This window comes from Meriones unguiculatus, chromosome 10, assembly GCF_030254825.1.
Source record: "Meriones unguiculatus strain TT.TT164.6M chromosome 10, Bangor_MerUng_6.1, whole genome shotgun sequence".
Lineage (NCBI taxonomy): Eukaryota > Metazoa > Chordata > Mammalia > Rodentia > Muridae > Meriones > Meriones unguiculatus.
Window position 1 is genome coordinate 114,723,063 of NC_083358.1, and position 141,355 is coordinate 114,864,417.

Sequence of the window (141,355 nt, forward strand, 5' to 3'; positions counted from 1 at the left end):
CACATTTTCTTAATTAACGTGTAACTTGTGGAGAACCAATGTGAGATTCTGTAGTTATATATCTGTTACTCTGTGAATGTCCATTCAGTAAGCATTAGTGTCTTTGACCATTCCTGCCTAAATGATGGGTTGTTGTGATCAACAAAGGGTGCTTGTCTTGTCTGATTCCATAATTTTTCTCCATTTATTAATTGGATTTTTTCAGTAAGTGATACAAAAATATTGGGGTGTCTTTGAGCTTCGAGGAGGCCTTTCCTCTCCTCTGAGGAAGACTTTAACTAAGGAATTAGGGTCTCATCTCCTGAACTTGTAAATGAAATTCTAGAACCACGAGTGTGTCTTAGTCACTCTTCTATTGCTGTGAAGAGACACCAGGACCACAGCAACTCTTGTAAAGGAGACATACATAACCGGGGGCTTGCTTATAGTTTCAGAAGCTTTGTCCGGTATCATCAAAGCAGAGAGCGTGGTGGCAGGCATTGCAGGCATGGTGCTGGGAGTAGTTGAGAGCTGCATCCTGATCTGCAAGCAGAGAGAGAGCCTCAGCCTGGCATGGGATTTTGAAACCTCAAAGCCCACCCCCTATAACGGACACACTTCCTCCAACAAGAAACCTCCTGACCCTCTAAATCCTTTCAAATAGTGCCACCCCCTGGTAACTAAGCAAACCTCCAAGCAGATAAAAGAGAAGTTTATCATAGATTCACAGGTCGGCACTTTGTAGGAGGTAAGAATGCAGCACTCCCGTGTAGCAGGAGGGGTCCCAGGAAATCGGATACCATCAGGCTCTAGCACATGGTCTTTATTAAGGAGCTACGGCAGAAACTGGGTGAGGCGCAGGAAAGAGTGAACTAGTCAGTCTAGCTGGCCCAAGCACAAGTCCAAGTGCCTCCTCTTAGTGTCATTCTTGTACTCAGGTTCAGATTCCAGGCAGGGGTGAGCGTCTAGAAGAAATAAGGGAGCAGGAAGCAGAACTCCCTCTTGGCCTCCAGCAAGGACATTCCTCCTGAAACTGCTTTGAGGTCCCAGCCCTGCCTGACCAGTGTCTATCTACGGTTCTCCTCACCATCCTCCTTTCTCACCATTTATTTACTTCTGTTAGTGGCTCATCACTCCTACTTAATTCAGTGCTTGTACAGTAATCCTCCTTAACCAAGGAGAATTAACAACCCTTAACAACCTTAACAACCCTCTCTGTGCCCTGGGACAACCTGGAACCTGCCACAGAGGGCCTCTGAAAGGCTCTGCCCTAAAGACTATCAAAGCAGATGCTGAGACTTATGGCCAACTGTTGGGCAGAGTGCATGGAATTTTATGTAAGAAGTGGGAAATAGTAAGATCTGGAGAGGACAGGAACTCTACAAGGAAAGCAACAGAACCAGAAAATTTGAACAGAGGAGTCTTCCCAGAGACTCATACTCCAACCAAGGACTATTCATGGAAATAACCTAGAACCCCTGCACAGATCTAACTCCCATGGCAGTTTAGTGTCCAAGTGGGTTACATAGTAATGGGAACAGGGACAGTCTCTGACATGAACTCAGTGGATGGCTCTTTGATCACCTACCCCTGAGGGGGGAGCAGCCTTACCAGGCCACAGAAGAGGACAATGCAGCCACTCCTGATGTGATCTGATAGACTAAGATCAGAAAGAAGGAGAGGAGGACCTCCCCTATCAGTGGACTTGGGGAGGGGCATGTATGAAGAAGGGGGAAGGAAGGTGGGATTAAGAGGGGAGGAGGGAGGGGCTTATGGGGGGATACAAAGTGAATAAAATGTAATTAATAAAAGTTTAAAACAAGGAAAAGAAAATATTAGATGGAAAAATATACCCTGGGACAGCCCTAATTTGAAAATATTAAATGGAAAAAGTGTGTGTGTGTGTGTGTGTGTGTGTGTGTGTGTGTGTGTGTGTTTTAAAATCTCTACCACTGTAGTGTCCTGAACTATGCGTCTTACTCAGCAAGTAAGCCATCTTTTTTGCCCAGCATATTCACATTACACATGCTACCCTCCTGTTAGTCATGTAATAGCCGTGTCAGTTACCAAGCTGACTATAAGTTTGTGAGTTTAAATCACCCTTGTTATGGTGAATACATTCCTACATGAGTAGCAAACATCTGGGCATGATCCCAGCATTGGGTGGCAGAGGCAGGTAGACAGACCTCTGCATTTGAGGCAGAGTTCTGGTCTATACAGTGAGTTTCAGGATAGCCAGGGCTACACAGGGAAACCCTGTGTTGGTAAGAACAAAAACAAGTAGTAGTGCTGGTGGCTAGGGTGTGCCCGGGAAAATGTGAAAGGTGAAAGGTGCTTCCTCTAAGGTATGTGCACAAAGAGATGTTCAGACACAGGAAAGACTACTTCACGTGGGTTTCATTGTAGTAGATCAGTGTGCCTGCTCATGATTACTCACTGTTGTTACACCTCATCTGCCTATACATGGAAAGAACACAGTATATTTAGGACTCAACAGTAGCCATAGTTTCAGTCATCGCCAGAGGGGGAAGGGGCTGTAGTTTGACACTACCTTTATCTGTTTTCATTGCCGACTTGTCATAGATTTGAGCAGCAAGACTGAGAGAAAATTAACTGGAGTAGACAAGGGCCTAAGCTGTTTCCTAGGATTTTTGTTTATTTGCTGTTAGTTGTTCATTGTTTGTAATCTTGGTGATGGACCCAACCTCTCTCCAACATGAAGCTAGAATTCTATCATTGAACTACATCCTCAGTCCACTAAATGCTTTCATTTTAAGATTTATTTTTATTATTTTTAATTACATGTATCTCTGTCCGAGGTGGCAGGAGGCATCAGATCCTCCTGGAACTACCCACTGTGGATGCTGGGAAGTGAACTCGGATCCTCTGGAAGAGCGATGCATGTTCTTAACCACTGAGCCATCTTTCCAGCCCAAACTAAATCTTTCTCAATGTCACAGAACTTGCTCCTACAGGTTAACAGGAAAGCAGCAGGATGGAAGCCCTCTGTCATCATACCATTTACTTGCTGCTTATTTGTTTGTAGATACATTTTACATAGGAGAAGTGCTCTGAGAGGAGAGGAAAGGCAACTCTGTTATCGTCCTTCTGATGCTCCAAGTTATTAAAACACACCTTGTATAGCAGAGTAATCTCAACTACCTCCTGATTTATGGAAATGGCAGGTACTAGGTGGCAGATTGCTCTGAGATGGGATACTGGAAATTAAAGGGTACTTAATGTGTCTCTGGACCAGCGATCTAGACTCAGCCCTGAGATTTGTGTCTTTAGGGAGCAGTGACAGTCCAGCCACCCAGCACTGAAGTCATCCCTAGAGGACAAAACATGGCTATTCATCCTCCTCAGTGAACTCACTGCTATTCACTTTGGGACAAGACCATTTTCCACATGGCTCCTGGACCCAAGCATAGAAAAGAAAGGTGGGGAGGCAGAGGCAGTGACATAGGGAGGCGTATCACTGCAGATATTCTGAGGTCATGAGGTTGCTGGGGAAGGTGCTAGAACAAGAAGACGTGTAATAGAAGCTAAATAGTGAATTGCAATGAGAATTTTGATTCCTTTAAAAACCCAGTTATGAGCTAGGCGTGGTGGTACGCACCTTTAGTCCCAGCACTTGAGAAGCAGAGGCAGGTAGATCTCTATGAGTCTGAGGCCAGCCTGGGCAGCCAGGGCTACACAGAAAAACCCTGTCATAAAACAAAAATGAAAAACCAGTTATGTTAGATGAATATGTTGTTTTGATCCCAGGCGTGGGACATGGTGCTGCCTCAGATTGTCCACAGCGGCTGACTTTGATTTGTCTCACACTCCACTCAGTTTTTCACACCATGTAGATTTATCATTGCTTTCAGTGTGGGGTCTTCCTGCTGTACACCTGTGCGTCGTGTACATGCAGTGTCTGTGACAGCCCAAGGAGGCATTGACTCTTCAGGAACTGGAGTTACAGATGGTTGTGAGCTGCCATGTGGGTGCTGGGAACCTAACCTAACCCAAGAGCATAACCAAATGCTCTTGCCAGGCGTGGTGTCATACTCCTGCAGAGGCAGGAGAATCTCTGAATTCGAGGCCAGCCTGGTCTACAAAGCAAGTCTAGGACAGACAAGACAATACAGAGAAACCCTGTCTCTGAAAACCAGAAAAATAAATAAATAGGTAGATAGATAGATAGATAGATAGATAGATAGATAGAAAGATAGATGCTCTAACCCCACACTAATTAATTCTTAACAGTATGAGTTTCTTGTTTTGTTTTGAATGATTATAAATGGTATCACATTATTATCTCTAGTGTTTTAAATCATTTATTTGTTATAATGTGCTTGTGTGTGTGTGTATGTGTGTGCATGCATGTGCATGTTCATGAGGTCAAGGAGAACACTATGGGGTCAGCTCTTGTCTTCTGCCTTCTCCAGCCAAATTCCAGACAGCCATGCTAAGATGCTCACAGCAGCAGCAAAACTTCTCTCCCCAAAATTCTGAGGAGGAGCATGAGCTTGTTCAAAGAGCCTTGACCTGCTGGACTACACCACTGAGTCCCCTTCTTTGGAGGCAAGCTTCAGCTGGCGCCTCATCACAAGAACCACCCCTGGGTCATATTTCCACCCTTGCCTGCAGCTGGGACTGCTCTTATCCAGTCAGCACACCATCACCCAACATAACATGTCTTTATTATTTTCTATCTCCCCATTCCCGGCCAGAGTAGAATGTAAGCTGCTGGGGCTCAGGTACCCTTGACTTTGTTCTCTCGTCAGTGCCCAGCAGCTATCCCAGTGCCTGACACAGTGCTTTCCATAAGGACTGTTTCAATGAAGAAATAAATAAATAAATAAATAAATAAATAAATAAACGTACATCGAGCCGAGATGGTGAGCAAGCTGATAGTATAATTGTGATCAAGAACAGCCTGGAAAGCTAAAGAAATGGTTCCAAGGTTAAGTGTCTACTGTTCCTCCAGAGGACCTGAGCTCAGGTCCCAGCACATTGTACAGTTCACGACTGCCTATAATCCATCTCCAGGAAATCTGGTATTTTTCTCTGGCTTCATGAGTATGCACGAACAAACACGCACATATACACACACCAACAAGTAAAGAAATAGAAGTCCATGAATTTGAGAGAAATAAATGGGAAAGGTTGAAAGGAGGGAATGTGATGTAATTATATTTTAATTTTAAAAAATCAACCTACTGGACTAAAATGGGCATAGTGGCGCGTGCTTTTAACCCCCGTGCTCAGGGAGCAGAGGCAGGAGGATTTCTGTGAATTTCAGACAAGCCTGATGATCTACATAATGAGTTTTAGGACATCTAAGACTATAAAGCAAGACCTGTCCTCGACCCCATCCCCCCAAATGCCTACCTCCTGTGACTTTGACAAAGCAAAAAAGAAAAACTTCCTCCCTAGTGATATTGTCAGCAGTGCAGATGAAGGCTGGGGCTTTCCCATAACTAGGGCACCAGCTTCTGCATGGCCTGATGGAGAGGTCACACAGAAGGCCATTGTCTACTAACGCTATGCTAGAAAAACAGGGTCATTAGATTAAACCAGGTCTGGACACTGTAAATTCTTATTGGCCGAAGGTCTCCTCAGCAAATTGGAAGAAACTGTGTTTTCTCCTGAGTAGGAATCATATCTACTCTTTCTTTGGGAAAGAGTAACTTTTCTTTATTTTCATTTTATGTATATTTAGGGGGCACTTCTGTGGCGATCAAACTTGCATAAATCTGTTCTTTACAGTATGTGGGCTCCCAGTGGCAAACATACCCAGAGGTTTGGCATGAAATACCTTAACCTACTGAACCAATTCACCAGTCCTGTTACCATTTAAACAAAAATTCGTGTGGGCGAGGCAAATGTAATGATTTGGTGGGAAAGCAAATTTACAGCGTATCTTACAAATATGTGTTGTTCTGTTTCACCCCACAGGGCATGATGCTAAATTACAAATAAATAATACTATAGTCTTCGTGGCTCTGAGTCGGGAAGGAAGAGGACTGTCTTGAAATAAACAGCATAATACTCTGGGGGAGAAAAAAAAACAACACTGCCTTAAGTACCAAAAGACTTGAGGGTAAAAAGAGAACAAGAAAGGATACTATTAGGAGACCAGAAAAGGAGGAAGAATGCTGATAACGACCCAGGAGTTTGCAATAGAGAATAAAAGCTAATTGGCTTTCTAACTTTAAGTCTGCCATGGAATTTTCGGGTCTTGTAGGTATATATAGTAGATAAATGCAACAAAATGTAACTGACAGTGAACTTGTAAAACCCAAAGCGAAGCTCCACAGCTTCAGAACCTAATTGCATAGTTCTCCGAGCTCTAAAGAGTGGGTTGGGGCAGGTGTTTGGCTACATTAATCTCGTTGTCTGGTCTTTTTTATTTGCGGTTTCTTTGCATCAGTTTTAGTGAGGAATAATCAGAAGTCTTGGGAAATGATCGACTTCTATCCCAAATCCGGCACAGAGCGAATTCCCGAACGCTTCGGCGACCGCGCTCAGCAAGCAGGTTTTATTCGATGCGCTCGACACTCTTTCGCTGGCGCGTTAGCCCGCTGCAGTCGGAGTCTGCGCTCTGGGCTCGACTGAGGCTCCCTGGTTGCTCGCGCTTTTCTCTCCTTCTCCAAGATGGCGGCGGTCGGCGGCGCTGAGGCGGGATCCGAGCGAGCAGAGTGAAGGTAGCGGCGAGCGGAGCCCCCACCATACCCGGTCGGACCCCCACCCCGGGGCGGCAACGGCCCCGCCTGGCCTCCGCCCACCGCTCCGGCCCCGCGACACCGTCCCGGAGGCGCCTCAGGCCCGCCGCGGCCTAGCTCGGGGGCCAAGCCGGGACCTGGAGTAGCGGCCGCAGCCGCCCCGGGGAAGGGGCTGGAGCGGGCCGCAGGAGGAAGGCGGCGTGAGCTGTTCAAACGGGGAAGGCGGGAAAGCTGCGGGGCCGGGAGGGGGCGTGCGGCCGCCCCAGGGACCCGCGGCCCGCCCTGCCCCTCCCCCTGCGCCGCCGGCTCTGCGCTCCGGGGCGCTCGAGGCCGACGGGACGCGGGAACCCGGGTCGGGCGGAGCGCGGCCGGGGACCTGGGGCGCGGGCTGCCTGGGGCTGTCAGGAGGAGAGGTCCCGAGGCGGGCAGGCGGAGGACTGGGCGCGCGGCGAGCGGGAGAGGATGCGCGGAGCTCCCTGCGCTGCGCGGAGCTTTGTTGAAGTCGCTGTTGCAGCAAACCTGCCGGGGGGCAGATCACAGCGGGGACCCCGGGAACGGTGGTCTTGGGGACCGTGTGGATAAACCATCTCTTACTGTGTGTGTTCTTTGCGTGCGACTCAGTTTGGAGTCCCCTCCATTCAGGCCCTTTTCCCTCTCCGTAACCACTACTTGTAGATTCACTTTCTATCATGTAGAAGACAAATGTCTACCACCCATCCCACCCCTCTCTCTAAGCTATTGGCCAATTCTATTCCCTCGTAGCAAAGTAAAATTTAAAAACTGCATCCCAAGTAAAGCCTGTTGAACACACATGGCTTGTCAAATTTTGGATCGCTGGCCTCGTGGAATTGGAGTGCCGTCAGCCAGTTTGTGCAGTGGTCGTGGTTCCACTTAATTGCTTTGCAATGAGAAGATTCAGTGCGCCTTTCTGGCTGTGGAGATCGCAGGTTCCGAAGCTGGCAGGGGCTGGGAGTGCTGCATAGATAGGTCCTTGGAAAAGGGTGTGGCAAGAATTCCGAGAGATCCGAGATGGAAGGAAATCCACTGAAACAAGAATTCACCTGTGCTATCCTAGAAGCAGCAACAAAATATCAGAAACTGCCGACAGCTGGATGTTTGTCTTCCTTTGCCTGCACAGACTGGCAATCTGAGTTCCTGAAAACAGCTTTGGAGGAAATTCCCATCGGGAGGAGACGGACCTTCCCTGCCCCGTTTATTGGGTGGATTTTCTTTTGCACTTCTCATGTCTATTCTGGGATGATGGCTGGACTTGAGATTACCTCCAGAAAATCATTTTCTGAAACTTTTTTTTAAAAAGATAGTTAACAGTGTGAATTTCCACAACATACTACCTTTGAAGATTATAACTTTTTTCATAGTTATCACAAAAACCTGTGTCTGGAGGTTGACTTGCAGTTTTACTTACAAGTAGAACAGCAACCTGAAGAAAAGCCTCTGAAGAGCCAGTTAACAATGTTCAAATTTCTTAAGCATTTGCTTTTTATAATGGCATAAACAGTATTAAACAATGAATTTTACTATGTTGTCATTTCTTTGCACACTAAGACAAACACTAACAGTAAAATTATCCTGCCCCATGAAATTGACAACATCAGATTTTGTAAACTCCAAAATTATGGGATTCAAGAGAATAGGTCTTAGCACCTGTTTTATGTTTGCCAACATTTGATGTGGTTGTTTTCTGATGTGAAAATCAAACCTAGATTTTTTTTCATCTTCATTAACCCTCCCAAATTTACTTCCTAACCCTGAACCCTCAATTATCTTGGACAATATCTGAGACTTGGAAGGAATAAGAGGGGTTCTTCTGATCTTGTATAAATGTTGCTTGAATTCTGCCTTCTCTCACACTGCTGCTTGAGACTTTTACCCCCCTGGTACTGTCATTCTACAAGTCAGCCCCTGAGCCACATTCAGGGCCCATCAGCCTCCCCAGCTGTGAATAGTCTATGGTATTTTTCAAGTTCTGATGCCCCACATACTGGGGAACTGGACTTGTGTTCAGGGCTCATTCACTTTTTCTACAAGCATTTTGTGAAATGTTCTTCAGTATTTTTGAGAAAGTTCCAGTAGGAATAGGCCTGATCGTAATACAAAAAGACAAGCACATCCTGTGTGGTCCTGCCTTCAAGAGCATATCTAATTTTATGTTTCTTTCCAAACCTTTTTAAAATCTACAGGTTTTTCACAGCAGTCAGGAAATAACTTTTTAATACCTAGTAAAAAGTTCAGTTTCCCTCCGTAAGACATTGATTAATTTTATTACATATTAGTTTTAATGTTCTCCAGGGGAAAGCCTATTTATGAGTCTCTGGGCCTGCCTTTGCTTACATTTAAAAGTGTATTGGTGTTTGACCAGGGACTGATGGCTATATTATGAGACTAAATAAGGGTGTTGTTGGAATTGGGGGGAGGACATTATTTCTCAGGAATTTTATGCCAAAATTGATCTGGCATGAAAAGTCTTCATGTCTAAAGCTATTTTACTTATATCTACCTGTGAAAGCCAAGGTGCTGTGTATGGCTTTCTAATAAACTCATCATTTGTACTAGTGAGAAGATTGCCATTGTTTTGTTTTCTTTGTTTGAGAGAGTCTCTAACTAGCCCTGGAGTTCATTATGTAGATCAGACTGGCCTTCAACTTGCAAGCGATGGACTTGTCTCTGCTTTGAGATGGACTTGTCTCTGCTTTCCGAGTGCTGGAATAAAGGTGTGTGCCAGCTGGCAAAAACTGTCATTTTTAAATGGTTATCATTTTCAGTGACCCACCTTCACTCCTTCTAAGTCCCACCAGTGGGTGGGAAGTGAAGATCGGTTTCTAGTGAGGAAAGTTGAGTACTTAAATGCTAGAACAGGAAAAACTGGCTACATGGTATATCTTGTCTCCTTACATTCTTAGATGAGGCCTGACCTACATTTTCATTCTTCATTTCACGAAAAGGCCCTTTGAGCAAGCAGTGTGCCACTCTAAACAACCCACTTCACTTTATTCACTTCATTCTGGCTTCCCTTACATCAAGCAAATTCATTCTTCATTTCACATTTTATGTTTCTTAGACTTTCAAAACCTTGGCAATGTTTTTCTTCTTTGTGTTTTCAGCTTTGGTCTACCTATGTATTGAATTTATGTGTCTTTTTAAACAAAAAATCTTTTTATTTTGTTTTGTTTTTGAGACAGGGTGGTCTCACTTTAGAGTCTTAGCTGGTTTGCAACTCATGTAGATCAGACTGCTCTGGAATTTACAGATAACTACCTGACTTAGTACTGACTTAATCCCTGAGTACTGAGATTAAGGATATTCACCATCAGGCCTCACTAAATAAAAATTCTTATCTAGTAAATTATGAAAGTTTTCCATTAGTCCAGTTCATCTTTCCCTAAAGTTATAGGCTTCTGTTTTCTCCATACCTATCTGAAGGGCTTAATAATGTGTTCTAGAACTGTTTTTCAGTAATCCTAAATCCATTTATAGTAATGAAGGTAAAATTAAATTATCAATCAGATTAATGTCTTAGTACTTGACTAACTGAATGGAAATATTTTCAAAATAGTTATTTTAAAAACCCTTCAAAGAAGTGAGTTCCTAGCCAACCAGAGCTATTTCGTGAGACCCTGTCAGAAAAAAAAAAGAAAAAAATTCTGCAAAAATTTTGTCTTTAATTTAAGAATTCTCCTTTACAGTGCAATATATAATTTTGTCACCTTCAAAGTCAATATGGGCATCTGAACTTGAATGCCACAAAAGTTTTAAATCAGTGGTTTTCAACCTTCCTAATGCTGCAACCATTTAATACAGTTCATGTTGCAGTGACCCCCCAACTATAAAATTATTTTTCTTGCTACTTCATAACTGTAATTTTGCTACTGTTAAGAATAAATATCTCTGTTTTCCTGTGGTCTTAGGTGACCCCTGTAAAAGGGTCATTTGACCCCCACCCCATCCCAAGGGATTTTGACTCATGGTTTGAAAGCTATACATAATACTTAGAACCGTGTAAGGTGATGAATGCCTTTAATTCCAGTGCTCAGGAGGCAGAGGCAGGTGGCTATCTCTGTAAATTCTAGACTAGTCTGCTCTACATAATGAGTTTCAGAGACCCTGTCTTAAAAATCAAAACCAGTCAGGCAAGCACCTGTAATCCCGGCAGAAATAGAGGCAAGGGCAGGTGATCTTTGAATTTGAGGCCAGCCTGGTCTACAAAACAAGTCCAGGACAGCTAAGGCTATATAGAGAAACCCTGTCTGAACCAGAAAGAGAGAGAGTGTAAAACCCAATACTTAGAACTTTTTTATTATAGAACTTTATTAATGAAAAATCCTAAAATTATGAATGTCATCATCAGTGGATAAATGGCAATTCTCCATACTTCTTACTAGCCTTTTAAAAAGGCTTATTAATGCTGGAAATCTCCATATAGCCAACATATTTAAGAAAATATGTCCATTTTCATACCTAAGTAAATGTGAACGAGTTCTTAAGCCCAGCAGAATGCTAAGCTTTAAAATTCTTAATGTCTGTATACATGCTGTTTAAATTCTGACACAGCAGATTTTATCAGTTCATCTCATCAGTAGGACCTGGTGGTCTTCCAGGATTTGGTGTGCTTTGTCCTTCTCTGCATCTGGCTTTATCTGTACATCCTGTGACTACTGTTGAACCCATCCTTCTGACTTAATGTCAGTTTCTACCGTGTCTCAGTGTCATTCCTGTTGGCATTCCAGAAATTCTTACTAATTTTGGAAGTTTTTTTAAAGAAGTATTTATATATTTCTTCAAATGTCAACTTTAATACGTGAATGAAATCCAGTTAAGCTTAGCATCCTCCCTGCAAGTTCAACTCCAGTATATGCACAGACAGTGAGGAGCTGACAAGACACTCCTGTGTTCCTTCCAGTCAGCCCTTGGATTACTTGGAATTTCCACCCGGAGGAAGGTTGCTTCTCCACACTGATTTCACATTACAGGAAGGTTTTCCTTCTTTGTTTCTCAGACCTGGTCCTGTACACGGGAAGGAGCCTGGACACAAGTGACACAACACATTCTCAAAGGCCCTGCAGGACCACCATGGCTTATGATGACTCCATGAAGAAAGAAGGTATGACCCCTTACTCAGAAGCATTCCAAAGGGCATAACCTCTTTCGTCCCTGCAGTCCATGGATGTAGAGACCAAGACTGGGCACCACAGCCTAGACCAAGTGATGCTCCAGAATACTGTGTGAGACAGCCTCCACATCATCCCCAGGCTGGGCCCGTGGACATGAGAACCAGGACAGGGCTTCCTACACAAGAGTCTGAAATAAGAGTCTTAACTTCCTGGGGTGATCCCGCAGCACTCTTAGTCCTTGCCAGCTCCAGTGTGCAGGAGTCTGGGGCTAGGAATCTCACACTGGACTCCCACAGAGCAGCACAACACATGAATCCTTACCCTTTTCAGCCTTCCCTCGCCAGTCTGTTTCTACCTGTCAAATGACTACTAAGAAACCATGTCTGAGGATGCACACTGGGCATTTATTTGTATGGTGTGGAAGTATTGCGTTTTCAGGTTTGAGTCTTGTATTTGCAGCCAGGACGTCAGAAGTCTTCTTGGCCCTCTGGGTTTAGCCCTGCACTTCAGTGGACACACTGAGACATAACTTTTACTTGGAAATGGGACTGTTGGCATTTGGTTTTTATGTACTTTTGTCATTTCCGTTCCTAAATGAACCTGTGCTTCCCAGATTGCTTTGATGGTGATCACAGCTTTGAGGACGTAGGACTTGCAGCTGGCCGAAGCCAACGAGAAAAGAAGCGGTCATACAAAGACTTCTTAAGGGAAGAGGAAGAAGTTGCTGCGCAGGTCAGAAGTTCTTCCAAGAAGAAGTCAAAGGTCAGTTCCAGATGTCTTTCAAAGCCGGGATCCCAGAAGAACGGCTCCAAACCATTACCTCGCCGTCTTATTACTCGCCAATTCTTCTCCCTCTTTAACCACAGGACAGTGAATTGTTCTTCTTGGGGACGGACACACACAAGAAGAAAAGAAAGCACTCCCCTGATGATTACTACTATGGAGGTGAGGATGGGAACAGGCTGCAGGTGGGATATGCACATCTCTGGTTCTTGGAGTCGGGGTAGGGGAAGGGATCCCAGATATTGCTGACACAGTGGCCTATTTAACAGGACAGTGGTTCTTGTTCTGAGTGCCGATAAACCAGTGTGAAGGAGGAGAGAGGTGGAGGGCTGGTATTTTGGAGGATTCAGCATAGAAGAACAGTCTTCATTTGTGATACACAAGGTACCAGGTTCCTTCTCCCCCCAATCATCCACTTATCTGTGCCATTGCTACTTAGCATCCCTTTACCAAAATGCAGTCCTTGGGCCCTCTACATATCTGTGGGGCATATCTCAGCATATATCCTCTCACAAAACCCATTTTCTTAGCTATGCTCTATGTGTAGCTGATGCGACTAACCTCACTAGAATGAGTTTGTCCTCCACACAAGAACCAGTGACACTCCATCTGCAATCTACTCTAGATTGTAACTACCCTTAATCCCACAACTCTATTCCAACTATGCTCTCTGTCTCTTGTGAAGACTCAAGGAAGAGAATCAGCTTTAGTGGCAAGAATGGTCTCCAGGGCCAAAGGCTGAATCTACCAAGCCAAGAAGTATCACAGGAGTTCTTTCTGAATGTTAGGAACCAAAGTGTCTCCCCCTAAAATCACTCCTGTTAGCCTTTTCCTCATGCCAGTTGGGTGCTTTTGGTGAGAGGGGGACACTTGATGGAAGTTACTTCCTGTCCTGTTGACAGTACTTCTCTTGATTGTTTCTAGACATTTCGTCTTTGGAGTCATCACAGAAGAAAAAGAAGAAATCTAGTCCACAGTCAGCCGACACAGCAATGGACCTATTGAAAGCTATCACCTCCCCACTGTCAGCAGGTGCCAAGTCCTCCAAGAAGGCAGGGGAGAAATCCTCCAGTTCTTCAAGCCATTCAGAGAGCAGAAAGGAACACCACAAGAAGAAGGGCAACGGAAGCAGTGGAGAGCTCTCCCTAGAGGACAGCAATGCTCACAAATCCAAAAAAATGAAGCCACTCTATGTGAACACAGAGACACTGACTCTTCGTGAGCCTGATGGCTTAAAGATGAAACTTATTCTGTCACCCAAGGAGAAAGGAAGCAGCTCAGTGGAGGAGGAGGCTTTTCAGTACCCTGCCCAACAGGCTTCTCTGAAAAAGTCCTCCAAGAAATTAGCTCGGGATGAGCAAGGTGCTTTACTCCTAGGACACGAACTCCAGAGCCTCCTGAAAACAGCCCGGAAGAAGCACAAGTCGTCCTCAGACTCACATTCATCTCCTGGCCCTGAGGGCTGTGGGTCTGATACCTCCCAGCTTCCAGAATCCCACAGTACTAACCTTGAAATCACAGGGCTTGACCCCATTCTAGTAGAGTCTGAGTCGTCCTCTGGTGGGGAGCTGGAGGCCGGTGAACTGGTGATAGATGACTCTTATAGGGAAATCAAGAAGAAGAAGAAGTCAAAGAAGAGCAAGAAGAAGAAGGACAAGGACAGACACAAGGAGAAGCGTCACTCTCGAACCAAGAGGACCTCAGGGCTGGCAGCAAACTCTTCCCGAGAGCATGGCGCTTCTCGGGAGCATGCAGTGATACCTGGCCCAGCCTCCAATATCCCCACCCTGCCCCTTCCTGCTCTCCACACGGATGGACATGGGGAGAAGAAAAAGAAAAGAGAAGAAAAGGACAGAGAGAGAGAAAGGGGAGAAAAGGTAAGGAGAAGGGGTCTCCATGAAACAGGTTCTTCCTGAGTAGGAAGTAGCCTTCAGCCAAGCCGGGGATAGCTGCCGTTGTGCTGGTAAAACGCCACAAGGCAACCTAATCCTGGCTTGTCTTATAGAGCTGTTCTCCCAGCCTGCTGATCAAAGGCTTAAGAACACCATGATTCTTACAAATCATAGAAGGAACTATACCCTATTTCTTTCCCTTAATATCCACTGTCTGCCAGAGCAGTTGAGAAATGTGAAAAGGTAACCTTTGGGCCATCTTGGAGATTTTCTAAACTAGTAGTGGGTGACTAATCAAGTTAATAAAATGAGCTCACAACTTTCTTAACCGGTGTGGGTTAGTGGAAAAACATTCCTTCATATTCATTTTGGTGTCCAAAGACGTTGCAAAGATCAACAGAATAGTTATTTATGTATATGTTTTATGTGCCTGGATGTGTATATGTGTGCCACATGCATGCAGCAGCCCTCCGAGGTCAAAAGGAGGCATCAGTCCTCTGGAACTGATATTATCCATGGTTTTCAGCTGCCATGTGGGTACTGGGAACGGAACCTGTGTTCTTTTTGAGAGCAGCCTGTGTTTTTAATGGCCGAGCGTCCCTCCAGCCCAAGGACAGGATTCTTGACTTTGGGGAGCTCCCTGTCCATAGGGGAGATGGAGCAAGAAGTCAGTCACCTCACCACCTGGGAAGATTCCCAACAGATGTATTTTAGGATCTGGTAAAGACAGTTTGACCCTGTTATCAAATTAATACCTATTTTTATTAGGAATTTATAAACTCAGCTGGGTATGGTGGCCCAGTGAGGACACTCCAGTACTCAGGAGGCTGAGGCAGGAGGAAGAAAAGTTCACAACCAGTGTGAGTAAGACCCCATCACAAAAAACAAAAAAATAGTAAATTTATAAACTTAGAAATAAAACAAGGAAGTCTTATCTTCCATGAATGAACTACTAGAGTCCTAAAGATAAAAATTTACCAGTTTTTCTTTCAGTAATAGAAAGTACAAATAATTTTGTCACCTAAAAACAGCCATTACATTCTCTTTTTTTTTGTTTATATTTCTACAAAGTGGAATATATTAAATCTGAAAGAAAAGCCAGTAAGAGAAGGATAACTAACTATATTTAGAATTTGGGTACCATGTAGTAGTATGAGCCCAGAACCCTAGAATTTGGGAGGCTGAAGCAGGGGAATTACAATTCATGCCCAGACTGTTTCAAAAAAACAAAATAAAACAAAAAAGAAAAGAAGAGGGCTGGAGAAATAGATCATTGATTAAGAACACTGGTTGTTTCTTCTAGAGATTCTGAGTTCAATTCCCAGCAACCGCATGGGGCTCACAATCACTTATAATGTGATCTGTGCCTTCTGGCATGCAGGTGAACATGCAGATAGAGCACTCATATACATAAATAAATAAATCTTAAAAAAAGAAAGAAAGAAAGAAAGAAAAATAGAAAAGGTAGATATGGTAGCAGGCACTTGGGAAGCAGAGTCAGGAGGATGAAGATGAAGGCCAGCTTGTGTTACACAGCAAGACTCTGTCTCAAACATTTAAATAAAATGCCAGCCACAGTGGTGCATACCTGTAATCCCAGTACTCAGGGAAGCAGAGACAGGTGGATGTCTGTGAGTTCGAGACCAGCTTGGTGTACAAAGCAAGTTCCAGGACAGCCAAGGCTACACAGAGAAATCCTTCTCAAAAAACAAACAACAACAACAACAAAAAAAACTAAAGAAACAAAAAATTTAAAATAAAAATAACTTGGGAATAGAAATATTTTCTATCTATAAAGTCAAAGTTGTAACTTATTTTCTCCATTATAGAGTTTACTTTTGTGTGTGTGCACGCGCATGCACGTACACATGTGCATGCTAGTGCTTGTGTAAGTAAAAGCCATGCCTTGGAAGCGAGTCATTGTGAGCACAGACATATGGATATGACAGATTTTTATTCGTTCATTTCCAAATTGTTTCATGAAACTCAGGTGGATATCTGTGTGAGTCTGGTATCATCAGCTCTGCTGTGATAGGAGTAGATGGTAATGCCGTAAGCAAATCCCAGGCTGAGAGTGGAAGGGCAGGATCATCAGAGGACACTTGGAGAAGAGAACGGAGGTTAGCAGAAGGCACGGATACTGAGGAAACAATTCCGCTGAGATCCTGCTCCTGCCTCCTGCTCTCGGGTCACTATCAAAGTCATCTTCAAGGCCCACACCTCCCTCCTCTGTTTCCCTCTTATGTTCCCAGTCAGCCCAAATTCAGAACTATTTTTTTCTCATTGTTTTATGAGATTTGTTAAACAAGAAATGAAGGAATTTATAGTGAGCAGCATATGCCCTCATTTAAGAGTTCTCAGCTGACATTTTGCGTTTTTTTGTTCTTTGGTTTTGAGACAGGATCTGGCTCTGTATCCATGTCTGGCCGTGCACTTGATCTTGATCTTACCTCAGGAGTGCTGAGATTATAGGTGTGCACCTTCATGGTCACCTTCAACTTGTACATTATTAACTTGATTTGAACATTGATTTTCAAGGCCTTTCCTTTTGCTTTCTTTTGCTATAACAATTTCTTGAGTACACTGCAAGAAGGTAGCAGGTCAGGCCTTAATGAGATTATCACCTGCTGACTTTTCAGATAAAACTTACATAGGGCAAAATGCTCATTTGGTAAGTAAACTATGTGATGCAATTTTGACAAATGCACATTCCAGTGTAACCATCCTTTAAGCTCAACATTACCCTTCTGCAGAGGTCCCTCGCCTGTTGTCAAACTCCTAGCCTCATGGTTGGCTTTTACATCCCCACTTCTCTGAGTTTAGCCTAACAGTCCTCCTTGGTGTGTCAGTGCGTCAGACGAGTGGATGTATAGATGAAATAGTGTTGAGAAGGTAGACGGGGATCAGATGGTAAAGAACCTCTTAAATGAAAAGGAAGGCCGATAACTGTGGTTACTAAGGCACATTTTGGTATGCTCCCGGTGGCAATTTGGAAGAGCTGTACAAGGAGAAGTATATTACTGCAGACCAGCCAGCAAATTAGGGTTGTGGGAGGGCAGAGGACACTGGGAGAGAGGGAAAGAATAGAGTCAGGAGACTGAAGGAAATGCGGATAAGATCTTACAAGCTGCAAGCTGGAAATAGCTGAAATATAAAGGGTGAGATAACCTTATTTGGACTCTAATCACTTATTCAACAGATATTTAGAGTGTATATATAATGTTTTTAACCTGGCCTAAACATTAAGTTCCCTATGAAGTACAAAATGTACGTTTTCCTGCTGTTGTATAAAAAATAGCCATCAGCAGGGGAAATGGCTCAAAGAGTGAGAAGGGCACTGGCCACCAGGCCTAACTGCCTGAGCTTATTTTCTGGGTCCCCTGTGGTAGTAGGAGACAACTGTTGTCCTGTGGCCTTTCCACTGTGACACTCATGCATTAACATATACACACTTACACATATATATACACTCCATAAATAAATGTTGAACAAAAAAAAATCTAATTCAGGGAGGAAGCTGGAGAGATGCTCAACTGTTTAGTGCTTGGATCTCTTGCAGAGAACCTGAGTTTGGTTCCCAGCATCCACATCCATTTGGCTCACAACTGCCTGTAATTGTAGCATCCAATGATCTGACATCTTCTGGTGACTTTGAAACCTGCACATGCACATATGCGCATACACTAAAAAAAATAAGTCAAGGGAAACATTCATCCAGAAATAGGAAAAATGCTTTGGACATGCTCCCTCAGTCTGAAATGTGTAGACACTGGATGGCCATCTGGTAACGCTGTAACTTTAGTGGCCCACTTCACCTTAGAATTTGTGATGGGCTAGAGCAAAATTAAAGATGAGAAGAATGGCTGGTTTGACAGATGGTAATTTTCATTGAGATTTTGAGGCGGGGGGGAAGCACAGGATGTTTAATATAGATAGGTGTTTTGAAGTATGGGCTGAGGAGCCAAGATCACTGAGCCTGAACCCTGGCACTTCCCCTCAGAAAGAAATGGGGCAGAGATGGCTCAGCTGGTATAGGTGCCTATGGAGGAACCTGACAACCTGAGTTTGACCTGAATTGCTGGGGTTCCTAGGTGGTAGAAGGACAGAACTGACATACACAGATTGTCTTCTGACTTTCAGATGCACAGCAGGACATGCACTCTCTCCAAAAATAATGTAATTGTTATTATTTAATAACAGAAGCTCTGTAATGTTAGAGAGGTTTTTATAACTTGCCCATGGTAACATCAGTAATCAGCCTAGGGCTGATGTAAACTCACTTGGGGCCTGCCTCAGCCACTCTGCAAGTTTTAGGCATTTTAAAGGGAAACAGCACCCCTGACAACTGTTAGGTCCTTAGGAGCTACTATCTCAAGGTCATTTCCAGTCTCAGTAGCTCCTGCTTCCTTTCAGCCATGTTAGTGTCTGTAAAACGATGGTTTTTCTGGGATTTCTGTGACAAAAATCAAAACAAGTACCACATGGAAACCTTATGAAGGGCTCGGGACATAGCTCAGTGCTACAGCCCTTTCATTCCCAAAACTTTAGTTTTGGTCCCTAGCACTGTGAAAACCACTTGGACACTGAGAACCAGGAGTCTTCTCTACCTTAGCTAGCTTTATGGCTAGCTTTCAATAAATGCTAGTTGTTAAAATCATCGTCTGGGCAGGGAGCAATGTGTATAGCTGAGATTTTGGGAGAACAGTTATAAACTAGAATAAAAAACAGACTATATGTGTTCAGTGATGGGAAAGAGGAGATGCCATGAGCCTGGTTAGTACTTGTATACAAGAAGGAAGAGAGGGAGTTATGGCTTACTTTGAGTCCTGCTTTCTATGAAATAGAGAAATTGTATAATATCTTGATACCCAACTACAGCTAATCCCATCAGGATAAAAGTTTTCCTTTAAAATGCTTTTATTAAAGTTTATTTTCTTATTTGTGTGTGTGGTGCCAGGATGATCAGGCATTGCTTGTTGATCTGCTGAAGAACTAAATTCTAAGATGCAGTTAGACCTAGGACAGTGCAATGTAAATTCTCCCTCTGGCTAAACCAAGGCTGAATAGCAAGAATAAATGGTAAGAATTAGTATTTGTCGAGTACTGGTGTGTGTCAGGTTTTCTTAGGCATTTTATCTATCAGTTATCAATCATGATCAAGCAGTATCATTACCCCATCTGACAAAAGTAGGAAGCTGTGAAGTGGTGTGGAGCCAGTCTTCATCACAGATCCCTTAGCTCTTTCTGTGCCCGTAATCTTTCCACTATACAAAACACTTTTATACATGGCTTTTGAGCACCTTGTTAATTTTAGTATTGTGTTCTGCTCGGTTTTTCCAGTGCTGGGGAACTAAACCCAAGGCCTTGTGCATAGAAGAGAGCTATCTATATAGCCCTAGCTGCCCTTGAATTTATAATCCTCCTGCCTCAGCCTTCAAAGTGCTAACATTACAGGCAAGCACCACTATGTCTGTCCCATAATTCATATTTGACAAAGCTAAAAGTATTTTCTAAATCCAAGAAAACATAATATCAGAGCTGATCATGTGCCCCATGTCTGTAACCCTGGCCCTCAGTCTAAAGCAAGAAGAGCACAGGTCTGAGGTCTATTAGGCCACATAGACACACCTTCAAAGGGTGCTGGGCAGTAGATCATCCTAGTGCTCTACTCAGATTTGTCCTGTTGAGAAGTGTAGTGATTTTAATTTAAGAATCAAAGCATAGAGAGTTGAAAAAAAAAAGCCTAAAATCTACTTGAAAACAGCTTTTTAAAACTTCTCAGCCACTCATTTCACATAGTAGATTAAGCACAGAAACTTTTAAAGATCATGTGTATAACACACGAACACATGTGTAGGTGTGCACACATGTGCTGTGACGACAAGTGCACCTTACACACATGTGGAAGTCAGAGTACAACTTTCTATCCTTCCATCATGGGCATGGAACTCCAGTTGCAAACCCACTGAACCACCTTGCTCCCAAAACACTGCTTTTGTGTATCTAATCCCTTGCTTCAGAGGGAACCAGGGTCTGCCAGTGGCTTGGTTGTTTGGGGGAGGAGGGAAAAGAATGGAAGGGAAGTAGGGTTGCTGAGAAGCAAGAGTAGATGTTATGAATATTGCCAGAAGTCACATGAGTTCATCAGAGAGAGTCATGGTCAGCAGAAAAAGTGAGAGTGGTCCTAGCACCCTCTCCCATTTCTTTCTTTATTTTTTAATTTAAATTCAATTTTTCATAATTCACTTTATATTCCAGTTGTGGCCCCCTCCCTCATCTCCTACAAGTCCCACCCTCCCTCCCTCTTCCCTCCAATCCCCCCCCCATTTCTCAGAAAGGGGGACCCTCCCCTACTATCTGATTTTAGTCTATCAAGTCTCATTAGGACTGCCAGCATCCTCTTCCTCTGTGGCATGGCAAGGCCCTCCCACCAGGGGGAAGTGATAAAAGACCAGGCAACAGAGCTATTCCTTTTTTGTTGGTTTTGTTTTGTTTTTTGAGACAGGGTTTCTCTGTGTAGCCATGGCTGTCCTGGATCTCACTCTGTAGAACAGGCTGGCCTCAAACTCAACAAAGATCTGCCTGCCTGCCTCTGCCTCCCAAGTGCTATTCCTTTATTTTTAAAGTAGAGACCTGGCACCCAAGTTCTTCACTTACATAAGTGTGGTGAGACTCCCTTAGTCATTGAATGTATACAACCAGATGTATTCAGCACCATATGGTACCAGGCACTTGGCAGATGCCAAGGACACAGAGAAGAATTAGATAGTCTGTGCTCTCCAAGGTCTCAGCTTTAGAAAGAAGTGAAAGTGCTGGATGAACTTGACCAAAGCCTTAGTGTGAAGCCCTAACTAACCTGGTAGTCTTTCTTACCCTTCAGTCAGATTCGCGGTGTCAGTCAAGTCCACATTCTTTACTTTAGGGAAACTGAAAGGATTTGACTCCTGCCTTTCCTTCCTAACATAAGAAAGACTCTGCATGTGTGCATGTTGTTCATGTGCACATGTATGTATGCATGTGTGCACATTTGTGTAAGTGTGTGCTAGAAATTGAACCCATGCATCTTACTTGCAGGACAAGTACTCTACCACCAAGCTACTCTTCAAACCCCCAATTTTAAGATTCATAACGTATGTTGTGTCTTAACCCCAAGATATTGCCTTGTTGAAACTACATCTTTCAACATCTGTTGTGATTTAGCTCATCAGACACCAAAACCACTTCTGCCTATAATATTGTATCCAAGCACAGTTAGTGAGTCTGCTTGTTACAAGGTCTTTGTTTCTGTTAGTGTCCAAGTTTTGACAATGTTACCATTTTATGCACTCAGTCCCTGTATCCAGCTCCGATTTGCTGACCCTCTCTTAAGGCTTATTTTGTTAACAACCCTTGGAAGTATTGACTGCCCTGCTATTTGGCTCTCATGTGGCCATTTTATGTGAGTGACTATGATCCACCTTTTCTGCATTTCTAACTGCCTATGCTGTAGAAAGTGCTCAACCCCTCACTTCGAAATCTGAACTTTAGATCCATAGACTGGATGCACATCTTACACAGTGGCTAGGTTCCCAGGTCAGCACATTCCTGTCAAAACCCTTTGGAAAGGCTTCACCTTTGAAAACAAGCAGATCCTCTGCCAACAGTGTGTCTCCTATTGTAGCCTGGTATTTCTTGCTAGTGCCATGTGCCATATGATGTCATTGGCATAAGCTCAGTAGCCATAGTTTTATTTTATTTTTAATTAGTTTATGTCTATGGGTATTTTCCTGCCGTGTATATCTCTGCACCATTTGCATCTCTAATGCCCACAGAGGCCAGAAGAGAGCATCAGATACCCTGAAACTGGAGTCACATATTGTCGTGAGCCTCCATGTAAGTGCTGGAAACCTAATCTTAGGGTGGAATGAGTAACTGGTGGGGTCACCAGACTCTTCTCCCCAACCCTATATATTATGATATGTGCATAAATGTCCTGATACAGCCTCTGTGTGTGTGTGTGTGTGTGTGATGGCACTGTTTTTTCTTGGTCCCTATAAAGGTATTTAAAAAGAAAGGTCTTAGTTAAGACACATTTAGGAATGAAGCTAGAGAGATGCTTAGCAGTTAAGCATGCACACAGCTCTGCAGAGGAATTGTATTCAGCTCCTAAATTGCCTATAACTCCAACTCCAGGGAAGCAGACACTTCTGTTCTACACTGGTATTCTACATGTCCATACATGCATGCAGTTGCATGTATGCTAGCTCAAAATACACACAGACACACACATGCATGTACATGTAATTTAAAACAAATAAATCTTTTCCTAATTCAGAGCCATAAAGCTGCTGCTGAGCTGGTGGTGCACGCCACCACTCTGAGAAGTGAAGGAAGACGGATCCCTATGAGTTTGAGGCAGCCTGGTCTGCAAAGTGAGTCCAGGACAGCCAGGGCTACACAGAGAAACCCTGTCTTGAAAAACCAAATAATAATAATAAAGCTGCTGCTCAGTAGCCACAGCTTCTAGAGCACCTCTGGAACATCTCTAAATGGGACTGGGTCACTAGAAGAATGCTGGAAATGGGACCTTTACTCCTTTCTTATTACTTAGTGTGTGTGTTGGTGTGTATGCAGGAGTTGCTTCTCTCTTTTTATAGTGTGGTCCCCAGGGACTGAACTAGGTCTATCCTCAGGCTTGACAGCAAGTACCTTAAACTGCTGAGCCATTTTGCTAGCCCAGTCCTTTATTATTTATTTTTATTTTTATTTATTTACTTTGTATATGCTTGTTTGCTTTTTTCTTTTCAGTGAAAATAATTTTTTTTCACATATCCTGATTATGTGTTCCCTTCCATATACTCCCAATTTCTCCCCACCTCCCCTGCTATCCAAATCCGCTCCCTTTCTTTCCAAATCCTTTCCCTGTCATTAGAAAACAAATAGGCAGGTAACTGGAGAGATGGCTCATTGATTAAGAGCACTTGCTCTCCTTCCAGAGGACAGGGTTCAATTCCTGGAATCCACATGGCAGCTTACAGCTGTCTGTAACTCCAGCTCCAGATGATCTGACATCCTCATATAGACATACATGTAGGCAAAACAGCAGTGCACATGAAATAATAAATAAGCCATTTAAAAAAAAGAAAAGATTGGCTTCTAAGGAATAATTTAAAAATACAACAAAATAAGATATAATAAGGAAAATAAATATCACATCAGAGTTGGACAAGACCAAAGGAAAATAGCCCAAGAAAAGGCACAAGAACCTGAAACCCACTCTTTGGCACACTCTAGAATCCCATAAAAACAGTAACCTAGCTGGGTGGTCGTAGTACACACTGTTTATCCCAGTACTCTGGAAGCAGAGGCAGGCAGATCTCTGAATTTGAGGCCAGCCTGGTCTACAAAGTGAGTTCAGGACAGCAAGGGCTCTGTTAAACACAAAAACCTAATATACAGAGCCTCCAGTACAGATCCATGTAGACCCTAAGCATGCTGCCTCAGTCTCGGAGTTCGTATGAGCTTTGATCATGTTGATTTAGAAGGCCTTATTTTCAAGGTGTCCTCCATCCCCTCTGGCTCTTACACACTTTCTGCCTACTCTTCCATGGGGTTTTCCTGATTCCTGAGGGGAGGATTTGATATGGAGATCCCATTTAGGACTAAGTGGTCTGCGGCCTCTTGCTTTTTGTGTAGTGTCCGGCTATGGGTATCTGTATTTGTCCCCATTTGCTACAGGAGGAAGCTTCTCAGATAATGGCTGAGCAAGGCACTGATCTATGAATATAGTAGAATGTCATTAGGAATCATTTTATCCATTATGGTTTTGAGTTTTGTTTTGTTTTCCTTTGTTAGGACCAGTATTATTTAATTTTACCCTAGGTCCCTGAGCTGCTTTCTGGTTCTTGGTCTCCCAAGCAGTGTCAAGTATGGGTTCCATCTCATGGAGACGATCTTAAGTCAAATAAGATATTGGTTGTTTACTCCCACAAGCTTTATGCCACTATTGCCCCAGCGCATCTTGCACCATTGTAGATCAAAGGATTTGTGTTTACATTTCTCTGTTTGTACCATGCAGAGTACCTTCCTATACCAAAGACACTACACTGTGTGGGTGAAGGTTCCACATAGGCACCAGCCAACCTTCATGTTCATGAGTTGTATCTGTGTTGTCTTCAACAATGAGGCCTTGCTGTTTTTGTGGATAACAAGTTATAGTCTTGTTAACAGCCTGGATTGTTTGGGGATTTCCATTGGACCCCTTTGGTCAACAATTTAATTAGATATAACCCAGTTCCAGTACTGGAAGCTTCATTTGGTGACAAGAGAGGTTTCTCCCGTTATTTGGCAATTTCATTTAGATCACTGTAGTGTGTGTTAGGAAGCTTCTACTGTATTAGGTATCCATAGCACCACTCAAATTGCCCTGAATTTTAGCTTGCACTCTTTATATTCCCTCCCTCATCCTCTTCTTCCTTCATCCTCCCCAGTTTAGCCTCCCATTCCAGCCTCTAACCATCCCATCCATGACTATTTATTCTAGTTCCCTTTCCTAATGAGATCTATCTATACTCGGATCCCTTACTCTGCCCCTGACCTCTGTGGTTGTATGGTAGCTTGGTTATCATTGACTTAACCATTACTTCATTACTTAATATGAAGTAGTACCTTCATATAAGTGAATACATACGTTTGTTTTTCTGGGTCTTGGATACCTCAAGATTTTTTTTCTAGTTCTAGTTTACCTGTGAATTTCATGATGTTTTGTTTGTTTTTTTTTTTTTAAATGGCTCAGTTGTATAAATGTTGTGTAAATGTACCATATTTTCTTTATCCATTCTTCTGTTGAGGGACATCTGAATTGTTTCTAGTTTCTGGCTACTAGCAGTGAACATGGTTGATCAAGTGTCTGTGGTAAGATGAAATGTCTTTTGGGTGCATAGCTGAAATTTGAGGTAGACTGGTTCCCATCTTCCGAAAGAACCACCACACTTATTTCCAAGGTGGCTGTTGAAGTTTGCACTCCCACTACCAGCCATGTGTGAGTGTTCCCTTACTACACATCTTCACTAGCTTGAACTTGTTTTATTGATTTTAGCCATTCTGACATGTGTCAAATGGAATCTAAAAGTAGTTTTGATTTGCGTTTTTCTGATGGCTAAGGATTTCTTTAAGTGTTTCTCAGCCATTTGTGTTTCCTTTATGGAGAATTCTCTGTTTAGATCTGTATTCTATTTTTTAATTAAATTTTTATTTCTTTATATTAATTACAGTTTATTCACTTTGTATCCCAGCTGTAGCCACCTCCTTCATTCCCTCCCAATCCCACCCTCCCTCCCTCATCTCCTCCCATGCCCCTCTCCAAGTCCACTGATATGGGAGCTCCTCCTCCCCTTCCATCTGACCCTAGCCTATCAGGTCTCATCAGGACTGGCTGCATTGTCCTCCTCTATGGCCTGGCAAGGCTTCTCCCCACTCAGGGGGAGGTGTCAAAGAGGCAGCCACTGAGTTCATGTCAGAGACAGTCCCTGTTCCCTGTATTCTATTTTTTAAATTGGGCTGTATGTTTTCTTGATATCTAGCTTTTTAGTTCTTTATATATTTTGGATATCAGCCTTTCATTGGATGTGTAGTTGATTAAAATTTTTTCTAATTCTGTATGTTGTGTCTTTGTTGTTCTCAGTTTCATGATCATTAATTGTTGATATTAGTACCTGTGCTATTGGTTCTGTTGAGAAAGTCTCCTGTGCCAGTGCATTCAAGGCTATTCCCCTTTCTCTTCTATAAGGTTATTTACCTGTCTTTATGTTGTGGTCTTTGGTAGATTTGGAGTTGTTTTGTACAGAGTGATAAGTATGGATCTATTTGGATTCTTCTATACACAGCAGTCCAGTTTGAGAAGCACTATTTGTTGAAGATACTATCTTTTTCCAATTTGTATTTCTGGACTCTATCAAACATCAGGTGTCCCAGGATTTATGTCTGGGTCCTCACTTTGATTCCATTAATCAATGTGCCTATTTTTTGTGCTAATACCATACTGTTTTTATCACTATAGCTTTGTAGTACAACCTGAAATTAGGGAAAGTGATACCTCACAGTTCTTTTATTATTCAGGATTGTTTTACCTATTCTGTTTCTGTTGTTGTTATTTTGTTTTGGGGTGTGTGTGTGTATGTGTGTGTGTGTGTGTTTCCATATGAAGCTGATTACCTTTTCAAGATCTGTGAAGAATGGTGTTATTTTGATGGAAATTGCGTTGAATCTGTAGATTGCTTTTGGTATGATGGCCATTTTTCCTATATTAATCCTATCAATCCTTGAGTATGGGGGAATCTTCCTATCTTCCAATATCTCCTTCAATTTCTTTCTTCAAAGACTTGAAGTTTTTATCATTCAAGTCTTTCACTTTCTTTGTTAGAGTTGCCCCAAAATGTTTTCTATTATTTGCAGCCATTGTGAAAGATATTGTTTCCCTGACTTATTTTTCAGTCCATTTGTCATTTGTATATAGGGGAGCTACTGGTTTTTGTAAGTTAGACCCAGCCACATTTGATGTTTATCAGGTATAGGAGTTCCCCAATGGAATTTTTAGGGTCACTTATATATACTATCATATCATCTATATCATCTACAAATAAAGAACCTTCTTCCTTTCCAATTTGTATCCCTTTGATCTCCTTCAGTTAGTTGTCTTACTGCCATAGCTAAAACTTCAAGTACTATATTGAATAGATATGGGAAGAGAGGACAACTTTGCCTTGTTTCTGATTTTAATGGATTTTTTTTTTTTTATGGAATTGTTTTGAGTTTGTTTCCATTTCAGTTAGTGTTGGCTTGTTGTAAACTGCCTTATGTTGAGGTACATCCTTTTTATCCTTAATCTCTCCAGGACTTTTATCATGAATGGAGTATTGGGTTTTGTTACAGGCCATTTCTGCATTTGTGTGATGTGATTATATGGTTTTGACTTTGAGTTTGTTTATATAGTAGATTACATTTAACTGATTTTCATATATGGACCCATCCCTGTATCCCTGGGATGAAGCATACTTGATCATGGTGGGTAATCTTTTTGATGTGTTCTTGGATTCAGTTTACAAGTTTTTATTGAGTATTTTTGCACATATGTTCATAAAGGAAATTGATCTGCAGTACTCTTTGTTGGGTCTTTATGTGATTTTGTTATCAGGGTAACTGTAGCCTTGTAAAATGAATTGGGCAATGTTCCTTCTGTTTCTATTTTGTGAAATAATTTGAGCGGTATTGGCATTAACTCTTAGAAAGTCTGGTGGAATTGTGCACTAAAGCCATCTGGCCCTGGGTGGGTTTTTTTGGTTTTAGTTTCTGGATTTTAGCTTGGGAGACTTGTTTTGTTTTGTAACAGGGTTTCTCTGTATAACATCCCAGGCTGTCCTTGAGGTAGAAGCCTACGTCTGCCTTGCAAGTGCTGGGATTACAGGCCACCCTAACCAGCAGTCGGGAAACTTTTAATGACTTTTGTGTTTCACTAGGAGTTTGTTTAAATTGATTTTCTGATCTTGATTTAACTTTTTAAAATGGTACATATCAACAAAATTATTCATTTCTGTTAGGTTTTTCCAGTTTGGTAGAGTACAGTTTTTAAAGTACATCCTTATGAGTCTCTGGATTTCTGTGTCTGTTGTTACGTCCCTCTTTTCATTTCTGATTTTGTTAATTTGGATATTCTCTTTCTGCTTTTTAGTTCATTTGGGTAAGAGTGTTTCAATCTTACTCATTTTTGTTGTTGTTGTTGTTAAAAAACTCTTTATTTCATTGATTCTTTGTTATCATTGATTCTATTTTATTGATTTCAGCCCTCAGTTTGATTATTTATTGCCATCTCCTTTTTTTGGGTGTGATTTCTTTCTCTCTTTTTTTTTTTTTTTCCCCTCTCTAGAACTTTCAGGTATGCTGTTAAGTTGCTATTTGAGAACTTTCCAATTTTTTTATGTAGACACTCAGTGCTATGTTCTTGCCTCTTGGAACCACTTTCATTGCGAAAGGCTTTCATTTCTTAATTTCTGTCTTGACCCATTTTTAATTCAATAGTGAGTTCGATTTCCATGAGTTTATAAACTTTGTTGTTTCTGCTGTTGATATTTAGCTTTTACCCATGGTGGTCAGATAGGATGCAAGATATTTCAAATTTTTGTTAGTGTTGGAGTATGTGATTAGTTTTGGAGAAGGTTCTATGAGGTGCTGAGAAGAATGTGTTTGTGTTTAGTGAAATGTTCTGTAAATATCTGTGAAGTCTATTAAGATCCATTTGGTTTATGATGTCTGTGAGCTCCAGCATTTCTTTGTTTAGCTTTTGTCTAGATGATCTGTTTATTGCTGAGAGTGGAGTATTGATGTCTCCCACTATCACTGTGAGGATCAGTATTGTGATTGAAGCTGTACTAGTGCTTCTTTTATGAACTTGAATGCCCCTGTGTTTGGTACATAGATGTTAAGAACCATAGTGTCCTCTTGGTGGATTTTTCCTTTGAGTATGTATCCTCATAAGTTTTAGGTTGAAATGTCAGATATTAAAAATGGCTTCACCAGCTTGCTTCTTAGGCCCTTTTGCTTAGAATGTCTCTTTTATCCTGAGGTTGACGTCTATCCTTGATGTTAAGGTATGTCTCTTGGATGCAGCAGAAGAATGAATCCTGTTTTCCCATCCATTCTGTTAGGGAATTGAGACCACTGATTTTGAGAGATACCAAGCAGTGTTTGTTTTTTCCTGATATTTTGTTGGGGGGGTGCTTCCACTCTTTTTGATTTGCTGGTCTGGGGTTATTTATTCTCTGTGTTTCCTTTGGTGTGGTTAAGCTCTTCAGTTTGGAGTTTTATTCTAGAGCCTCCTGTAGGGCTGGAATTTTTTAGATAGTTATTGCTTACATTTGATTTTATCATGGAATATCTTATTTTTTCCCATCTATTGTGATTGAAAGTTTGTTGTCTATAGTAGTCTGTGGTCTCTTAAGAGTCTATTGCACATCTGTCCAGGCCATTCTGGCTTTTAAAGTCTTCATTGAGAAGTCGTGTAAATTCTAATAGGTTCATCTTTGTATGTTACTTGGTATTTTTCCATTGCTGCTTTTAATATTCTTTGTCTTATATGTTTATTGTTTTGATTATTATGGACCGAGGGGACTTCATTTTCTGGTCTAGCCTATGTGGTTTTCTGTTTGCCTCTTCTACTTTGATAGGCATCTCCTTTTTTATGTTAGGGAAACTTTCTTATGTGCTTTTATTGAAAATTTTTTTTTGTGCCTTTGACCTGGGTTTCTTCTCCTTCCTCTGTTCCTATTATTCTTAGATTTGGTGTTTTTGCAGTGTCCCAGATTCCCTGGATGTTTTGTACCAGTAGTTTTTAAATTTAACATTTTCTTTGACCTGTGTATCCACTTTCTCCTGTCGTGTCTTCAGTGCCTGAGATTCTTTCTTCCATGTTTTGTATTGTGTTGGTGAGGCTTGCCTCTGGTTCTTGTTCAAGTCTTAAATTTTTTACTTCCAGAATTCTACAATTTGGGTTTTCTTTATTTGATTCTGTTTCCACTTTCAGGTCTTGAACTGTTTTATTAATTTCTTCCATTGTTTGTTCTCTTAAAGATTTGTTCTCTTAAAGATTTCTTTAAGGGATTTATTCATTTCCCTTCTAAGGACTGCTATCATATTCATAAAGGCTGCTTAAGGTCCTTTTCTTGTACTTCAGCTATGTTGGAATATTCAGGGATTGCTGTGGTAGCATTGTTGGGCTCCATTGAAGACATACTGTTTTGACAGTTACACTGTGTGTTTATGCTGGCATCTAACCATCTGGGTTTGAGAATATTGTAATTCTAGGGGCTGTTATCTGGTCTTGTATTTTGGGGGTGGGTGAAATTAGGAAATTAGGGTCCTGATAGGTGAGGCCACTGGGGTTTCCATGTAAAATGAGTTTCTGGGTATTAGGAGCTGACAATTAAGAACAAGAAGGGCTGGGAGGAAATCAGGGGTCCACCAGTGTCTGCTTAGTCACCTGGGAATGGGGCAGAGTGAGGAGAGGCCACAACAGTAGGTCTACTGAAGACCTAGGGATGAGACTCTGGGGATGAGACTTGGAGGAATGAAGGAAGAGGTGAAGATCTGCAGTTAATCTACATGTTTTCTGGTCAGAGTCTGTACTAGGAACTGGCCTGGATTCAATAGTAATACAGCTGCCTGCCTTTGTCTCCCAAATGCTGGGTATAACACCTCCCCAGCTGACCTTTATTATTTAAATGAAAATTCTGTAAGTCCAGGTTTTCCCTTGTTTAGTCTCTTGTTAGTCAAACATTTTCACTCAGTCCTCCCCCAGAACAGTTTCTATGTTTAGAAAAGTTTGTATTAGCTTCCTGGATGCCACAGCTTCCATTTTTAAATGTACAGAGGGAATGAAAAGAGCCACTCAATTACTACTGCAGCATAATTTATAGACTATCGATAACTTAGTGGTTTAAAACAGCATCCCTTAGTTCCCACCCAGATCTGTAAAATGGAAACCTGCTCCTGTGCTTGGGATCTCAAAAGACTCAAGTTGAATGGTCATCTGATGGCACTCCCACCTGAAGTTTATTCAGGTGATTGGCATTTGGTTTCCTATAGTTGTACAATCCATGGGACAATTTTTTTTCTCTCATATTCCATCCTAATGTTATACTTTTATGTCTAATGTTTGCCATGGTTTTGTGGGGTTTGGGGGTTTTTTGTTGTTGTTGTTTTTCACTTTGTTTTACTTTTGTTTGGAGGTTTGTTTTACTCTTAGTTTCCTTGAGATGTTCTTATGTAGCTCAGGTTGGCCTTGAACTAGCAGTACTCTTTGCTTAGGCCTTCTAAGACAGAGGCAGGTGGATTACTTTGAGTTCCAGGCCAGCCAGGTTTACATAGTGAGTTCCAGGCCTGCCAAGGCCTATCTCAAAAAAAGAAGAAAAAAAAATAGTTAAGTTTTTTGGAATCATAGCAAGATTTGTTCTGCCCAGTTCAAGAACCCCAAAAGACCAGGAATAACTAGACTCCGCTGTAAATACATTTTATTATAAATTACAAGCTGCAGCTTGGGCCCACCCCCCCCCCCCCCCCACCGAAGCGGTGGAAGCTGAGTGCGGGTGCCCAGGTTAGTTGGGTCATTTAAAGATTCTGGTCCCTCCCAGCATGCCCAAGGCAGGGGCGATTCCTGCCTGGCATCTATTGGTCAAAATGCTACATTTTTAATTGATTGGCTATAGGAAGGTCCCCACACCATAATGACCTGGTGTCCCTCCCTAGGGGGATGGGCCAGTATCCTAGCAATTGTTATCTCTAGTGGGTGGGGAAAGAATGCAGTAAGGCCATTTTTCCCCTCAGGGCATTACTAGACTTCTCCACCCTAGTTCAGGCCTTAATTAATAATAGCTGCTAATTTTTAATCTTTTTTGGTCTCAGATTGAGAAGAAAATGTAGGCATATGCCATGTATTTCCTATCCTACACATACATGGCCTCCTCCACTATCAACACCCCATGCACCAGCATACCTATTACAGCTGATTAACCTAAACTCAGACTGACATAGCTTCATCCAAGCCCATAGTGTAACTACATATGCGCTCAGTGTTGTTCATTCTATGAGTGTTGAAAATGCTCCATCTCTTATTGTAGCATCACAAGATACTTTTTGTTTTTTGTGACAGGGTTTCTCTGTGTGTAGCCTTGATGTCCTGGACTCACTCTGTAGACTAGGCTGGCCTCGAACTCTCAGAGGCCTCTGCCTCCCAAGTGCTGGGATTAAAGGCGTAGGCCACACACCTTGTTTACACAAGATACTTTTAACTACCCTAAAAATCTTAATTCTTCACCTGTTTACAATCACCTCATTTTTTGTTTTTGTTTTTATATTTTGCTTTTTTCAGAATGCCACATAATTAGAATCATTTGTAAGTGGCCTTTGGGGGATATAATGTAAATTTGTCTCTTGTCCTCTCAGCTCTAAATAGTGCTTTGTTGTTTGGTTGAACCACAGTTCATTTGTTCACCAACTGCAGGCTGCCTGGGTTGCTCTCAAGTTTGGGCAATTGAGAATCAAGCTTCTATAGACATCCATGTGTCTATTTTATGTGGAGAAATGTTCTCAGCTCCAGTGGGTAAATGCCAAAAAGCAAGAAGGACTGTCTGATGAGGTATATTTAGTTTAAGAGAAATCACTTAACTGTCTTCAAGTGACTGTCCCATTCTGCATCCCCTCTGCATATACTGATACCTCTGTGGGAGGAGGTGGGCCACACCTTACATTCATCTAGGACCTCCCTATTCAGCTAAAGTCCTAACGTGCAGCAGCCACAAGGCAGGGTGGGACAATAGAATAACTTTCTGAATTAAAACCTTATATCCTTATCTAGCGACTTTACTGTCGTTAAACATGGACTCCTCCCTCTAAACTCAGAAACCTCTCCCCTCTAAAGTCTGTAAAGGCATTTCCTTTGATCTTGGGTGCTAAAGGACTGCTCACTTAAAATTGTCTACTGCACCTGAAAAGAGCTGTCGTTCTACATCCTCAGTCTCAAGTATGGTCAGTCGTCTTATTACTGTCTCTATTTAATGCGTACTTCTCTGATGACATGTGGGACATCTTCATCTGTGTTCATTTACTGTCAGCTTTTTTTCCTGGTGAGGTGTCTTTTAGCTTTAGCCCAGTTTATATTATTTTCTTGTTGGTTTTTTGGAGTTCTTTGTGCATTTTGGGTAACAGTACCTGGTCAGGATAGGTCTTAAGTAAGTGCTTTTTCCTGCTGTGTAGACTCATTCTTCTAACAGTGACTTCTGCAGAACAAAAGAGTTAAAGGTTTTTTGGTTTTTGACAGTGGTTTTCTTTTAGGAGCTGAGGCTGGCCTTGAACCCCTGATCTTTCTGCCTCTATTGCACAAATGCTGGAATTCAGGCATGTACCACACCCAGATTGATGTTTATTTTAAACATCAAAGAAGTTCCACTTATCAGTTCTTTCTGCTGGGGTATCTTATCTAAAATATCGTAGGTCTTGGAGATTTTCTACTGTGTTATCCAAGAGTTCTGTGGGTTTGGGGTTTTTATTTTTTGGGGGGGGACGGAGAGATGGGTGCGCATTACATTTGTTTGTGAGTATGTGTAAGGACAATTTGCAGGAATTGGTTCTTTTCTCCCATCATATGAACCCCAAGATCAAATTCAGGTTTTTGTAGACCAGGCAGGCCTCAAACTCAGTCTGCCTCCCTAAGTGCTGGGATTAAAGGCATGCACTACCACGTCTGGCTCACAGTTGATGTTTTAACTTCCTGAGAATAAGATGTGCGATTCAAGCTCATGCTCTTACACCATTACCTGGTATAATTATTTGATAAATACCAGTTTGCTCTATAATGAATAAAGTCCTCTATAACAGGAGGACTTTCCTTCGGTTCATGAACTTGGATGTTGACCAAGAATTATGATTAGCTTTATGGAGACACTGATGTTAAACCCTCAGTGGCTTTGGAGCTGGGGGAAAGTAGCAATCTGTGCCACATGTAGACGGCATTGTTTAAATGCCATTGCAAGGTCTGTAATAGAAGTTTTCATGTACACTCTCTGCCTCGCATCTCAGGATTCAGCAGTGAGATAGATTCTGCAGGAGGGAAAGATGGGAAAATGTATAGACTTGCACAGATAGGGGTGGGAGGCTGGGCATACAAGTAAGTCAGCAGAGACTCTTGACAGACACACTGTCTGTGTAGGTAAGTGTGGATGACCCAAGGCAGTAAAGAAAGCGGTTGAGCTTTTCCCTGCCCAAACCAGCTGCTCTGTGAAGGGACTCAGGGGACATATTTGTAGCTCCTTGGGCTTTAGTCACAAATCTGACTCTTCTTTTTTGTAAAGCTTTATTTATTAGTGCGCAGTGTTCCGCCTGCACACCAGAAGAGGGCACCAGACACCAGAAGAGGGCACCAGACATCATTCCATGTGGTTGCTGGGTATTGAACTCGAGCAGAGAGTACTCTTATACTCTGAACCATCTCTCCAGCCCCAACAAATCTGACTCGTAAGGCAAATCAGATGCCTGAAGCTTTGAAAGTGTGAATTGTTGGTTTGTGTTAGACTGACTATAAGACCAGAAGGGGCTCTTAGAGGATCATCATATTTTGAAGCTTCTACAGGAAGAAAGTACAGAGGGTTTTGGTTGGTTGGTTTTCCCAGTTCTTTCATTTTGTTTTTGGGTTGGTTCTCTCAGATTTCCACTGGTGTTTTGTTGAGAAAAACACCTTTAATCCTAGCACTCAAGGAACAGAGACATGTGGAGGCAGAGGCAGGCCTAGTCTTCAGAGTTCCAGGACATAGGACACCCAAGGCTGCCCAGAGAAACCCTGTCTCAAAAAAAGAAAGAAAGGCATCCAGGTGAGGTAATGCACACCTGTAATCCCAGCACGGCAGAGGCAGGTGGATTTCTGTGAGTTTGAGACCAGCCTGGTCTACAAAGCAATTTAGGATAGCCAAAGCTACACAGAGAATCCCCGTCTCCATAAACCAAAAAAAGAAAAGGAAGTCTGTGATTCTAAATCTCAAGAATGAGAAAATTAGTCTCCTCAGGAGGATAAAGATCTTATTTTGTTAGTACTTGATGCTCAAAGAAATATGCAGTATGATATTTTTACATAATAATGAAGGTTTTCACAGATGCTTTATAGCATGTAACTTTTACCTTCAAAGTTATAGCTAATGCTGACCTCTGGGTAATGAGTAACATGGTAATGTTAATATTGTTGTATCTGTATAATATATATATAATGTTATATAATGGTAATAAGTAAAATTATCCTCTTGGGTGAAGCTGGTTCGTAGGGCGAAACTCTTCCCTGACTGGAGAATACTGAGAATATACTAGTTGGCTCCTAATCAACTTTTGCCCTATTCTGTTTTCTTTGTGGCACTAGCCGAAAAAAAAGAACATGTCTGCCTACCAGGTGTTCTGTAAAGAGTATCGGGTAACCATTGTGGCTGACCATCCAGGTATAGGTAAGAACCTGAGTTTTGGGTTTTGTTTTACTGTTTTTTGGGTTGTTTTGTTTTTTACTTTCTACTCTCTGAAGCAGTACGTTTAATTAATTTGATCATCAGGTAGCTTCCCTTTGTAGCATTAGACGACAAAATGAAACCAGCTGCTGCAGGTCATGCTAGTCATCCCAGGGAGGCAGCAGCCATGACCTGTGCTACAGCGGATGTCGCTGTCTCAAACAGAATACAAATGTATTTTCTCAGTTCTGCAAATCCTTTAGTTCACCCTAAGTATAAAAGAGGGATGTGTGTATGTGTGTGTGTAGACCAGAGATTCTTATCAGCTATCTTTTTATCAAGTGCTTTCCACTTCATTTTTATTTATTAGTAGTATTTTTTTTCCCCTATCATGTAGCTCTGGCCATCCTAGAACTAACTTCCTATGTAGATGAGGCTGTTCTTGGGAAGAGAGACACCTGCCTCTTCCTGCCTGGAATCAAAGGTGTGCACTCCTATGCCTACCTCTGCTTTATTTATTGAGTCTTACGTATTATTTTGTGTACGTATGTGCACACAGGCCAGTGGAGGTCAGAGGATAACTCTGTCAGTTTTCTGCCCCATGTATGTCCCAAGGACCAAACTTAAACTCATCAAGCTTAGTGGTGAGTACCTTTACTCTCAGAGCCATTTTGTGACCTCATTTTACTTTTTGAGGCAGAGTCTCTATTTAACCTAGAACTCACCTATTCTGCTGGGCTGGATGGCTAGTGAATTCCAAGTTTCCCTGTGTTTCTGCAGTAATGAGATTCTAGAAATGCACTGCCATACCTGGCTTTTATATTTGTGTAAGATTTTACATTTACAGTTTTGGGGAATCAGAATTCAGGTCCTCTGGGTTATATGGCAAGCATTGTACCCAAGCCATCTTCCCATAGGTAAGTGTTTCTTAACTAATGAAAGAGGAAAGTATAAATTAAATAGATGTAAGAGCCAGGCCCTTGCCTGTAATCCCATCAGTGCACATAAATATGCAAAATATCCATTTTATTTTCAAGGCTTTTCCTTGAGTTCCCTCGTAGTGTTGGTGCTTTTCACTTAGTGAGATGAGTAGACACTGCCCTGACTCTACACAGGTCAAGTTATGTGTCTGGCTCCTTGAGCTTATGTATAAAATGGCTGTCCACTCAACAGAGGTGCTGTGAAAAATTAAACATTGCCAAGCATGACGGTGCACACCTTTAATCCCAGCACTTGGGAGGCGGATCTCTGAGATAGATGACAGCCAGGGCTACACAGAGAAACCCTGACTCGGGAAAAAAAGGAAATCTGTTCCACCAAACCCTTTTCTAGGTTGTTTCCCCAGACTTCTGTTTTCTTACATTTCTGTTTTTTGTTTGTTTGTTTTTCTTTAACTCTTATATCAGATTTTGGAGAACTTAGTAAAAAATTGGCTGAAGTATGGAAGCAGTTGCCAGAAAAAGACAAACTGGTAAGTGTATTTTCTTATGTAGCTTTTACTGTTTTCTTGCCTGCCAGACACACACTGAGAACAATGAGAAAGAAGCAGTAGAGGTGGTTAGCAGAGGACATGGCCACTGTTGTCAGGCTGCTCTTGCTGTAAGGAGACTGTCTGACTCTACTGTCTATCTACTGTCCCCTAAACCAGATTTAAGTAAACAAAAAGAGCCCAGTTAATTAAGATGTTTCTAAAGTCACAGCACCCTACTGCAAATGCCAGTCAGTCATGGTCTGGTGTTTGAGGACTACCACCTTCTAGATAAAAGCATGGGATTCCCTTAGCCAGACTCTGGGTCCCTAGCCTCATCAACTATTAGCAATATACCCTCCTCTGAAGAACTAAAACTTCTGGGAATGGGTGGCTCGTGCTTTTAATTCCAGTGCTTAGCAGACAGACATGAAGGTTGAGGATTCAAGACCAATTTGGGCTTTGTCACAAGTCTGTCTCAAAAAACAAAAAGTACAAGAGCCAGTGATAGTCAGTGAAAACAATAATAGTCACTACTGAATCATATGAAGTCACATCCTAGTCATTTCGAATGAAGAATAAGACTTGCCATTCTTAAAAGAATGGCTTTTTCAGGTGAAACAACTCTTTTCCACCCAAAGTGTTCTTGATGGCGTGCTGTTTTCCATTGACAAAAAGGTCAGAGGAAGTGGTTAGGCACAGGACATTATACTGAGCCAGGTGTTCTGCTCTGTGACCTACGTTTAACCTTAGAGTATTGAAATAACAGTCCTGAGTCTTGACCCTTAGCACTGAGGAGTGGATATTTGTAGTTAACATATCACTTAACATATCAGCTATCAGCCTTAAGCCCCTTGACTTACTATTTGTCCTCTCTCCACCTCTTCCTAGCTCCTTGCTTCCTTTCTACTTATCCTTTTTTAATTCTGTGTGGCTGATCTGTTACAGATCTGGAAGCAGAAGGCTCAGTATCTGCAGCACAAACAGAACAAAGCTGAAGCCACAACTGTGAAAAGAAAAGCCTCCAGTGCAGAAGGTTCGGTCAGAGTCAGAGGTAGCAGCCTCTTTTCTCTGCTGCTTTCAACACATTTCCTCCAAAGCCCTGTGGATTCTGCTTCCTTGCTAGGAAGTTGGGAGAGCAAATAGCTTATAATAGAAGTAGGCCTTGATCCCTAAGTATTACTGAATATTACAGGTTACATAAAAGTAGTTCAAATTTAAAAAATGCAAGAAATCACATACTTTACTGTAAAGATCCAGAAAGTAAATCAAGGATAGAGCCTTCTGCCTACATGTAATCTAGCAAGCAAGAGAATAGCAAGTTCAAGCTACCTGATCTACCTGGCAAATTGTACACTGAGACCCTGTCTTTAAAAAGTAAAAAGGAAGCCGGGCATGGTGACCATGATCTCTCTGAGTTCGAGGCCAGCCTGGTCTACAGAGTAAGTCTAGGACAGTCGACACTACACAAGAGACGATGTCCCAATAGATAGATAGGTGGGTAGATATAAAAATAAAGAAATAAAAAGCATCCAGGACAGTCAAGACTACACAGAGAGATGCTGTCTCAATCAATCAATAAGTAAATAAATAGAAATACAAATAAAAAGAATCCAGAACCTGAATGTTAAAGCCTTTGTGTTCTAGGTGCTTTCCCAGTCACATATGCATTTGTTTGTTTTTCTTAAACCCTTTAATTATATACAACTAGGGTCTGGAGAGATGGCTCAGCAGTTAAGAGCACTAGCTGTTCTTGCAGAGGACTAGGGTTCAAATCCCAGCCTGTACCTTGCTCAAAGCAGGCCAGAACTCCAGTTCCTGGGAATCCAATGCCCTCTTCTGGCCTCTGTGGGCACTACACACGTGGGTGCAGAGACTTACATGTTAGGCAAACATCTTTTATATATATATTGAAATCATTATTTTTGTTTTGGGTTTTTTTTTTTGTTGTTGTTGTTGTTGTTTGTTTTTTGAGACAGAGTTTCTTTGTGTAGCCCTGGCTGTTCTGGACTCACTTTGTAAACCAGGCTGCCTAGTCTACAGGGATTCACCTGCCTCTGCCTCCCCAAGGGCTGGGAAGTAAAACTACTAATATCTCATGGTTCACACAAAAAGAAGTCAGGCTAATTTTAGGTCACAAAGATAGGCTAGCTAATGCCTGGTATATAGTTTTCAAGAGGGAAAATTATTGGTTTTGTGACACTGAAGGCCACAGGCAAATTTTCATCCTTCTATTCTTAGCTTCTTCTGTGGGAATACTGTCACCCCAAAAGAAGTCCCCACCCACCACAATGCTTTTGCCAGCCTCACCAGCCAAAGCCCCTGAGACAGAGCCTATTGATGTTGCTGCTCATCTCCAGTTGTTAGGAGAGTCTCTCAGCCTCATTGGACACCGCCTACAGGAGACAGAGGTAAGCACAGCACTGATTAGCAGGATTCCTGTTTCTTACACTATTTAGATCCATTTGTTCATTTACTGAGCAACTACTTTATGCAAAATAATGCCAGGTACCCATGGTGTGGTGAGAACATGTCTAGAAATTTAGAGTCTGCCTGTTGGCTCTAGCATTTATACCGGTATACCATTCTATAGAAACAGTGGTGCTAAAACAATTGAAGAAACCCTGTAACTGGATTTTAGTCTATAATAAAGTTCAGTGGAGGACCTGGAGAGATGTCTCTGCAGTTAAGAGCACTGGCTCCTCTTCACGAAGACCAGGATTCAAATATTAGTTCCCACAAGGAAGCTCACCACCACCTGCAATGCTAGTTCTAGGAAATCTCATGCCCTCTTGTAGCCTCTTTAAGCACCGTATGCATTCGGTGCACAGACATACATGCTGGCAAAGCATGCATACATATAATCATTTGTTTTTGTTTTTCAAGACCAGTTTTTCTCTGTGTACCACTGGCTGTCCTGGAACTCTGTCTGTAGATCAGGTTGGCCTCAAACTCACAGATCTATCTGCCTCTGCCTCCTGAGGACTAGATTTAAAGGCATGTGCCACCACTACCTGGCTCATATAAAATAATTTTTAAAAATTTAAGTGGAAGCCAGACATGGCAGCTCAGACCAGTAATTCCAGATGTTGAGAGGCTTAAGCAGAATTGCTGCAAGTTCAAGATCAGCTAGGGCTATAAACTAAAATCCTGTCTCCAAAAATGAAAAAAATAAAAATAAAAAATAAAAAGCCCAGACTGGAAAGATGGCTCAGTGGTTAGGAGCACTAGCTACTCTTACAGAGGACCTGGGTTCAATTCCCAGCACCCACATGGCAGCTCACAACTGATTGTAACTCCAAAGGATCTCTGGCACCCTCACAGGCAAAACACCAATGCACATAAAAAAATAAATAACTCTTTAAAAAGAAAAAAAAATCCCAAATAAATTAAAATACCATGAAAAGACACTTGGATACTCCTGGTACCTTCTGAGAACTTTGATTGTTAGTGCTATTTCTAAAGTTTTGATGGTTGATAGATCGCTGCTAGCATCTAACAAGCTGCATGCAGCATGGACATGCTGAGTAAATGCTGGTGGACATTCATTCACAGTCCACCAGGACAGAGACTTTATTATGCTGCTCCAACAACTTGTATGAAGTTTAGAACTGTAAGTTGAGGCTGAGTGGAGGGCACACCCCTCACAGTGCACATTGAGAGGCAAAGGCAGGAGCATCACACATTTGAAGGCAGCCTGCAGCATACAAAAATAAACTATAACAAGCCCCCTCCCACCCCCACCCCACCCCCCAAAAAAAACCTGAGTAACTACAACCGTGGAAGGAAAACTGCAGATAAGTGTGGCTACCACAAGCAGAAAGGGAAGGGTTTACAGATTCTGTTATCCATTTATCTTTTTTTGTAACAGCCTTAATAAAATGGTTTACTTGCCAAAAATTCACCCTTTACAACAGTGCAGGATTTAGTGGCTTTTAATACTCTTCAGAGTTTTGGACCCATAACTGTCTCTAAAACAATTACTTCAAAAAGCAACTCCAAGCACATTAGCAGTCATTTCTCATTTTGTGTATGTGTGAAATAAAGACAGAGAGAGAGTACGGAAGTATGCAGTATCCATAGAGGCCAAAACAGGACATCCATTCTCCTGAAGCTAGACTTATAGATGGTTGTAAGCTACCATATGGGTGCTGGGACTCAAACCCAAGTCTTCTAGAAGAGCCTGTGCTCCTAACTCCTGTACCATCTTTCCAGCCCCGTGACTTTTATCCAATGCACAGCCTAGTGGATATGTAACTATTAAAACAGTCGAAGTTCACTTACATGTCACCTGAAATTGCATACCACACTTTCAGGAACATTAATTTACATAATTCACTAATGTAGACATTAGTCTACCTGAACCTCATTATCACAAATTTATACAACTATTAGTACCAAAAATAGAGCCCAACTGACCTTCCCCTCCCCCATGCTGCTCTCCTGCACTGCTGTTAGCAGTTACAAGACTGTCAAAGAACAGTGTCACCTAGCATTGGTGGTGTGCATAGGACTGTAGTTCTACTACTAGGAGCCTAGTCAATCAGGAAGATGGCTGTTAGTTTCAAAAAAAAATGAGTTCTAGGCTAGCCTGAGCTAAAACAAAACTTGAGACCCTATCTTTTCAAAAGGAGAGAAAGAGAAAGCAGTGTGCCAGGTTAGGAAGCCAAAGGGCTGGTGAAAGGGAATGGATTAAGTAGCTGGAGAGACACATTTGTACAGAAGACAGCACTGTTCTCACCCTCGGGGTCTTTCTGCAGAGAAAGATGGAAAGACGTCTACTGAGACTTTGGGCCTGCAGCCCTGCTTCAGAAACAGATCTGGAAATCTTCCTACTCAACTGTTGAGGCAGGGGTGTATACAGCAGAGAAGAGAGAGAGAGAGGAAGAGAGAGCAAGCATCTGAGCAGATGAGCCAGATGTCTTGGTAGACACTGAAGTATTTGTAGTTTCCTGTCCTGGAACTGCAGAATTTCGTTTTTTGTTTTTGTTGTTGTTGTTGAGTAGGGTAGGTCTGATTATAGAGTTCCTACTTCTGAGAAAGTCTAGTTTAGATTTTGAGTGAAAGAGACCAGCACTGGGGAGAAAAGTACAGCATCAATGAAGTGTACAGGTGACAGAGACTCAGCAAATGGATCTTGAGATCTTGCTCAACTGGAAAAAAGTTGAGCAGAAAGAGCAGCTGAGAGTGTGAGTTGCTGTCTGCTTTTCTTGCAGGGCATGGTAGCAGTGTCTGGCAGCTTGTCAGTGCTCCTGGATTCCATTATCTGTGCTCTTGGCCCTTTGGCATGCCTGACCACACAACTACCTGAACTGAATGGTTGTCCCAAACAGGTCCTGGTGAGTTTTTATTGTTGTTTTCCTTAACTTTTTAGGGCTGGAGCCTTTGAGAAAGCCCAACCTGCCAAGCACTATTTACTCATGGGTCACATGGCGTTCCTGTTACATAGTGTCCCGCAGAGCAGGACACTGTATTAGAGAGAGGCAGTCTAGCCTAGCCCTGAGGACCTGCACCTCACAGACAGTACAAAACTTCTTCCTGCTCCCGGGACTACTGTGAGACACAAGCAGAGACGCAGTGTGCCGGTGTGTCTTACCCACTTCTTTCCCATCTGTCCCCTGAACATGACTTGTCTCGGGGACTACAGTGTACCACCGTTGAGCCCTTTCTCCTTGTTTGCAGTCAAACACGCTAGACAACATTGCGTACATCATGCCTGGACTGTGACCTTCAAGAAAGAAGCCTGGGACAGAAGCCTGTCTACCCCTCGCTAGAGTGTGTGTGTATATATGACTGTTCCAGACCCACCACTGACCTCTGGGTATAGGTTTTAAATTTTTATATCTATATATACATATATAATGTACAGTATATACATAGGATTATAACTACTTTGCTTTTAATAATTTTATGAAATGGCAAAGGTGTAGCTAAAAGGAAACTCTGGCATGAATGCGGGCTTGGGATTATTTTTTTGTGTGAAAAAATCTGCCTTAAAAATCAGTGTAATTTGGGGACTAGGGGCTTATTCTGGGTGCCATGTTTATCTCCATATAGATAGCTAAAAATGTGATTTTTCCCCCCCAAGCCTGGTTGTACCTGCAGACCCATCACTGACCATTTGCCTTACCTGTCTTACAATCGGAAATGTAGTAAAGACTGTGGGAGGAGGCCAGCTGACTACAATGTTTTCAACCTCGGGGGAGGTGGAGGTAGCTTAGGTGAACTGAGTGGGAGACTCATTCCAATTCCTACTAAACACGTTTCCAATTTTATTGGTACCTTAGAGTCATGGGTACCATCTATTGCCTCAGTTATGTGATTCTTGGCAACAGAGAAACACCTTGTAGATACCAAAGCTGTGGTGCCGCTTGCATTAGCTGGCCAAGAAGGCTTGGTCTACAGAAACCAAAGCTGGAATCTCTCATTGGCAGTGTTGGTTGGCCCCCAAATCCTGAGAGATTCGGCTGCTTAACTGCTAGATGGTTCTCAGTTCAGCCGTGGTTCCCCTGGTGGGCAGACTGCTCTGCCTTCCACACAGGTGGACCATAACGATGTGCTCCGTTCCTAGTAGGCTTATCTGTCTGTGTGTATACATTTTAATTATGTGTATTTAATGCTTTAGAATTTCTTAGATTTTAATTTATCCTGTAAATTCCTGTATATATAATTTAATAACAAGCCTCCACCAGCATTAGCATGTGGAGCATACAGATCTGTCATTTCTTCATGTCTGTCTAAAAGCTCCAAGTCATCCATATGTTAAGGTGTTGTGACTCAGAAAGGAGCTTCATGGCCCTCAATAATGTTACAAAAGTGAAATACAAAGGAATGTCACCATTCCCAACTGCCCTTGTTCCCAAAGAACCAGACCCCATTAGAGAGAAGATAGTTGAGCACTCCAGGGTTGTTTGGAAACTTGGTGTGAGATTCCCTTCCCTGCCAAAACCAAGCTGAGGTAACCATGCTTTCTTCCTCTGGCATAGATGGAACAGGGCAGCATCACAGCAAACCTTTGGGGACCATGTAGCCCGCTGGCATCCTATTTAATTCCTTCCCGTAGTCTCACTGTGTTGTTACGGCTGAGCTTCTCACGGGTGTTCTGGTAGTGAGATCCCTTTCTCAGCTCAGAGCAGTTCTGAGATTTAATCTGGGAAATGGAGAAAGAAACAGGAATATGTGGGAACTGAAATCAAGAAGAGCAGAAATTTAAATTTGAGCTAACATGTCAGAACCTCATTTGAACCTGTGGAAGTTTCCTGTGAGAAACAAGGTATCAGGGAGAGACCTGGAAGACATGTGTAATACAGGAAGCAGCCAGTCCTCCGTTGACATTGCTACAGACAGTAGTGAACTCCTGGTGAGAACCGGCTTTTTCGTGTTTGTTTTCCTTTGAAGCCTAGCCCTGTTGTATTTGTATTAAAGATTTGTACACATTTGTATAATAATCTGTACCTTGTGGTATTTGGTACTATTAGAGGAAAAACTTTGGATTCAGGCCTTCTTGCTGTTTTTATATCATTGTTTTATTTTGTTTTTTAAATAAATCCTAGTGGTTTGATTCAAAGCTATTACAGTTGTATAAAGAAACAGAATTTTGTACTTATTAAAGATCTCTCATTTTTAATATTTGTAGTCCAGTCTTAGCTGTCTATTCATCCTAATCTTTCCTCTAAAAAGGAGTGGGGACCGGAGAGATGGTTCGCTGGTTAAGAATGCTTTCTGCTCTTGCAAAAAACCCAAGTTAGACCGATCCCAGCACTCATTCAACTGAATTTAACTGTAGTTCCAGAGTATCAGTCACCCTCTGTAGCCTCCTGGGTATCAGCACAGAAGTGCATGTACCCACAGAGGTACACACACACACATACATCAGCACAGAAGTGCATGTACCCACAGAGGTACACACACACACACATACATCAGCACAGAAGTGCATGTACCCACAGAGGTACACACACACACATACATCAGCACAGATGTGCATGTACCCACACAGAGTATACACACACAATTAAAATTTAAATGTCATAAAACCAAAACCTGAAAGAAAGGCCAAGTTCCCATGTCCCTGCCTGTGCCGGGCCATGCAGCCCTTGGGTCTCACATTGAACACACTTTATATGTAAAAGCTCATCGTTTGCATATTGTAAAACTAGAGAATCTCCCAGTTGTGCCTCTAATGCTTGGCAAGTGAAGCCGTGTACATTATGGTATTGCCCAATTAAAGAACTACCCATAAATCTTTGTCGGTGAACATTGAATATATGGAAATTTGACCTTTCATTGTTAAAAAAAATTAATGGAAGTACAAAATGTTAAAAATTGTAAGTAGCAAAAGAAGACATATTAAAGGCTGGGTGTTATGATGTACAACTGTAACCCCAACACCCAAGAGATCTGAGACCAGCCTAGGGTGATTGTGCCAAGAAAAGAAAAGAAAAAGAAGGGCTGCAGAGCACTGACGTAGTATGACAAGGTCCTAGGTGTGAACCCCAGCACTGCCAAAAATGGAGAAGGGTGAGGAATGAGATGGCTCACAGGTACTTACTTGTTTACTATCAGAGATGAAGCATGGTGAGATTCCTGGAAGTTATGGTCTGGCCTTTGTATGCACCATGACATACACAGAGTAAAAAAAAAAATGTAATTAAAATTTAAAACATAATGTCTTATAAAGATATAGAAAGGAAGAAGCCATCCTCATGCACAGAATGCCTATTAAGTGATTTGCATGTCATTTCAATTGAAAGCATTATGGGTAACTGTCCCCCTTTAAAGATGAGGGGAAGAGATGCAGAAAAAGCTCTTTTCCCATCTGCCAAGTAAGAACAAACGTGATATAAGGTGGTTTGCCAGGTAAAGGTGCTTACCACTCCTGGGCGGAGTTCATTCTCTGTCTCAGGCAAGCACAAACCCAGGCCCTGCCTCCTCTGGGCTACAAACAGGGTGGCTCTTGGAGCAGGGAGACACCAAGTAGAAATTTCGAGTCCAACAGAGGCAAGGAGGCTGTCACCCTCAGGACTAGGTTCCCAGGACTGAAGGCGACCACACTAATACCATCCTGGGCTTGCGTAAGCGACCCAAGTCTTTCCCGGCCAGAGACCCAGTTTCCGGACGGGAAGACTGGAGCTCTGCAGCGGCGCGCCAAGCCTTTCGGGGCGTGGCTTAGGAGCTGGGGCTCCCGGACCCGCCCTGGTGTCGCGTCAGCCACCGCCGAGGGAAGGCCCCGTAGAGGGCGGGGCCTCGTGGCCGCTCTCCAGAGCCCCCGCCCTGCCCGCACCTCCCCGCGGGCCGGCCAGCGGGTCACGTGACGGGTCGGCGGCGCCGGCGGTTGCTGTCACCTGATTCTGGTAGCTGGTGGCAGCGGTAGCCGCGGCAATGGACTTTCTCCTGGGAAACCCGTTCAGCTCTCCGGTGGGACAGCGCATCGGTGAGTGCTGGGAGCCGCGCGCAGCCCCGCCCCTGGGAGCCGCTCGGGTCTAGGCCCGGAGACCTGTCGGAGTCCGCAGGCAGGGATGGAAGGAGGGAGGCTTGGCGGCGAGGCTGGCGCGGCGCTCTTGGCCCCGCCCCTCCTGGGATCCTCGTCTGATTGACAAGAGCACGAGCCAATCGGAAGTCTCAAGTGGGGATTGATGCTTGAGGTAACCAATAGCCAGGGGGAGAAGGTGGGGCCGGTTGGATGTGGCTCAGCCAATGGTGCATTCTGGGGTCCCGAGTAGAGGGAGAAAGTTTGGGTTAAAGGGACTGCTGTGGGGAGCGGGCGTTGGGCCGCGCCACCGCCGGCCTCGCGCAGGCTGAGGGCCCCTTCCGTGCTAGCCGCGCTCGGGTCATCCGCCGCGTCGCCGGCTCTTCACATTCCAGGACGCTGGGCTGTCTGGGCTCGGCTGCGCCTCTGTCCCCGCAGTCGGAAGACTGGGGTTTGTGTGACGTCGCCCTCTTGATGTTTCTGGACCGTAGTTAAGGGACCGTGGCCCGGCCTTCCTGAGCTTGTTTGATCATTAAATGCATTAATAAGCGCGAGGCACCGAGGATGGTTAACGCCTGTCATTGTCACCGCGACACCGCCTAGTGGGGCTGGAGCCCATGAGAAGGTGCCGGATCCCAGCACCTAATGGGGCGAAGGCCAGGCAGAGACATTTCCCCAGGGATGGTTGGTCTGAGTGTAAACCCCTCTTGCCTGAAGGGTCACGACAGCATTGTGACATTATTTTTGATGGCGTTTCGCCTTGGGTCCCGACTGGGGAGGCTGGATCTGGAAGCCAAGGCTTCCCCGGAGTCGTTAGCCCAGCTAGGAGTTGTAACCACCACTGCAGCTGTTAGTGGCTCTTTTGAGGTTCACATCAGTTCTCTGCAAGAAGACCTCTGGCGCCTGAAGCCTCGGTGCTTCACAAAAGCCCCTCTGTAAATTCTTGTTTTGAGACCTGGAAAAAGAAGGCAGCCCTCTTCACAGACTTCCTTTGTAAAAACAGGCAAATTAGCTTGGCCTTCAGAGGCAGCCACAAAATCCTGAGACTTTCTGGATAAGCTCATTGGAGCGCCAGGTGCCCATCAGTTGTTCAAAGCTCAGCATGTCGTCCTCCTGAAAGATTGCCTGTCTTGGGCAAGAAATACTTCTGGACGGACAAAGTGCTGCTACATCAGTAACTCAGAGCATTGACTAAATCTCACTGCTGGACCCTCTCTGCCTTGGGGTTCATATCAGAATAGGCTGGACCCATGTGAGACTCAATAGTGCTCTTTGCAATTGGCTGGGAGACTGTAAGTTTTGAAACCTCCCACCAAAAGCAGTTGCTCACGTCTGTAATCCTAGCACTCTGGAAGACTAAAACCAGAGGATTGACACAAAAGTCCCAGGCTAGCTGAACTTCAAAATGAGTTGAAGAACAACATGAGCTGCAGAGTAAGACCCTGTTTCAAAACAGAAATACCAGTTTGCTAAGTCCCATCCCTTCCCTGTACTGAGGGGAAAGGATTAAGTTGTACAGACAAAGGTGAGAAATACTGAGACATACCCAAAACCCAGTGAATTGACAACAAAACTGAAATAAGCCTTCCAGGGCTACTGAAGAGGCAGATGTGGTGGGGCATGCCTGTAATCCCAGGACTCAGGAAGCTGAAGGAGGAAGATTTTGAGTTCAAGTCTTAGCCTGGACTGCATAGATATATCTTTCTTGAGCAACAACCAAATATCGTGTTCCCTACTCTTCCATGTGTAGAGACAGAGCCCTGGAGATTGAGCATCTGTGTGTTTTTGAGACAGGGTCTCTCAGTGTTGACCAGGTTGGCCTGGAACTTGTAGACTCAAGCAGTGCTCCCCTATCAGCTTCCCAGTAGCGAAGACCTGGCACCTGTGCAAATGGGCCTGGCCAGCTGTGATGATTGGTGGCCAGGTTTTAGCGGCTTCTGTTCCTGTATCCTAGGCCCCTCTTTGCTACAGGAGTAAAATGGTGTTTTCTGAGGTCTGCTGCTAATCAGGGCCCAGTGTCACTGGCCTCACACCACATATAGCTTCGTACTTTCTGGTCAAACTGCCTGGAGTGTCCACTTCTTCAAGGAGCTGGGCTCATTCCATGGAGCACTGGGCACCATCACCTCCTCTCCTGACACCTTTTGTAACTCCTGATCCAACTCTGCCGTTTCATTCTCCCATCACTCTGCTTCCTGTAGGCACAAAACAGCCCTCACTGCAAGGGAAATCTGAGATAGTTAATCTCTGAGCCGGATATGAATTGCTGTTAACCCAGGAACACAGATTCACATCACCCCAAATAGCGTGTTCCAGTGTGGAAATGGTTTCATGATGTTTTTGTAGCTGCAGAACAAAAGCCATAAATCAAGCAATCAGATTCCAGCAAAGCATGAAAATGTATGCTGCATGTCTCAAGTGCTAGCTGATAGCATTCCTAGCTCTTGGGTTGGCGAACACTAGTTTTCTATTAACTTACTCTAAAAGGCATTACCTAGTAGTAACAGAAATGTTAGGTCAGACAGAGACAAGCAATAAGTGGTTACTAAAGGCTCTAAAGCAAAGTAATTTATCTCAAGGTCTGCAACATTTAACCCCCCACAATCACAAAGATTATCGTCAGCCCTCATTGATCTTTAACAGAGGTGTGGCTTTTCTGGGAACTTCAGTTTGTAAACTTGAACTCTCTTGCTTGAGAGTGGTTGTAAGAAAGCCGGTCTGTCCCAGAGCGACTGCACACTGAGAGGTGTGGAAAACATCAGCTCCTGTTATCTCACTGTCATGTCCTGGTTCCACTTCCATCACACTGATGTACCACTATCCTGCAAGTCTGTCCTCAGCTAGGCTTGACTTGAGATCAGGAGCTATCCCTTCATTTCCTGGTGCCTCAGGACCTAGCAGGAGGTGAGTGAGAAAAAAAGGGGGGGGCGGGAGTAAGGATATGACTGCTCTTAGGCACAGTGGAGGAGAAAGTTTATTGTCGATAAAAGGGAGAGCATAGCCAGAGGCAGAGACCTCTGGGAGAGTCCAGAATGAACATGACTGAGCTGAACTATGAAAGGAGTGAGGGAGAGGAGAGGGCAGAACCAAACCAAGAGGCCAGGAAGGTAAAGGGTAGGTGAAAAAAGACCAGGTAACCAAGATGGTTGGATTATATAGGGAAGGCAGCTGGAGGGAGGGAAGTCTACAGTACTTGGGCTAGAGAAATTTAGGGTAGGGGTTTGGGGTGTCAACCTGGAGGACCCTGTAACAGGTAGGGACTGAGGGATGCTGAGAGAACCTGGAGACCAGGTCTTCTTTGATATGTTAAATCGGCACCTCAGCTATTTGTCCCAGGTTTGAGACACAACAGGAGGGAGAGAACATCAGCTACTCAGGGTCACACCTAAGCCCCAGTGTTCTTTCCTGCCCCTTAGCACACTACTCAGGTCCAATTTTGAATTTATAGTAGCTGAACCCTGTAAGATTAATCTTTGTTATTAATCTGCCACAGATAAGAGCATGCTAATGAGTTTCTACACTCCAAGTCACTCTCTGGGAGAGCTTTACAAGGGCAGTACCCTGTGGCCCAGAGGATCAGTCACTTATACCAGGTGGTAGGTAGCACAGCCTCCTCTTTCAAATGTTACTAGGTGTGTCCCAAGGATAGGTCTTACTCTGGCAGACTCCCACTCCATTTCTGACTTCAACTGATGCTTAAAAGCCAACTTTAGATGCCACCACTGAATATGGGCAGTTCCTGGGGACCAGTCTCTGGGTGTTAGGACACTGGAACTTGGCCTGAGTCCAAGCCTATGAAGATAAAGAGCTGAACCTGGTTTATTAGTATATACTTGTAATCCCAGTACTTAAGAGACTGAGACAAGCTGGTTGCCATGAGTTTGAGGGCGGCTTGGGCTCCAGAGAACACTTGTGTCCTTAAAAGCATTCACGCACATGCACACACACATACAGTTTAGAGCTGTCCTTGAATTCCCAAAGTATACCCAGACGCCCATAGGCAGGACACAGATGTAAATGCCCAGCATCAGGGTCCTGAGGTTCCAGGGCAGATAGGCTGGAAACCCACAGAGTAGACCATGTTGTAGATATTGGGCTGGGTCAGGAGAGGTGTTCTCAGTCCATCTGCTATTGACTACAGCAGACTTAGCTCCTATCACCATCTGTGATGAAACAGAGGCACCCCCACCCCTCCCTTTTCCAAAGGACTGGGGAACAGCAGCTGAAACGTGGTAGGAATGGGTACGGGTTAGGGCTACATGGCACAGAGAGGCAGTGTAGTGTTACGAGAGGAAGTCAGTGCCCAGGTAGGCAGCCAACCCTGGACCTGTCAGAGACTGGCCAGTTGCCTTGTTCATTATGAGCTCCCCTGCCCACGCATGGTGAAAGGTAGAGGTCAAAAGAGGGGGAGCCTCATAGGATTCTTCTATCAGTTGGCAGGGTAGACCAGACCAGGCTCACTCTACAAAGGGCCACACAGTAAATCCCCGAGACTTTAGAGGCCACGTGGTCTCTGTCGACAATATTCAACAAGATCACCATTGCAGAGCAGCCAGAGACAATAGGTAAATGAATGGATGTGGCTGTTATCCAATAAAACTCTGTGGGTCACGGAACTTGATTTCATATCATTTCCATGTGTTAAACATTGTGCTTGTGGGTGTGGTGTTGCACTTCTTTAATCCCACCACTCAGGAGGCAATGGCAGAGGCAGGCCGATCTCTGTGAGGTCCAGGCCAGCTTGGTCTACTTAGGAAGATCCTATCTCAAAAAAAAGTGTCTAGAGAGGGCTCGTGGATAAATATTAATAAGGCCCAAGGTGACCTTGAGTCAGAATACTAGCTCTGTTACTTAAAGTAAGTTATTAACCTGACTGTCTTCTGGTTCCTCGTTTGTAAAATGAGGCTAATAATAGCACCTGTCAGGTGGGGTTGCTGTGTGGCATGTGGCATTTGAAGCACTTGGCCTGGAGCCTGCCAGAGAGGAGTCATCTACAGCTGTTAGCCATGGGGATTCTCATTGGTGATGTCACTGTTCCCAGGGCACACTTAGTGGCAGAGCTAAGGTAACAATGCAGGGCCCTGTCTCCCCATAAAGCTTTTGTGTTGGTCTTTGTGTCACTGAGATGTGAGCAGTCACTAGCTGGGTGGCAGCACATTCACCGGCAGGTCAGGTTTCAGGCAGTGAGGTGGAACCAGTTCTCCTAGGGATTGAAGGCTCAGCCTGACTGTGGATGGAGCTAGTGAATAGGTTTTGTTCCTACAGGGAACACAGAGAAATTAAAGTCCTGGATTTCTACTCTCAGGGGTAGTGTCCCGGCAGCTAAACTAAAACTGTCTGTGTGTAACTAGCTTGGGGCTGCCACTCTAAGGAAGCCTGGGCTTCAGGAGACTGACTCTTAACCCTCTGATGAGGTCCCAGTCTAGGCCAGTGCTCTCATACTGCCACGTTCCTCTGCTTCCTTCTGACCTTTTGTATCTAGCTTGTACCTTCTTTGTTATTATTTTCATGGTGTTTTCCTTTAATTGGCTCACTCACACTCATTTAGCCCCATCCTTCATAATTATGTCCATGATGTCATGGCAGCAAACACCCACTGAGCCATCTACCAGCCTGGTAAAGGTAAATTTTAAAATAGATTAATAATGAAATGCACTCTGATTGGAGCAGATTGTCATCCATAGTGTGGACAATCTTTACTCAGCTGAAGACTTTCCTTGAAATACTGACATCCCCAGAGGAAGGGAAACTCTGCTAGTAGATACGCCTGATACTGTTTCTTGCTTGGCTTGAAATTTTGGACCTGGCAAACCTTTACAATTATATGAGTACATGCCTTAAAGCCAGTGAGCCCACTGGTATTTGCGTGCTCGTTCACTCTCTTTCTCGTGTACTCTCTCAGTCTTCCATTTTTCTTTATTGTGTATGCATGTATTGCATGGTATATGTATACATGTATGTGCACAAGTTTGTATGCATTTGTGTGATTGTGTGTGTGGAAGTCAGTGTTGAATGTCTTCCTTGATTGCTTTTCACCTTTTTTAAGAGTGGCTCCCTCACTAAGCCTGGAACACAGTTCAAGCCGTCCAGTAGTCCCTGGTATTCTCCTGTCTCTGCACCAGTGCTGTGACTACACCCCAACACCCAGCTTCTTATGTAGATAGTGCTGGGGATTGGAAACCAGGTCTTTATGTCCCCACAGCAAGCACTCAACCAACCAGACCAGCTCCTTCCATTTCTCTGAACCCTAACTTATCCCAGAGCCCTCTACTTCCCTTATCTAGGCTGTCTTCATCTTGCACAACCACAAGTGGGGGCAGAGAATGTGACCACACTCGATTCTTGCATGGTCTTGCTCCCTCGTGCCTGAACAGTTTAAGAAACTCTCCTTTGTCTAACCAAAAGCTTCTTCAGCAAGGACTTATAGTTAGTTACATCTACTTGAAAAGTGTGGCCTAAGGAAGCAATACCCACCATAAGGTATTTTAAAGTTTCTCTTGTGGCCTGTGGTTTTTAAAAAAAAAAAAAAAAAATGACAGGGCAGAGACAGCTAGGGTTTTGAGAAAGGATACTTCAGCAACTGAGGAAATTGAGAAAACTTTCCAGGCTGGATCTGGAAAGAATTGTTCATTTGGAAAGTAGGCTTCAAGACAACTTATTGACTAGAGGGGAAAAAAGTTGGCTGCTCTCTATGAATTTAGAGCATTTTTTATGGAAAGGCTTGACATTTTGGACTGGTTTCCTGGCTGACAGTTCTGTGGTGGGTGACACTGTTTTGGTGCTTATGATGTGGGCACGCAACATGTTGAACATGTACACTTCCGTCCCCTTCCCGCGGGACCCCAGGAGGTCGGTACTTTAGTTACCGGATTCTTCAGAGGAGGAACGGTGAGGCGCAGAGGGGCTAAGGCGTTCACTCAGGATGAACAGCTACTGGCTGTTAGTCAGGCCTACACTGGAGAGTATCTGTTCACACCGCATAGTTCTAGTTTTACCCCGCACTGCTGACCAGCAAGACTGAAAGGGACTCCACTGGCCTTCTTGAATCCCAGGGTAGTCCATCTAGAATGAATGTGTGTCTAGTGACTCCTAATCTCTGCCTCATACCAATTTCCTCTCAGGACAGGGCGCTCTGCTGAGGGCACCAGCAGCCTGGATCTCTTTAACCGGAGAACATAGCCTACAGGCACCACTCCAAGGACTCCCACTTTTGTTTAAGTAGCTAGAAGTGAGTGGAGAAGGACTAGGAAGGTGAAACACCTTAAAGCAGGGTAACAAGTCTGTCACAATAGCAGGTCAGCAATGGTGTTCATGAATGTCATGTATATCAGGTGTCCACAAAACCCTAGTGTCTATTGTGAGCAGTAAGTTGCAGCCATTTGTGGATTCCCACACTGCACTTCCAGGTGGCTGGCACAACTAGTCTGCATCCCAGGGGTCACTTGGTGGTGCTGGCCGGGAGGGATCATGGCCAGAAGGGATGAGGATGTTAGGTTAAAGGGCAGATTGAGAAGTTACCAGGCCAAGAGTGGTCGCCTACTCCCAGCACTTTGGGGGGCAGAGGCAGGCAGATACCAGCCTGGTCTACAGAGTGAGTTCCAGGACAGCCAGGGTGGTTACACAGAGAAACCCTGTCTTGAAGAAGAAGGAGAAGGAGGAGGAAGAGGGGGGGGAGGAGGAGGAGGAGGAGGGGGGGGGAGGAGGACGAGGAGGAGGAGGAGGAGGAGGAGGAGAAGAAGAAGAAGAAGAAGAAGAAAAGGGGGGGGACAAACAGACCTGAAAATTTCTCACAGATTGGGATTTTATCCAGTAGCTACTAAGGACCAAGGAATGCCAGGGTGGGGTGCTTCTCTTAACTAAAGTGTTATACAAGAGACTGTGTTGAAAATACAGCCTCATCATCACACAGTCACTTAGCAAACAGGCCCTGCAGGCTTCCTCCATGTGAGAACTGGGAGACTCATGAGCTCTAACATGCCCCTAGATGCTCTCACACCCAAAGGAACGTTCTGACAGACCAAGAAAGCCACATTGTACCACATTCTGAGGAGTCTCCTGGACAGAGCTGAGAGCTGCATTCTATGCAGAACGCTGTAACCCAGAGTGCAGGGACAAACAGGGAGAACTCAGGCTACTTAGAAAGTGGCCTGGCCTTATTGCTGAGCCTGGGAATTGAGTTAAGGGATAAGGGCACAGTCCCAGAAGAACTGAGGGTGTTCGGAAGTACAGAAGCCTGAGTGAGGGCTATCTAGCTAGTGCACCGAAGGTGAGAAGCTGAGCTATGTAAGACCCATCACAGCACTTGGGTCCTGACTGCTAAACCAGGAAGCCCAGGGCACTCAAATTCATGTTATAGGTACCATAGCATGGCCAACTTGTAGGAAAGCGAGGCACTGGGGCCTGATAGAGAAGAAACCTGATCAGCTTGCCCTGCTTTGAGCCACTGGCAACAGGAAACCTGACCAGCAGAGGCTGAGCCTTGCACACATGTTTACCTATCATGAAATTTGGAAAGAGACAGCTTCCTGTGGGCTGCCAGCTCAATAATGTCCTTACTAAAGCTCTTATCTATAATTAGCGTGGAGGCTGAGGAGTTTAGTGCAGCAAACAGCATTAGAGAGAAGAACAAGGGCCAGGCCATAGCATTGAACTGGATACCTGGCAGCCTGGAGACTCAATGCACTGTTGCACAAACACGAAAGGGCCCTTTCCTCTCTACCACCCAGAGTGTGAGCCTGGGGGATTATGAGCTGGGCAGGTAGTGGTGGCCTTCAGGGGACAGAGCAAAGTGGCCAGCACTCGGGTAGAGCAAACAAGCAGGCCTCGCCTGAATTTACTCTTCAGGATTGGTTAACACACCAGTCAGAATGACAAGAGAGAGGAGGGTCATGGAGCTCATGCAGATACTTGCTCAGTGCTTGAGCACTGGTCATTTAATCCTTGTTTTCTGGTGACTTCTTGGTACTAGATGAGGCTAGCTGAGGAGATAGTTAAGGATGGGTGTGGGTGGGGTAAGGGTGGGTGTGGATCAGACGACGCATTTCCTCTTCTGCATCCTAGCCCCACAGCCAGTGTGCTGACTCAGCCTCACTTTCTCCATTCTCCACCATGGCCTCTACTGAACTGCACATTTGCTGATGGTAGGACCTTGTGGGCCTTTCTCACCAAAGTCTCCCCAGAGTCTGGACATGCTTCAAGCATTTGGGAGACATGTAACAGTAGCTACAGGTCTGTTTGAGCCTATAATGCAAAGGAAGGAAGCGAAGGCAGGAGTAACAAGTCCTAGGCCAGCACTGTATATAAGAAGTCCCAGGCCAGCCTGTCTTCACAGTAAGTTCTGGGTCAGCCTTGTCTACACAGTAAGTTCCAAGCCAGTCCTGTCTACAGAGTAAGTCTCAAGCCAGTCCTCTACATAGTAAATCCCAGGATAGCCATGTCTACAGAGTAAGCTCTAGGCCAGCCTTGTCTACAGAGGAAAGTCCAGGTCAACAGGGTAAGAATAAAGCAAGATTCTTTCTAAAAAGAAAACACGTGGGGCTGGGGAGATGGCTCAGAGGTTAGAAGCACTGGCTGCTCTTCCAGAGGTCCTGAGTTCAATTCCCAGCAACCACATGGTGGCTCACAACCATCTATAATGAGATCTGGTGCCCTCTTCTGGCATGCAGGTGTATATACAGACAGAACATTGTATACATAATAATAAATAAATCTTTAAAAAAAAAAAGAAAGAAAACACGTACAAAAAAAAAAGTGAATGGGTTTGAAAACTAGACATTTTTGAGTATGAGTCTCTGATATGCAGCTTAGCAATCATGTAGCTGCAGTTAGAGCCCTCTCTGTTGCCCCAGTTCTCTCCTGTTTTGAGGGAAGTGAGTGTCACTCTGTGCAGGACATTCTCAGTCGTGTTTGGTGTTTACAGTGCCCAGTGTGTGCGTGCATGTGTGCGTTTTTGTGAACTGGGGGTGCCAGCTGCATGAGGGATGGCAGCACCCAGGGATGTAAAAGAAAAAGGATGCAGAAGGTGGGGACTCAGCATTGACTGTTCCTCTCACACTGTTTTTGACCCTTGGTAGCAAGGGCTATAGATAACTTTTCAGCAGAAAAGAATACTGGTTAGAATTGCATTAAAGGAGAAGGGCATGGGGCTGACAGTCCAGGCCTGGACAGGTGTCAGCACCTGGTTCAGAGTTAGTCCTGTCATGAGAGACCTGGCAGCTTCTGGCCTGTGTAGGTGAGAAGAGGACAGATGTGGTAACAGGAAGCCTCTTGGTCATAGCTGTCTAGCTCCACTGAGCACCCACAGAATGGTTCCAAGGGATGGGAGAGCAGGGTTCCTCTGGGACCATGAGGGCAACTGTCTTGCCAGGAATTCTGAATCACCAAGTGCATGACCTTTGGCGAAGGCTCATTCCTTTCCTTTGTCTCAAGTTGTTCCTCACAGCCTTCAGCTGACATCAGACAGTTGACTGGTTGAGAAGCCACACTGCTGTGAAGCAGGCAGGCTTAACCTGATCTGACACATGTAGACATGAACTTGGTCATTTTGGCCCATAGGTGAATATGCTTGAGTTAGGAGGTATGGCCAGCAGGCAGGGGCCACTACCCAGATCCAGTCACTGTAAATTACCTCTGGGCAGAATATACCTGCATCAGGCCCAACAGAGGACTAGCTATCGTTCACAGAACTGCTATCCCTGAGCATTTTCAAGCCTGTAACAGAAAGCTTTAGAAGCTGGGAGAAAAGAGCCACTGCCCAGCAGCCCTTGGAAGTCACTGCCAGCAGCTAGAGGTGGAGGAGTCAGCTGTCAAGCTCTGGGAAGCTATAATCATAGTTAGGGTTTTTATTCCCTTCTTAAAATAACAACTTACGGTATCAAAGCAGATGCTGAGACTCATAGCCAAACTTTGGGCAGAGTGCAGGGAATCTTATGAAAGAAGTGGGAGAGGACAGGAGCTCCACAAGGAGAGCAACAGATCCAAAAAGTCTGGGCACAGGGGTCTTTTCTGAGACTGATACTCCAGCCAAGGACTGCTCATGGAGATGGCCTGGAATCCCTGCACAGAAGTAGCCCATGGCAGTTCAGAGTCCAAGAGGGTTCCATAGTAATGGGGACAGGGACTGTCTCTGACAGGAACTGATTGGCCTGCTCTTTGATCACCTCCCCCTGAGAGGGGAGCAGCCTTACCAGACCACAGAGGAAGACCATGCAGCCAGTCCTGATAAGACCTGATAGACTAGGATCAGAAGGAAAGGGAGGAGGAGCTTCCTTATCAGTGGACTGGGGGAGGGACACAGGTGGGAAAGAGGGAGGGAGGGGAGGATTGGGAGAGGAAGAAGGAGGGAGCTACAGGGGGGATACAAAGTGAATAAACTATAATTAATAAAAATAAAATAATTTAAAAAATAAGTTACTTTCATGGTTAAAAACAAAATATGACAACCTGTTCTCAAATTCCACACTTATAGGACATATCTCAGGGCAAGTCAGGAGCTGGGATTCTGTAGCTGCTCAGTCCTGCCAGCTACATATAGACCAGGGACCTGCACTGAGGAACAGTGGTCTGCACAGGCTCAGCAGGCCTTGCTTCAGCCAGCTTCCACTCAAGATGCTCAGATGATCTTCTTACCTTTGCCACCACATTTTCTTTTTCTCCCCCTTCCCTCTTAGGTCCTAGTCCTCTTCCTCTCTGCTTATCAACCAGATCTCCATCTCTGCTGCACCTTTACCATACTAATTAGACTACTTCTGCACCTGCCTTATCCCCACATGTCACTTCCCAGCTTTCCCTCCCCAGCCACTGGCCTTTCCACAGGGCTGTAGCCCCTCTGAAACTTCAGAGCACCAGGAGAAGAAGGTGCTCAGTTAGCAGGGTGTGCTGATGGCCATCAGCAGAGCCAACAAGAGGACTGCTGAGAGATCCTTGGAGGGGCAGAGTGCACAGCCCCAGGAAGGGGGCAGGAGGGTGCTTCGGAATGCCGTGACCCCAGGGAGAGCCATGCAGCAAGGCAGGCGTGAGGAGTTAGTTGCAAAGGACCAGCCACCCCTCACCATAGGATGCTGGTGTTTTGTTTTGTTTTGTTCTGAGTTTTGATTGTAAGCTTTTGGTTTTTGTTTTGAGACAAGATCTGACCATGTAGCTCTGGATGGCCTTGCTCTGTTGACCAGCCTGCCTCTGCCTCTTAAGTGCTGAGAGTAAAGGTATGCATCACTGTGGCCAGCTTGAGTGACTGTTTTAAGGTGCTGACCTCTCTTTCTTGGTTTCCTCATTAGTGAGATGGAGGTGGTAGTATATGCCTCATGGATTAACAATTAAATCTCATGTTTATTATAACTTGCTAATTACACTGATGGTTATGTAATATATAGCTTAAAAGGTTAAAAGTATTACAGAAGGGTGTGTATGCCAGACAAAGACTAGGGAACCCTGAAAGATTTTGAGGCACAAGACGAGCATGGCCATTCTCAGCAGCATGAAGAATGGGAGGGTTGGACATTGGGAGAGAGATAAAAGAGAATGAACACAGTACAGACTTGGGAGATGGGATTGCCAGGGCAGTGTGACTATTAGACATAGGTCTGAGGTCAAGGATGACTCAGTCAGTACTGGCCATCTGGCTGAGTATAGCCTGTGGAAGAGGAACAGGTTTTTATGTTTAAGCAGCCCCTGCCCCAAGGTACTCTGTAGCAAGTCATAACCTGTTCAGGGAACACTTGGCCTTAAGATGAGGAGTGGAGTACAAAAGCTACACTCAGTAGATATTTGTGGAAAGAACAGGCCTTGGCTTCTCGCCCTTCTAAAGAGACACCTCCTGGCCTCCTCCCCTGGCCATAAGCCAGTGGAAAAGCAACCACCCTTCTGTCTCAGCCTCCTGTCATGTGTTTGACCACACTAGAATCTGTCTGGCTGCAGGAAGCAAAGGTGGAACTGAAGGTATGCCAGTTAGAGAGCAGGCTGCCTGAACAGCCCATCAGGGCCATTGCTGCAGGTTGGAAGAGCCCCACCCAGCCATGTGGAGACCACCCTCATCCTCTCCTAGTGCTGCTGAGAGTGTGCTGTGTGTCAAGGCCTATTCTGGACACCATGGGGCAAGAACTGTATCTTTGTCTACCAAGCATCTCAGTGCCTAGAGTGGGCCTGGCTTACAAACAGCTGTGTAATGTGGTAAGCCCTCAGCACCACCCAACAATAAAGACTGTCTTCCTTGTGAGACAAGTGACATCACCAGCCAAACTTGCTGACCAGCTGTGTGAGTGAGTACATCACGTCCACGACCAGAGTCTGAAAGCAGAGAAGACAGCATGACAGCTAAGGAAGAAGGGAATTTGGGCAGACACTCAGGATCTCACCCTCTGAGTGTGGAACGTTAAACTGTCACACATCTTACATGTGATCAAAATATACTTGCCATGCTAACCAGGGCATGACAGGAGGTGGAACAGAGTGTGTCATGTGTAAACAGTAGACATGGCAGTGTGTTTGTATGGAGGGTTGGTGAAAGTCCTCATATTGTCTGTACCTGGATTCATCATTCACATAACACCCAGTGAGATGCCCTTGGAGATGGGGTCTTATTATGTAGCCCAAGCTGGATTTGGATTTGCTGTGTAGCACCAGGCTGGCCTAGAACTCTCAGTCCCCCTACCTCTGCCTTCCAAGTGTATATGTGTATGCCACCATGTTTATCTACCCATTGCAAGCCTTGAGACTTTTGTAGCTGTGTCCTGGTTCAGAGATTTTACCCAGCATGAAAATACCATGAAGAGTGGAAGTTACTCAGTACTATGACCATACCAGTTGATTATACTACTCAAGATGTTTATTTTATGTTGTAAAAGAAACTTTTATTTGCCTGTTTCAGTTGTTGTCTTATGGCTTATTACCTCTGTCTGCTAACCTGGGCCTAGTTCTGGAAGCTTCAAACCTTTGTACAATCTAACTTAGGCCTGGAACATTTTCAGCCTCAAGACTTACTGCTTAATAAGCTCACCCTTTCTTGTCTTACTGAGCTCTGGGCTGGCTTGTTCAACTCAGCTGTTCTGGCTCAAACTCCTCTCCCAGCTAACTTATTTAATCTGGCTTCTCTCTCAGCCCCTGAATTGTTCTGCTGGCCTCAAACTCCAGCAATCTGCTCTAATCTTCTGGCTCCTTCTCATTTCTCTGGTTCATTCTGTCTTCACCTATTCTAGCTTGTTCTCTCATTCAGCCTCTCTCTGTAAAACTCCCAGTAAAATTGCCTCCTTACCCTCATTCTATGTTGCTCTCTTAAGTAGCTTCCCTGTCCTCCCTGTTCTTGTGAGAATTGGGCATATACTATTCTGTCAGATCTTTCTCTGAATCGTTTCTTTTTCTCAATTAAACATCACTTAATTAAATATCACTATCAAACATGAGTGCTTCTTTCTACAAACTATCTTCACCTTCATTGTTTGGTATTAAAGGTGTGTACTACCACACCTGTACTAAACTTTTCTTTACCTGAAACTTTGCTCTATACCAGGCTGGCCTTCAACTCAGGTCTTGGCTCTGTCTACTGGATTAATGCATGTTTGTATTCCATCTGGATCACACAGACCTAGAAGGTCTTTGGACTTGATCTCTTGCCAGAGCAGCCATGTTCTGAATTAAAATTCCCTCTACAACTTTTCCCCCTTCATGTTTAAGCTAAAAATTGTATACAGTTTAACTTTACAATAGAAACAGATATCAATCCCACAAATTTAACAGTCCGAATGTTCTTATGAATGGATCTTCTGAGTGTTCTTATGAATGTCTAATGAATGGATCATTGCCATTGATGCAATGATCCTCCATAATTGCAGTTGTGATCATCTGGCCTTCTGCAACAGTCCATTTCAGTATCAAGGTTTTCCAGTCTGCCAATCTGTTAAAATGTCTGTCCCTCCTCAGCTGGTCTGTTCATCTGTCTCCATGCAGGGAGGTCTGCTTTCTGCATCATCTGCATTGCTGTCTTTCTGCATCTCTTCCTTGATGATGCCTTTTTGGTTTGGTTTGGTTTGGTTTGGTTTGGTTTGGTTTGGTTTGGTTTTTGTTTTTCTGAGACATGGTTTCTCTGTATAGTCTTGGTTGTCCTGGACTTGCTTTGTACATCAGGCTGGTCTCTAACTCAAAGAGATCCACCTACCTCTATCTCCCAGAGTGCTGGGATCACAGGCATGCACCACCATGCCTGGCTGAGTCATGCCTTTCATTTGGCAGCTTCTTATTCAGATTGCATCTTTATCAATTTTGATGCAAACCATAGTCCTTCATCACTTACAAAAATATAGGTAAAACCTCTTTCCCAATGTAACATATTCCCTGAGTTCCACTATTAGGGTTATTTTTATAAAACTTTGTTTCTCTTAGTTTTTCTGTTAGCCCAGCCGTCACACAAGTAATTGAGACTTTTTGTACAATTTTAACAAGCTTCCCAGCACAAGAACTGAACAGTTTTTAATCTTAACCCTCTAAGTTAATTTGGTTTCCTCCCAGCATACATCCCAGAGGAACTTGCACTTTCTGGCTTTTCCCCTTCCAGCTCCTTCTCCTGATGTCTCTTGGACTTATCAAAAGGCTAAATCCCCTACTTCCTCTTTTAACTCCTCCTGCCATGGCTGGCAGGGAGTCTAGCCCTCTTCTCTCCCTGCTCAGAAATTGACTGTAAGCTGCTTTATTGGCATATCAGGGGACAATGGGGGGAGCAGTGTTTACACAACATTGAGACAGGAGGTTCTCAGAACAAGGATTACAACCAGATATGGGGAGTACTGAAATCAGCATTTGAATCACACAATAACCTGATGCCTGTATTCCATTCTGATGTTAAAACAAGTGTACAGGTGGATCTAATTCAGTACTTTTTTCCCCCACCGTTCGGTATCTTTCAGCTAATCTTATTTCCCCTTTTTGTTCATCAAGGTACAATTAGATCTTTATGAATCCACACACAAACTAGACATTTAGGCACTCTCATTCTATGCTCAGCTCCATGCCAGTGAGCTGGGCTGCACTCCAGCAAGCTCAATTATCAATGGGCTGTCTATCTTGATCCTCAATTTCATTAAGTACCATAGGTTCACAATTAAGTGTTTTTGTTCCCTTGTTTCCTCTGTCTCTTGTCTCTCAAGCCTTTGTATTATTATAGCTATTTTTTTCTTGTTGTACAGATATTTTTTTCAAACTTTTTTAAGAGGAAAAAATATAAAGATTGCAATTGACAGTAGAGAAGGGCTTATTCCAGTGGTCATAATTGCAATGAATACTGCAATGGTTTTTCAAGCAATGTTTCTATCCCCTTAACTCCTACCCTGTTCTCAAGGGATCTGAAATGTAGTTTCCCGATTTTAATGCTGGAAAAGTCTGTCTATATAATTAAAATGGTCTTTTTTGGTAACTTACTATGATTCACTGTCTTAGAGGCTCCTGTGTTGTTCCTTGCTCTGGGCTCAAAGATCCCGCTGCTCCTAGGTCTTCCAAATCTCTGGGCATTCATCAAAACCCAGAGAACTCTATCTTCCTCTGGAAATGATCCCAGGCAAATTTCTCCTTTGTGGCTTTCTGTCAGATATTTCCTGTATTAAAGGCATGTTTGTATTCCAGCCAGATCACACAGACTTGGGTCTTTGGATGTGATCTCTTTCTAGAACAGCCATGTTCTGAACTAAAATTCCTCTACATTCTGTTGTATGATTTTTATGTTAATTTAAAAGGAAGAATTGGGCTAGGAAGGTAACTCAGAGGTAGAACACTTGCCTGGGAAGCCCCAGTACCTAAAAGGGAAAGGAATAATCCCCAGGATTCACTGTACAGCCATTCTGAGAACATTGCCCACCCTTGAGGCTGATCTTTAATTGGCCCAATCTATGGAAAGAAGCTGTACCTGGGGCATGGAAGACCAAGTCCCATAAAAAAAAAAAAAAAAATGCCTCTGGGAGAAAGTAGAAGAAACAGATTACAGCAGGGGCCTATAAGAAATGAGAACAGGGGCTGGAGAGATGGCTCAGAGGATAAGAAAACTGATTGCTCTTCCCAAAGGTCCTGAGTTCAATTCCCAGCAACCACATGGTGGCTCACAACCATCTAAACATGAAATCTGGTTCCCTCTTCTGGTGTGCAGGTGTACATGCTAACACACATTGCATAAGTAATAAGTAAATAAATCTTTAAAAAAAAAAAAAAGAAAGAAATGAGAACAGGGCAAGGACGGAGATAGTTGCTCCCCATTGCCTACTTCTCTGGAACTTTTACCGTTTTGAACTGTGTGACTGCTTCCAACTCACAGGATAATATGAAGAGAAGAGAAGCATAATACCTACACAATAAAGCAGCTCCTGGGCTCTGTTAGAAAGAAGCCCTCCACGGCCAGGCCTGTCTCAGTTCCTGGTCATCAACCTGGGTCCCTCTGAACCAGATTCCTTTTCCATAAATGGGCAAGGACACTTCTGACCTCATATGGCTGGTACAGTCCAGTTACAACTGGGACAGCATATAAACCTGGGTGCCCAGAAAAGCCCCGTGATCTTCTGTTTTATCTATTCCCTCCTCACCCCACTATTTGAGTCTGCCCAGTTAGGACTCCCCACCTTTGTGACTCACAGTTTCTTTACAGAGAAAGCTACAGATGGCTCCCTGCAGAGTGAAGACTGGGCCCTCAACATGGAGATCTGTGACATCATCAACGAAACCGAAGAAGGGTAAGGGCTCTCAGTGGGAGGTGGGGGGTGCAGGCTGTGGTAGCCAACTGTTACACAGTACACAACAGCACCGATTCATCCCTATATCCCACCAGATGATCCTCCCTAGGCCCCCAGGGTTGTAGCCACAAAGTCTAACCCTGCTGTGCAGTACACATACCCCATCCTAGACAGCAGCATGGCAGTTTAAACATCTTTGGACCATGTTCCAGTACAGTGCCTTCACAGGTGGATGAAAAATTCAAAGACAGCGTGAGCCGGTCTGTGGTGGCTCATGCCTTTAGTCCCAGCACTCAGGAGACAGAAGCAGGTGGATCTCTTGAATCCAAGCCCCACCTAGTCTACATAGCAAGTTCCAGGAAAGCCAGGGCTACACAGAGAAACCCTTTTCACAAAAAGACAGTATGTGGCCAACTGGCCCCTAAGTGCTATGACCCACGCTTCTCTGAACAAGAAGCCACGTGTCACATAGATCTGGAGGCCCAGCCTTGGTGCATCACCTCCCTCAGTCAAAGCTAGCTGGAGACTCACAGTGCCTTTCTGCATGCTGAGAGCTGGAGTCTTTGGACAGCTTTTCTCTGAGAGCAAGAAAACACTTTCACTTCCTTAAGATTAGAAGCCAGCAGGGCCGGAGATTGCACAGAGGGCAGTCAGTGAAGCAGAGCAGAGTTGTGGATCAGGTGCCTGCAGGAGACCGGGTATGGGGTCCTAGTGTTCCTGCAGAACCCTGAACCCAGACAAAGCATATGCTATGGGAGAGGTGTTGGAGCCCTGTCCTCCTCTGCCTGGTGCACACAGACCAAGTGTGTGATGGACCATGGAAAAGTTACTCACCTATCCAGAGCTCTGCTAAATCCTGCCAGAACGTGAGCCGAAGCCCTGAGTGGAGCAGAAAGTAGGATGAAGTAGAGTGTGTGGGCCATGGCAGTCAGGGAGTGCAACCAGATGAGGCCTCTGCTCTGGGAACTCAGAACATCCTCCCAGGATGTTCTCCCAGGATGTTCTGGGAACAAGTGCGAATTAGCCCAGAGGAGCAGGAGGCAGGAGTGCAGCCTGAACTTCGGGGAGGCTGTGGGTATCTTACGCTAAAAGAGGATGGTAACTCCAGGCCCCAAAGTCCTCCTCAGTTGCACTGTGTGGTTCACTCCCATATCTGCATCAGGACTCATATTGAGATTAAAGTACAAGTGGACAGATAGCAGGACCACGGGGGGGGGGGGGGGGGGGAGGGGAGGCAGACATGACTACTGAGCCTCTGGAAAGGCCTAGCAGCTTTACAGATGATATGTTGTAAGTCACTGCAGTATCTTTGGAGACAGTGTTTCCCTATCCACGGTGAACTTGGGAAGTACTGTCCTCAGAGCTCATTGGCTATATTGCAGTTCATTTGAGCATTTTAAATGTTCCAGACACTGCACAAGGCATCGAGGAGCCAGCAGTAGGCAATGACAGGCATGACCCTTGGCCTCACCAATTTTATCTAAATTCTGTCTTTGGTGGAATCATACCATTGCCATATACTTTGTGTGTATGTCTGTGTGGTGCATAGTCCATGTCCAGTGCTGTTCCCTTTTCTCCAGGCACCCCATGAGAAGTGGGGTCCCTTCAATTACCAAAGTAGTCCACAAGTCAGCACCCATGTCTGCCAGTTTTTCATAATTATAACAATGCCCTTGAGACGATTTGCTTATAAAGAGAAATTTTTAGCTCACTTTTGGTTTGGTTTGGTGTTTGTTTGTTTGTTTGTTTGTTTGTTTGTTTTTGAGGCAGGACTCCCTGGCCTTAAGTTCACAGTGGAGCTGAAGCAGTTGTTTTTATTTTGCCTCACAGTGTTAATGTTGCACATCATGAGGAGTATGTGATGAGCAACAACACTCACCTCATGGGCCAGAGAACAAAACAGTGACAGGGACCAGGGTTCCATGGTACCCTTCAAAGTCACAACTCTAATGACAAAAAGGTTCCAGCTACCCTACCTAGGCCCTGTCTCAGAGTTTCTGTAGTGACTAATCAGTGCCACTGTGAGAACGAAACCATTTATTAAACACATGAGCTTCAGAGGGACATTAAGGATCCGGATAGTATGCCCACACCAGAGCTGAAGCCAGCTACTACTGGAACTGGCCAAGGACAGGCAGAGAGCTGTTCGAGGTGCTCTGAGTACAGGTTGTTCTCACACTTCTTGACAGGCTCCCGTGCCTGCCCTGGCCTCTCCACTGTAGCACTGACCACCTACAAGTTTTGCCTCCAAACAGGATCCATTCTGGAGGCCTCTGCCTTCACTTCTGCTGAGGACCTACCAGGATTTCATACTGTTCTGTTGTAGCCCTTAAAGGTCAGCACTGACAGACAGGCCAAGTGAGAATAAAGCTCAAAGCCCACTGCAGGCGCCCAGGTTCTGCTGAGGCTGTTTAAAGAATGCTGCCTGCCCTCTAGGAGCCATCTTTTCTGCCTGGATAGCTTAGAGACCCATGCCAGGACACACTGGGGAGGAGAGCCCCTGGGCCTTCCCTTGAGGGGTTTGGAGGCAGGGAACAGGGTCCAGCAAAGGCCTTCAAGGCAGAGCAGCTCTGGCAATGCTGGGAGAGGAGGAGTCAGCAGCTGGGATAGGGAGAACCGGAGATCCCCAGGGTCTTTGTGGACACCTGCTGTATATAGACACCCCAGGCTCCTCTACACTGTTACCTCTCCTCCGTCCTTCCAAGGCAGCTTCTGCCCAGCAAGCCCTGGCCCAAGCTCTCCCTGCACCTGAAGCACTGTTTTTTGGCTGTCCACCCACTCATCCTCCTCTTCCTTCAGAGTTGGCTACTTCCTTGAGGGTCTTTTGGCACCTATCCCATTCTCCCTTAAGACTTCTTCTTCCTTCAGTTATCCCAGAATCCTTGGAAGCAGTGAATGTGGCATGTGCACACATGTACACACATGCAGGCACACAGGTACTCAGTTAGACTTGACTGGAAGATGGATAGTAGACATGATTAAGCTGTGCTGTTAGAACACTCTGCCTGTGGTCATTTATTCTTAGCATCAACACCCAGAAGGCCCTAGTAGCTGTGGGGTCCAGGAGAAATAAGGAGGAACAGGAGAAATAAGCAAACTCTGGGGCTATCCTACTCCATGAGCCCTGTCTGGTATACTCAGCTGAGTTCTGGGGCTATCCTACTCCATGAGCCCTGTCTGGTATACTCAGCTGAGTTCTGGGGCTATCCTACTCCATGAGCCCTGTCTGGTGTACTCAGCTGAGTTCTGGGAGTCTGTATTTTTGGCAAGCATTCGCACCTTGCCCAACATGAGTCCATGACCTGAAGCCCAGGGTCTCCCTGGTGCTCGGACTGTTGGGCTTTCCTCAGAAGGCTGTGCTGGGACAGCAGGATCCTGGTGTGATCAGAACCTGGGCACACAGGTAAGGCAGAGGTATGAGGGAAGAGTCCATCCAGTCCAGCAGCTTTGCAGAGTCTCCTGAACTTGGACCCCTTGGCCTCCTGTCCTGGGAAAAAGGGTTCAATGCCTAAGCCCATCCTTCCTTTGTCCTTTTGGCCAGCCCTAAAGATGCCTTCCGAGCACTGAAGAAGCGAATCGTGGGGAATAAGAATTTCCATGAGGTCATGCTGGCCCTCACAGTAAGTGTCCTTCCTTTCTGTTACCTATCTGTCCACTCCGCCATCATTGCTTCCATGGCTGGACCATGGTCTGCTAAAAGCTGCTTCTTTTAGTTAGGTCCCATTCACGCTTAGGGTTCTCTTAGTGAATGAAGGCTAAGAAGGAAAGGACCATGGGCAAACTGTTTTCCCATCTACACTCTTGGTGGAGGTGAATGACAAAGTAAGGGAACTGGAAAGGAATTTCTAGTCTTGTCATGGGGAGTAGACACACTGGGGCCACTTCCCTAAAAGATAGACATAAAACAAATACCAGTGTCTAAGAACAGAATTGCCTTAGCACTGAGTCAGGCCAGTATAGGCCAAGCATCAGGCCCTGTCCTCAGGACGACCTGGCCTGGAGGGGGGGGGAGGGAAGGAAGACAGCTTATCCCAGCCCGCACCATGCTTAGATCCACATGGTCCTGCTACCCTGCAGAGCACAAGCAGCTTTTGCTGGGCCATGGGGAGAGCTCTGTGCTTGGATCTTGGGTCACAGTGTTACCTATCAATAGGGGAAGCTGAACTTCTCTCTGAGTCCTCCTGGAAAACCACTAAGCTTCTAGACCAGTGTTTCTCAACCAGTGGATTGCAATTCATAACAGTAGCAAAATTACAGTTATGAAGTAGTAATGAAAAAGTTTTGTGTTTGGAGGTAACCACAACATGCGGAACTGTTTTTGTTTGTTTGTTTCCTTGTTTGTTTGTTTGTTTTGAGAAAGGGTCTTTTCTGTGTAGCCTTGGCTGTTCTAGATTCTCTTTGTAGACCAGGCTGGCCTTGAATTCACAGAGATCCACCTACCTCTGCCTCCCAAGTGCTGGGACTAAATATGTGTGCCACCACTGTCTGGCTAGAGGAACTGTATTAAAGAGTCAAACATTAGGAACATTAAGAACTACTATACTATACCATGTGAACTAGAAAGCAGGGTTTAGGTTATAGCAGGCCCTGGCCTAGTAAGAAGGGAGTCCTAGGGTCAGATGGAAGGAGAGGAGGACCTCCCCTATCAGTGGACTGGGGGAGGAGCATGGGAGGAGAAGAGGGAGGGAGAACAGGATTGGGAGGGGCCAAGGGAGGGGGCTACAGCTGGGGTACAAAGTGAATAAATTGTAAAAAAAAATAATAAAGAAGGGAGTCCTGTCTGTCACAGCCTTCATGTCCCAGTTGCTTATGAGACAAGTCCTGAAATCCAGCACTGCTCCCTTTCCTGGGTCCTTCCCTTCTGGAAGCCTCCTCTCTGCTTGGCTTCCCTCTGGGATAAAGGAGGAGCCTCCCTAGAGTGGCAGACCACCTCCTCTCCTCTGATGGATCACTCTCTTGGACATCTTGGCTTACAGGTCTTGGAAACATGTGTTAAGAACTGCGGGCGCCGCTTCCATGTTTTGGTGGCCAGCCAGGAGTTCGTAGAGTGTGTGCTGGTGAGGACCATTCTGCCGAAGAACAATCCGCCCACCATTGTGCATGACAAGGTGTTGACCCTCATCCAGGTGCGCTCTTTGACAGAGTGGGGTGGCTCAGTGACCTCAAGGGGTAGGAGACTGCAGGGCTGTTCTTCCACTGTCTGCTAGTAGACTGCCCATGTGTGCAGCAGGACTTACCACTGTGTACTGAGCCTTGTGCACAGAGTGACAGGACCAGGCAAAAGGAAGAAGAGCAGGGAAGCACTCTATCCTTTGTCTAGGTGCCAGGGTGGGACAGGCTCACAGAAAAGAAGGTGAGCAGTGGTTACCGGCCATGTCCCTTTGTCCCCTCTCAGTCCTGGGCTGACGCGTTCCGCAGCTCGCCTGATTTGACAGGAGTTGTTGCTGTCTATGAGGACCTGCGAAGGAAGGGCCTGGAGTTCCCCATGACTGACCTGGACATGCTGTCACCCATCCACACACCCCAGAGGGTGAGGAGAACTTTGGGTGGGGCACGAGTTATCCTGGGAGAGCTCAGTGGCTTTCTAGGAGGCCTCACTCACCCTATCTTTTGCCACCTAGACCGTGTTCAACTCAGAGACACCATCTGGACAGAACTCTGTGGGTTCCAACAATAGTCAGCGAGGAGACCTCAGCCAGCATGCCACCCCTCTGCCCACTCCAGCTGTTCTCCCAGGAGACTCACCCATCACACCAACTCCTGAGCAAGTAAACACACAAACCTAAGATGAAGTTCCCTTAACTTGTGGTTAGCTCTAGGGAGTTACCTGCTTCAGTCTGGGTGGCTGTGATCTACATCTGGTCACTTGAGATGTAGTGCTGGACTGAGCTTGAGGCCTTCACAGACATTAGACCACCACCAGAGAAGTGTGAAGACTTAGCTGCCGAGTGTGCTGAAGGTAGAGATCCACAGACAGGATACAGAGGAGAGAAGCTTCACTCTGAAGGGCTGCCTGCTGACCACTGTGTGCGGTACACAGTCTTAGCCCAACAAAGAGAGACTTCCGTGTTACTTTACAGCAAGTTATGAAGTCATGCACCACAGCAAGCATGATTAGAGAAGGTTGACACACTGAGCAAGTAATGAAAGCCTATAAAATTGTAAAATTACCCTGTGGTCCAAAGCAATTATCCACCCTGCTTCTAATTTTTAACTAATTTTTCTAAAGTCTGTGTATTAAGACTGATTATTTTAGTGCTAGAAGGTTCTTGTTAAATAAAATTGAGTATTTTTGTTTGACTTCATAGCCCCATGTGCCTCTTGAGGCAGGTTAAGATGCAGTAGTGTGGTGATGTAACTCCTAGGCTCCTTTGTGGTCCGATCCCTTTGCATTTGGATGTGGCAAGTTGGTGATGAACACCTGTCCACTCACACCAAGAGTCATTCTGCCTGACAGACACTGTGGGTATGCTGTGGGTCACCTTCAGCGGATATGGTGCTTGTCTCCGCAGGCCTGTTTCTTCATACTGAAGCTTCAGAAAGGTGGCTGAGCCTGCCTGTGTTCAGTGCTTGGTGCTTACTAGTCAGGGTATGGTAGCTGCTGTCACAGTCATGGAGTCAGACTCTGAAGTTCATTTTCATTCAGTCACACAGTTTAGAATATACCAGTATTTCCCACGATGTAGTCTTCTAGCCACTAGATTCATGAGCCATCCCATTATAAAAGGGTTCTTCAGCCGGATACATCTAGGAGGCCCTTCATATGTTTCTCAGAATTAAAAGTAGATACAGTGTCCATGAGGATTTAAAGTTCCTCAGGGTTCACAAAAGACACTACACAGAGACCCTCACATCCAACATGTTTGAGGACACTGACAACCTTCATTGTTATGTGTCCCCAGGCTTGGAACCATGGCTCCCTTAGATCACTGGTACAAGTACTGGATCTAAGTTTCATGTTCAAGTGGGTAGGAGGCCTGGCACTTATTTTTGGATGAGCCTGGCCCCTAAAGTAGACCAGAGACAAGACAGAATTCCAGTTCTCTTAAGGGATGGAAAGACACAGACAGAGCCCACTCTGTCCTCTCAGGCTTAAGGGGATTGCAGCCTACCTTCCTACTCCCTTGAGAGAACTGCCACTCCCTAGGGCCTCATTAATTGCTGTCTTGGCCTCAAGAGATGCTGATACTCTTCCAACCACACTCACTGGTTTATTCCCCTCCGATTATCATACTTCTTTCAGCCTCCCCCATACCTGGCTCCTGGTTTGGAGATGGCAGCGGTTGGTAGCACCTCTGTGAGGGGCTGTGTGGTAGGACGAAGCCTCTGCAGGCTCTTGAATACAGACCATCCCCAGGAGTCAGGAGGGAAGCTGTGAGGAGAAAGTGTTGGGGGGGGCGTTTCTTGGGCTACATGTCTGTGGGAGCAGCATGGGCTCTAGACTCCGGCTTCTTTCCCCTTACAATGGTCCATTTCAGATCGGAAAGCTGCGCAGTGAGCTGGAGATGGTGAGCGGAAATGTGCGGGTGATGTCAGAAATGTTGACAGAGCTGGTGCCCACCCAGGTAGAGCCTGCAGACCTGGAGCTACTGCAGGTGAGCAAACAGCTTCCCTCCAGGTTCAGCCCCCACCCTTGACTCCATGTGCAGCCATACCTGTCTCTCCCCTGCCCACATTGCAATCTTTTGGTTTTGCTGGGAGCTCTGAGGCAAGAGAAAATATTACAGCCAGGAACCTTAGATTTGCATCAGACAGGAATCCAGATCTTAATTCTGCTGCTTTCTGGCTTGAACAAAACAGCCCCTCATTTTCTCCATCTATATGCCTGCTTTGATACAAGTGGGCCAAGAGAATTAAATGAGATAGTACATGTGGACCATCTAGTCCTGCACCTAGTGCTGATGATCATGAACTGCACTGAGAAGAGCTGGAAAGGATGGTTTTCACAGTATTTGAGGTAGCAAGCAGGAAGAACAGAGCAACTGCTGGCTTTGAGAGAAGTGACCGTCTGGTCTTGAGGCAGCTGGGAAATGCTGGATTTTGCTCCTAGGTGTCATGTGATACTCACCTAATCCTGTCCTCCTATGGGATGGGGCACTGGAGTGAAGGGGTCTAGACAGCCTTCCTGTTGAGGACACTCAGGCAGGCAACGAGAAAGCTGGAAACTGTCAAAGCCTAGGATTCTCCAGAGTGCATGGAGGTACAGAATGCTTTGTGTGTCGAATGCTCAGTGTGCTCTTTGTGCATCGCTCTCCCACTACCCCTCAGATGGCAGTTTTGAGGCCAGGTCTCTGTGCCCCTGTGACTTCTCAGAGATCCTTATACTTGGGGTGCAGGTTAAATTAGGATTTTCTTGGATGGGTGGACTCTTTTGAATATGAGAACTAGAAGAAGAAAGGGGGTTGACTAGGGGTTGTTGTTAGTTTTATATGTCCCAAGCCACATCCATGTGGGTATGAGTCGTCTGGGATACTCAGAAGGCTGGAGCCAGCTGTCAAGGTGACATAGGGTCAGCACCCACATTCTGAGCACGCTGTGTGTGTCAAGCTCAGTGTAAGTCCGTGATATATATTCACTCATAGCCCTGACCACACCCATTCTTCAGGTCAGGAAACTAAGGCAGAGTGAGACCTTGTAACATGCCTAGGGCCATTGTGGTTGGTAGGTAGCAAAGCTGGGATTTGTGACTTAGAGCACCGACTTCAAGTTACGCACTTCTGTCCAGAGGGTACATGAGGAAGCAGGAACCAATCATCAGTTATGCTTCATTATGGGAGGAAGTGAAGGGGAGCCCGGGCATGTTGAAAGTTACCCCGAGCAGATGAAGAAACCCAAGAGGCCTGACTAGGGCTGGGTAGAGAACAACATAACAGGTGCCAGGGGAAGACATGACCATGAGGACCAGTTGCCTGTAGACCAAAAGAAATTTATTCTATTTATTTTTGAGTCAAGGTCTCATGATGCAGTCAAGGCTGGTCTTGAACTTTCTCTATGCCCCTGCCTCAGCTCTGACTGCTAGGGTTCCAGGTGCATAGCACCACACCCAACCTCTGACTAAATACAGTGTAGGATCCAGAAATAGAAAAAAAAAATATTAGCAGAATAAGTGGTAAAATGTTAATAAGTAGTTTAGTTAATACCGGTGTTATATCTTAGTTTTGACAAATGTCAAGATGGGTGAAGGCAAATAGGAACCCTCTGTACCATCCTTGCAGCTCTTCAATAAATCTGGAAAATTATTCCAAAAATAAGAAGTTTATCAAAAGAGAAAAAAGCCAGTCAATAAGAATAATGAGGCAAAAACTCAAAATCAGGATGTGGGGTAAAAGTCGGAATTCATTCTCAGGCCTGTCACCGCCGTCACTCTCCCCATCCTCCTTTGTTTTTCCCTTTGTGTACATCTGTGTGTATGTTGTGTGTATGAGTGAGGGTAGGTGAATACCACAGTGATACAGAAGCCAGAGAACAGCTTTAGGGGGTTGGGTCCCTTGACTCTGTTTGACTTCTCTCTTGTTTGTGCTACTTCCCCACAAGTGCCAGACTAACTGGTCCAGGAGTCTGAGGTGTGTTCCTAAGTAAGCAACCATGGTGGCCGAAACTCGAGTCTGCAGTCTGCACACAGTGCCATTAAAGCAGCCGAATTACCAACACACTGAGTTCCTGTACTTTAAATGCTAGTGTGAAGCCTTACTCTCCTGGCTACTGAAGAAGCTGTGGGGCCCTTGAGGCCAGGAGCTCCAGAGCAGCCTGGCAACATAGTGAGAGCCCAGGTCACAATTCAAGACAGTAATTACTCTAGCACCTGAGTGGTGATCTTAAAAACAGGCTTGTGGAACCCCAAAAACTCTTCTGTGGTACCATGAAGATCCCTCTTACAGGACAGGCCCAGACCAATGCACCGTCCATGAGGGGCAGCCTTGTCCTGCCTGTGGCCTCAGTGTCTCACTTCTCCCTGCAGGAGCTCAACCGCACCTGCCGTGCCATGCAGCAGCGGGTCCTGGAGCTCATCCCACGCATCTCCAATGAGCAGCTGACCGAGGAGCTGCTCATGGTCAATGACAACCTCAACAATGTGTTTCTGCGCCACGAACGGTAGTCCTGACCCATGGTCCCCTGCACCCTGGCCTTCACTTCTCCATAGTCATTTTCTCTGTACCTTCTTCAGGCACTAGCAGGCTACAGGGAAAGGGAAAGGCTTGTGCCTCCAGCTGCCTGCCCATCACTGAGCTGCTTGGATAGTGGGGAATCATGAAAGAAGGCAGCAAAGCACTCTGCTTACCTGGGAACCGGGTTTATTTTCTGGCTACCTTTCATTCCTTGTGCCTTTTTTTTTTTTTTTTTTTTTTTTTTTTTTTTTGTCTTTCCTTACCTGCTGTGTCGTTGGCAATCAGTTGAGAGGGGCTAGGCCCCTGAGGGCAACAACTAGCTAGTCTCTCCTGTTCGTTAGTCTAGTAGAATACAGGGCCTCTTTGCCATCTTGAGGTGCACTGTGCATACCCTAGCATCAAGCCTCTAATTCACCAGTTTGTTCCAGTGCCAGCCACTGCTACTCAGTGTTTCAACTCAGGCATCACCTCAGCTGGCAGGCAAGTATCCATTAGACCAGAAGATGAATTCAGAAGTGATGGCCCTTATGCCAGGCCACAGCTCCAACAGGCCGCACTCTAACATCTTCCCCATCTACCTCGCTAGCCCTGGCCCTCAAGTAGTCAGGGTTAGAGATAAGCGGCCTTGGGCACACACACAGTGTAGAGTAGATAACTGAGACAGGCGACAAAGCAGCGATCGCCTCTGCTTGCTGAGTGTCCCTTTCTTTTCTCTGTGTTCCTGCCAACTTGTTTCTTGCTGACCATTACAGGCCACGTCTATAACTGATTATGTAATTCCCACCCTTGTACAAGTGAAAGAGAGGCTCTGCTAGTGCTGACACAGGAATAGCAAGGATGCACTGGATCTGTTAGTAGACTGGTGTATCTCTTCACACTCGCAGTGACCTGTGATTTCAAACACTCCTGGGTGTCCTCTGGGGACTGTGCCAATCTGTCCTTTGTTTGCTTGTTTGTGTATTTGTTTGTTTTTGAGACAGGATTTTTCTACGTAGCCCTGGCTGTCCTGGAACTCACTTGGTAGACCAGGCTGCCTCGAACTCAGAGATCTGCCTGCCTCTGCCTCACAAGTGCTGGGATTAAAGGCATGTGCTACCACACCCAGTTTGTCGGTCTGTCATTTTGAGTGGGGTATTTTCTGTCTTGTAGGTTTGAACGCTTCCGAACAGGCCAGACTGCCAAGGTAAGAGGCATCTATTCAGTGATTCACATCAATACAGGTTGTGCTGTATTGATAGGAAGTGAGAGGGTAATTGTCACCCTCTCCCTAACCCTTGCACAAGGAGCTGGTGGTTTTAGGCCGATAGGGAAGTCACCTTCTGACTTCTTACGCCCCTGCCCCTTTAAGGGAAATAAGGCTCTGCCACCACTAGCTGGTACCTCAGGGCATTCTCAGCCTCCTAAGGGTATAGCCAAGTTGGAGCCCAAGTAGAGGAGATCTTCCCAGATCCCATTCAGAAATGTTGGGGCCTGGAGGCAGATAACTGCATCCAGAAACAATCATCTCGGTATATCCCTTCACCTCAGGCCTCCAGTGATGCTGAGCTAGCTGCTGACCTGATTGACATGGGTCCTGACCCCACAGCCACAAGCAACCTCTCATCCCAACTGGCAGGAATGAGTAAGTATACTGGGGGCTCCAGCCAAGGATATGTCACAATATGTGAGTAGCCTCAAAGTTCTGGGGGTACCTTCCTGTACTCCCCAATAATAGAACATTGGTCCAGATGTTACTTTGCAGGGATCCCAAGCCTTATTTTGCTGCAGGGTTGAGCAAAACTTGTAAGAATGGCCTGAGAGCACCAAGGCTCCTGAGCCACTTAGATCCCATAAATCCCACTGTGCTCTGACCATCCCTCTGAAATGATTCTCCCCCTCTACCCCACCTGAACAAGCTGAGGGCACTCAGATAGTCTGCTGCTCAGCCTCAGTAACCAGTTGCTACTTGAAGAAGGAATGGGCCCTTCAAGTTGGGAGGGTAGAGCAAGAGGCTGCCAGGAAGCTTCCCACAGGGCTGGACGAGAAGGCGCTCTGTGTTTCGGTGGTACTGGGTGTGGAACCCAGGGTCCTGCACTTGCTGACAAGTGTTCTGCCCCTGAACTATACTTCCAGTTTTTGAGAAAATTAGATAGTTTAGGGTTTTTCAAAATTGGATAGTTTTGATCCAGGTTCTTGCTAAGTGCTTAGTAGCCTGTCTAGGTGGGCTTCAAACTTTATCCATTCTCCTGTCTCATTCTCCTAAATGCCACGATTACAGGTGGGTGCATCTGGCTGTATTCCTTATAAATGTAGCAGTCATCATACTGATCTTTTTGTTGTTATTGGGTTGTTGAGGTTTTTTTTTTTTCCTCTTGGTGTTTTGTTTTGTAGAGTGCTAGGGATTAAGCCTAAGACCTCAAGTATGCTAAGAAAGTGTTCTACCACTGAACTATATCCCAAACCTTTTAATTTTGAGAGAGGGCCTCACAACGTTTCCCAAGTTGTCCTTGAATATGCTTGTTAATCCAGGCTAGCCTCAGTCTACCCTAAGAATGCAGGCCTGGACCATCAGGCCTGCTTGGGGTTGGGCTTAATGTAATTGACTGCCTCCTCCATGGCACACTCCAGGAATCCATTCACCAACCAAACTCTGAAAAACTGACATGACACTTGTAGAAAGTCATATATGATCACTGTCCTGCTGGTCAGCCTCTTTCTTTAGGTCAGTAGTTCTCAACCATCCTAATGATGCAACCCTTTAATATAGTTCCTCATGCTGTGGTGATTCCCAACCATAAAATTATTTTTGATGCTATTTCATAACTGTAATTTTCCTACTGTTATGAATCATAATATAAATGTCTGATATGCAATCCCTTGTGTAAAGCTTGTTCAATCCCCAAAGGGGTCTCAACCGACAGGCTGAGAACCACTGCTCTAGCAGCTGTCATAGGCAGCATTTTTCCTGCTCTCTAATCCTCACCAGCGCGGGAGGAGGTGATTGTGGTATCACCTTAGAGATGATGAGCACATTCGACAGAAAGGAAGTCCTTCCTCCTGGCCTGCAGGCAGCAGGCAGCTTCCCATCCATGTCCTGCCACCTAACCCCCGATGCTCTTCCCACATACAGCCCTAGACCAGAAGGGACATGAGAACAGCAGGTGGATCTCTCACCTGCCCTTTTCTGTCTCAACAGACCTTGGCTCCCGCAGTGTGAGAGCTGGCCTGCAGTCTCTAGAGACCTCGGGTCACCTAGAAGACGACTTTGACATGTTTGCTCTGACTCGGGGCAGCTCGTTGGCTGACCAACGGAAAGGGTGAGTTACCTGTTCCAGGCTGCAAAGGGAGCTCCCAGTTGGTGAGAGCATGTCTTGGGATCCCTGAATCTGGATTGGAGGTGGCAGGCAGGAAACTTTTTTCCCTAAGTTCAGTCCAGCATGGCCTCGAGAGCACTGTGATCCAAGGACAGGAAAGCATGGGCATGGAAGAAATGCCAGCATCTGATCAGAACCAGAACCAAGGCTCCAAGGGGCTGGCTATAAGCCACAGGACAAGCCACTAGCATTTGGCACGACCAGGTTGGGAGCCTCTGGCCACTTGTCCAAAACATTGTGTCTGGCTAGACTGCCATCTTATGTACTGTGTAGCCAGTGCCAAGCTCCCAGGGGGAAGGAAGGCCCCTAAGAAAGTCTTAGTGCCTTCCAGGTCTTGGCTGTTGTCCCATAGCCACCCTTCATCCACAGAGGAGACTCTGGCTCCACTGGGGTATGCCCTTCCCTGTAGCTGCCCATTTTCAGAGAGGTGCCGTCATTGGTCAGGGGGTTTCCACTCCCTGCTGTGGCTGATCGCATACTGGCTCCACATTGGCTGGTCTAAGAAAATAGCTTAGCTAATATTTTCTTCATCCCTTTGCTTATGACCCTGTTGGCTGAGCTCTGGGCAGCTAAGGTTCTTACAGCCAAGAAAAATCGAAGATTAAGGAAGCCTCTTAGCTGCTCCCACTTGGCTCCTTAGTAGCTATTCTGTCTTTGGGAACTTTGTCATTGGACAGCAGACACTGGCCAGAAAGGATTCCCTGGTCACACTGCAGATCCAGGTATAATCTGACAATCTGCAGCCAGGCAGGTCCATACTGAGCTGTAAAACACGTCTTCATCCTAAGCAGTCTGTGCTCCCTAATCCAGAGACCCTGTGACTAGCAGCTTACAATAAGCTATGGAGTTAAGGATGCTGCTGAGGCTGCAATGCAATGAAAGTTAATGAGTCTACTGGGACCTGCACTCCGGAGGGTGGCCTTTGCACATAGGCCCCAGTGTACAAAACAATGGGGCACCCTGGAGAGCACCTAATGTTGACCTCGTCTGCCAGCATGGCTTGGGTGTACTGTTGCATCATTGCACCTCCATAGGGAACACACACACGCAACCTGCCCTTCAGGGCATACAGTCTTCACGTAGTAGTGTGCATGGTCATTGTTGTGTGGAGGGGCAGGTAGTTCTTCAGAGGGCTCAAGGCCAGATAAGGGTTTAGGGATAGTTTCAGGTTCTAGAAACAGGATATGCAAAGGCTCAGAGGCAAGAAGGACGAGCTGAGCTCTGGCCCTTCACAGGGCACATGTTTGAGTAAGGGAGCAGAGGCTGAGAGATCACACAAAAGTTCTTCCTAATATTGGCACAGGGGACAGGGAAGGGCTTCCTAGCAGATTTGCGTCTCTGAAGCTCTCTTTGGCTAGCATAGCCACCCTGCACCACCACACTCTGCCTTTGGTTTTCCTGTGCCCCTCACTATGCATTGGTCCCCACCTTACAGAATGCACCCACAGAGACAGGACCGGGCCCTAGCTCTGAGGTCCTTGTTCCTTTGTTCTTGTGCCTGGCTAGCCTACCTTTGTGCTGTGATAGATCCTCCCATTCTGGCCACCTGGATGACCTTTTCTGCCCATTAGTTTTCTTGCCCTCCCAGCCTCCCCATCCCATGCCAGCCTGCAGCTGGCTCTGCTGGACCTCACAGGAAAGCCAGCTTCTTGTCAACACCCCTGTTTTCATTCTAGTTGCTACCATATCCAATACCACAGCTTCTTCTGACCAGGGCCTCCCACTTGGTATTCAAAGGAAGACAGTGGTGGCCTGGGCATCAAGGGTCAGGAGGCACCTACATTCTATCCTCCCTGCTATCCTTAGAAGCCAGCTGTCCTTCCTCAGTGCTATCTCTTCAGAAGCACTTAGACAAGTGTCCCAAGTGCCCTCAGACCTAGCCCTGACCAGCCACCAACAGGAACTATCTGGGTAGAGACTCCCTTCTTCCTACCCAGGCATGGGATGGCCAATACCTGGCCCAAGGTCTGTAGCCCACAAAGATTATGCTGGGCTTTCCAGGAACACATGATGGCTGAGTTTCTACTTCAAGACTGAGAACATGGATGTGGTGAGCAGGAGTAATTAGGGAAAGAGGTGTAGGCTCTTGATTTTGGGTGCCTTCTTGCTGCCTCTACTGGCTCTGACCTAGCTAAAGATGCTGAGCCTCACCGTGGCTCCAAGGTGGCTCTGTCACAGCCCTGCAGATAACACCATCCTGCTGTTCCTATGATCATGTGGCCAAGTGCTGTTCCTGAAAAGTGGGCCTCCTAGGAAGGAACTGATAGCAGTGTCCCTGGAGTGGCTGCCTGGGAGTTGGGGCTATTATTTAAAGAGCCTCCTAACAGCATTGTGCAATGTTGTTAGGACATCCCCATTCCTGAAGTCCTTGGCGTTATCCGAGTAACAGGGTCCCACCTGCCACAGGAGAGAAACGCCCCTCTCCACTCTTGATAATGCCTATCTTCCCCTTGAGATAGGAACCCTGTGGCTGCCTTCATCACCTCCAGGCTCGGCTGACTAGGACTGAGGTCTGGCCTCCTCTCTGCCGGCCACTCAATTAGAACATGGGTCCTCCCTCCCCCAAGACATCTCCACTGCAGCAGTAGGCAGAGATGCCCAGCCCCCTCTCACTTCCTTGAGGCTGTGCTCAGTCACACCACACACTCCTCCCTGTCCTCACCTTCTAGTAGCCAAGTACCAACCCAACCCCTCCCAGTCCTAGCCTTCCACCTGCCTGGCTAGCTAGCCCTCCTTTGGGGACATGTAAAAGAGCTGTGACCAATCCACCAGAGAGGTAGGGAGTGTCTTCCTAATGGTGAGCCAATGTCAGAGGAGCCCACAGCAGCTTCCACACCCATTTTGTCAGTAGAAGGGACTCCTCTATTCAAATGCATCCTTACACAGAACCATAGTTGATGGAACTGCTCCAAAAGGAAACTGTAAAAATTACCCATAAGCATGGGTGTCGTGATCTATCCTAGTCCCTCAACTTGGCCCAGTGTGATCACAGCCATGTGTGATCTTGTTTCTAGTCTTTGGTCACACATGCTGTTTCTAGATGCTTTGTTGATGCATGTCATTGTGGGGCACATATCTGAATATAATCCCTGACAACAGAAAATGGAGGCTCTTCTTCCTGTCCCAGGCTTGCAGAGGAGGAACCTTGGTCAGGCCAGGCCATGCTGAGACCTGAGCCATTTCTGCCCGGGCCAACCCAAGGCCAGCTCACCCGACCCCCTCAATCCTCGTGTTGCCTGTCAGGCCTGGTGTAACCAGGCAGCATCTAATGTCATGCTGCTCTGTATTTCAGGGTCAAATATGAAGCCCCCCAAACCACAGATGGCCTGGCTGGGGCCCTGGATGCCCGGCAGCAGAGCACTGGAGCGGTAAGCAGAGGAGTCCTATTCTACCCAGAGCCTTCCAAAAAGAAGGCACTATGGGTCCACCATGAGCCCGGTACTGGCTTGGCACAGCCCTTTCCCTTTGTGGCTAATGTGATTACTCCCAGTTGAGAGCCAAGGCACTCAGCCAGCAAAGATTCAGACACAATCCTGCTTTCAGGAACTGGTGTCCAGTGTGGTCCTGGGTTCGCATCCCACTTCATCTCCTGCCAGCTGTGGGTCATCAAGCAAATTAACCTACAAGCCCTCAGTTTCATCTTCTTTACCCAGAACTTTTCACAGCAGTAGAAGTATTATGAGAGGGCAGGACTCTCACTGTTCTCCATCACTGCCTCTCCAGACACCGTTCACTAACAGGAGCACCAGAGAGGAGTAAAATGGAAACCCTAGAACAACAGTCAGAATTCCCAGGCATTCACTTAACTTGTTTAAGTCCAGTTAATTCCTTGACTGTGTGTTGAGTGGCAGCCACATGTCCAGAAATGAGCACTCTGTGGCTATCTTCCCCAGTGAAAAGCTCTCCAAAAATAATCTATAGTGAGGCCAGTCACTCGGGAAGACAGCTAGAAACAGCATACCCTACTCAGGCGCTGGAGGAGGGCAAGAAGGTCACAGAGGAGGAGAACAAGTGTGGTAGATGGACTCTGAGGCCAAGTGGGCCAGACAAGTGGAAGAAGAGGTCTAAGAGGTGGGTAGGGCTGTGGACACTGTCATAGTTGACATAGAAGCCATCTGAAAGCCTTGAGCACAGAGGAACCTCACTCAACTTCCAGAAGGAAGCCAGCTCCATTAGGAGGTAGGAGCGGTGACTCACAGGAACTCTCCATCTGCAGTCCTGTGCCTCCTAGCTCTCAGCTTGGGGTCCCTTTCAGAGCAGAACAGAGCACTGGGGCAAACAGACTTCATGGAGTCCAAGGGCCTCTATTGGGTACTTCAGAGCACACCTACACCAGGGCTTGGTGCCTCTGCATACTTTTGAGCTGTCACTTTTTGAGCCTGTGCTCTGTGTTTGGCCCTGTGCTAAGCCCTCATGTTCCCCTCGTGGGAGCCACCACAGTCCATTCCTGCTGCCACCCAGAGATGAAGGCATCCTCCCAGGACAAACAGCAACCAAGAGGACAGCCAGTGTTGACTTTCAGGCTCCCATAGCACCTTGCAGTAGCCCCCAGTAGGAAATACTTGCATGGCACTCACTGAGAAGCATGGCACTTTCTCCCTACCCTCTATTTGGGAAGCCACTTGTTGAATATGATTTTTGAAGACCAAGCCGACACTCAGTCCCAAGGGCTTAAGTCTGACTACAGGCAGGGCCACATTAGCCCACTGACTACCTAGATGTTATTGCAAGATCAAATCCAAACTGGACCTGGTGGGCAGTGCCTTTGTCCAAGGATCAGCAGAACTCATTTGTGTCATGTACACGATGGCCCTTATTACACCAGGGGCCAGGTTCTCTTCCTTTACTCCCTGGTGCAGCAGTGGGCTAGGCCTACACTGGTCTGGGGAGAGTGGACAAAGGAGGTCAGTACACCATGGGCAAGAGCACCTCCACCACTCACCTGCTCTAGGACCTAGAAAGCGTCCTCTTTGCTTCCGGTAACTATGAAGCCAGTGGACAAAGCAGCTCTTCTGAAACCTAGGTGCCCCTCAGAAGCTCTTGGCGGTCACCAGGCTTTCTGACGGCTGCTGCTCTTCAGCTTAGAATGTACCCTTAGAGTGCACGGGCCACCCTTTAGAGTCCCATAGGAATAGGAGTGTTTTGTTTGAGTTTGCTCTCCACATTGCCCCAGCCTGGCAGCTCTGAGCGTCTACCAAGGTTCTCCCATAGCAAGGCACCGTGGGTAGCTTAGGTGATAAGCTGGGACACTAAATTGGTTTGGTCAGAGATTCTAGCTTCCCCTTTGCTCAAAAGCTGCCAAACAGAAACTTAGAGTTCCCAGCCTTCCTGTATGCAGGCTCTCTGCTGGCTTTGCTTCTCCTGACAGCACTCCAGATGGTGGTCCTGTTGTCAGGTGAGGAAGACAAAGGCAAAAATAGTACTTGAACTTGTCTTATGCACATACTTATATTAGATGCCAGAAGTCACTCCAAGGACCATAGCAGAACTTGTCTATGCTCGTGATCTCCAGCCAGATTGTCACTGTGGAAACTGTTACAGAGGAGGCTTTGAGTCCCTGGCTCCTTTTCGGAGCCCATGTGTTTGGGCCCAGAGTCAAATGTCCCATCTAGAAAGCTGTCCCTGTGACCACCAGCCTAGCCTTTCTGGAACACTTAGCACTTGCCTCCTCTTGGATTCTACTGTTTCTGCTTCTGCTACTAACTGAGGCTGCCAAGCTACTGGGAGACAGAGTCTCTCTGGCTTTGCTCTGAGCAGCTGTGACCAGGCTTGTCCTTGTCCTGACCAAGGCATAAAACCCTTCTCTTAAGGCATAAAACTGCCCTATACTTCCCACTGTTGGACCAGATGTCCATCCTCTCCATGTGGGGAATGGCTCCCATGAACCCCTTGTCCTGTGCCAGTTGCTGGGAGCAAATTTCCTGCTTATTCTTCTGGATTTGAATTTTTTCACCTATAGCCTGGGACCACTAGTAGAGCGGTCCTAGGCAGCTGGAAGAGATAACCCCAGGAAGTGCACCACAGCAGGAAGCAAAAGAAACCCAGATCAAGGTGGATGAGTAACTTTCAAGAAGCATTCAGCTTTTTTCTTGTCACCCAGACCACTGCCCCTATCTGCCTCACTGCTGCCTTCCTTCCAGATCCCGGCCACCCAAGCCCGTATCATGGAGGACATTGAGCAGTGGCTGTCCACAGATGTGGTAAGTTGCCTACCAAGCAGGGATCTATTTGTCTTGTAAAGTGGCCTGGTGAATAACTGATGAAGAAAGGCAAGTATAAATATCTTCACCTAGTCACTCACCATCCTCTCCCAGGCAACAGCCTCTCTTTCTCAGGTCACACTCCCAGCATAAGGTCCCCATGTGTGACAGCCATCATTTGGGAGTAGTAAACTGTCCCCTCAATAGCCCCCAGAGACCTAAAGCCACTCAGAGGGAGGCATCATCATTGTCTCATTTCATATCAAAAAAGCTGGTAACTTAGGATAATCATACTAAAATCTGTACACCTAAAGAAGCTAAGCAAGAAGAAGGATCCTGGGTAGGATGCTCAATCCTTATTGAGAAAGGCAGACAGGATAGACATTAGAAGAGGATGAAAACAAGGAACAAGATAGGAGCCTACCACAGAGGGCCTCTGAAAGACTCTACCCAGCAGGGTATCAAAGCAGATGCTGAGACTCTGCCAAACTTTGCAAAATGTGCAGGGAATCTTATGGAAGAAGGAGGAAATAGAAAGGCCTGGAGGAGATTGGAGAGCAACAGAGCCAAAAAATCTGAGTGCAGGGGTCTTTTCTGAGACTGATACTCCAACCAAGGACCATGCATGGAGATAACCTAGAACCCCTGCTCAGATGTAGCCCATGGCAGCTCAGTCTCCAAGTGGCTACCCTAGTAAGGGGAACAGGGGCTGTCTCTGATATGAACTCAGTGGCTGGCTCTTTGATTACATCCCCCTGAGGTGGGGGCAGCCTTACCAGGCCACAGAGGAAGACAATGCAGACAGTCCTGATGAGAACTGATAGGGTAGTGTCAGATGGAAGGTGAGGAGGACCTCCCCTATCAGTATACTGGGGAAAGAGCATGGGAGGAGAAGAGGGAGGGACCCAGCTCATGGCCAGCACTTTCTAAAGGGGCATGACCAAAAGACAGAAATCCTGAACCATCCCTCCGACCCCAAGCCCTGCTCCTTGTAAAAAGCAGAAGTAGCAGGAGTCAGAATCAGTTCTGGCATCACCTCAGTGGACACCAAAGACCCAGCGAGAGCTTGGGCACTTCTGTTTCTAAAAGGCCTACTTAAAGGCAGAAGTCTCATCCACCTCCATACCCCCATGTTCAGGTGCTTAACACGTTATGGTTTCACCTCCAGCCAGACCTGAGCACAGCTTTAGCCCCAACAGCCCCAGCGTATGGGTGTCAGCCTTCCGTCATGGAAGTAGATAGTCCCCATCTCTGAACCCTGGGGGAAAGGAATGTGCTGCTGGGCACCTGAGTTTGACATTCTGTGCTTTCAACATCCACCATCTTAGGCTAGGCTACAGTGTTTCTTCTTCTTTCTTTCTTTCTTTCTTTCTTTCTTTTTTTTTTTTTTTTTTTTTTTTTTGAGACAGGGTCTCTCTATGTAGTACTGGCTGTCCTGGACTAACCCTCTGAAACTCTAAGCAAATCCCAAATTAAATCATATGCTTCCTTCTTTAAGATGTCTGGTCATGGTGTCTCTTCACAGCAACAGAACAGTAGCTAGGATAGGCATACTGAGTGGGAAGTCTCAATTTAATATAGAAGTTCAGAGAGTTAAAATAGATTTGGTCATAAGTTTGTTGGATTGTGTTGTAATAAAATGAGTGTTGGGCTAAATGACGTTTATTATTTGTGTTATGATTATCACGGTGGTATTATTTAACCTGCTGTTAACCTGGGCACTGGACCCTGACTGATCCTGCACTTTTGTTTTGGCTGTCCTGGAATTTGCTATGTACACCAGGCTGTCCTTGAACTCACAGAGATCCTCCTGCCTCTGCCTCCCAAGTACTGGGATTAAAGGTGTGTGCCACCATACCCAGCAGTCCTCCCTGTTTCTTGGCATTTAACTTTTAAAAAAGATGTTTTAAGATTTCTTTATTTATATGTATGGGTGTTTTGCCTGCATGTGTTTATGTGTACCACATGCATCCCTGGTACCTGAAATGTCAAAAGATGGCCTCAGTTCTCTTGGAACTAGAGTCACAATTGGTTGTGAACTGCCGTATGGGACAGAACCTGGGTCCTCTGCGGCAGCAACAAGTGCTCTTAACCACTGAGCTGTATCTCCAGCCCCACCTAAGTGTGCCTGTGCACACGTGTGTGCACGAGAGCGTGTGTGTGTGTGTGTGTGTGTGTGTGTGTGTGTGCACGCACACACACACACAGCCCACAGAGACCAAAAGAGGACATTGGGTCCTCTGACCCTGCTGTTGTAGGCTCTTAGGAGTTGTGTGTACGTGTGCTAGGAGCTGAACTTTGGTCCCCTGTGAGAACAGCGTGAGCTCATAACTCCTAAGCCAGGTCTTCAGCTCCATCCTCCCTATTTCAAAGGAGAAAAAAGTCATGGCTCAGAGAAATTGGAACACCTGGGGCCCTTGAAGCTCAGGAGGGGTTGAACCAAAGCCTATGTCCTGACACCAGGATCAGCTTAAGCACAACACCAACACTGGTCCTGGTTCCAAGGGCCTGTCCTTGCCCGCCCCACCATGTGGCCAGCTGCAAATGCTCCCAGCAGTAATAACCTTTATCTCCTTCCCTCTGCATTCTCAGGGCAACAGTGCTGAGGAGCCCTCTGGTGTCACCAGTGAAGGTAACAGTCCACCCCATCTACCTAAGCCTCCCTGAAAGTCATAGTGCTGTGCCTCTCCCCTCCCTTAGCTCTAGCCTACAAGCCTACTCTTTCCCCTAGAATTTGACAAATTCCTGGAGGAACGAGCCAAAGCTGCCGATCGACTGCCCAACCTGGTCAGCCCTTCAGCTGAGGGACCCCGGAGACCTTCTGGCACAGCCCCTCGGAGGAAGACCCAAGAGAAGGACGATGACATGCTGTTTGCCTTATGAATGCAGGATCTGGCATCCTGCAGCCCAGGGCCTGGCACTATCATACCCGCTGGGGCCCTTCCCTCCCTTGGTGTTACTGCTGCTTGGGGGTGTTTTGTTACCCCACTTCTCTCCTCCTGGAGCCTGGGCGGCAGTGGGATGAACTAGGGGAACAGGTCAGCCCTGCCCTGGGATCCTGACTGGTCCTGCCTCCTTCTCCATCCTGCTAACTATTATGACTTTGCTGAGACCTGGGGCCCTAGACAAGCTGACCTATGTGACCTGATTGACCTGGTGTGAGGCTGCTTTCATGAAATTCCTCTGGTCCCATCCCCAGAGAAGCCCACAGGAGCCCTCCAGAATCCACACTACCAGTCTGGGCAATAGAGGAGACATTACCACAGCCTCGCCCATCCCTTTCCCCTGCAGAGTGGGACCTGACGAAGGGGTGGGCTGTGGTGGTCTCGGCTGAGCTGTCCACTGTCCCGGTACGAAGATGCACCCAATGAGGAATGACCTCACCAGCCCAGGTGTTAAGATGGGGATTCTGGGTACACAGAGCCCCCAGTTCCTCCACTGCCTTTCCCCCATCCTAGCTCTGTTCCTCCAGCAGGGCTCCACCCACCTGGGGCTCACCTGTTGATTGGTCCTCAAGTAGAGGGAGAGGTGCCTTTTGTATCCCTAAATAAAGTACAAAACCACCTGTCAGCATGACCTGCTCTGGCAGGAAGCAATTTGACCTCCTGGGGGCCAAGGCCTGCTTTGAGCTAGAGGCCATCTGATACTACTCACAGCACAGCAGGGCAGGCCACACAGCCATGCTCATAGATACTACAATCGTGGCTTCACCACACAAGTCCAACTTCTGCTCTGCACAGGAGAGCCATCGGCCTGTTTGGGTTCCTGCACACACCACTAGCCTAGCAGCTGGGTTCCGTCCACCCTACAGCAGTGGCACATTGCTCAAGAGAGGGAGCCTAGTATTGGTGGGTAGTGTTGACATGCTGGGGCAGCAAGCCACCCGGAGGGTGCTGGTGGCAGCCATGGCCCAGGTACTCCACCGTCTGCACTGCATGCTGCTGACTAGAACTCTTGGCTGCCTTGACACACAGCCCCGGGCACTGGGCCATGAAAATCAGGTGTGGGCACCCAGAGCTCCCCTGGTTCAACACAGCCCTCAAGAGGCCTTGTTCCTAGCTGTAGGCACCTGCTGGCCCAGCCTTTAGCAGCAAGAGGGCAGAAAACTAAACACTGTCTTCTCCAAAGTCAGAAAGCAGTGGTAGGCACACAGGCTCTGGTATCTGCACTCTGAAACCTGGCCCAGCCCTCAAGGGACAAAGATAAAGGAAACACAGGGACAACCTGCATGGGGGCTCAGGCTCTCCCTTCTTCACTCAGGGGAAGGGCTGAACATATATCCACCCCTGTCCTGTTCCCACAGCATTTATGGTGTGGCCACCTTTACAGGTGGCTAAGCAGGGCCTTGTCTGACTAACAAGTCATGGAGGAGAGGGACCCCAGCCCACTTTTCTACCTACTTTGTTCTTTCCATAGCTGAAGCCCTTTAGGGGAACTGACTTTGTAATGATCAAAGGCAGGGCTGCTGCTTTCAGGGTTTGACGTTGTCTGGGTGATAGGTGTGAGGCAGATGCCGTGCTCAGTGCTGGGGATGCATACGGGGGTGTGATGGATGTGCCTGCCTGGGGACTTGTAAAAGGGAAGGGGCAGGAAAGAACTGGGAAGCTGGGATCGATCAATCAGTTCTCAGACTTCCTCCAAGACAGGGGATTGCTACAGGGGCTCCCCCTGTGGAGACAAGGCAGGCAGCAGAAGGGAGCGAGGGGAAGGCTGCCAGGAAACCAGTCATTGCATGCAGACCTTAGTTAACAGCAGCATGGCTTGGAGCACTGCTGCTCTGGTTCCTCAGCTCAGTCTGCCTCTTCTTCCCAGCTCCCAGGACAACTGCTGGAGACTTAGGGGGTAGCACCAGTCCCTCCTCCCTGCCTCCAATGCCCCTTGCAAAGATGGTCACAGTTGACTGGATCCCAGCAATGGGAATGAAGCAGAGGCCGACCACGAGTCCTGGTTCTAGTTCTACCAAGGCCAGCACTTCATGAAACCCCTGCCTTCCAAGATAGCTAAAAGATAGATAGTCCTGCTCCAATTTGGGCTTGGCAGTAAGACCAGTGGCCTGTTGTTTCCCATTGTAACCACAAGATGGCAGCAGTGCTGCATGCATGGGAGCTCTCTATGTACCGGTACATGTATACACACATACCCTCCCTCCTCCTCCACCCTCACTTATCTGACAGGTGAAACAAGGAATTGGAATCTAAAGGACCTGAATTCCCTCCTATAAAACCCAGCTTGATTTCCAAAAGCTTCCGCTCTGACACTACCGGACCCTTGGGCTGTAGAGAAGGCACACCAGAGCCAGCAATAGACTGAGGCTATGGATTGGTAGAGCCCATTTCCCGACGCTCCGGATAGAGCCTGGTGTGCGCTCTAATGGCTCCTCTGTCCAGGTGTACATCTAGCTGTTTCCACATGCAGGAAGTCAGGAGGGGCACCCTGGCAGCACAGTTCTCAGATCCCAGCTTCTCATGCTGTCCCTTTCTCCAGTGATGAGAGGTAGCCCTGATGTACATTTTTGGGTTGGTTGGTTTGGTTTGCTGGGGTTTTTGTTTGTTTTCAAAGTAGGGTTTCTCTGTATAGCCCTCGTTGTCCTGGAACTCACTCTGTAGACCAGGCTGGCCTCTAACTCAGTAATCTACCTATCCCTGCCTCCTGAGTGCTGGGATTAAAGGTGTGCACCACCATTGCCCCAGCTTATTTTGTTTTTTTGAGCAAGCAAACGTTCTAACCTCCCTCCTCAAACTCTTGAGTGTTGTGGTCGCAAGCATCATCCCCCATGCCTAGCTTGGTCCACTCTTACTGCTTCTTGCTCAGTCCCATCACCACCAATCTGTTACTCTCCCTACCTGTTATCCTCCAAGCCATCCTCCGCTGGACCTCATGACTGTCCAAACACCAGCCTTCCCTCAAGCTCTTGAACCCTCTCTGGACCACTGCAGTCCCCTCACTATCAGTGACAATCTTGCCACTCATCTCGTAGCTTTGGGACAGGAAGAGAAAGTGGGGACAGGGTAGACTTCACTATGGGCAGATGGACAGAGTGACATCCACATCCCACTGTCTGGGCAAACTCCACATCTGAGCAGTCCTGGGTTTGTGCCTGGAGGAGGCCTCCTCACCTCCAGCATCAGAAGGCTCCTTGGTCCATGCAGTTTCTCTGCATGGTTCCCAGCAGTAGGCCACAGTTGGCTGAATAACACACATCTGTTTACACTGGAAACTGGAAAGTCTAAGATCTAGGTGTGGCAGAGATGTCCTCCTTGATTTGCCGATTGATATTGATATTGTATCTTCACCCTGACCTCCTCCTCTTAGACAGGCATCAGTTATATTGGATTAGCCCTTCATCCAATGAAGACATTGCACTTCATTCACCTCTTTAGAATTGCTGTCTCCAAATACACACTGTGAGGTCCTGAGGACTTCAACACATGCATTTGGAAGGATAAATTCTGCCCATGGCGATCACACACAGATTCCTCCCACTGTACAGAGCAGTGGCCTCAATTTCTGCCCTCGTGGAGATTTGAGGTGACTAATAGATCATACTTAACCCAGCTCCAGAGCCATGGGAACCCAAGAGCCAGCAATGAGGCCAAAGCAAAACAGGAAAAAGAGAAAAAGGACCCAGGTCCAGAGAGTCCAGCTGGGCTTCCACCTGCTCCTAGGGCTGCCATTTAAAAGCAGCACCCAGCAGTCAACTGGCAGGCTTCACTGGTACCCATTTGGAGCCCCATTCTCCCCTCCCTTGCTTAGCCAGTCCGCACTCTGCCCCTGCCAGAGGCCACTCTGCATCACAGTCTCCACAGCTGCATGTGGCAAAGGACAAGGTTCAATTCCCAGCAGCCATATGCTAACTTATAACTATCTCTAGCCCCAGTTCCACTGAATCTGGAGCTTTCTTTGGGCTCTGCAGGTAACAGACATGTACATGGTACACAGACATATATGCAGACAAAACATACATACAAATTTTTTTTTTCAAGACAGGGTTTCTCTATGTAGAGTTGGCTGTCCTAGACTCACTTTGTAGACCAGGAAGAATACTTTTTAAAAAAAAAAAATTAACACTTGGGAAGTAGAGGTAGGTGGTCACTGTTTCAGGCCAGCCTGATCTATAAAGTGAGTCCAGAAGAGCCAAGGCTACACAGAGAAACCCTGTCTCATAAAAATAAATTTAAAAACAAATTGACATACCAGGAAAAAAAAAAAAGAAGAAGAAGAAGCAGGTGACAAAGTCTGGAAACATTCCCTCAGCTAGACTTCATAAATGAGTGGAGATGCTCAGGCCAGTGTGCTGAGGAGTCTTAAAGTCTTTTTGGATCACATGTTTTTCCTTGCTCAGTAACCCTGGCTGCCTTAGAACTCAAGCTGTAGATCAGGCTGTCCTGAAACTCAAGATCGCCTGCCTTTGCCTTCCAAGTGCTAGGATTAAAGGCATGCATCACCATGTCCAGACATTTGTCTTTCTTAATAAATGGTCTCTATTTTTTATTTCTTTAAATATTTTTCAAAGATTTATTATGTATACAATGTTCTGCCTGCATGTTGCCTGCACGACAGAAGAGACCACCAGATGTCATCGTAGATGGTTGTAAGCCACCATGTAGTTGCTGGGAATTGAACTTAGGACCTTCAGAAGGGCAGCCAGTGCTCTTAACCTCTGAGCCATCTCTCCAGTCCCCTCTAACTATGTGTCCCTGGTGCAATTTTCAGTCAGTCAGGAGGTAAGGTTGTGGAGGGACAAAAAATTAGGAGTCAGGCAACCTCTGAACTCAGATCTCTACCTATAACACCATCTCAGCCTGGCTTCAGGAGGAGGCAGCTCCCACCCAGACTATGAGCCTCAGGTTGGCAGCGCAGAGCCGGAGCATGAGGACTCCCAGGCCTACCTTTTCCAAGCAAGTTGCTTTGTGGCTGGAGTCTACCTGGGAGTCGACAAGCAGGCCCAGCTTCTGCCTCACACATCCTCCACACATGTCCACACACACAATACTGTTTGATTTGAGGCAAACCCTTTCCTCTCTTTGGGCTCCAGTTTCCCCGTTCGTTATCCCATAGAAATGTCACACCACTCCCACTGTTCTGCCCAGCCTGCTTTCTAACTTCAGTGCCTCCTTCAGGAAAGAATGAAACAGGTGGGAGATCACCCCTGCAATCCCCATGTTCAGAAGGCTAAGGCAAGATGGTTGTTTATGAGTTCAAGCCCAGCCTGAGTTACATTATTTCAGGCTAGCCTGGTTTACAGAAGGAGACCTATCTTAAAATAGAGAAAGGAGGTTGGAGAAAACATAACACAAGGCATGGAGGTTTCTCTTGCTGCAATTAAACACCATCCATGATCAAAAAGCAAGTTGGAGAGGAAAGGGTTTGTCAGCTTACACTTCCGTATCGCTATTCATCATTGAAGGAAGTCAGGACAGGAACTCAGATCCAGTCCTGAACTCCAAGATCCTGGAGGCAGGAGCTGATGCAGAGGCCATCAGCTTACTGCTTACTGGCTTGCTTCCCGTGGCTTTCTCAGCCTGCCTTCTTATAGAACCCAGGACCACCAGCCCAGGGACGGCACCACCCACCATGGGCTGGACCCTCCCTCATCAGTCACTAATGGAAAAAATGTCTTACGGCTGGATCTCATGGAGGCATTTTCTCAACTGAGGCTCCTTCCTCTCTGATGACTCTAGCTTGTGGCAAGTCGACACACAAAATCAGCCAGTACAGAGCCTGAGTCATCTGTAGAAATGGGAAAGCAGGGAACTAGTAAGGTTATGCTACCTTCCAAACTAGCAAAAGAGGAACGCATCTACCAGCAAGTTGGACAGACAGGAAGAGGGGAAGAACCAGCAGGCCTCAAAATAAGAGACCAGTTGGGTGGTGGGAGCAGTGGCACACACCTTTAATCCCAGCACTCAGGAGGCAGAGTCAAGCGAATATCTGAGCTTGAGGGCAGCCTGGTCTATACTGGAGTTCTAAGACTGTCAGGGCAACCTAGAGAAACCCTGTGTTGAAAACAAAAAGGTGGGGAGGTGAAATTCAGGCTAGGGTCCATCCTTGTACCCTGGTCCCACCCCCAGGAAGGGGAAGTAAAATGGACCATGGAGGGCATTGTAGGTAGCTGTGCTCCTACTGGATGCAGCCTTCACTAGAGCCCTGGGGACTGAGTTTAAAAAGAAGTAAGATCAGTGAAGCTAGCTAGTTCAGAGTCCAGTTTTTTCCTTACTTCAAGAAGGCACCCTGATATACATCATCAGGCTGGTGTGTACTAATTCCTGTACACACCTGGACCTGGGCCTGTGCAAAGGGCTGCATGGAGGCTGGGACCATCACTGTGTATGTGCATGTATGTGTATATAAACATTCACATTTGTGTTTCTATGATATTTTGCAGTATGTCAAGCAGTTACTCTTCCTCCCTTTTGCACATCAGTGATCAGACTGAGTCCAGTGCTACCCAGCAGAGACCCTCTAGCTGGCAGCATCCACCTATGAAGACCTGCTGGTTGAGCCAGACCCCGTGACCCAAAAGGACAGGAGGCGAGGAGAATCAGACTCACCGGGGACTCCAGGCTCGGAAGCAACCTCACCAACCCTGGCCTCAGCCTCATGGGCATATTCATTTTCATGCATGAACCCAGGAGTCCTGCACTGCCCTTGAAGGCTTTTCTGCCAGCTATGCAAAATGCTGAACCTGTGCCTTTCACTTCTTGCTTTACTGCCATTGTCCTGGTACCCATGTCCTCACTCCCTCCTCAGTCACTGTTGTGCTAGGAGCCCTGCTTCTACTGTAGGAGCTAGCAACAGGTCAAAAGCAGACACCTGTGTGCTTTGTCCTGTGTTACCCAAAGTGCAATGACCTAGAGGAGACCGGCTCCAGCCAAGGGTCGGGGTTACATTCCAGCCTCACCTCTTCTATCAGGCTTCTTGTTGCTCGGCCCGTTTGTCCTGCTGCCATCATATGTGCAGCACACAGGACCATACACCCTCCAGTCACCAGGAGCCCTCTTGGTATAGCCTAAGGTACTGCATGAGTATAAGAAGAGGGTATTCATGAGATCTGAGGTTAAACTTTCAAAGCTTGGCTTGTTCAAGATTCATTACTTCTATTAATGTGTATGCATGTTTGCCTTTGTGAGTCTGTGTGTTCCACATGTGTGCAGGTGTCCACGGAGGCCAAAGGGCGCCGGAACTCCTGGAACTGGATTCGCAGGTGGTTGTAAGCCACTGGTGTGTGTGCTGGGAGCTGAATCTGAGATTTTTGTAGAAGCGAAAAGTACTTTTAGCCTGTGAGCCATCTCTCCAGGCTAGAAGCAGAATTTTTGTATGTGTATGGGTGGTTTTGCCTGCCGTGTGTCTGTGCACTACTTGCGTGCACTACCCGTGGAGGACAGAAGTGGACATCTGGTTTTCGGAGCTGGGGTCACAGATGTGTGTGCGCTTCCATGTGGATGTCTAGAATCCAACCCTGGTCCACCTGAAGAGTAGCCAGTGCTCCTAACTATCGAGCTCTCTCTCCAGCCCTTGTATCTTTTTACAGTTATAATTATTAATTATTGATAGTACTACATTCAGTGCTCACAAACACACACACACAACCTGAGAGCGCACACCACAGGCGAGCACGCGAAGCTCAGAGAAGAATGTACAGGAGTTGGTTCTCTCTGTCCGCCATGTGGGTCCAGAGAGAAAACTCAAGCTTTCTGGCTTGCTTCTTTTTCTTTCTTTCTTTTTTGAAACAGGGTCTCATGTAGCAAAAACTGGCCTCAAGTGACTGTTGTAGCCAAGGCTGGCCCAAACTCTTGAGCCTCCCTCCTTTACCTCTTCAGTGGAATCACAGACATGTACCATTCTGTTGGCCTTAGGCTAGACCTTTTCCAGCACAAAAGGAGCAAGAAAGTGAGTGGCATTGCCTGAGCTGTCTCAAAGTATGCAAAGGGGTAGGAACTGGCTGGTCATGTCCAGGGAAGCAGCTGGAAGACATGGAACCAAGTATGTCCAAGCTGAGAATCATGCTGTGGGCTCTGTAAGCTCAAGGAGGTCCCTGAGGCTCCTGCCAGGAAAGGGGAAATAGCCACACTATCCCGGTGTACCCTGGAAGAAGAGCATCCAGGTACAGAGCCAGAAAGAGAAAAGAGGGGAGACAGGAGAGCACCAGTGAGCAGGGACCGGGCAAAGAGTCCCGAGGCTCAGAGATGAGCTGCTGGATGGGAAAGGAGACCAAAGCCATCCAAAAGAACCTAAGGTACCCTTTCCGCAGTGTCCAGGGATGGGTCCATATGACATTGTTCTTGATTCCCGGGGAAACTTACATCGTGTCCAGAGCCCTTGACGTCCTGCAGATGAAGGAGGAGGATGTCCTCAGATTCCTCGCTGCAGGAACCCACTTAGGTGGCACCAACCTTGACTTTCAGATGGAGCAATACATCTACAAAAGGAAGAGTGATGGTATCTACATAATAAACCTGAAGAGGACCTGGGAGAAGCTGTTGCTTGCAGCTCGGGCTGTTGTTGCCATTGAGAACTCTGCTGATGTCAGCGTCATCTCCTCCAGGAGCACTGGCCAGCGAGCTGTGCTGAAGTTTGCTGCTGCCACTAGAGCCACTCCAATTGCTGGCCGCTTCACAGCTAGGACCCTCACTAACCAGATCCAAGCAGCCTTCAGGAAGCCACGGCTTATGGTGGTGACTGATGCCAGGGCTGACCACCAGCCCCTCACGGAGGCCCCTTATGTCAACCTGCCCACCATTGCTCTGTGCAACACAGTTCCTCTCTGTACTATGTGGACATTACCATCCCGTGCAACAACATGGGAGCTCACTCCATGGGTCTGCTGTAGTGATGCTGGCCCAGGAAGTACTCTGCATGCATGGCACCATGCATGACACTATCTCCCGTGAGCACTCACGGGAGGTTATGCCTGATTTTTATTTCTACAGAGACCCCGAGGCAACTGAGAAAGGGGAGCAGGCTGCTGCTGAGAAGGTGTGACCCAGGAGGAATTCTAGGGTGACTGGAGTGCGCCAGCTCCTGAGTTCACTGCCGCTCAGCCCGAGGAGGCAGATGGTCTGAGGGTGTGCAGGTGCCCTCTGTACCCATCCAGCAATTCCCTCCTGAAGACGGGAGTGCCCAGCCGGCCACTGAGGACTGGTCAGCAGCTCCCACGGCACAGGCCACCGAGTGGGCTGGAGCCACCACTGAGTGGTCCTGAGGTCCTCAGCAAAGGGAAAAAAGGTAGAAGGAAAATAAAGTTCCTAAAAGCTAAAAAACAAAACAAACAAAAACCTAAGGTACCATGCTACCTGTTTCCTGGGTGGCTTGTTGTCAACCCTCCCAGCAACCCCAGATGCTCTAAGTACAAATATTTGTCAAGAGTGGCACTTTGTGGAAATGGAGAAGGGGTGAGTCAGCACAGCTCAAAAGAGGAAGGCCTGTGAAGGACCGAGGGCTGGGGCTCCATGGTGAGAGCAGAGGCGCCCCTCCACCCTCCAGGCCTCCTATAGGACTTCAGACTGTCATCTGCTGTTAGGGTTTGTAAAGCAAAGCATAGACTCCGGGCGCTGCCCTCCCCGGACGGGGTCCTCCACACAGCCAGGATGCTCTTAAAAATACATTTTTTATTTGTACATATTTATTTTAATTTTTAAGTTGTGTGTGTATAGTTATGCACAGGTGAACACAGTGCATGTTTGAAAAGGACATTGAAGTCCCTGGGTTGGAGTTACAGGTGGTTGTGAGCCGCCTGCTGTGGGGTCTGGGTACTGGGAACCAGACTGTCCTCCGGGAGAGCACGGTGACTTCTTATAATGGCTGAACTGGCTCTTCAACCCCCAGGTGTTTTTAATTTAATTTTAAAATTACATTTGTTTGTTTCTTTACTTATGTGTATGTGTGCATTCCTTCTAGGGAAGATAGGCCAGAGGGTAATTTTCAGTTCTCGCCTTCTGCTGTGGGATCAGATTCAGGTTATCTCAACTCCCCAAGCTTGGCAGTAGGAACTTTTAGGATCTGAGCCATCTCACTGGCCTTGACCATGTTTTAAATAACTGGCACCCTCAAACTTCAACAAAATCAAATCCTTTACCAAATCAAAGACTCACTTTCTGGCATGGCCAAAAGCTCCTGGCACTGATTCTGGTAACACCCAAAACAAAGGCTGTTTACACACACACACATACACACACACACACACACCTCAGAGTCCTGTGCCCTGACTCTAATAGCCTCTGTACAAGATGTTTGTTGTTCCCTGTAGAACATGCCTCTCCCACATATTATCTTACCTATTCTTCAGTGTGTCACCTCCTCCAGTCAAGTCACTCCTAACCTCCTGACTGACACTCACCCATCATGGAATGCTCTGTATACAACATCAAGATGAATGGAGCGATCGTAAGATGGATTACTGTAGCTTAGATATGTGTGACTCAGTCGTGGCTCTGCGCCACTATCCCTGGATCTATTGTCCCGAATGAAAATAAGCTGGAGGTCCTCTTTGGAGAGGAGGGGGTGGCAGCTGGGGCAGCGCCTGTCATATTAACAAGTACATGCCCACATACAGGGTAGAGGGCTCTTGGCTAGTTCTAGAAGGTGATGACGTGAGTAAGAGCAAAAATGAGCTCCCCATGTTTGTCATGGACCTAGACTGACCTGCCGAAACATGGGGCCCAGGGAGACAGGGAGCCTGACTACTGCTCAGCTAGTTTTTTAGTACAGGGAGCATGTCCCTGAGGTCAAAGCAAATTCCCTGAGAAGCACAAAACCCACCCCACAGCCAAACCATCTTCTCAGTAGCAACCAGAGATCGGCCTTTGCCTCAGCTTCCAGCTGGCAACTGGTGGAGACTCAGAGTCTTGGGCTGGCGTGTCACAGTAGCGAATCTTGGAATCACAGGCCTAGTTCTTATCAGCACCGCTCCAACATCAGGATATTCACCATCTACCTGGGAGCCATTCTCCCAGCAACCCCCAACACTGCCCACATCTAAGCCATAGAGGTCAGTTGCTGCAGTGTTCAGTGGAGTCCACAGTGTTCTGGTATGTGTTCCTGTATGTCTCCTTAAGCACACACGTGTGTATGTATGTGTGCCTGTGGAGACAGGAAGTCAGTATCTAGTGTCTGCTATATTCAGCCATCCTATGTTTTATTTTCCATGACAGGGCTTCTCACTAAACCTAAAGCTGGCCACCTGGGCTAACCGGGCTAGCCAGTGAGCTCCAGCCATCCTCCTGTCTCTGACTCCCCAGCACTGGCTTTAAAAACATTTTTTGTTTTAGATACTTTTATTCTATTTTATACGTACAAGTGTTCTGCCTGCATGGATGAAGTGTGTGTGCCTGGTGCCCACAAGAGGCTGAAAGAGGGTATCAGATACTCTGGAGCTGGGGTTACAGAAGGCTGTGAGCCACCAAATGGGTGCTGGGAATGAAACCCAGGGATTCTGTAGGAACAAGTACTCTAGACCACCGAGCCACCTCTCCAGCCTGCCAGCACTGACTTCTACAAGAATTTTGAGGCTTCTGACACTTCAAGCCTAGGTCCTCATGTTTGCACAGCAAGCACTTTACTAACTAAGCCATTTCCACAGCTTCTTTACAATTTTTAACAAACCTCCGAGTTTCCCAATGTACAAGTTGCATGACTTCAAACAAGCTACTTTATGTTTTGCTTCTTTGTTTGAGATCAGGTCTCACTATGTAGGTTTGGAACTCTCTCTATAGAGCAAGCTGGTCTGGAGCCTACAGAGATCTGGCTGTGTCTGCCTCTGTCGGAATTATAGGGTATGTTCCTGGACTGACAGAAGACTTGGGGTATGCCTCGGAAGAGGGGTGTTTGCCCTGCTTGCAAGTTCCATCCCCAGCACCATGGGCAGTGGGCAAAGAGCTAACTCAGTGAAGGCCTATCCCACCCCTTTTCCTCTGCTCTCAGCCCTGCCATCCAGGCAACCAGCAGTCTCAAATCTGCCTCTGTTCCGTGACCCATGGGCCGTCCTGTTGTCATCCTCCTGTGCTGTGATCCAGTTTGATAAGCTCTGAGAATGGATCCAGGGAAGAGTCACTGTCCTTGACCCCATAGACACATGGACAACCGGGAAACAAGGTGAATGATGACTAGCAATTGATTGATGGAAACCCTAGGGCTCCTGTCCCCATGAAGGCCAGCTGGGCTACTGACCTCCTGGGTATTGCTGCCTGCTTGGGCAATACAAGGTCCAAGCTCTATTGGCCTCCAGAGACTGTCAGGTGACAGCGTAGCACATGCTGAAGAAGAGGTGAAATGGCAGGGATGGTTATAACCGAAGCCACCACCACCTCAGGACCCACACCCCACAGACACAGCCAACTAGAGAACATAAGCCCAGGCTGGTCCAGAGCCTCACACTACCAGCCTGGGCTATGCCGGTCCTTTAGAGGGTTTTGTCTCTATTCTGTCTCTCTCTTGGTTTTTTTAAGACAGGTAGTGAGTGAGTGTGTGTGTGTGTCCCAGAACTATCTCTGTGGACCATATTGGCCTCAAACTCACAGAGATCCACCTGTCTCTGCCTCTCTAGTGCTGGGATTAAAAGCCATGTGCTGCCACTGATGGGCTTGTTTTTGTTTTGTTTTTCCTTTTTGATTCTTTACTTCAATCTATTATATGAGAAACATTTTTTTATTAGAAATTTGCTTTGATAGAGGCAGGGGCTGGAGACATGGCTCAGTAGTTAACAGTTCAATTCCCAGAACCCACATGGCAGCTTAAAACTGTCAATAACTCTAGCCAAGGAGCTCAAGGCCAGCCTGGGCTACATGAGAACTTGGCAAGAATCTGTTGGGGCTGAAGTCCAGCAACTCCTTTAACAGAGGCATGTGAGCCCCATCAGGCTGTGACAATAAATCATTCTTGTCTATTTTCAGTGTGATGTACATTTAGAGTCCATCAATGAATAACAGAGAAGCAGGAGGCACTAGGCCCCTGTCCTCCCCAGCCAGTTCTGCTGCTGCCATCTAGTCTACATGACTGAGTCCACTAGAAGGAAAGGGGTAGCCACAGAAGGATGGGGGATTTGAGGCAAGGACTATTCAAGAGGAGAAGACACTGTCACTCTTTGGAGGCTCAGTCTATGGGAAAAAGAGGGTAAGAGTTTTTTGTGCTTTGGAACTATAAAACAACACTGCTTTGTGGGCAGTGGTGGTGCACATTTTTAATCCCAACACTTGGGAGGCAGAGGCAGGCGGATCTCTGTCAGTTTGAAGTCAGCCTGGTCTATAGAGTGAGTTAAGTCAACCAAGGCTACAAGGGGCTACATGGAGAAACCTTGTCTCAAAAATCAATCAATCAAACAAAAAACACTGTACTAGATTGGTGTCAGCCATTTTTATCTATTTATTTACTTACTTATTTACTTTTGGTCTTTCGTGTAGTCTTGGCTATCCTGAATTTCCCTTGGTAGACCAGGCTGACCTCGAACACACAGAGATCAACCTGTAAACATGGTGTTTATAGCAGCAAGAACTCCCAACTCCCGGCATAGTGCAAACTGTGGAAGCTGAAAGGTATCTGGGGAAGGGAGAGCAGCTGGCCTGGTGAGGCTGAGGAAGAAAGAGGAAGCACAGAGAGGAGGAATGGATGACACAGCACTGGAGGGGGACATAGGAAAGAGTACAATTTGCTTTCTGAACACTCTTGTGTCTGTGTCCCTCAAAGGTTGGCTGTAGAGGGCTTAGGGTTCTGGGCTGCTAAAGCCACTGCTAACCCCAAGCAAAGCCTTGGTTTCAAGTTCTGGCACCGTAAAAGGAAGAAGAGGAACCAACAAGATGGCTCCCTGGGTAAGGGATCAGCCATCAAGTCTGATAGGAGTTCAGTCTCCAGAACCCACATGGGAAAAAAGAACCAACTCCAGCAAGTTGTCCTCTGATCTCCACACGCATGCCACCTGACAAATAAGTAAATGTAAAACAAGAATAAAAGCTAGGCATGGTGTCGCATGCATTTAGTCCCAGCATTCAGGAGGCAGAGGCAGATCTCTGAGTTTGAGGCCAGCGTGGTCTACAGAGTGAGTTCCAGGTCAGCCAAGGCTACATAGAGACCCTGTATCGAAAACCAACACAACAAGAGGGAGTTTATTGCTAACGGATTCAAAGCCAGGCCTAGGGTTGTTTTTTCTTCTGTTGTGTTGTTGTGTGTGTGTGTGTGTGTGTGACAAGATCCTGCTGTGTAGCTGAGCCCAACTCACTGCTTCTGCCTCCTGCTCCAGATGCTTCACTATGTCCTTCCTGATGTCCTGGAGGTGTTCACTGCTGTGCGCATCATAGGCAGCCTGTCACGTCTGCAGGTAGCCACCTCTGCCCTCAAACTCAGGGCCCACATCCCTGAGGAAAGCTGACAGCACTTCCACTAGCCACCAACCGCCAATCGTCGCTCAGACAGAGGTGGGAACCCAGGAGTTCCTCCCTAATGCATGCTGAGATTTGGGCCTGGTTTGGTCGTGTGCAAGTCACGTGCACGTTGTCCCAGCTACTGTGAGTTCACGTGTGTAACTGCACTGCAATGTCCAGCAAAGACTGTTCTCCTACAGGGACATCCACTCCCCCTGGCTTTCCAACCCTTCTTCTGAGTTGATCTGTGAGTCTCTCGGTGTTGCGGGGTGTGTGTGTGTGTGTACCCATTTAGAGCGGAGTGTTTCACAGTCTTATTCTCTGCTCATTAACCTGGTGTTAGTCTCTGTGCTAATCTTCATCTCCTGCAAAAAGAGGCGTCTCTGATGAGGGTTGAGAGATGACACTCATCTCTGGTAGAACGGTATTTAGCAGGCGGCACACACCTTTGATCCTAGTGCTCCCAAGAAAGGTGATTCTTACAACTGAGCCAGCTCCTGAGACTCACCAAGCATCACTTTCACAACTAGTGGCTCTGAAATGGTTTTGTTTGGGCAGGTTGCTGTGTGCTCTCCAGGACAATTAACATGGGCCTTCGTCCACGCTTTAAAACACACTACTTTAAAATTTTCTGTAAACGCCAAGGGCAGGATTAAGCGGAAGCAGTTCTGTCTTTAGCTCACAAAGAGCGATTTATTAACAGAAAATAATTTGAGAAGTCCTGTTTACAAGTGTCGAATACAACCACACCCCTTCCTGTCAGAGGCGGTGGGGGTGACATCCGCAAACCCAATCTTCTTTCCTGAGCGAGCAAGAGTTCAGAGGGCTGGCCGGGCGCCAGGTGCAGGGGTCTTGGTCCTGGTCCCTCATAAGGCGGGAGCCTGATACACAGGGCAGCGATGCCCAGCTCCTTGTGTCTGGAGCCACGTCCTGGGCAGCCACATGGCTGCATATGGAGGACTGATCTCCGGCCGCCTTTACCTTCACTCCACCAGTCACTCAGCAGATAAAGATATCACTGCAGGAAGCAAAGATGTGGCAGATAGCAAATACATTCTCCCCTTCAGCCTCTTGCGGTTCGAGGCTGCCTTTGTCTTCTTTTCCTTCCTCTTACTAGCTGTGGTTCCTGAATGTTGTTTCGAGATTCCTCTCCCGTGAGCAGGGTTTTGTTGTTTCTGTGTAGCCTGGCTTTGTCCTGGTCGCTTTGTAGAACAGGCTGGTCTCTCAAACTTAAAAGATTTTCTTTCAGTGCGGGGGTTAAAGGCGTGTACCAAAACACTGAGCCTGTTGAATAGTTTTAAGAAAGACAAGCCTGCGTGGAACTGACCTGGTCCAATCTTCAGTGACTGCAGCTGGTTCCCACCCTCCTGAGGCTTTAGGCAGGGTCCCCAGATTACTTCTACACAAGCTTCCAACGCACAAAGGAAGGGGGAGGGGTGCGGGGGGAAGGAGTAGGGTCACGGCGCAAAGTGATTCAGACGTCCCCAGGGAACAGCCGCCTGCTTAGCACGTCTTAAGCAATTCCCCGCCCCAGGGCCCCTGCCGGCCCCGCCTCCTGCCCCTGTCTCCACCTCCAGCTGCGCCTTTTCTGCTGAGTCAAGGTGGGGCACCCTAGTGCTGAGTCACGTTCTCGGGAAGTGTGCTGAGTCACGTCCCAGGTCTGTTTTCGCTGAGTCATGGCTCCAGCTGCCCCGGATTGAACCCCTAGAGGCTGAGTCCTGGCCGGAAGAAAAGCAGCGGGCATGCTGGCGTAGCACGTCCTCTTTGCGAAGCCGGGGTAACCCGGGTTCAGGCTCAGATCCCGCACTTAAAGTCAGGGAGCTATGGATGGACGCCAAGCAGCTGGCTTGGTTTTTGGACACACATAAAGATGACAAGGCAGAGGTTAAGGAGAGCACAGAGGATAGAAATTGCAAAGCTATCCCTCAAATGCATAGGATTTGGGTATGGTCTGTGCTTATATAATGTGTGTATACAGAAATTTTAAAAAGAGCAATTCCCCCAGTGTTGTGAATTGAACCCAGGGCCTCACATATGCTAGGAACATACTTTACCATGAAGGACACGGATAGCCCTGCGCTTTACATTTAAAAGAGTTTGAGTGCTGAGGGCACCTAAGTTAGTTAGTAGAATTGCTTCCATGGTAAGCAAGAAGGCCTTGAATTTGGTGATGCAGGTTTGTAATCAGCACTCAGAAGTTGGTAGCAGGAGGATCAGTTCGAAGCCCGTCTGGGTTACATGAGACCTTGCCTTTAAATTAATAAAGTAGTTGGAAACAGCTATCTCCAAGTATGCCTTTTTTGCATTGTAAAAAATGTTTTTTTAAAAAATGTCTTAAATCGTGTGTGTGTATAAATGTATGTGTATGTGTGTGTGTGTATGTGTGCGTGTGATGCTGGGGAGGCACTTGAGTGTCGGTCAGGATCAATTCTCTTCTACCTTTTCGAGGGTTCCAGGGATGGAGCTCAGTTGGTCAGGGTTGCACTATACACACTTTTCCCATTGGGCCATCTTCACAGCCCCTTGGCACTCAACTTATTTTGTGCGAAAGGCTTAAAAAAAATTGGACCTCACTATGTAGCCGTTGCTGGCAGTTATCTCTGCCTCCTGGGCACTGGGATTTCACCACCACTAATAAATGAACAAAAAGCTTAGTTGAAAAAAAGACCAAGGCGGGGCATGTTGGCCATGCCTCTAACCCTACTGCTCGGTAGTCTAAGGCAGAAGGCAAGCCTGGGGTGCAAAGTGAGCCAGCTGCCTCCAGGAACAGCGGCCAGTGCTGAGCTGCTGTGCAGTCCTAAGCAAGGGTCCCCTGCCCCTGCGCCAGGAGAAAAGCAGTGGCCTCCTAGAGGTCAGAAAGTAGGAGCCAAGAAGATAGTGTTATCTGTCAGTTCTGGCACATGGACTCTCTCTTCTCTGGTCTCTTTGCCTTGTTATGGATTCCCTTTCCCGTTGGACTAACTTGACACAGAAGTGCCTGGCTAGTTCTTGTCCCTGCTTCCTGGAGTGCTCTTGTGTCACACGTATTTATGCTACATACATGTGTGTACTTTCTCCCTGTTAATCAGTTATGTGAGTTAACTCCCAGACCCAGCCAAGAGCTCTGTCCCTAGGGCACCTGACCTCTGCTTACAATATAATGAACTGTATCAGTTGACTCTCCTCTCCAGTTGCACAGCAGTGCAAAGAAACTGTCACCTGGGTATACCTTGATAGAAAATTCAAGGGCAAAGGCAAATAGTCTGCAGTTTACTCTTTGGTGAGGGGCAGGGGCAAGAGGGGACACAAAGTGACAAAACTCTTAACCTAAAAAGATGTATAGAGATTCTTTGGTTTTTGTTTTCTTGCTGCTCTTCTGGACATTTGAATTACTCCCCAAGAAAAGTTTACTTTTTTATGTGTGTGGGGAAAAAATATAACAGACTCCCAGACCATAGCACAACTGACTCCATGACGGAAGTACTACTCAGGCCATAAAATGCAGCACATAGGCAGCACCACCAGCCAAAATGAGAACAAAGGTCGAATTCATCAAAGTCCATAGATCTGGGAAAGTTTCTACATGTCCTAACCTTGCTCTGCGGCTTCCGTAGTTTTGCTTCTAGCTAACTGTTCTTGTTAACTGAAGTGTGTCAATCTGGGACATGTTTTTCGCTTAAAAGCTCACCCTGAGCACGGCGACACTGGAAACTGAACACCCAGTATAGTCACTGGCTAATAAAGACTTTCTATTGGCTTAAACCACGTTCCAGTAGTTTTCTCTGGTGGATACCCTACAGGGGGAGGTCAGAGATCACCTGTGTGGAGTCCATTCTCTCCTTCTATCTTTACATGGGTTCCAGAGATCAAACTCAGGTTGTCAAGCTTGCTTGGCATCCCTTTTATCCATCGAGCCACCTTGCAAATAAACAAATGAGAAGAGACATAAGAAAGCAAATATCCATTGTGGAAAACAATGGTTTGCCAGATGCGAGTGTGTTCTATACCCTAACGTGGAGCACTTTTAGAGAAATGTCTAAATTAGAGAAGAGCTGAGACTGAGTGGTGAAAGCAGAACTGGCTCTCTCTGTCCACAGTCACAGTGGGCACTTCCTCTGCTCTTCCCCCAGTCACGCCCAGTTCTGAGCATCGTACAGATACTGAGCCAGCCCTTCCACATGCCCTTGAGTGGATGCTGTTTTTAATTCTTACTTTGTCAAATGAGGAAGTGGAGGCCCGGGGGCTCCAGTGTTCACAGCACAGCCAGAACTTGGAGCTATAGCCAGGTTCCATACGGCAATTATGGACCTCGTGGTCTGAATATGCCAACACCACACCTCCATCCATCCTGTCTATGCTGAGGGAGCCTGGATGATATTTGAAAAAGGTGTGGCTCTATCTCTACCCCCCACTGTTTAGTACAGTGGGTTGCTGGGAATAGAGACATGCAGGGGGCCAGGCACACCCGGCTCCAGATTTTAAGTGAGTGTGTGGCCCCTGACTTGGAGTTGAACGCCACTTTCCAAGCCTACTACGTTAAGTGTGCAGACGGTGCCTGTGTGGTACCAGCAAGCTCTGCCTTAGAAAGGTGATATTCATAACTGTCATCTTGCTGCAGTACTAGGCTTCTCACACCTCAGTGAGGTGGGTGTCTGCGGCACATGGATCTGGAGGGCAGGCCCCCCAAAGTAACTGAGGATAGGAAAAAGCAGAAGAGCGTCAGCTGAGTCTGTAGCTTCATGGAGTTACAAACTTTACATATTTACAAAGTGTGGTGAGTCCAAGACCCATCCATATTCTGTATCACTACCCCTCCTCCAAGATGCTGAGTGTATTCCTCACTCCTAGAGGTTTTCTCAGCTTGGTGAGCTCTGCCATCTACCAGGTAACACCCTGTCTGATGAGTTCACTTGGTATTTTCTAGACATTTATGTTAGTTTATACATGTTATATATGTTATGATATATATATTACATGTTCTATCTAAATGAATTATAGAGCAAGTGCCCCACCCCCCATTTTGGATTTTTGATGAAGGGTCTCTCTGTGTAGCCCTGGCTGTCCTGAAACTTGCTGTGTAGACCAGGTTAGCCTTGAACACACAGAGATCTTCCTGACTCTGCCTCCAGAGTGCTAGGATTAAAGCAAGTTCGGCCACACCTTTTTGTCATCTCATTACAAAGCTTTAACGACTTGGGTGTTGATGCATGACTCAGCAGTTCCTTCTATTGTGTGTTCGTGTTTATCCACAGACCTGCTAGGGAACATGTGGGTTATCTCAGCTTGAGACTATGCCACAGAAGACATGAGTAACCCTGAAGAGTCTCTAAAATCTGAAACCCTGCTTGGGCAACAAACTAACAAGAGCGGTTTGGTCTAGGAATCCTTTCCCTTCAGCACCTAGGCTCCTTGGCTGGAAATAAAGCTACAACAACAACAATGACAAAAATACAAATGAAGCCGGGCATGGTCGTGCAGGCTTTTAATCCTAGCACTGGGGGAGGCAGAGGCAGAGGCTCTCTGTGTGTTTGAGGCCAGACTTGTCTACAAAGCTAGTCCAAGACAGCCAAAGCTACATCAAAATGAAGCTGTGCCTGGTGAAGCATGACTTTAATCCCAGCACTTACAGATCCGGGTTTGATTCCCAGCACCCACATGGCAGTTTACATGTGGGCTCTAATACCCTCTTCTAGCCTCCTTGGACATCAGGGACTAATGTGATGCACAGACATACATGCAAGGAAAACACCCATACACCTAAAATAAAATAATTACAATAAAAGACTCCTTAGGGGCTTTCTCTGGGGTTGGGAAGATTAATATTTCTATACACTATGATGAACTAAGCCTGATTTGGGGCAAATGAGGAAGAGGAGAGCACAGAGCTTTTGGGGGGCTTATTATCTTTAGTTCAAATTAATCCTGTGCTAACACACTGTGTATTAGGGTAACATTCTAATCATCTGCAATGAAAAAGAGCTGTACTCACTCTTAAAATCAGTCACAATAGGGGTCATCCATCTTCTTTGTTTTTGTTTTTGTTTTTTTTTTTCCTTCCAGACAGGGTTTGTTTGGGAATCCCTCACAGTTCTGGAACTCGCTCTATAGAACAGGCGCCTGGAACTCGGGAGATCTGCTTGCCTCTGCTTCCTGAGTGCTGGGATTAAATGTGTGCACCACCACTGCCAGCATCATCCATCTTCTTTGTGTGTGTGTGTGTGTGTTGTTCAATTTTAATGACTGATCCAGGAAAGACCACAGCCAAGCCACTATGTTCAGACATGAGGGAAGTTTCATTTCTTGGTCTCTTCCTCCTTGGACAGAATCTTGATGATCTCCTTCTTCTTGGCCTGGAGGCACTCCTCCTGGTGCTTCCATGCTTCCTTGGTCTTAGACCTGTGAGCCTCAGCCTGGGCAGCCAGGAGTTTCTTGTGGGCCTTGTCTGCCTTCAGTTTGTGGATGTGCTCCATGAGAATCTGCTTATTTTTGAACACATTCCCTCTGACCTTCCGGTACAGGCTGTGTTACATATGGTGGTCAGTCTTCTTAGATTTGCAGTATCTCCTGAGGAGCCCTCGTAGGATCCTCATCCTTCTCATTCAGGTCACCTTCTCTGGCATCCGAGCATTGGCCGTACCCTTCCGCTTCCCTATGCCCATATGCCTGCTTTTCCGTCAGGCCAAGGTTTTTTCTGGCATTGAGTCTGGGAATGGACAGTCACAGGCTTCAGGATAGAAAGCCCATCTTTGATCAGCTTCCTGATTTGCTGACGGGAGTAGGCATTGGTGATTTCATTGGTCTCATTGGGGTCCAGCCAGACCTTCTTTTTGCCATAGCAGAGGACACTAGAGACAAGCCTCTTCTGTAGTCTGAGCATACTCATGGCTGCGGACACAGCAGTGAAAGATCATCTATCTTCTTAATTAAGCTCTTCTAACAAGTGTGCAGTGATCTCACACTTGTGGCCTGAACTTGTATTTCACACCTGTCCTTTCTCATACCTAGTGAGTATGTGGTGGTATTACAGTAAGTATATGGTTGGTTGTCCCTCCTACTCCATCTCCCAAGTGCTGGGTTACAAACATGCACCTACTTGTCTCTAGGAAAAGTGGTATTCTAGGGGAGGCTGGCGACTCCTGAGCATAAGAGTCTTGCCAGTTCAGGGATGGAAGGTATTCCTCTGAGTCTGGCATGCTTGGTGTGAGGGGAAATAGAGTGAGGACCCTCTACTGGAGAGGTGGGCTGGGCTAGATCTCCAAGGGGTAGGGGTGCTGGGATAAAGGCCTTGTAAACCGAGGGGCAGCAGGGAGCAGCTGAAAAGGACCAGGGCAGGACAGCTTCCTGTTACCATCATATGAAGTCAATCAAGCAGGAGGAAGAAAAAGTAAGGATGAGGAGGGGGTCCATCTCTGATCCAGCTGTCTCCCTGCTGTCTGTGGGAGGGTTTGTCATGGGGCTCTCCAGGGGTCAGCTGCTGACCCCTCTCTCTTTTCCTCTCTTTCTGCTTTGGGTAACAGTTTTATTAGGAATGATCTTTTTCTGTCTTACATATGTGGCAGCACATATCTGCCTGCCAGTCAGAGGGTTTGTGTCTTACAATTGATGCTCCTGCCAACAGAATTCCATGTCTTCATACCAGGCTGTTGGAGTGTTTTCTCAGCATTGGGCTCTCTGCCCTAGTGGTACATGGTATACATGTAGGCTGCAGATCCCCACTGGAGTCCCCTGCCTTACAGGGCTGGGGAGGCATCCCTCCTGGTCTGGCTAAGGCTTAATGTAGTCAGTTTGCCCTTTGTAAGGATCCCTGCTGGAAGACACCGCATAAATTTTACTGCCATCTAACTGGAGCAAAAGGCACGAAGGGCCCCAGGCTCCGCCAGGACTCCAGCCCCCACTGGAGCCTGAGTTTTGTTTTCCACTGCGGCTGGAACGCTGAGTTGCCTTTTCCTCACTTCCCTGCAGCTGCTGTTATGCTGTGTCATGGTTGGGAGGGGGACAGCAGACAAAGGGAAGGCAGATTTTGCTGAGTCACTCTCTGTTTCCTTCCCTCTGAATAGTTGGTCAAAGGGGATAGTTTTTAACTTCAGTCAGGAGGAAGTGACAGTTCTAGAAGGCAGAGAAGCTTCTTGTGTGGTTCTAAATTGTTTGCAGAGCCCCTGTCTGAAACATTTGGAGCACACACATATACACAAACACATACACAGAAATACACACACACAAACATATACACAGACATACACACACCACACACTCACACACACATATACACAAACATACACACACACAAACACATAAACACATCACATACATACACTCTCTCACACACATATACACAAATATACACACACAAACATGTACACACAAATATATACAGGTACACATACACATAGACACACACACACAAGAGTTGCTGCTGTTTGCCCCCTGCCTCTCAGTTCCAGATATTGGCAATGCCACCTGCCTAACAGAAATCTTTAGAGTTCCAGCTGACTTTTCTCTTAGGTCTGTTCTACTCTGAAATCCACTGTGGGAGCCTGTGAGATGGGCTCAGGGCTATGGGTAGAGCTAGGCACGCCTGGGCATTCCCTGTCTTTCTAGCTTCCTGAAGCCGCCCGTGCATCTCAGCTTGTGGCTGTATCCTACATCTTTATAGGGAGCAGGACAGCAATCTTTCTGTCTTCTTCTGCCCCTTTCCTTCCTCATCCCTCAACTGTGTCTGGACACATCGTGCACTTTGTGGTGGTCTCATATCCTGAGGGATGGCCCAAGACAGTCTCAGAGCTGCAGAACCTTCTGACCACCTTCAGAATTGCTCTCTGGTCTTGATGTCAGGGTGTAGGTATCTTTGATGAGTGGGTATTCAGCTAGCCACTGCAGGAGGAAGAAAGGCATGGATTGGGACCTTTCTGGTGCCTGAGGCAGAGAAAGTCAGGAAGCTGAATCAGTATAGGCATAGGGGCAGGGACAGAGGCTGAGAAGGGGCCAGAACAGTCTGGCCTGGCTGCCTCTGTCCCCAAATCTTGTATAGCTTACCTTCTAGATACATCTGGGGCTCCCAGAGAACCAGTCTGGAGCCAGGAGTCAGAAACTCAGTGTCAGCAAAGCTGGGGTCTCTTAATTGGGGCATAGCATGGGTCAGTGCCTCTGTCTTTGGGTACCCTGGTTCCCCATGCAAAAAAAGGGACTCATGTTTCATTTTCTGGGTTCCTTGGAATAACAGGCTCCAGATTTACAGACTTCTCATTATTTCCTCCTAAAGTCCTGGACCCTTCTTGTAAGGGCTTACGGTAGGATGGCCAGGAGGGAAGTTTTGCTTCCTATTACTGGGACTAGAATTCTGGTTCTGCCATCAGTATAGCAGTGTAACAAAATTCCTTGGCTTCCCTATTCCTCATTAGAGTCAAATAGAGAGATGAAAATGGTGGTTGTATAGCCAGGGCCACACACACACTGCACTTTTTGGTGACAGCTTGATTTAGCCCTTCTGACAGCTTAGTGACATGACAGCCCAGCAACAGTTTCCCCATACCCACGAGGAGCCCCTGTGCAGCCACTTATTCTTGTAGTTATTAGCAACTGCCTGCCACCTGCAAGGCACAGGTCCAGCCCCGAGGATTTACAAAGTGGACAGTGTCTCTGCTCATCTGCTTTCTGTGTCACCATTGGGGAGATGGTCCTTTCCAGAACACCTAGAGGAGCACCTGCTTGTTGGCAGTTGTCATCGCCACGTATCCTGTGGACACCGTTTGCAGGCAGAAGATAGACCGTCTGCTTTCAAGGAACACCCGTCCTTCCGTTACAGTGAATTCATCCCCTTAAGCCTCACATGTTAAGACTTCGTTTTCAGGTTTGTAATGCCAAACCTGGTTTACTACTCTGGTAAAGTGGAGTGAGTTGTCTGAAAGTAGGGGGAGTTGTCTGCAAGTCTGGGAGTTGCTATTCAGTTGTCACTGCTTGGAGTAGCAGAGATGATACCATTTTTTACCAAGTACCACAGCTTCTTGGGCATATGCAGGTGAGACTTGGCCATCCCATTCCCCTCTGTGGGGAGAATTAACCCTTGGCATGCAGTTGCCAACCTCTGTTCTCCTTTTCTTGGAGCCAAGGACTTGCAACCACCATTTCTAAATGATAGCCTTAAAAACAGGAAGAAACTGTGGTGCCTTAAAGCTAACCTGTAAGCCCCACCTGCCCAGGAACCAGGTAACGTCCCAGAATGCTAGTTATAGTTTTTGAAAAATAACAAAGCCTCATGGAGAAATACAATGGCCTATAGGTTTGTCCTTATAAACTCCTGCAACACGTGTCTTGAGGCCCTTCTCAGCTGGGAAGTTCCAGAGAATGGTCCTGACCAAAGTCCATCCCTCAGTCAGTATTTAATATTTAATAAAGCTTTCTTCAAATTTGGCCCAAAATGGTAGAGTTGGTTGGTTTTTCTGGCGACTCTCAGGATTAACAAAACAAAAAAAGAAATCCTTGTTGATATAAAAAAAAAAAGAATTTTTTTTTTTTTTTTTTTTTTTTTTTTTTTTTTTTTTTTTGTGCTGGAGAGATGGGCCAGGGGTTGACAGTGCTTACTCCTCTTACAGAGGACCTGAGTTCAATTCCCAGCACCGACATGGTCAGCTCCACTAGCACCTGTAACTTCCAGTTCCAGGGGAATCCATTGGCCTCTTCTGGCCTTCCTAGGCACCTGTATGGATGTGGCTTGAATGAATCCATACATATACTCGGGCCCACACAAAAACACGTACATATACACATACATACGTACATAAATAAAATTTTGAGACAAGCTTCTCTGTGTAGCCCTGGCTGTTCTGGAACTAGCTCTGTAGACCACTCTGGCTTCAAACCCACAGAGATCTGCCTGCCTCTGTCTCCCAAGTGCTGGGATCACAGGCGTGCACCACCACCGCCCAGCAAGTTTTTTTGTTTTTTTTTTTTTTTTTTTTTTTTTTTAGAGAACTCACTTTTAAACAAAAATTGGCAACTAAAACTATGGAAGTTTTGAAGAACCACCAAACATGTTTGTGTATTCTCTGTCCAGTACTGAGGGATCCTCCTCACTGGAATTCAGGTGACTGCCCAAGCCCGAGCCTGCTAAGCCTCTGCGATGACAGACGTATCAATTCGATGTGTGCTGACTTCACAGTCTCCTGCACTTAGGCAGGAGTCATGGAAGTCATGGTGTGGACCAGGTTCTAGAAGACCAAGCAGGCAGCCAGACACTCGGGTGACGCTCTCCACGACACCCTGGGCAGGACTCTTCATTCTGCAGCTCAGTTTCCCCACCTGTAAAACTTGAGCCATCTACCAAGACAGATAGGGATGAGCCACGGAAAAGTTAGTGCCGGCAAACCACGCAGGGCTCAGTGCACTGTACGTAAAGGAGTTGAAAAGCAGCTGTTCCCAGAGTTCCGGGAAAGCAGACTCAGGGGCCCAGGTGGGTGGTCCCGGGGTTTGCCCACCAGCAACTCAACTCTGACAAGCATCGTCTCCTACTTCTGGAACATTCCAGAGCCCTGAGGGGCTACTCCTGTCCTCCTGTCACTGAGTAGAATAGAGGGAGAATTCTGGAAAGGACCCAAATACAGTCCCAGAGTCAACTCACTCAGATTTCCATTTTTTTTAAAAACTTCTGTAACAGAGCTTGCCAGAGTCATATGACTTATCCCCTGACGGGCCAGGCCAGCCCGCCCTGGGGCGGGGTGTTGCAACAGGAGCCAGAACTCCGGCTCAGCTGGGCGGCACCACGTGACCCACTGACTTAAAGGGCTGGCGCGGGCAGCTGCTCACCGCAGTCAGCGACAGTCGCCTCCAGAGTATCTGCCGACAACCGCTGAGTGGAACCTGCCGGAGCAGAGCCATCTCGACCGTATCCTGGAGCCCGGAGAGAGCAGAGCCAGCCTCAGCCAGCCCAGCCCGGCGATGGAGCGCCCACAGTCCGACAGGCAAGCCACTCTCTGGGGACGGGAATTGTGATGACCCGAGCCCCCTGTCCAGCCTGGGAATGCAGGCTGGAGCCAGGGGACGAGTTCCCACCCAGTCTACCTGCAGCCGTGGGCAGCCGGAGGGAGAAGATGTGATTCACCCCTCTGGCACCCCGCGGGTGACGGGATGGGAGTGTCTTTGTAGTGTCCGGGTTTGCAGGCTGGTGAGCACACTGCTGAGTCCTGGATCACGGACTTAACATTCTAGGCTGGGTGTTTGCCTCTCCTGGTGGCGCTGAGTGGTCACTTGTCAGGCAGGACCTGTAGTCCTGGAACTATGTAGATCAGGTTGGCCTTGAACTCAGATCCGTTTCCTTCGCCTCCGCAGTCCTGAGACTGAAGGTGTTTCACCACTATTCTTAGCTTCTTCCCTTTCTTTCTTTTCTTTGCTTTTTGAGACAGGGTTTCTCTGTGTAACAGTGGCTGTCCTGGACTCACTCTGTAGACCAGGCTGATCTCGAACTCAGAGATCTGCCCGTCTCTGCCTTCTTAGCGCTGAGATTAAAGGCCTGTGCCACCCTGCTCAGCTCTCTTTTATCCTTTTATAATGCTGGTCTTGCTTTTATTTTATTTTTTTGAAGTCTCACTACATTTTATTATTGTGCATATAGAACGGCCACGTATGCGCCACACCAAATGTGCAGAGGTCAGAAGACTTGAAGGGAGTCACTTCTCCCTGTCCACCCCGTAGGTGGGTTCCAGGGAAGGTAGGGTGTGGTGGCAAGAGCCCTCCTGGCTGAGGCCTCTCACACTGCCTACACCTGGACTCCTCCCCACCCCAACTTTTAGCATTAATGATTGAACTTTGGACTTGATGTATTCTCGGCAAGCCCTCTACCACTCAGGTACAGCCTGAGCCTTTTTTATTTAAAGACTGTCTTACTAAGTCATCCAGGCTGTCCTAGAACTCCCAAGTCCTCCAGCTGCAGAACTTTTCTTTGATTAAAGATGAATTACTCAGATTGCTTACTGCGGACATGTTTGAGCGTAATGTGTGTGTGTGAAAAGTTTTTTTTTTTTTCCTTCCCTTGAGATGGCTTCCTACATAGCCCTGGCTGTCTTGAAATTTACTATGTAGGTAGACAAGGTTGGCCTCAAACTAAGAGATCTACCTGTCTCTGCCTCCTGACTGCTACGATTAAAGGGGTGTACTTCTACACCCAGCTGTGAAATCTGTAACTGAAACTTTTTAAGAAATGCCTCCAGATTGAGCCTAAAAGCTCATCAAAGTATCTACCCTTAGCCAGGCCATTGGTGGATTTCTCCCTGTGGTTTTGGGGACTATTTCCCATAGTATTTAATGACTGACATCTGTTTGCATGGTTAAGCCCATGGCTTGGCCCAGAGTGGAGGGAAGAGCTGCAGGTCTGATCTTGGAAGGTGAGGTCCCAGTGTGCCGGACTTGGCTTGGGGAGAACCATGCACCGCCATGTCCTACTGACTCCTTTCTTCCTCCACAGCATGCCCCAGGACTTGTCTGAGGCCTTGAAGGAGGCCACGAGGGAGGTGCACATCCAGGCGGAGAATGCTGAGTTCATGAGGAACTTTCAGAAGGGTCAAGTGACCAGGGAAGGCTTTAAGGTATGTGATATGTAGGTTGGATAGAGCATGGGGGAGGGCATAACAGCTATACCCAGAGCTTAAGCCAATAGTTTAGTGGAGAGAATGGATCCAGGAATTGTCCAAGGAAGTCATCTCACTAACTTTAACACTCTAGCTCAGAAGAGAAGAGAGGGTCGGTCACACAACAAGTTCTTGGCTTTCTATTTGAGGCTGATGGAGGAGCCGGGCAGCAAGACGCTTACTAAGCAAACACTTATTCTACGTTGCTCACTTTGTACTCTAATCTCAAGCTTGAGTACATAAGGGGAAGGCATAGAGAGGTTAAGAGGCCACACCGTCAGCCCTAGGTGGAAAAGACCAAAATCAAACAAAGACAGCCAAATTTCAGAGCATGTACTCTTAACCTGGTTAACCCAGGGCCTTGCACAAGAAGCATAGATTCTTTACCACTGACGTGCAATCCCAGCTCTTGGATTATTAGACAGGGTCTCACTACATAGTTCAATAACACTAAATACTCCTGCATCAGCCTCCTGAGTATTTGGACCACATGCATGCACCACCACACCCAGATCTTCTGACCCAATTTCAACTTGCAAGGGCAAGTTTGCCTTGTCCCTGCAGTCCTGTCCTCACACTGAGACTGGCCACCTTATCTAACCTGAGCCATCTTGTCTGAGAAATAGGTTTTCAACAGCAGGGCTTTCTTAAACACCCAGTACACACAGTAGACTCTGATTTTGCTGTTTCCTGGCACAGTTGTGAAGACACCAGACACACAGTAGAGAACATTGTGACTGAGGGTGGGGAGCCGAGGGTAATGGGGACAGAAGGCAGTTATGTAGGGCCTTCTAGGGACCTGACAGATTGGCTCTGTTTTTCAGCTGGTGATGGCCTCCTTGTACCATATCTATGCGGCCCTGGAAGAGGAGATAGAGCGCAACAAGCATAACCCAGTCTACGCACCACTCTACTTCCCTGAGGAGCTGCACCGAACGGCTCCCCTGGAGCAGGACATGGCCTTCTGGTATGGCCCCCACTGGCAGGAGGTCATCCCTTTCACACCGGCCACACAGCACTATGTAAGGTGCCTCCATGAGGTGGGGCACTCTCATCCTGAGCTGCTGGTGGCCCACACATACACCCGATATCTGGGTGACCTCTCAGGGGGTCAGGTCCTGAAGAAGATTGCACAGAAGGCCTTGGACTTGCCCAGCTCTGGTGAGGGCCTGGCCTTCTTCACCTTCCCTAACATCGACAGCCCCACCAAGTTCAAACAGCTCTACCGCGCACGTATGAACACTCTGGAGATGACACCTGAGGTCAAGCACAGGGTGACAGAAGAGGCTAAGACTGCGTTCCTACTCAACATTGAAGTAAGCATGCCCTTCTAAGCCACACTCTTATTATTGGGGGGGAGTTTCCCAGAGTCACAGTTAAGTACAAGAACTTGCTGCTTACTAGCTGGGTGATCATGTCAGATCTCTTCATCTCCCTGATCTTCAGTTTCTGTATCTGCCAAATAGGGATAAAAATCCATCTTCAACTTTCTTGCCCCATCTTGCGTGAGGGGCAAGAAAGTTGATACAGTAAGTCCCTGTGGGAGGGCTGGTATAGGGTAAGCTCCGTGATGTCATTGCTCTCTTGTGTTGTAGGACGCACATGACCATCATCGAGATGGCATCTTGTAACAGTAATGTGGCTTTACATGAGGTGCTTGTGCACCTGTGCATAGCCAGGTTGGGTTTCAGATGCTGAAATGCTTCAGGTGGCTTTGTTTATTTTTCTTTTACATGAATTGATGTTTTGCCCGAGTGTATGTCTATTTGGTGGTGTTCGATCCCCTGGAGCTGGAGTTTCAGGCAGTTGTGAACTCCCATGTGGTGCTGGGAATTTTGAACCTGGGTCCTCTGGAGAGCAACTACTGCTCTTAACCTCTGAACTACTGCTATAGCCCCTAGAAAAATGGATTTTGAGCAAGGCCCTGAAAGCTGGAGTAGTGTCCCTCTTGTTGATGGATATGCTATGGTGGACAGGGTTCCAATTTGTGACCTCCTGGCTCCCTACTTTCAGCCTGGAATCCCTTAAAATTTCTAGCAGGCAAGCACCTGTTAGGGGAGGATCCTTTTAAGTCTCTGGAATCCAACAATATCTAGACACTCTGCCCTTCTGAGGACATGGTGTAAGGAGTGAGTTTAGAAGCATGCCCTTAATCCCAGCACTCAGGAGGTAGAGGCAGGAAGAGTTCAGTGAGTTGCAGGTCAGCCTGGTCTATGCAGCAAGTTTGAAGAGGGCCGAGGCTACACAAAGAAACCCTATCTCAAAAAACAAAAACAAAAAAAGAGAGTAGACACAGGGTCTCCATCCTAACTTCTGGTCAGTCTCAAGCAAGCCCTACAGCAGGAGCTGTGGTTCCCTCACCTGCAGAAGGCTAACGAACTCCATGGCACACCTCTGAGCAAGGATGAGTTTACCCATGCATAGTCCAGAAGAGACTGCAGGTTGTAGGCTGTGCAGCCATCACACATTCATGTGCTGTCTCAGAGGAGGCAAAATGGCTGTTCTCATGTTCTCATTGGGATACAAAAAAAGATTCTGGACTCCAGATTCAGGACAGCTGTTCCTGGTGGGGGCCAGGAGGGGTTACAGACCGTACTGGGGAAGCATAGGCAGGGGAGCCAACTAAATCTGCTGTATCTCTCTCATAAGGTAGGTAAGAGACACATGGGTGTGTGATAGTTTTCCTAACTTGTGTCAGTTCCACAATGTTTTATAGCATGCTTTAAGCTCTGCCTTCAGCTAGGGTCACTGGTGAGTCTCATTAACATGGCAGCGTGTCTTCTTTTAGCTGTTTGAGGAGCTGCAGGGTCTGCTGACACAGGACAAGGATCAGAGGCCCTCACAGAATGAACAGCTTCGCCAGCGTCCTGGTAGCCTGGTGCAAGGTAAAGGTGCTTCTGACTCTTCTTGGCAGGACCATGGCCCAGCTTTGATTCCTTTACTCTCTTCTTTTCTGAATGTTTAGATTAGAGATATGGTACAGACAAAAGGGCCCAGGGTTAGCCTGTTGTGTGTGTCTGTGGGTGAGCTATAACTTTCCCATCTCAGTTTCCCCACATTGGCGAACTGTGTAGCTCATTGGCTGAGGTATACAGAAATCCTTTAGAAGTCACTGGCACAGAAATTTTTTTATTTAGACCCCTTCTCCCAACTTTTTCTTTTTGAGGTGGAGTCATGCTGAGTTAGCCAGGCTGGCTTCAAATCCTGGGATGAAACAATCCTCCTACCATATTCTTTCACAAATAGCTGGGGTTGTGTTTTCCTTTTCAGACCCATTAACAGCTCCCAAGCAGGTGCCCATATGAGGCAAGGATTTTGGAACCTATTTCCAGTGCTGACTCTCCAACACTGGAGTCATGTAATTACTGGACCTTGGGCACCAGCCCCTCTCTCCTGTGCCTTGCTGCATAGTAGCTGCAGATATAGAAAGAGTTCCACAAAGACCACAGTGACACAAAATGTGCCAGAGCCTGCCACCCCTGGAACAGAGAGTATGGTGGAAGAGAGGACAGGCAGGTTAGGTCATGTGACCCTGTTTTGCTCGGTGTCACCCTAACCCACCTTTTGCCTAAGGCCCTTTCAACTGGGGTAGGAGGCCCCCAGTCCTGTTACTAGTATTTCTGGTGGGCCTGATGGAATTAGCTACCTGGCTGGGTCAGGGGCCTTTGCCTTGCTGTGGCATAACATGGCTGGGTGTGGAAAAATGAACAGCTTGGGGGAGCTCAGGAGATCCTAGCTTTAAAGGTGTTCAAGCAGTGGCTACTAGGACTCTGTGCTCAAGCAGAATCCTGGCCTTGGACAGGAACTCTACCAGAGATGTGACACTGCGTCTCCTCTTGGTGCACGTCCTGTCATATACCCCAGGCAGCATGAGTTGACCTTGTCTTTCTCTTTCAGACACTACCGCAGCAGAGACACCCAGAGGGAAACTCCAAATCAGCACCAGCTTGTCCCAGTCACCGCTCCTCCGATGGGTCCTCACTCTCAGTTTCCTGATGGCAACAGTGGCAGTGGGAATTTATGCCATGTAAATGCAAATGTGCTGGCCCCCATGGGCTGTGAACTCTCTCCAATGTGGCCTTCTCTCTGTGGAGAAGAATCTTGCCTGGCTCTCTTCTCTTGGGCCTCTAAGAAGCTTTTGGGGCTCCTAGCCCCATCCCTGTGTCCTCTCTCAGGAATGCAGGAAGGTGCCTTCTACATTTTTCCCTCACCAAAAGCACATCCAGCCAGTGGCCTGAACTTTGAAACCAGCCGCCCCAGTTCCTGCAGCAGAGCCCAACAGCTTTGGCCTGTCATGGCAGCTGTTCTGAACCCAGTGCCCTCAGTTGTCAGCATCCATGTTGACTGACCATGACCACTTTCCCCCGTGTCATGGACACTTTGATATCAGTGTGCAGATTTTCCGTCTGTCTTGTGTTTCTGTCTTGGTTTTTCCCCAGTTCCACCTGAATGGTGGTATTTTGTTGTGTTTTTTTTTTTTTTTTTTTTTTTTTTTCTAACAAAGTCTAACAAAGTTGGGCTGTCTTATGATGGGTGGGTGGGGAAGCATTATTTTATTAGTTTTAACCTTGGTCTCCAACTTCTGTGTGAAATAATAAATGGCATTATCTGACAGTCACTGAAGTATCTTCATGTCTCTGTTGTCCATCACCCTCTTGTCCCTTCAGGGCCTGGCAGGAGGGCAGGTGATGGTAGCTTTAAGCAGTTGGGCAGATGTTATTACTGTGGGTGTGTGGGTGGGTGTTTTTGTGTATGTAGATGCTTACGTATGTGTGTGTGTGTGTGTGTATGTAGGCCAGAGTTCAACCTCGGATGTCTTTTTAGGAACTGTCTACTTTGGCTTTTATTTTATTTAGACAGGATCTCACTATGTAACTCTGCTTGGGGGAAGTCTGCTTTGTAGACCAGTGGGCCTAGCATGCAAAGATATTTGCCTGCTTCTGCCTTCATGGTGGGGTGACACATGTGCACCATGCCTCACCAGTCCACCTTGTTTTTTTTTGAGGGGAAAAGGGTGGTAGGGGTTGAGACAAAAGTCTCTTACATAGTCCTGGCTGGCCTGGAACTTTCTAGGTAGACAAGGCTGGCCTTGAACTCACTGAGATCCTCCTACCTCTGCCTCCTAAGTGTGTACCACCACGCCTGTTCAGTCCACTTTGTTTTTGAGGAAGAGTCTCTCACTGGCCCTTTTGGTTAGAATGTTTGGTCAGCAAGCTCTAGGGATCATTGTGTCCCGATTCCCCAGTGCTAGGATTACAAGCACACACCTCCATGCCTGTTCTACACCAGCTTCACCTTAGGTCTTTACTGACTGACCTATTTCTTCAGCCCCAAGACTCACATTTACTGGGGATGAAATGGGCAGATTCTGGGGGTAAAGTTGAGACACTCTGAATAATGATACTTAGGGACTAGAGGCAAATGCCTGGGTTCACATTTCCTCCCAACTTTTCACTTACTGTATGTGTGTTGGCATGCACAGCCACAACACTCAATGTGAGGAGACAGTTCTCTCTTTTCACTTTTATAAGGCTCCACTTCTAGAGATTGAACTCCGGCTTTCTGCCCAGCTTTACCTGCTGAACTATCTGCTACTCCACTTTGGAATTGGTCACTTAACCTGTCTGAGACTCAGATTTACCACCTGTGACATTAATACAGTGATGCTGACATCACCTGTGTGTCTTGAGAAGCCTGCTAAATCCCAAGGCCTTCCATCACCTCTAGCTCTCTTCTGCAGAGGGAGGGCAGTGTCTTCTGATTCTTGTACTGTTGGAGTCATCTGTCACACTTGTGTAAATCCTCACAGCCAACCTGCCCAGTATCGGGAAAGATTCCAGCCAGGTCTGATGAGCTCTGACCTGGGGGATGAAAGCTACCAAACACTGAACAGACACACAAGGGGACAACAACAGTGACCACCAGTGTGAGGCTGGGCCTCAGGAGATCTTTGACCCTCATACTGGCTCTATTACCAAGTCTGGAATCTTAGGCACAATGCTTCTAATCTCATTTTGATCATTGGAAAAATCAACAATACATCTGCCTCCCACAGCTTAGGAGGGAATTCAGTGATGTCAAAATACTAGTCTGCACAGAAACTCCAGAACTCCATGGAAGCACATAGCTATAGAGTTCAGCTTTGTGCCAAAAGGTGGGGTCCCAGAGTCACCATACAAGAAAGACATCCTAAAGGATTCAGATATATTCAACTGGGTTTAGAAACCATTTTTTGTTGTTGTTTTGTTTTTTCAAGACAGGGTTTCTCTGTTGTAGTACTGGCTGTCCTAGAACTTGCTCTGTAGACTAGGCTGGCCTCGAACTTAAGAGGTCTGCCAGTGTGCCATCACCACCTGGCCAGAAGCCATTCTTTATGGAGTATAGATGTATGAAAAGCATAGCTCTCCTACCCTGGGCCCGGTTACCTCATCTGTAAAGTATTTATTGTGATAGGGTAAGAAAAGCTGGGGGGGGGGGAGGTGCTAAAGAGATGGCTCAGTGCTTAAAAGCACTGCCCGCTCGCTCTTCTAGAAGACTCTGGTTTAATTCCCAGTACCCACATGGTGGCTCACAACAGTATGAACTTAGTTCCAGAGGATCTAATGTCTTCCGCCCTCTTTGGGTACCACGTATACATGTAACGCACTGACATATGTGCAGGGAAAATATTTATACATATAAAATGAACAGAGAGGCTGGGGATATAGTTCAGCGGTAGAGAGCTTGCCCAGCATGTGGAATGCCCTGAGTTCAAACATGAGTACCTGAAAGGTGGAGAAACAAAGGGAAGAAAGGGGAAAAATATAAATCATTTGAATTTCACAAAAGAATAGTTGAGTACTTTCTATCAATCGTCAAGAGATGAACAAAGCCAGACTAATTAAAACTGGACAGACGAAGAGGAATATAGCAATAGGGAAAATAATGCAGCATGAGCTGAACATCCCGCCCCTTTTCTTGTCAGTGCTGGGAATCAAATCCAAGGCTTTGTTCACATTAGGCAGGGCTCTACCACTGAGCTAAATGCCTTCAACTTCTATTTGCACAATAGTGAATGTGTAGGGCTGGAGAGATGGCTCAGTGGTGAAGAGCACTGTCTGCTCTTCCAGAGGTCCTGAGTTCAACTCCCAGCAACCACATTGTGGCTCACAATCATTTACACTGGAATCTGATGCCCTCTTCTGGCATGCAGGTATAAACACAAATAAAGCACTCAAATATAAATAGCAAATTTCCAGTGCATGTGGTGCTGTAAACCAAATCTAGGATCCTGTATATGCCAATTGGGTGTTCTTCTACCAAGCCATAACTGCACCCTGCTCTGGGCCTCTGAAAGGTAGGTTGATGGACTAGCATCATCCTAAGGGATGAAAAGAATTAAGAAGCGAAGATTACAAAGTGCTCGTCAATGTAGGTATCCTGAGACCAGCCTGCCTGCCAGCACGTAATTATCAACCAAAGTTAGGATTCTGTCCTCTTACGGAGACTAGGTAACAGGTCCTATCCTCATAGGCCGGCTGGAGCAGTGACCATGCTTTTGTCACCTTCAGTTTTCTCTGGCTAGCGAGATGGCCTTGAGCCATTCTAAATATTAGTGGTTATTCAAGTCTTTATACACAGGTGAAGCAGGGATAGGTAGTAGCCCAGCCACCCTCACCTATCTGGATCTGGCTTATGTCTTTTGCTGACTAGCCAAGAGTTTCAACACAGGGGGAGAAGTTATGGCTCACTTACCTGAGTTCAATTCCTAGTACCTACATGGTGGCTTACAACCATCCCTTCCAGGGACACTCAAACCTTCTGATGCACAAGCATGCAGGCAAAACACCATTATACAGATAAAACAAATGGCTCAGAGGTTAAGAACACTCACTGTTCTTCCAAAGGTCCTGAGTTCAATTCCCAGCAACCACATGGTGGCTCACAACCATCTATAGTAAGATCTAGTGTGCAGGCAGGATGTTGTATAAATAATAAATAAATCTTTAAAAAAAAATCTTAACATTAAAAAAGTTTCGACACATCTGACTGGAGATTGACTCCATCCACAGCAACTATATTACTACCTACAAATATCACAAGGAGATGAAGAGGAGTAAACCATGCTCAAGAGCATGAGCTGTCTCAACCTGTGTATGAACATAGGCACGAATGTGTGGGGTGGTGCCCACAAATGTGGGAGGCCAATGTTGGCTGTCTTCCTCTGTCACTCTCTACTTCATTATTTTCTTTTTCTTTTTTCGAGACACTGTTTCTCTGTGTAGCCTTGGCTGTCCTGGACTCACTTTGTAGACCAGGCTGGCCTTGAACTCACAGAGATCCATCTGCTTCTTCTTCCCTGGGATTACAGGTGTGCACCACCACATCTGGCTTCCACTTTATTTTTCCAGACAGGGTTTCTCTGTGTAGCTTTGGCTGTCCTTGACTCACTCTGTAGACCAGGCTGGCCTCAAACTCACGAGATCCACCTGTCTCTGCCTCCCAAGTGCTGGGATTACAGGCATGCACTACCATCACCCAGCTTCCACTTTATTTTGTAATTACCTTTTTTTTTCGGTATTGAAACATGAACCCAGGGTCTCACACATGATAGGAAAGCATTCTACCACTGAGCCACATTCCCAGCCCTGTTTTCTTTTTTGAACAAGATCTTTCACTGAATTTAGAACTCATCAGCTGCTTAGACTGGCTGGCCAATAAGCCCCATGGATTCCCTGTCTCCAGCTCTCTAGTACTGGGTTTACAGTGCTAGAACTGTGTCCAGTTTTTATAAGTGGTTACAGAGGAACTAAATCAGGTCCTTAGGTTTGCACAGTAAGCATTTTACTGAATGAGTCATCTCCCTGACCCCTTAACTTCTCATGTGATCTATATATGACAAAACTATTTTGATTTAAAAAAATGGAGCTCTGTGGTGGTGGTGCACTTTTAATCCTAGCACTCAAAGATCCACCTGCCTCTGCATCCTGAGTGCTGGTCTACAGATGGAGTTCCAGAACAGCCAGAGCTACACAGAGAAACCTGTCTTGGAAAAAAAAATGAGGTTGTAAATAGACCCATATATATATTATATAAATATATATTTAAGCTTTTTATCGATTCCTTGTGACTTTCACATTATGCACCCCAATCCCACTCACCTCCTGTCCCTTTGTATATACCTTCTGCCCTTGCACCCACCTCCCCACAAAGAAAACGAAAAAAATCTCACCATGGAAGCTGCAGTGTGTCCCACAGTATACCCTTTTGTCCACATCTCACTTGCAAATGTTCACTGCAATGAGCCATTGGTCTGGTTCGAGACCCCTGGCTTCTGCTACACTATCAACACTGGATCCTCACTGGGACTCCTTTCTGTTGCCTAGCATCATGGAGATGCTGCAGCTTTGGATCTGCAGGACCAGCCCCTTCATGTGCTCCAGCAGTTGAGAGATTGGGTGGATATTGGGGTAGGCCAACTCAAAGGCCTGGATTGGAGCTTGGGTGGTAGCTGAGTTGGTCAGCCCACCAGCTCTCCCATATTCAAGCCACTGCGGTCACCTCTCCTGCACCAGACCACCAGGGCCAGCTCTCCAGCAGTGTACCTGTCGGCTCACCCAAGTGCTACAGGCGGCGAGGAGCGGGGCCATGTCTCACTCCTCTGGGGGCAACTCTACTGTGCTGCTCAGGCGAGTGGCAGGGCCAGGTCTGCACAGCCCTTGCATATCAGCATGGTCCCAGGAGAAAGCCCAGACCAGGGACATGTACACGGCTCTTGGTAGTAACATGGGCCATGGACACTGACTGAGACCCCTGCTGCTGCAGGGACACGGACCCAGACTTGGCCCTTAGCAGCAGCACAGGCTGGGACTTCACCATGGCCTCAGGTGGTGGGTCAGGTTACTCACATCAGGCTGATCCTCGCCACCCTTGCGCCTCCAGTTCCATGTCTCATCACAGCGCTCAAGCCTTTCGGATTCTCTTTCTCTCCACCACATACTTGCACGCTCTAATGGAGCCTATGATATGCCAGATGTGCAGCAGGCAGGCCTCTGTGTGTCTTATAAAAAAAAAAATTCCAACCAGGCTTAAGTGTCCAATGCCTTTAATCCCAGAGGTAGAGACAGATCTCTACGCATTCAAGGCCATTCTTATCTGCATAGAAGCTCCAGAACAGCCAAGGTGACACAGTAAGACCCTGTTTCAACAGAACTTTCTGAATCTGTGCCCTTTCCCCATCCCCTCTTGTGTGTGAGCTCAGTGTTTTACTCTCTGAGCCATCTCACCTGCTTCCTTGAACCATGCTTTTGTCTTAACCTTCCTTCCTCATAAGTCATCTTCTAATCTCATTTATAAAAGCCATCTTTCACCAGTGTAATAAATCCCCTTTTGTAATATTAAGAAAACCTTTTGATAAGGAAGCAAGTAGACCAACACAGTCCTCTCTCCCCCACTTCAGTGTAGGTTTTCTCCTTGAAGCAGGTGAACGCCAAAGCCCCTATCTTGCCTGTTTAATGGATCTGAAGGACTTACACCTTCATTTGTCTCTCCTTAAATGAATTCATCCATTTCTTTTCTTTTAAGATTTGCTTTTTTGGGCTGGAGAGATGGCTGAGAGATTGGGATCACTGGCTGTTCTTCCAAAGATCCTGGATTTGGTTCCCAGCAACCACGTGGTGGCTCATAGACATCTATGGTGAGATCTGATGCCCTCTTCTGGAGTGTAGATGTACATGCAGGCAGAATACTCTAAATAATACATCTTTGAAAAAAAAAAAAGATTTTTCTTTTTAGAGGGGTGAGGGGTAGTTTATATAGAGTCTCCCCTATGTAATAGCCACGAGTGTCCTGGATTGGATTTGTAGACCAGGCTGACCTTGAATTCACAAAGATCTACTTGCCTCTGCCTCCTGAGTATTGAGATTAAAGGTGTGTACCACCACCATCTGGTGATTTATTTTTATAGTTATGTGTAAGAGTGTTTTGCCTGCATCTACGAATGTTCACTACATGCATGCCTGGTGCCTGTAGATGCTAGAAGGAGGCATCAGATACCCCGGACCTGGAGTTACAGATGGCTGTGAGTCACCATTCAAGCGCTGGGAATTGAACTGGGATTCTCTGCAAGAGCAGCCGTGCTCTTAATTGCTGAGCCACCTCTCCCGCACTCTGCTTCTTGACCAGTCCTTTACTCTGACTTTTCCTAAAATTCTTTTCTGTGCAGTAAGTTGAGCTTCCTGTCTGCACCAGAGGGAGGCCCTAGCCAACAATGTGGAACTTCATCCCTGCCCTTGGTGACAATGCTTGAGAACAGACTAAAGTTTTGGTCAAGAAAGCAAAGCAATTTAAAATAGAATGTGTTAAACTTGTTTTGACACACAGGAACGATCACAAAATGTTGAGAAAACCAAGTCTTGGATTCACTTGATGGTTTTTAATAAATTGCAAAAATGCTCATACTTCAGTCTCTGTAAATACATGTTTGAGTGGCTGTGGCAGACAACAGATTTCCACTTGTTAACGTGGATGGTAGGAACTCAACCAAGGAGAAATTACAAAACCAGCATTGTTGTGCCAAATTTGTCATTTTTGTTTTCAAGACTTCCATTTCAAAATTTGGTTGTTTTTTTTTTTTTTTTTGAGGCCTGATTTCTCAGTGTAGCCATGGCTGTCCAGAACTCGCTTTGCAGATTTACCTGCCTCTGTCTCCCAAATGCTGGGATTAAAGCTGTGCACTACCTTGCCTGGCAAACTTCTAATACTTTAAACATTGCCAAAGAATTAAAAACATTTGTAACCATCACCATCATCACTCATCGGAATATAGTGACAGAAAACCTCTCTGGCATCTCAGGTTTTGGTACCATCTGGCTTGGGGCAGGTGAGTTGTGTGGGGACCGACCTGTCCCTAAAGCTGCCTAGGACAGCACTCTGGCACCCTCTGCTGGGGTTGCAAGAGGACACCTCTCAGGCATACTCCCAGAAGCTAAGAAAGGGGTCAGTTTTCTCATACATTTTCTACGTGGTTAGTTTTTAAAATTTTAAGGCAGGGTTCCTTCAGCCGCCCCAGTGCTAGAGCAAGGAGAGAGGTGAAAACTCTACCTTTTATTTATGTGTCGTGTATCTAGTTAAGTGCTAGCGCCTGCAGAGGCCACAGGCTTGAGATTCCCGCTATGGGTGCTGGGAACCGAACCCAGATCTTCTGGAAGAGCAGTAAGCTCTTTACACCGCTGAGCCATCGCTCCAGTTCATTTCTTTTTACTTAAAAAAAAAAGTGCATGTAAATATCGTTTTCTCTCTCCATATATCTGTATCTACATATAATAATGTATGTGTCCCATAGAGGCCAGAAAGGACGTTGGACGCCCTGAAGCTTGGAGTTACTGGGAGTTGTGAGCCCCTGGCTTAAGTGCTGGGAGCCGAGTCCTCTGAAAGTTCGGCAAGCGCTCTTGACCACCGCTCCATCTCTGCGGTCCCACCTTTGTACCTGGGACAGAAGCTTCCCAAGTCGCCCAGGCTGGCCTTGAACTTGCGATCCTCCTGCCTAGACTCTACGGGTAGGGGGGCTGACAGGCCTGCACCACCAGGTTCGGTTTTCTCGCAGAAGCTCCCAACTCCCTCCGCCATCTTCGCGTTGCTCGCCCCGCGCCGGGGTCACAGCTTCCTTCTTGCTCGGAAATTTCGCGCCAAAAGCCCCGTTCACAAAATGGAGACCGGAAAAGGCGTGACGTCACCGACCATCCCAGCCAATCATCCTGGGAAAGCGGCCTGGGGCGGCGGGACTCGCGGGCGCAGAGCGGCCCAATAGCTGTCCGCGGGGCCGGACGAGCCAATGGGAGCGCAGGAGCGCGGCGGCCGGACGCCCGGCTGGTTTTCCCGCGAAAGTCCGCTTCCTCCGGGAGGGCGGAGGCTGGTGAGCCGCGGCGCGGAGGCGAGGGACCGCGGACGGAGGCGAGGGGACCGACGCCGGCTCGGCGAGTGCGGCTGAGGCGCTGCGCCACCCCAGGCCGCTCGGCCCTCCCCGCCCCGGCGCAGTCATGTCGGGCTTCGACGATCCCGGCATCTTCTACAGCGACAGCTTCGGGGGCGACCCCGGCGCCGACGAGGGCCAGGCCCGCAAGTCGCAGCTGCAGAAGCGCTTCAAGGAGTTCCTGCGGCAGTACCGAGTGGGCACGGACCGCACGGGCTTCACTTTCAAGTACAGGTGGGGCTGCTTCCCTGAGTCGTTCTCTGCAGGTCGCGGCTTGAGCCGGTCCCTCTGCGGGCCTCAAGGCTAGAGTGGTCTAGCATCGGGTGTCTGTTGAGACACTAGGGGCGCCGATGCTGTGTGGGGGCCGATGCCAGGGGTGCATGTGAACGGCCGGTGACGGTCCCCCATTTTCACCCTTGTTGCCCACTAAAGGGATGAACTCAAGAGGCATTACAACCTGGGGGAGTACTGGATCGAGGTGGAGATGGAGGACCTGGCCAGCTTTGACGAGGAGCTGGCCGACTACTTGTACAAACAGCCAGCCGAGCACCTGCAGCTGGTGAGTGTCACCCACTTCAGAGCCTCTTACAGCCCCGTGACCCATCACCAGCAGCTTATGCCTGTGCTCTCTTTAAGCTTGAGGAAGCTGCGAAGGAGGTGGCTGATGAGGTGACCCGGCCACGGCCTGCTGGCGATGAGCAGCTCCAGGACATCCAGGTCATGCTTAAGTCAGATGCCAGCCCATCCAGCATTCGTATTCTGAAGGTAAGCGGTCTGTTGAGTGGCCGGGGTGGGTGGCATGGGTGCTGTGTGGTGCAGAAGGCTTCTGACACAGGTAGCCTGCGGCACCAGATGTGTGACCCTGTCCAAGACACTTAACTAAGCCTGGATCCTCATGTGTAAAATTACTCTGTGGGTTGTTGTTTCAAGGGAAAGGCAGAGTTGAGTCTTTCAGAACGATGGTGAATTCCTATCCACCAGGGGAGACTGGAAAAAAAAAAGTAAGCTCCATCCATTACTGGGAGGTAGAGGCAGAGGCCTGGTCTACTTAGTGAGAGCCTGTCAAAAAAAAAAAAAAAAAAAAAGAAAGAAAGGAAAGGGAAAGGGAAAAAGGGAAGGAAAGGAAATGAAATGGGGCCAGTGTGGCTGTGGAGGGTTGACCAAGAATACTTGTGAGGAAAGTTGTTGGAGCTGAAGCTGAATGTAGCCATTCCACCAGGCTCAGGGAAGAGCAGGCAGAGAGGCACTGGGGTGACGGTGGTGGCCTTTTTGGAGGAATGGAAAGGAGGGCGTGAAACTACACCCCTGAGCATTAGGAAGGTCGGGAACCACTGCGCTAAAGGGATTCCCTGTAAGGGGTGGCTGAGACCTTGGGCTCTTTTTCCTCTGGTGTCCGGAGGGCTGGGATACATAGGCATTTATAGGTAAATTTTCAAAAAAAAACTGGCTTTGTGGGCTGTAGAAGGGTTCTAGTGTCTGGGCAGGTCCTCTTGCTTCCATTCTTACTTGCCAGAGGCGGCCACCCTCTCCAATGCTTCTCCTCTGAACTTCAGGTTTTAGAGGGCCTAAATCTGTAACCCTTTTGTCTCAGAAAAGCTTGGAATGGGAAGATGGGGAAACTTTGCTTGTTAATTGTTTTAAGTTTATTTAGATGTGTATAAGTTTTGCCTGTGTGTGTAGCCGTGTGTACAATGTATATATGCATACTCCTGTTGCCCATGGAGGTCAGAAGACAACATGGAACTGGAATTATGGATGTGTGGGTGCTGGACACTGAACTTGGGGCTTCTGCTGAGCCATCTCTTCAGCCTACCCCTCATTATGAAAAACCACATGCAGAAGTATATAGAGAAGTGTGTAATGAGCCCCATATACTGTTGCTGAGATTGAGTATTAGTATTTTGTCTTGTTTCCTGCTTTTTTCTGATTTATATTTCTGAAGAATTTTATGTTGAATGTTGTGCATGCCTTTAATTGTAGCATTTGAAAGGCTAAAGGTGGGATTACAAATTTCATACCATGTTGGGCTGTATAGTAAGACTTTACCTTGTAAACCAACTGAAAATAAACTTTAAGGAATGGATTTTGAAGTAGGTTACACCTGAAATTTTACCCTTAAGTATTTAAATATGCAGTTTTTTCTACATTTGCTTATTTCTCTCCGGGGCAGTGTGGTAGCTAGAGGACAACACTAGGGACCCTGTTCTCATCTACCATGAGGGTCCTGGGGATTGATCTTAGGTGGGCAGGCGTGGTAGCAGGTGCTGTACCTGTTGTCATCTTGCTAGCCTCCCGATATGTAATCTCCCCCCCCCCACCGGTTTTTTGAGAGAGCGTTTCTCTACATAGCCCTGGCTGTCCTGGAACTTACTTTGTAGACCAGGCTGGCCTCGAAGTCAGAGATCTACTTTTCTCTGCCTTCTAAGTGCTGGGATATCCCTAGAAGATAAGGATTTTTTTTTTTGGGCCGGGTTGCCATGTTGGAGAGACAGGGTCTCATTATGTAGCTCTAGCTGTCTTGGAACTCACTGTATAGACCAGTCTGGCCTTGAATTCAGAGACCCATTTGCCTCCCAAGTGTTGGGACCAAAGCTGTGTTTTATCACCACACCTGGCTCAAGGAATCTGTTTTTATTTTGTATGTGTTTTTGTTTTTCAACAGGGTTTTACTATGTAGCCTTGGCTGTCCTGGAACTCACTATAGACCAGGCTGGCTTCTAACTCACAGAACAGAGATCCATCTGCCTCTGCTTCTGCCTCCCTGACCGCTGGGATCAAGGGTGTGGGTCATCACCACCTGCCTCAAGGAATAATTTTTAAAGCATGACTATAAATGACCCAGCAGAAATGAATATATTCTAAAGAGATACTTTAGCTATTAGACTATTAAAACAACGGATCCCAAGAAATTGAAATTGGAATTTTCTCAGGATTTTCATACTGGGAAAAGTCTACAGTGGGAACCCCTCCAGGAAAGAGGGTTACATTACAGGAACAGTGATGAGTCAGTGATAGGTGGGCCCACATACCTTGATCAAGACTGCTTAGATACATCCCTGGCTTTCTGTTTAAACTTGGATATCACTTCTGGATGCCTGAAGATAGGCAAGGGGTTGGGGTGGTCTACCTTATGACTTTGTTTTTCCCAGTGTGGCCTATTGAATCTCCCTTTTTTGCTTTTACTATGAATTTGGCTTTTTTAAATCGGCTACTTAAGGATGGGTAGCTGAACCTGGCTTTTTGGTCTGTAGGCATGACCCTAAGTTTGGTAACATGACCATAATAATATAACACTTAGAAATTAGTGCTAGTATCCGGTAAGATGTAGTCATTTTTAAGATGGGGACCTCGAGGCTGACAGATCTATAAGGATAGTGACAGAACTTGAGCTAGAATGTCGCCTGCCATTTTTCTCCAAGACCCTTGAAAGTGAGGGCCTGTGCCTGAGGCTCCGGAGCACCTTCTCATGTCGCCTGTTTTCACCTTAATCATCAAGCATCCCTGTGCCTTTGTTACAGTCAGACATGATGTCGCACCTGGTGAAGATCCCTGGCATCATCATCTCGGCCTCTGCAGTCCGTGCCAAGGCTACCCGTATTTCCATTCAGTGCCGCAGCTGCCACAACACTCTCACCAATATTGCAATGCGCCCAGGCCTAGAGGGCTACGCCCTTCCCAGGAAGTGCAATATGTAAGTGTACAGCCAGAAGGGACTCTGGGGAAAATAACCTAAAGGATCAAAGAAGCTGACAACCTGACAGGTGCTGCCGTAGCTGCTTGCTAGAGGCCTTCTGGGAAGGGCTACGTAGCACTGTGCCCTTGCGTTGGGCAACAGCTATGAACCCAGCACAGTGCCCTTCATGTGGTTGAACTTCTGCCCCGTCTGGTTGGGGAGGAAACAGTCCAGGGGCTTGTGTCTATATGGAATCTTTGTTGGTTTCTCTATAGCACTGGCTTCTTATAGACCAGGCTGGGCTTGGGTGCACAGAGAGCTGCCTGCTTCTGCTTCCCCGAGTGCTGGGGTCTGTTCTTAACAGAAAATGCTTGCTGACTTAACAAACTTTATTTGCCCCTGGCTGTTTTTGGCTTTCTCTTCTGGTTTCTTCTCAGCTTCCCATCACCTGAGGCATACTAGCCTTGTCCTAGGCTATTGCCTACCCTCCCCTGGGGCACAGAGTAGCTCCTCCTTATCTCCTTGTCTACCTTCATTCCTCCTCAATCTATTCCCTAGCCAGGAGCAGGGTGGCTTGACCCTTCCACAGTCTGCCTTGGGTCTAGTGCACTTGCCTTCTCTTCTGCCTAAATGGTCTTTCCTCAGGCTGCCACACCACAGCGTCACTTCCTCTTCTTCAGGATCCTTACATATCCTCTCACCAAAGGTGGCCTTCCTTATCCTATGCTTGCATTTGGAACACACATACCTGCTCACACTCGCACCTGCCTATTTTTCCTGCATGCCATTTTCCTATATAGGTAGTTTTCAATCCTGGTGGGAACTTAGCTTCACAGACCAGGGACTTTCGGTTCACTTCTGTGTCTTCTCACCTGTGTCTGTGGACTAGAATACTGTATAGACCTCAGTCTGTACCCTCAATGCTCTAGAGGTGGTAAAATGTCACTGAAAAGACCCTGGGCTATGGGTAGGGTGAAACGGCCCCTCTTTCACCTGTGGGAACAAGAGGCCTCATGAATGACTGCCCCCTCAAGTGTGCCATGGAGAAGCCAAGACAACCTGAAGTTCTGACTTTGGATCTAGCAACCCTACCATCATGGAAACTGTCTTTCCCAGCCCCTTCCCCAAACTTATCCGAGTTTGTTTTATATTGCTGCTGCATCTCAAGGCTAACTCTCTGGATGGATGAGCCCTGCCTCAGGTTCTCAGAGGAGCTCTAATGACTATTTCCTCCTCTGCCTAGGGATCAGGCTGGGCGCCCAAAGTGCCCACTGGACCCATACTTCATCATGCCTGACAAGTGCAAGTGTGTGGACTTCCAGACCCTGAAACTACAGGAGCTGCCTGATGCCGTGCCTCACGGTGAGATGCCCAGGCACATGCAGCTCTACTGTGACAGGTGCGCTGGCAGGGCCTGTGGGTTGGTGTCCATGTCACTCAGGGGTGGCATAGACTATCTGGTACACAGTGTGCAGGGTGGAGATCTTGCTGTGTTTTCTTCTCGTTGACTCTGTCATCTTCATCTTTTGTTTCCCAAAGTCTGCAAGGCATGTCTAGCCTGATTTATTTTACAAGGAAACTGCCTGTGGGCGGTCAGATGACTGTGAGTGGAACTATGGCCTGTGCATCTTCTAGGAGAGTCTCCAGCCTTCTTAGCACAGAGCTGGATAACCAGCAGCAGTGCTAGCCCCTATCCAGCCTGCTGCCCTACCCCAGGCTTCCTGCTAAGAATTTGCCTGTGGGTTTTGTTGAATAGTTATAAAATGACCTGAATGAAGGCTTATAGATCCCTGGGCTTACACACCTGAAGATGTTGAGTGCGGATGAAAAGCTTTCTGGGGAGTAAGGATCCGCAGTTGTTACCTTTATTATTGGTAAAAATGTACAGACTCAGACTTAGCTACCTGCTAAGCCCCAATTTTTTCATCAGTAAAATGGGGCCCAAACTATCTCAGACTGCCTGAAAATGCATCTGAAGAGTTTTTGAGAAGAGGGTATTAGAGTATTTGCTAAGTATCCAAAGGGCTTGAGAATTAAGTCATGGAACGAGTAGGAGGCAGTTAATAGGATAGTATAGGTGACAGAAACAGTCCTCTGTGAAGCTGTGATTTGCTAGTGTATATAGGACACCTTTGAGTTTGTCACCTTGCTTGATTCTAAGCTTAGAGAGCCACAGTAGCATCTCTGAGTTCACACAGCTGTTCTCTGCTCCCTTAATCCACACTGGTTCTGGGGAAATTTGGGAACTTGTAATCATTTAGCATGTTATTTTCAAAAGGATTAAAATCCTCGAGGCAGATTGAATTGGCTGAGCTCAGGGAGTGTGGCAGAGGCAGAAATGGAGAGTGGCCCTTGTAGGTAGTCTTTGAGGGTTTGAGGCGAAGGCTTCTGTAAGGAGGCAAAGTGAGACACCCATTGAGCCTGGCCACAGCTAAATTGGAGGTGGGGCTTCTGAAGGCTGGACAAGGACACTGAGCCTTCCCTCCACCTGTAACACCTGACCTCTTGAGTTCAGTGAGTTAGTTCAGTTCAGTTAGCCCAGGACCATAAACACTACTAACCATCTAGACAGACATGGGTGGGTAGCGGGAGTAGGGAAAGGTCCCTGTGAGGATCTGGCCAACTTGATACTGATATTTGGAGTAGAAATGCTATGTTGACTATACTGTCACCCTTGGATCTAACTTGCTTTTCTTTATCCTCACCTTTACCTAGGTACTTGTGTGACAAAGTTGTTCCTGGGAACAGGGTCACCATCATGGGCATTTATTCCATCAAGAAGTTTGGCTTGAATCACAGCAAGGGCCGGGACAGGGTTGGTGTAGGCATCCGGAGTTCCTACATCCGGGTCCTGGGCATCCAGGTAGACACAGATGGTTCTGGTGAGTTGCTTAGAGTTTATATATTTAACAAGCCGCTCATGCAATAATGCAGGCATTCTTGATTCTTGGATCAAACTGTTTGGATTTGCTTTGCTTTATTTTTTTTTTTTTTTTCTCTGTGGTGGGACTCAAATCCAGAGCCTGTGCATACCAGGCCTATATTTTACCACTGAGCTATATTCCCAATTCCAGGCATTCATTTTTACAGTAAACAAATATTTGTTGCCCTAAAATGTCCACTTATTTATTGGTATAGTTGTGGCTCCTGCCTTGAGGTTGTTGCCCAAATGCATGCTTGAGTTGCATGACTCAGTGCAGTAGATGCAATGTGGTATAGCTGTGCTGCATCTCAATAGCTGGAGAGGAAAAAGTGAATGATGGTTGAACAGACAGGGTCTAGTTGAAGAAGGAGGCCCTAAGGGAACAGGTGTCTGACATTGAACTGCTTAATTCCATCGAGTTGTTGAAAAGGAGCTAGAGCATTGTGGGAAGGCTTCCTCCATTAGGGATGTCAGTACACTGAAGGATGGAGGTATGGAGGAGGGGGTCTTTGAAGCATAGAGTTGAACTGGTGGGAACTCAGGCCTTATGCAGGGTGCAAGTGACTGGATCCTTAGTAGGAGTTGGGTTGAGTGACAGGGCTCGAGTAAATCACCTCAACTCAGATGGAGTGGAGATCTCATGTTTTAAACCCAGGGGAAATGGGAGCCACCTTGAGGATTGGTCCCAATCTCTGGTCTAGAGTGACGGAGTTCTGAGTACTTTGTCTATATTCCATGTTGGTAGGAACTCCAGTTAACGGGAAAAGCCACCTGTTCATCTAGCCATATTCCAAACTTAAATCTAACTCTTCTTGACTTGCCATTCCAGTCTTAATGTGGCTAGAGTTGAGAACTTTCATTTCTCATCTTCTGAAACTGGCTCTTCCTTAGTTTTCCCTTCCTTTGTCCAGCAAACCCTCCAGGTCCTCCTCACTTCCATGTATATATATTTTAATATCCCTCCACCTGATCTGCAAGCATCCTGCTCTGTCTTCATGCCAAGGATTGGCCACTTATTATACCCTGGTCTGAGTCCTATTCTTTCTCCTAGGTTGTTCTTCCAAGCCCCTTGCCATTTGTCCTATCTTCTTCATTCCCTACCTTCATTCCTCAGCAGCTGAAGTGAGCCAAGCTATTGTGATCAAGCAATTGCATTGGCTCTACTCTACCTGCATTGTGAGAAACTTGCCAGTGGTTCCCAGGGCCCGTGTGATCTGGCCTTCTAGATTGGAATCTCTTCCTTTCTTGACTCTTGAGATTTGAAAGACTGGGGTAGCCTGATACCCTAACTTTTGTGAGTGAAACTATGCCCTCCTGGTACTGAGTGCTCAGTGTTGGGGTATGTATGTTGATGGGGTGAGGAGATTCCTTCCTATCTAGGGTTAAGCCTAGCAATAGGCTGGAGGAGATGCCTCTTGCTCACTTATGTACCTGTTCTGTCCTCCTAGGCCGCAGCTTTGCTGGGTCTATCAGCCCACAGGAAGAGGAGGAGTTTCGTCGCCTGGCTGCCCTCCCCAACATATATGAGCTCATCTCCAAGAGCATTTCCCCCTCCATCTTTGGGGGTGTGGATATGAAGAAGGCTATTGCCTGCTTGCTCTTCGGAGGTTCCCGGAAGAGGTGAGAAACTTGGGAGGAGGGTACTGATGACAAGACTGCTGCAGAAGAAGATTGTGTGATGAGGACCAGGTGGTTGTCCATGTCTCCCAAGTCCTTTAGCCACTGGCACTGGAGAGCACAGTGGGAAAGCATTAGGCTAGGAGCAAGGGTTTGATCTCTGCTCTAGACTATGGCCTAGAGGGAGATACCACCTTGAACCGAAGTTTCTGTGCATGAGACATGTGAAATACCTGACACTTAGAAAGTGTCCTGTGCCCCTTTTTTTTGTGTGTGTGTTTTGGTTTTTCTTCTTTGAAAGTGTTGTTGATTATTAATATTTATTATTGATTTATATTTTAGTTAAACAGCTGTTATTCTTAAATGAGCTGTATACCCAAATCACCACACAGAGACTAGGATTTATTTAATTAACCTAGAGCATAATGCTGGGCAATAATTATCCTACCCTGAAACCTCCAAGTCATCATAGCTTCCTCTCATTCAGATTTACTACATTATACTTGCTTTTTAGTCATATCTTAGGTCTTGTTCATTTCTCCTGGTGTTTCCAGGTCCTGTCCTCTCTGATCTCTCTTCTCTGACCCCCTCCCAGTCATTTTTTTCTCCTCTTCAGCCCAGGATGCCCCACCCTATTCTATCCATTGCTCAGTATTGGCTGGTTGTTTTAGTGACAATACAGAGAACAAATGGTAGCATGTTTACACAAACTTGAGACAGGTGATGCTTAGAATAAGCATCACAATGCAATGTCCAAAAGAAACCAGATAGTGGGGTAGAGAAATCAGCATTTGAATGAACAAGGGTAAATTGTATACATTCCACATAAACATTATAACAACAAAATAGTTTTCATCACGTAATCATGGTGTACTTAAAACTCATGATCCTCCTGCTTCATTATTTCAGATTCTAAGATTATAGGATTATCATTGCTGTTTTCCTATGTCCTTTTGACATGGTGGTGGTACATGCCTTTAATTCCAGCATTTGGGAATGCAGAGGTGGGTGGATCTCTGTGTTCTAGGCCCGAGTGGTCTACAGAGGGAGTTCCAGGATAGCCAGGGCTACAACAGGAACCCTGTTGGAGGCGGGGAGGGGAGAACAGAAAACAAAGCAAAACAAAAAATAGAGCTACAGACAGAAACAACAGTGTGCTGGTTGCTAATGTTTAATGCACTCTGTATGTTCAGAGCATTCTTTAAGTACTTAATGTATCCTGAACTCGCCCTGTCCTCTCATCAGCCTATAAGGATGTTGGTCTTGTGTTCATTTCATAGATGAGGAAACTGAGGCACAGAGAATGAAGGGATTTGCTCCAGGTACCAGTCTGGGCTGGATCTTACCCTATGGATACTCTTGTGCACAGCCATCAGTTAAACCCAAAGCTGGGAGGAATGAATAAAGTATGCACAGCCCTCAATGCCATTGCCTTTACCTCTGTACCTAGAGAATAAGCCTTGCCTTCCAGTGTTAGACTGGGGACCAGAGAACTGGGTGTTTCTGGTCCAGGCTTGTCATTTCCGCCTATTGTGAGACTCTTGGGGGAGGGTGACCAACACAAAGCCAAGAGTGGTGATGCACAACTAACCCTAGAACCTGGAAGACAGGTGAGAAGATCATGAGTTCAAAGGACAGCCCTCAAGTAGATTCTTACTCTGTCCTCTACTACTTGTCCTCTCCAGGCTCCCAGATGGGCTCACTCGCCGAGGTGACATCAACCTGCTAATGTTGGGGGACCCTGGCACAGCCAAGTCACAGCTTCTGAAGTTTGTGGAGAAGTGCTCTCCCATTGGGGTAAGTGGCTGAGGACTTACTTTCTCCCTGGTTTGGGTGTCCCTGCAGGGAAGAAGGCTACAGGGTACGGTTGCCTATTTCATGGATATCCTCGTTCTCCTTAATCTTGGCTGTGGTCAGGATGGCAGAGGGAGTGTGAGAAGGAAGGGTGTGTGTGTGTGTGTGTGTGTGTATATGTGTACACGTACGTACGTACGTTAAGAGTGTGTGGTGAGAGCATTGGACTGAGCCAGGTGTGGTTGCATCTTAGGCTGGCAGTAGTCGCGTGGTCACATGCAGTCTTTGAAGAGGTAGCCCAGACTCCCTGAGCACCAGCTCATCCATTTGCCAAATAATGACACTGCTAATGATACTAGCTGAGTCGAGAAGGGCCAGATGCTTCCTAAAGTGCCTGCCAAATTTTTACTCATTTAACTCTTCTCGTGAGTGCTGCCACTATGCAGTGGGGGTAAAGACAGCAGTGAAGTGTCTTGCTTAAGATCTTACTGCTGGGGAACTTTAGATCAAGGTTCAAGCTAGTATGTCTCATGACCCAGGTCTCCTAGGTTGGGGAGGATCAGGGTAAGGGGAGATGTGACAGGCCAGTGAGCTATGTAGCGGAAAGTGGTGGTTTTGTATGGAGAGGAGGTGTATGAAATTAACCACAGTGGAACCATTCCATAGAAATACCAAGGCCTGAAAATGTGAGCTGGGCCATGTTAAATCTTGTAGTAGCCACATTTAGAAAGAAAGAATAGGGCTGGATATGGTGGTGCACGCCTTTAATCCCAGCAGAGTCAGGCAGCTCTTTGTGAGTTGGAGGCCAGCCTGGTCTACAAAGCAATTCCAAGACAGCCAAGATTACACGAAGAAAACCTGTCTTGAAAAACCAAAAATGGAAAGAAAGAATCGATGAAATTAATTTGTATGATGTGTTTAACCTATAGTTCAATATAAACATTTTCTTCAGTGTAGATGGAACCCAAAATCGTATGTATGCTAGGCAAGTATTTTACCACCGATGTACACGCAAGACCTGTTATGAACAAGTGTAGAATCCTTGGATCTGAGTATGTCTTGTCTCATTTAACATGCACTTCAGGTAGGACTTACTATATTTCATTGAATATGGCAGCATGTAAGCATATACCTCTTCACACATGATGGACTCAGGGTAAAGGCAACCTAAGAGCCAGGAGTCCCCAGCCCTGAGGTCAGCTGAAATATGTCGTGTCCCCCCTCCCTTTTTTTTTTCCTGGGCATCAATGCTTATGTCACAGGGCTGTGCTATTGTTCAGGTGAGCAGTTTCCCTTCCAAAGAGACCCTTAGACTAGGCTGAAGCCTAGTTGGGCCTTGAGTTTTGTGCTGTCAACCAGCTTTATGGTATGTGGTTAGTTATCACCCTTTGGGCTCTTGACCTTTAGGCCGAGCACTGGGTGCTGACACGTCTCCTGTCTCTCCAGGTGTACACATCTGGGAAAGGCAGCAGTGCTGCTGGCTTGACTGCCTCAGTGATGCGGGACCCCTCATCTCGAAACTTCATCATGGAAGGTGGAGCCATGGTTCTGGCCGATGGTGGGGTTGTCTGTATTGATGAGTTTGACAAGGTGAGTCTTCTAGTCACAGGACTGGGTGTATGGCCTCAGGTGTGGTAGCAGACACTACTTCTGAGAGACTTGTATGTAGTTCTCGTGCTTATCACTCTGGGGTAACTTAGAATAGATTGCTTTACCTCTCTGGGATACTCTGGAAATTGGAGAGAGTGGAAGCCAAGCTATTGGCTGACCTGAAGTCCACTACAGTTGTTACAGTTGTTACCAGCTCCTAGTTATTCTGCCACTTTCCCCTGCCTGGGTGAGGATTCTAGTAGATTTCTTTTTCCACTGCAGATGCGGGAAGATGACCGTGTGGCAATCCACGAAGCCATGGAGCAACAGACCATCTCCATTGCCAAGGTGAGTGGCCCTTCTGGCACCCACCCTTCAGCAATCCAGCCTGGTGATCTTCCTCAGTGATCTTCCTGGTGATCTGTTCTGATGGATGTGCCAAGTCCTATCTGCCCAGGTCTGTGCTGGCAACAGCTAGCCAGGAAGACAGCTAAGAGAAGGGTAGGGTTGTGGGTGAGAGTCTGTGTGTATATGTGTGCAAGGGAGGGGAAGTATGTGTATACATGTAAGCATGCACAAACTCATGGGTGTATATGTTTGAGTTCATATATGATGGAGAAGCCTGTCCTGGGATTTTTGGTTATCTCCTCCCTTTATGCCCCTTTGTTCTTCAGGCTGGGATCACAACCACCTTGAACTCCCGCTGCTCTGTTTTGGCTGCAGCCAACTCAGTGTTTGGCCGATGGGATGAGACAAAAGGGGAGGACAATATTGACTTCATGCCTACCATCTTGTCCCGATTTGACATGATCTTCATTGTTAAGGATGAGCACAATGAGGAGAGGGACATGGTACGTTTCAGGGGCTGGGCTGGGTGGCTGCAGGTAGGCTTATGGTCTTGAAGGTGAACAAGAGGTTTAGTCAGAGAAATGCTGGTGGTGGCTGTGATGAACAGGAAGCACATGAAATGACTGTTTAGTGGCTTGGAAAATAGAGTTCTGTGACCTAGTCCTACTTACGCCCTGAGAGATATTGTGTGATTTTTAGCAGGAAGTTACCGTTGAGGTCCATTCCCCACCCTTGTTAGTAAATTTCTGGAGGAAAATAGCTTTTGGAATTTGTTAAGGCCATACATTTAGTGCCTATGTGGATCTGGGTTGTTGGCCCAGCTGTGTCTCTGCTTCCCTTTTTGAGGCTTTACCATCCTAGGGAGCAACTGCCTGAAAACAAAGACAAAGCCTCTCTTGGCCAGGCTGAGAAATGTAGATCTGTACTTTTGGTGGAGGCTGAGCTAGGAGAATTGCAAGTTCAAGGCCAGGTTGGGCAACTGAGACCTATACCTCAAAATAAGTAAAGTAAAAAGGGTTGGGTTTTTTGTTTTTTGTTTTTTTGTTTTTGCTTAGTGGTAGAGTGATTCTTTAGCATATAAGAAGTCATGGCTCACTTCTTAGTTCCAAAAGGATCAATGAAAAGTACTCAGCTTGTTAGCTGGTTATTTAACTGTCCCGAAAGGAAGAGAAAGAAACCCTTTCCAGTAGCTGTAGCACAAGTCCCAGAATAGACTCATGGCTTGGATATGTCCAGGGTCCATCCTTACCTAGACACTTGCCCCCAATGAGGATAGACAAGCCAAAGGGCCTGGAGCAGAAGCACTTGCCACATGATTATTTCCTCATGTTTATTATTTAAGCCTGCGAGCTGACCCAGTGTTTCCTGTGCTCCTTAGATGCTGGCCAAACATGTGATCACTCTGCATGTCAGTGCACTGACACAGACGCAGGCTGTGGAGGGTGAGATTGACCTGGCTAAGATGAAGAAGTTTATTGCCTACTGCCGAGCGTGAGTGCTGGGAAAAGACCCTGTTGGGTGACATGGGCTTTTTGCGTGGGAGAGAGCCCAGTCCTGTTGTGCTCTTTACCCAGGATTACCTGTCAACCATGTTCTGAACTTTATTCTGCTCTCATCTGCCTCTTTGACCTTGTCCATGAGTTTAAGTTCAAAATCATTGTAGTTGTAGACTGCATGGCTTTGGGCAGGTTGCTCAAGCTTTCTGAGCCTCAGTTTCCCAGGGTT

At 46.5% G+C, this 141,355-nt stretch overlaps 4 protein-coding genes, 1 long non-coding RNA gene and 1 pseudogene across 12 annotated transcripts in view; 4 read left to right on the plus strand and 2 right to left on the minus strand.

Moving 5' to 3' along the window:
* The first annotated feature begins 6,530 nt into the window (after positions 1–6,530).
* Positions 6,531–44,596, plus strand: Hmgxb4 (HMG-box containing 4). Of its 6 annotated transcripts, none has more exons than XM_060393178.1 (11): positions 6,531–6,674; positions 11,707–11,811; positions 12,435–12,583; positions 12,688–12,766; positions 13,529–14,481; positions 35,423–35,504; positions 36,908–36,972; positions 37,918–38,026; positions 39,211–39,380; positions 42,186–42,308; positions 42,652–44,596. In XM_060393178.1, exons 2-11 carry the CDS (start codon positions 11,781–11,783, stop codon positions 42,694–42,696), a joined length of 1,806 nt encoding a protein of 601 aa, XP_060249161.1. In that variant the 5' UTR covers positions 6,531–6,674; positions 11,707–11,780; the 3' UTR covers positions 42,697–44,596. The 6 variants fall into 6 exon arrangements, with proteins under 6 accessions (XP_060249161.1, XP_021512410.1, XP_021512414.1 ...); XM_021656735.2 differs by having other exon boundaries at positions 37,918–38,023; XM_060393175.1 differs by lacking the exon at positions 6,531–6,674 and adding an exon at positions 8,374–9,424.
* On the minus strand, positions 43,590–46,206 carry LOC132656992 (uncharacterized). The gene is made up of 3 exons (XR_009594837.1): positions 45,843–46,206; positions 45,521–45,574; positions 43,590–44,119 (listed from the first exon to the last, which is right to left on the minus strand). It is a non-coding gene; the product is annotated as an uncharacterized LOC132656992 (long non-coding RNA).
* Positions 46,207–46,245: 39 nt separating this feature from the next.
* On the plus strand, positions 46,246–87,363 carry Tom1 (target of myb1 membrane trafficking protein). 3 transcript variants are annotated; one of them, XM_021656733.2, is made up of 15 exons: positions 46,246–46,402; positions 64,050–64,134; positions 67,676–67,754; positions 69,111–69,260; positions 69,530–69,664; positions 69,756–69,902; positions 71,613–71,729; positions 74,093–74,226; positions 75,390–75,423; positions 75,768–75,861; positions 77,416–77,536; positions 80,886–80,961; positions 83,734–83,793; positions 86,386–86,425; positions 86,525–87,363. In XM_021656733.2, exons 1-15 carry the CDS (start codon positions 46,351–46,353, stop codon positions 86,674–86,676), a joined length of 1,476 nt encoding a protein of 491 aa, XP_021512408.2. In that variant the 5' UTR covers positions 46,246–46,350; the 3' UTR covers positions 86,677–87,363. The 3 variants fall into 3 exon arrangements, with proteins under 3 accessions (XP_021512408.2, XP_021512409.2, XP_060249163.1); XM_021656734.2 differs by lacking the exons at positions 69,530–69,664; positions 69,756–69,902; XM_060393180.1 differs by lacking the exons at positions 46,246–46,402; positions 67,676–67,754.
* Positions 87,364–107,413: 20,050 nt separating this feature from the next.
* LOC110560715 (large ribosomal subunit protein eL19-like) lies at positions 107,414–108,003 on the minus strand (annotated as a pseudogene).
* Positions 108,004–112,904: 4,901 nt separating this feature from the next.
* On the plus strand, positions 112,905–119,354 carry Hmox1 (heme oxygenase 1). Its single transcript, XM_021656741.2, has 5 exons — positions 112,905–113,074; positions 114,574–114,694; positions 115,561–116,052; positions 117,525–117,621; positions 118,634–119,354. Exons 1-5 carry the CDS (start codon positions 113,052–113,054, stop codon positions 118,765–118,767), a joined length of 867 nt encoding a protein of 288 aa, XP_021512416.1. The 5' UTR covers positions 112,905–113,051; the 3' UTR covers positions 118,768–119,354.
* An 8,230-nt stretch (positions 119,355–127,584) lies between these two features.
* The window catches only part of Mcm5 (minichromosome maintenance complex component 5), an 18,897-nt gene continuing 5,126 nt past the window's right edge, over positions 127,585–141,355 (plus strand). Inside the window, exons 1-12 of the mRNA XM_021656740.2 lie at positions 127,585–127,919; positions 128,118–128,244; positions 128,322–128,450; positions 131,204–131,376; positions 132,602–132,757; positions 134,074–134,240; positions 135,730–135,901; positions 137,584–137,695; positions 139,139–139,282; positions 139,565–139,630; positions 139,957–140,133; positions 141,009–141,121. Coding sequence (XP_021512415.2) covers positions 127,753–127,919; positions 128,118–128,244; positions 128,322–128,450; positions 131,204–131,376; positions 132,602–132,757; positions 134,074–134,240; positions 135,730–135,901; positions 137,584–137,695; positions 139,139–139,282; positions 139,565–139,630; positions 139,957–140,133; positions 141,009–141,121 — 1,703 coding nt within the window. The 5' untranslated portion in view covers positions 127,585–127,752. The remainder of the gene's footprint in view (positions 127,920–128,117; positions 128,245–128,321; positions 128,451–131,203; positions 131,377–132,601; positions 132,758–134,073; positions 134,241–135,729; positions 135,902–137,583; positions 137,696–139,138; positions 139,283–139,564; positions 139,631–139,956; positions 140,134–141,008; positions 141,122–141,355) is intronic.

Bases quoted from the DNA above. Each gene is read 5' to 3' on its own strand.
- Hmox1 (XM_021656741.2), top strand. From the start codon at position 113,052: ATGGAGCGCCCACAGTCCGACAG. The intron at 116,053-117,524 runs GTAAGCATGCCC...GTCTTCTTTTAG, and splicing joins CGTTCCTACTCAACATTGAA to CTGTTTGAGGAGCTGCAGGG. The intron at 117,622-118,633 runs GTAAAGGTGCTT...TTTCTCTTTCAG, and splicing joins TCCTGGTAGCCTGGTGCAAG to ACACTACCGCAGCAGAGACA.
- Hmgxb4 (XM_060393175.1), top strand. From the start codon at position 9,388: ATGGACTTGTCTCTGCTTTCCGAGTGCTGGAATAAAG. The intron at 9,425-11,706 runs GTGTGTGCCAGC...TTTGTTTCTCAG, and splicing joins TTCCGAGTGCTGGAATAAAG to ACCTGGTCCTGTACACGGGA. The intron at 35,505-36,907 runs GTAAGAACCTGA...CTCTTATATCAG, and splicing joins GGCTGACCATCCAGGTATAG to ATTTTGGAGAACTTAGTAAA.
- Tom1 (XM_021656733.2), top strand. From the start codon at position 46,351: ATGGACTTTCTCCTGGGAAACCCGTTCAGCTCTCCGGTGGGACAGCGC. The intron at 69,903-71,612 runs GTAAACACACAA...GGTCCATTTCAG, and splicing joins TCACACCAACTCCTGAGCAA to ATCGGAAAGCTGCGCAGTGA. The intron at 80,962-83,733 runs GTAAGCAGAGGA...CCTTCCTTCCAG, and splicing joins GGCAGCAGAGCACTGGAGCG to ATCCCGGCCACCCAAGCCCG.